General features: G+C 42.6%; 4 protein-coding genes across 6 annotated transcripts in view; 2 read left to right on the top strand and 2 right to left on the bottom strand.

Annotated features, from left to right (window-relative positions):
• phf2 (PHD finger protein 2) overlaps positions 1–15,622 on the bottom strand; it is a 42,852-nt gene extending 27,230 nt beyond the window's left edge. For both annotated transcript variants that reach the window (XM_083771264.1, XM_083771265.1), the window contains exons 1-3: positions 14,937–15,622; positions 1,531–1,616; positions 1,149–1,263 (exon numbers count right to left, since the gene is read on the bottom strand). In XM_083771264.1, coding sequence (XP_083627390.1) covers positions 1,149–1,263; positions 1,531–1,616; positions 14,937–15,040 — 305 coding nt within the window. In that variant the 5' untranslated portion in view covers positions 15,041–15,622. The remainder of the gene's footprint in view (positions 1–1,148; positions 1,264–1,530; positions 1,617–14,936) is intronic.
• Positions 15,623–29,468: 13,846 nt separating this feature from the next.
• On the top strand, positions 29,469–116,016 carry LOC310863491 (guanine nucleotide-binding protein G(i) subunit alpha-2). 2 transcript variants are annotated; one of them, XM_083771873.1, is made up of 9 exons: positions 29,469–30,308; positions 89,577–89,619; positions 95,808–95,949; positions 103,812–103,972; positions 112,017–112,145; positions 113,621–113,750; positions 113,888–114,041; positions 114,270–114,481; positions 115,053–116,016. In XM_083771873.1, the coding sequence occupies exons 1-8, from the start codon at positions 30,191–30,193 to the stop codon at positions 114,458–114,460; spliced, it is 1,068 nt and encodes a 355-aa protein (XP_083627999.1). In that variant the 5' UTR covers positions 29,469–30,190; the 3' UTR covers positions 114,461–114,481; positions 115,053–116,016. The 2 variants fall into 2 exon arrangements, with proteins under 2 accessions (XP_083627999.1, XP_083627998.1); XM_083771872.1 differs by having other exon boundaries at positions 114,270–114,487.
• Positions 116,017–117,047: 1,031 nt separating this feature from the next.
• On the bottom strand, positions 117,048–134,617 carry LOC310863814 (cadherin-related family member 4-like; the record flags this gene model as incomplete). The annotated part of the gene is made up of 18 exons (XM_083772306.1): positions 117,048–117,103; positions 117,726–117,751; positions 118,147–118,197; positions 120,163–120,296; positions 120,995–121,209; positions 122,591–122,732; positions 123,454–123,626; positions 123,916–124,119; positions 124,658–124,760; positions 124,855–125,005; positions 127,746–127,929; positions 129,012–129,148; positions 129,497–129,600; positions 129,706–129,822; positions 130,213–130,304; positions 131,398–131,557; positions 132,358–132,548; positions 134,560–134,617. The coding sequence occupies 18 exons, from the start codon at positions 134,615–134,617 to the stop codon at positions 117,048–117,050; spliced, it is 2,298 nt and encodes a 765-aa protein (XP_083628432.1).
• A 4,844-nt stretch (positions 134,618–139,461) lies between these two features.
• Positions 139,462–142,470, top strand: LOC310862509 (PAK4-inhibitor inka2-like). Its single transcript, XM_083770446.1, has 3 exons — positions 139,462–139,639; positions 139,765–139,801; positions 141,320–142,470. Exons 2-3 carry the CDS (start codon positions 139,784–139,786, stop codon positions 142,328–142,330), a joined length of 1,029 nt encoding a protein of 342 aa, XP_083626572.1. The 5' UTR covers positions 139,462–139,639; positions 139,765–139,783; the 3' UTR covers positions 142,331–142,470.
• Positions 142,471–144,179: the final 1,709 nt, after the last annotated feature.

Raw genomic sequence — 144,179 nt, 5'->3', positions numbered from 1 at the left:
TAGTGACCATGCAGACTGGTCTGTCATTTTTAAAGTGCCTTGCTCCACAAGAGATTCTACATTGTAAGTTGTAATTGTAACTAGGACAATTCAACAATATACTGCCACATTTGATGTGTATTTAATGTATTCATTGAGTGAAACCATATTTGGAAATAAGTTAAATAACACAAAGGGGAATCAAGTAACAGATAGAGATATTTGGTTAATAATTGTCCACTTAGGATACGCACACACGGGCATACTTATTTTGTGTGAGTAGCATTAATCAGAAGTGTCATCTACACAAAATGTGAATATTACACAGCATTAAACACAATTTGTGTTTTAAAACGAAATACTTTTTTACCGCGAATAAAAGCATGAATCTGTACCATAGTTTGATGTGAAATATTCACAAACGCATTTTTCCCCCCATTTATTTGTGATACTTCCAGTGTGCAAGGACCTTTAAACTGTTGATGCACACAAGGAAAACAAGAATATCATATCAATAAATTTCATTGGTCATTGTTTGTTAAATTATATTCATCATATTACAGAATTTGATAGTGTTCAATCAGCCTAGCAGAGGACATAGACAAGCAGTGATACAGTGCCCTCTTGTGGGATGTTTGATGCAGTACAGAGCAGAGCTGGTAGAGTAAATGAAAGGTGCCGGGTCACTGGGTTCAACACCATATAGCGCTTGTATTGACAAGATTCTGGGATCTGTTTCCATACACTACTATGGCTCTGTTTTAGATGAGGTTCTGTGGGCCCTGCTCAGGGCCCACAGAACCCTGCTCAGGGCCCAAAGAACCTCTGTTTCAGATTATGGCCTCTTTCTTATATTATTTGACAATTTGGCCAATGTTTGACCAGTTTTTATAGTAGTTTGTTGATTACTTTTGATGCACCTTCTTTTTTTCTTTTCTTTCTTTCTTTCTTTCTTTTTGTTATTAAAAAGGGTCTTAAAAGTCCTTAAATTGTCACTTCACTGTCATCTGGGGCCCCCCCAAAATCATGTGGAGACCCCCCTGCTATGGGTCCCGATCCACAGGTTGAGAACCACTGTGAAAGGTAACCAATACAACCATGACAGAACTTCACAGGTTCTGGAACATTTCAGGTTCTGGGTTAAAAGAAGCCAACAGACAGACTCTTACCTGGGAAACGTCCGGCTGCGCAGCTCCTTTATGAAAACCTGACTTCCATTCTGAACAGCTTTGATGTCTGTGCTCTGCCCTGTGTCTTGCTTGTTCCAATTCTTCTTCCTTTTCACTGATGATTAAAAGCAAAGAACAAGTTAAAACAAAAGATGTTAGTGGACACTGTCGTTAGCGCACAACACACAACATATGTTAAGGCTGTGTGCATTCATAACGCGCGCGCGCACACACACACACACACACACACACACACACACACACACACACACACACACACACACACACACACACACACACACACACACACACACACACACACACACACACACACACACATACACAGTGCTAATGTAACTGTGCTGTACTGTAGCTAACTCACATGTGGATTTTCCATGGGCCTTCTCACAGTTTGGACAGTGATAAATATCAATATCTGGAGCATCGTCCTCATCCACACCAACACAACTGAAATGATAAGAATTACATTTTATTTACTAGGAAGAAAAGATTTACAGGAATGTGGAGGTGAGACCACAGCGCAACAGTTAAATACACACACAATACAAATGACTGACAGGAGACTGTCAGCATGCATTCACCGTTTGTGCGAGCTCATTTATTTATTTGCCCCAGTAAGTATAATAATAATAATAATAATAATAATAATAATAAACTTTGTTTGTATAGCACCTTTTAAGAACAGAGTCACAACGTCACCGTGCTTAACAGAATAGAGCGCAAAAAACACAATAGGCATGAAAATACAACACAAGAAATATTACATTAAAATTACACGGGTAAGGGGTTAAAAGCAGCTTTGTAAAGGTGGGTTTTCAGGAATGATTTAAAACGAGACAGACTCGGCAAACCTGACCTCCAGGGTCAGGGCATTCCTGTAGGCCAGAGAGTCTTATTGACGGTGTAGTCCCTGGGAAAATCCCTGGCTAAATCTTTGTCTAACCCTAGCATCCCTATTCTGGGGGAATATTTGCAGAAAATAGCAGAGCTACAAGCTCACAACGGCTGGGATCTTGTTATTTTAGACCAGGAAATATGATGTAGAGGGGGAAAAAGAACAGACAAAGAACAGCCAAATTTACAACATTTGTGAACCACTGTTCCAGTGAACTCCTAATGTGCCATACTGTATAGTGTCCTAGTTCATCTGTGTGTGTCATACACATTCTGAGGAAGATTTGGAGAATGACATTCCGCAATTATAATGGTGTTTAAAAACAAACAAAATGTAAAATTTGCCGTGGATGAGGCCAAGTCTTGCCACGGACACATTTGTCTGTGTAAGGACATATGGATGACCCCTGGTTAAGAAAGTCAAGAGCTGCCACAGCCACAAGCACATTCTTTCCACTGGAGGGCGCTCCGACCAAACGCACTGTCCTGGGAGTTCCCCCCAGGCGGGCAGCTCTGTGTGTTTTCTTTTGGTTCCACTCCATTCCACACACACCCACGCACACATGCATGTGCAAGGCGCACACACACACACACACACACACACACACACGTGCACGCACGCACGCACGTACGGCCTCCACTGTCAAAATAAAACAGAGGGCGGTGTCCAGCCTGCTCATGTTCACCCATCTATACGGAACCCAAAGCCATTGACACAGAGACTGTAAAGTAGCATTCTATTTATTAACAGTACTGTGTGTTCATATTGAATTAGACTGCTATAGTTGAGAAGCTATATAGTTTTACTAGTGCTTTACTAGTGCTAGGTTTACTAGTGCTTCTCAATGTGGGCTATGGGAACCCCCAGAGGTGTCAAATAAAATAGCCGATCTACAAGTTATAGTGAAAGTGTGTCATCAACACACATTGCGGCTATATTTGCAAAACAAATACATAGATCTTCTTTTCCTTTCAGCTGTTCCTTTCCTACAGCGAATCATCTGTCTCAATCTCACTCTGTCCTCTGCCTCCTCTTCTCACACCAACTATCTTCATGTCCTCTATGGGCCTAGTTCCAACCTCAGCATCCTTCTACCTTCTATAACCAACTATCTTCATGTCCTTTATAGGCCTAGTTCCAACCTCAGCATCCTTCTACCTTCTATAATACAACTATCTTCATGTCCTCTATAGGCCTAGTTCCAACCTCAGCTTCCTTCTACCTTCTATAATACAACTATCTTCATGTCCTCTACAGGCCTAGTTCCAACCTCAGCTTCCTTCTACCTTCTATAACCAACTATCTTCATGTCCTCTATAGGCCTAGTTCCAACCTCAGCAACCTTCTACCTTCTATAACCAACTATCCTCATGTCCTCTATAGGCCTAGTTCCAACCTCAGCTTCCTTCTACCTTCTATAATACAACTATCTTCATGTCCTCTATAGGCCTAGTTCCAACCTCAGCATCCTTCTACCTTCTATAACCAACTATCTTCATGTCCTCTATAGGCCTAGTTCCAACCTCAGCATCCTTCTACCTTCTATAATACAACTATCTTCATGTCCTCTATAGGCCTAGTTCCAACCTCAGCTTCCTTCTACCTTCTATAACCAACTATCTTCATGTCCTCTATAGGCCTAGTTCCAACCTCAGCATCCTTCTACCTTCTATAATACAACTATCTTCATGTCCTCTATAGGCCTAGTTCCAACCTCAGCTTCCTTCTACCTTCTATAATACAACTATCTTCATGTCCTCTATAGGCCTAGTTCCAACCTCAGCTTCCTTCTACCTTCTATAACCAACTATCTTCATGTCCTCTATAGGCCTAGTTCCAACCTCAGCATCCTTCTACCTTCTATAATACAACTATCTTCATGTCCTCTATAGGCCTAGTTCCAACCTCAGCATCCTTCTACCTTCTATAATACAACTATCTTCATGTCCTCTATAGGCCTATAGTTCCAACCTCAGCTTCCTTCTACCTTCTATAACCAACTATCCTCATGTCCTCTATAGGCCTAGTTCCAACCTCAGCATCCTTCTACCTTCTATAACCAACTATCTTCATGTCCTCTATAGACCGATTCCGTACCGGTTTCATGGTCGCAGCCTACGTATTTCCTGTAGGCGGACTCGACGTAGCTGCGGGGGTAAAACCCTCACCAGGCGCACATCTTCCACTACAGTGAACGGCAGAGGGACTGATGTTAGTTTGCCTCAAACTTTACTCCTTTACCTGCTTTTTTACTAACACTAACATTACAAAGATGCCCAGAACATCGAGATGAACCTGTGTAGTTTATGGCTGCTCCAACAGTAGTGGCAACATAACAAATAAAATAAAACGGTCTAATATCCACCGCGATGGCTGAGACCAGAGCCATTGAGCAATGGTTGAGACAAAGCAGTGAAAGATACATAACGCCAGTCTTACCCAATACCAAATATTTCTGTTTTATTAACACAAGGCTGCTGTACTTTATACCTCATACTTTAAATGCTTAGTATGAGGTATAAAATACAGCAGCCTTGTGTTCATAAAACAGAAAGATTGGGTATTGGGTAAGACTGAAATTATGTATCTTGCAGGATTCTCCACTGCTTTGTCTCAACCATTACTCAATGGCTCTGGTCTCAGCCATCGCGGTGGATATTAGACATTCCGTTTTATTTTATTTGTTATGTTGCCACTACTGTTGGAGCAGCCATAAACTACACAGGTTCATCTCGATGTTCTGGGCATCTTTGTAATGTTAGTGTTAGTAAAAAAGCAGGTAAAGGAGTAAAGTTTGAGGCAAACTAACATCAGTCACTCTGCCGTTCACTGTAGTGGAAGATGTGCGCCTGGTGAGGGTTTTACCCCCGCAGCTACGTCGAGTCCGCCTACAGGAAATACGTAGGCTGCGACCATGAAACCGGTACGGAATCGGTCTATAGGCCTAGTTCCAACCTCAGCATCCTTCTACCTTCTATAATACTCACTCCAGTCCTCTGTACATGTCCAAACCATCAGTCTGGCCTCTCTGGCTTTATTTCCAAAACATCTAACATGCGCCGTCCCTGTAATGTACTTGTTCCTGATCCTATCCATCCTTGATACTCCCAGAGAGAACCACAACAGGGTCTCTGCTACCCCCAGCTCTACTTCCTGACTTTTCTTCAGTGCGACTGACTGTCTCTAAAAAACCTTCAAAATAGCTGGTCTCACCACCATCTTGTACACCTTCCCTTTCATTCTTGCTGATACTTTCCTATCAGTCAGTACTCAGTAGAGCTCTCGTCTTTGGACGACAAGGTCACGAGTCGTGCTGTACATAGTGGCAGCTGCGGCACTCCAACTCAGCAATCCATCTCCCAGGGGTCTAGCGCATTGTACCGGGGATAAAGTCCTGCGTTCTCGGCTGATACCGACAACAAGCCCCTCCGACCAACTTACTATACTGTAAAAACAGTGAAAACAGTGAACACAGCTAAATGCAGTGAGAGGGCAACGTGCCTGTGCTGGTAAACACCACCACGCTACTCTAGTGACTGAGTTCTGCTGGTATAGAGGGAAATGATTGGTACAAAAATGTAATTATTGTTTTTTCATGTAAACACAGGAAGAGTTACATGCCTTTAAGGCCCCATCATAAGAGACATCCAGTGGTCTCTGGGGTGAGACTTAAACGGTGTCCCTTTCAGCTGCCCTACAGCAGTGATTCTTAACCATTTTAATTTCAAGGATCCACAGTTTGGTAATGCATTAGGCCACTGACCCCCATAACTCTATGAGTGTCCACTCTCAGAGTTACAGACCTGTGAGGCTATGCTCATGAAGCACATGAAGATAGTACAAAGAAGAACGTCTCTAGCTGCCACGAAAGCAACAGCTACAAAGCTACAACAAATGTTGAACAACTTCAGCTACAAAGATGAAAAGCTATATGCTGTGTAGCTTTGTATCTTTAAAGCTATATGCTGTGTAGCTTTGCATCTTTTGAATCTGCCAATGTGAACGCATCATAGTGGCCCTTTAGTTAGTGGTGACCCCCTGTAACCCCCTCAAGGACCCCCGGCCTCGAACCCCACTTATGCTGCATTCACATGGAATCAGGCAAGCGGTAGACGGCAAACCGGACTTCATTTTTGTGGACGGTAAACGGAACATGCAGGACGGCGCGGCAGCCTAGCAGCCAGACGGTAAAGGCAGACGGCATGTTAAAATATTTAATCTTTTTTTACCTGATTGCCTGATTCCATGTGAATGCAGCATTAGAGAACTACTGGCCTACAGCCTAATGAGCCCATCTCAGTAAATAATGCATTGATATTAAAAAGTACTTTGTAATTTACACTTTTGAATACTAAAATATTTTTAAAGCAAATAATGAAGTACTTTATCTCAAGTACAAATTTGACCGAGCAACTTTCACTGTAATTGAGTAATATTTTAGTTAGTCCATCACTTATTACAACCAGACACAAAACAGGTGATTAGTTTCTGGTAAACATGCATATTTCTTCCTTTCTTTCTTGGTCTCTTGGATGCTCTAGATCTGCAATAAATAAATTCGGACAACTTGGGGACCAACTGGCATCTTCCAAATACCTTCCTAGAGGCCATAAGAGACGTAACGAAGCACGTGTTCGGCTGCTGGCCTTAATTACATTTAATGCATATGAGAGCAGAGCAGGCCATCTATCACATCTGTTCACTAGACCTTCAGCTAACCTACGCCATGGTTCACTGTAGCAAACACTGCTAATAATAATAATAATAGCACATGTTGGAGAGGGTAAACACAAAACACAACGTATTTTTAGCACTGCAACAGTTCATCTATTGGCTAGGCTCTAATAAGGCCATAACAAAGAGGGGAGACCAGATGGAGTTAAATCAGCAAAAAGGTATTTTATTATGTGTTCTAAAAACGGATTGATAAATGTTAATTTTAAGAAATAATTGATCCTATTTTGGGCATGATATTGTAGCATCTCTGTCGGGTGGAAACCTCATGTCCAAAACTGTTACTTTTCAGGATTCAAATTCAAATGTAGCAAAATAGGAGATCTACAAGCTCAAAGTGTATTGCTAATTTTGCGTGAAGCTGTATGACGAAAAGTAAAAAAATCTTCATAGACAGCAAGCTCACAAGGGGGCGAGATGTGACGCCTTGTGAGCTTGTAGATCGGCTATTTTAACAATTTTTGACACCATTATGTGGCAAAGCATAAAATGGGTGGTTAATCCTTTTTTAATACATTTTATTATTTGTATTAACAAAAAAGTAATCGATAGAATAATCGTTTGTCGAAAGTTGCCGTCCCAAATTGGTCAAAGTGTCAGTGAAGCATCTCTCTCATTCTAGAAGAATGCTGTAATACTTCCTGATCACACAGGGTTATGGTGAGCTTATAGTATATATGGCTTTGTAGTAGTATACCGCTTTACAGTATAGCTTATAGGCAATATAGCTTATCCCAATAAGGCGGTCCGCGGGCCAAATCCGGCCCGCTAATCAAGTTGGACCGGCTGGCAGAAGAATTCTAAATGTGAGCTTACCATAATCACAGTAATCCTTAATCATATTCCAGCATATTCAAGGGTTTTGGAGACATGAGACAGAGTCCATGCAGTCATTTTCAGTAGAGCATTGCAGCGGGAGCGTGCGCGCGTGTGTATGTGTGTGCCTGCGTGCGTGCGTGCGTGCGTGCGTGCGTGTGTGTTTGTGTGTGTGTGTGTGTGTGTGTGTGTGTGTGTGTGTGTGTGTGTGTGTGTGTGTTTGTGCGTGCGTGCGTGTGTCCAGCTGATGGTCGTTGACCATCATTAATGGAAGGCAATTGTGTTGCTGCACTGTAAACTGAAAATATGGTAGCGCGTTGTCAAGTGTAGGCCTACATATGAGATTGATAGCTCAGGGGGGCAGTCCGGCCCCCTGGACAATTTATATTATACTATACCATACTATATGGGTTTATATACAGCTTTACAGTATATAGATTTATAGCTTATATGGGTTTACATTTACAACAGTGTACCTCCCACGCAACATCTCTCTATCAGAAAACATAACAGGGTGCCACATGATGTATGACAACTATGCAATGATGACACTAAGTAGCCTACATACATTTACTCATGTACTGTACTTAAAGGACCACTTCACCACTTTTCAACCTATATTCATATAATAGGTCCTCACGAATAATCATGAAAAATGGCGCAATATTTTTCTACTCGGTCTGTGTCTCAAAGGAGGGCTGTGGGCAGTTCAGAAACCGTCTTCCAGTGACATCATCGATGGGGAATACAAGCTAATAGAAACTGCAGGCTTTCTAGTCCTGAAAAGTTGCAATCCGAAAATGGAAGCCATCGTTCTCACGATAATGAAAATCTAGACATTTTTGTACAAAGATCTTGTTTAAAAAATAATTTGCCTAATGATGATGTCACTGGAAGACGGTTTCTAAACTGCCCACAGCCCTCCTATGAGACACAGACTGAGTAGAAACAAATCGTGCCATTTTATCGTGATTATTAGTGAGGACCTATTATATGAAGTTAGGTTGAAAAGTGGTGAAGTGGTCCTTTAAGAAATACTTTGGATAACAAGTGATGAAACAAAACAAAAACAAACAAAACTAAATTTAAACTGGAACACTATAAAAGCAAAACTGAAGCTGATAAATATTTGTGGGGTTCTCTCGTTTCTCTTTTCTCTCTCAGATCAGGTCTCCCGACCCGATATGAAAATGAGATCATAAGGTAAACCAAGGGTTCCCAAACTTTGCCAGGTCGCTAACCCTTCATATAATGATATTTGAACTGGGGACCCCCCACCCTGACAATCACTTGGAATATAGGCTTTACATTTAGTTTGACTCAGTTCCCCAGATAACTATTGTGAAAATAGACGATCTACAACTCATAACGCCTCGAAGAGCTTGTAGACTTTTACAATTACAATTTATGTCATATTTGCCAATTTGGTATATTTTAAAAGTCATTAGATTGTAACTGCAGATAACTTGTACACACTGCATACTGGCACTGCATGTTGGTTTGTTTACTGTTGAGTGAGAAAACTATGTTGCACATTAAGCTAATCATCTGGGGACCTCCCAAAATAATTTGGGGACGGGGACCCCCAGGAGGTTGGTCCCACACTGGGGATGGGGACCCCCAGGAGGTTCGTCCCCAAATTATTTTGGGAGGTCCTGTGGGACCAACCTCCTGGGGGTCCCCATCCCCACTGTGGGACCAACCTCCTGGGGGTCCCCATCCCCAGTGTGGGACCAACCTCCTGGGGGTCCCCATCCCCACTGTGGGACCAACCTCCTGGGGGTCCCCGTCCCCACTGTGGGACCAACCTCCTGGGGGTCCCCATCCCCACTGTGGGACCAACCTCCTGGGGGTCCCCGTCCCCACTGTGGGACCAACCTCCTGGGGGTCCCCATCCCCACTGTGGGACCAACCTCCTGGGGGTCCCCGTCCCCACTGTGGGACCAACCTCCTGGGGGTCCCCGTCCCCACTGTGGGACCAACCTCCTGGGGGTCCCCGTCCCCAGTGTGGGACCAACCTCCTGGGGGTCCCCAACCCCAGTGTGGGACGAACCTCCTGGGGGTCCCCATCCCCACTGTGGGACCAACCTCCTGGGGGTCCCCGTCCCCAGTGTGGGACCAACCTCCTGGGGGTCCCCAACCCCAGTGTGGGACGAACCTCCTGGGGGTCCCCATCCCCACTGTGGGACCAACCTCCTGGGGGTCCCCGTCCCCAGTGTGGGACGAACCTCCTGGGGGTCTCCATCCCCACTGTGGGACCAACCTCCTGGGGGTCCCCGTCCCCAGTGTGGGACCAACCTCCTGGGGGTCCCCAACCCCACTGTGGGACCAACCTCCTGGGGGTCCCCGTCCCCAGTGTGGGACCAACCTCCTGGGGGTCCCCAACCCCACTGTGGGACCAACCTCCTGGGGGTCCCCAACCCCACTGTGGGACCAACCTCCTGGGGGTCCCCAACCCCACTGTGGGACCAACCTCCTGGGGGTCCCCAACCCCAGTGTGGGACCAACCTCCTGGGGGTCCCCAACCCCAGTGTGGGAACCACTGAGGTAGACAACAATGAGTTTGATTTGGTGCAGCTCCGCAACGAGTGGGACTCGGAGAGCTGCATGACGTAATGATTCGAACACAAACTGTGTGCTGGACGAAGGGGGGGGGGGGGGTCATGGTTAATCACACACTGGGGCCATGCATGCAACGCAGCGCGTTCACTGCAATGACACTGTTACAATGCAAAGGAAACATGAGCTGCTATTATGCTGTCTTACTTATAAAGGACAATGACGCTAATGAAAGGACCAGCAGAGGGAATTCCCTGTCCCCAAACATCCAATGCAGAAAGACCAACACAAACTACTACTGCGCTCTGTTCATGGATTTATACAAAAGCACTGATTAGCATGCATTTTCATTTCAAGGACACCCAGTTTTATATTAATTAAATTATATGTTGACTCCTTTTTTTATCTCTGGGATCTTAATCTACACTGTAAAATCCTCAGTGTTAAAGGGGTCATTTTAGGCCCAGGCGGTGGCGTAACCGTCTGGGCACCCGACTGGTAATCCAGTCGCAGTGTGCCGCGGGTTCGACTCCCGAGCCCGACACGGCCTTTACTGCATGTCATCCCCCCATCTCTCTCCCGTTTCCTGTCTGTCCCTTCAAAAACCAATAAAAGGCGTAAGCCGCAAAAAAATATCTTTAAAAAAAAGAAAAAGGGGTCATTTTAACATTTACTTGTGTGCATCCCAGACAGGTTTAATATGCTTGATATAATATATACTGTAGATATATAAGTTTTATCAGTCCCCAGAACTACATGTTGAGAACCAGTGGTCTAAAGAAATTCTACCCTAATTTACCAAAAAATTTAAATCCCCTTTTTTTCATAGATTCAGTTCTTCTGCCATTCTCATGTCCCTCCACTTAAGAATTAAGAACATCACTCACTGGATTATAATTCTCCATAATCCTGTTTAAAGGGCACTGTATTTACAAGCACTAATTTAAATTAGCAAGAATAAACACTTTAATTTACAATGTCACACCAATGTCCATCACAAACTGGTCTTTGAAACAGGCTCTTAAAGGAGTAGTTCACCCAAAAGAATACTTATTTTCTATCAATTACACACCCTATGAAGCCCTGAAATCATGGAGATTTATTGCGACAGTATAGGGCGCAGATTACTAGGAGAACTTGCAAAACATGTCAGTCGTTCTGTCACACCACCATATATGGCCATCAGTCCCGCACGCCTCGTGACACATCACGCCACCATATATGGCCGTCAGTCCATCACGCCTCGTGACACGCTCCATATGGCCATATCCATATATGACGATCACGACACTGACCTTATCAAACCCTGGATAGTCATACATGGAGATGAGTGGATCATCACCTAGATCTGCATGGAGCTGGCCAGCAACTCTTCATCTGACCTCAAACCTCAAACCCTTAGATCTCCATATACAGTATGGAGCTGACCTGTTCTGATATTCCATATGTTGATCCTTCCCCATCCGTCCTTCCTCTTTGATGTCTCACTTTTGACTGATACCTGTCTATTCAAACTCTAGACGGGCCCGCCCCAAAGTTATTAGTGCAGCCGCACCCGGCAGCCGGAAAAAACTAGAGTTCTCAACAGGCCCGAAAATTAAGGCTCATCAAACCCTGTACACTCAAGACACTGCCCCCGCTGCCACCCTTAGATCTCCATATATGGAGCTGACCTATTCTGACATTCCATTATGTTGATCTGACCTCATCAAACCCTGTACACTCAAGACACGCTCCATATATGCAGTACAGAATTCTTTCCATATGTTGATCTGACCCCACCATGCCAAAGCGCCAGCACTCACCCAGCAGTAAATGGTGCAATTATATAGCGCCTTTATCCAAAGCGCTTTACATAGATTGTGCATCAATTCACCCATTCACACAAACATTCATACACTGATGGCTGCAGAAACCATGCAAGGCACCAACCAGCACATCAGGAGCAATTTAGGGTTCAGTGTCTTGCTCAAGGACACTTCGACACTAACTCTGAAAGCAGTCTGCCGGCGTCACCCAGGCGGATGCGTGCACGCGAACTGTCGCTTCTCGCCCTCAGGGCATCTTACTGGTTAACCTGCTTTCTATCCCTTTCCCTTTGGCTCTAACTATACTTTCTCTTCTCAAGGAAAATGACAAACTGATGGAGTGTACATGTAAAAAAAACAAATTCAACCACTTATTTACCCATGTACACCTGTGGCGTGACAAATAAAACCGATTCTGAGCTAAATCAACTGTCTACATTCATTGCAATGCAGTTTTATTCAGTGTTTGATTACCTGGCAAATAAAATAAAGCTACACCGGATATTGTTGCAGTAACATTTTTCCAATCCTCTCTTCCCCCCCCGGAGCAATAACAGTTTGATATAAAACTGAAGGGGCAGGTTCAAATCCCCTCCCTTCCTCCGTAGTTGTATCAAGGAAACAGCGGGTGTGTGGGCGAGGGAGATACAGTGGTAATAAAGCATAAACCCATTGAGAACATTCAGACCATGCTGACACTAGCATCATCATACAGACAGTGCTCTCTAAACCACACAAGGGACCGCCAAATTTATATCATACCGCTTCTCTCAATGTGGCGTCCGTCCGGGGACCACCAGGGGTCCAAAATGGACTATTACGTGTCTGTAACTGAGTGTGTACACAATGGAACCAAATGGACCTGGTTCCATTTGCACACTCAGAGTTAAATTGTACATTGTACAGTGTAGTTTGGGCTCCCAATAAATAAAAAGTGGTGTCAAATGGGGACCATGGCCTGTTGCATATCAAACTGGGGGTCCTTAAAAAATAAATAAAAAGAGGTTAAGAATCAGTGATTTACACTCACTACAATCCTGGAACATGACACAGATCAGTCATCTTTTGCATTTGTGTACAGTACAGTACATGAAGGAGGACATCAAGTTTACAACACATTTGAGAGGAGATGATGGGAGCTCTGTTCCGTGTACTCAAGAGCTGGAGAGACAGGGAGACCGCTGTTTAAAGAACCATATACAAACACTCTTGCAATGGTTACTATGAGCATATAGAGCTATTTGAAACGTAATTAAAACAAGAATTTAATCAGGTAGCCTAACAGTACCTTAAACTACACTAATTTAAAACTCAACTCACTTTCACACTTCGCTATAATCACTGTTGATCTGGACAGGATTTTGACCCACGACTTGAAAACCTATATTCACAACATCCCAGACATGAAAATCATATCAAATCGGGTATGATGGTCAATTGCATATCAAACTGCTCTTTTTTGGTTTATTTACAGTTTTAGATTAACAATTTTAGAATGGCTTTGAATATCTGTGATAGGCCTACTGATTTTACAGTATAGATACCATGGGCATATATTAATTTCACCACTATTATTATTATTATTATTATTATCATCATCAACATCATCATCATAACAATGACAGCTATACCACCATTTTTGGACAAATAGGCCTACATCCCACTTTTTAGAGACAACATCCTGCAGTTTAGTTAAGAGGCGGCTCATATTTTAAATCAGTATAGTAATAATACTGTAATAATTTAATTTAAATATAAGCTCCATCACTCTTTGGTTGAGTCTGGGGTTTGTTTCACAATACAATCATCCGTTTAGTTGTGTAACTTAGTTAAATGTACATGCGATTGTAAATGCAAATGGACACTGAGTCTCAAAGATAAATGAACACTGCATGGCAATTTCATAGTGTAGCCTACATGGAAAACAGTACAGCAGCAAAGGGTTAATGTTCAGGCGCGTAAATACCGTTCAATGGTCGGAAATGCTTGTGCGTGTGAAGAAGCATCTAAGTTCAACAAGGATCCGTTTCGTATGATCAACAGATATTACACTGCAATGTGCAATCAATGACCGCCCAATAATGACACTGCAGTAACGCAATAATAAAATATAAAGCTGATAGCCTGATATAATAAGGTGGATTTGTCATTTGTCGGAGAGCTCATGGGGGTGATAGGCTACATCATGCATGGGTGACGCGACTGACTGCCTTACAGTAGATTTTAACACAATAAAATAAACATTAAACAAATAAAACTATATCCACTAAAGTATGTTTTTCCTCACAGCTAGCCTATATGGATATTGAATATGAGCTATTGTCAGCCATAGCTGCTGGCAGCTAAGCTACAACTGAGCTGGCCCCGCTCGCTCCCAGTCCCAGCATATTGGATCGGTGTATAATATGTAGTGTTCTTGGAACGTTGTGGTTGTAAATACATGGAATTAAATGCAGCGTGTGCAGACGCATCAAATGCAGTCTATATGGACGGCGGGCTGAAAGACAATAATGTCTCTCTCGTCCGACAGAACAGACGCTGCTACATTGTAGCGATCCGTCCCGTTCTGCTGTTCACAACAATGATCCAACAGACCAACACTCAACGCCACAGTGACCACACAATACGTCCCGATCGATAATCGCACCGGCGTGCGATCCGATCGTTCTTCGATAACGGCGTATTTTCACAATAACAAAAAAAATGCGGGGCGAAATCTTGTTTTTTTCAAGTATTCACATTAAATAAAATCGTCCCCATACAACACATAGCCCTCAGTCAAGCTCTGTGTGTTAGAGAGAGGCTATAACTCCGCCTTCTTCTTCTTGTTCAGGCGGCCTCGGTCTCCTAATGGAGCAACAAAGCTGTCAAACAGACTGTTAATACGGCGATATAGCAGCGTTATTGCGGTGCAAAGCCCACCAGAACCCCCGCGACCCACAGGAGCCCGCTCACCTGCCGTGGAACCAGTCCTTGCATTCGTCGCACTCGATCATAAACTGCGTTACGTCGTAAGGTAATCTGCAGATGCAATACACGGGTACAGTCGCCATGTTCATGAACTAAAAACTACGTCGGACGGAGACGGAGGGGCCACGGCGGGCAGGCGCCTACCGCCCGTCCTAAAACAATAATATACACAATATGACGATGATGAGGAGGAGGGTGATGATGAGGAGGGTCCGTCCCGACGCTGCTGGACATGCAGCCTTTATTCCTTTCTTTTCTTTAGCAATAAATCCACAGGATCTTCCTCATCTCATGTCTTCAGCCTCTCCAATCCAGCCAACACACCGACCGAGCGAGTAGCCTAGCAGAGAGCAGAGCGCGGAGCAGAGCGCAGCACAGCACAGCGGACCCAGCGTTGCATTCACAAGAATAATCCCCGCTGGAGGAGCGAGGTCCTCCAATGCATTATCGTGTATGTGTCAGTGTTGTGCGTGTGTGTACTCTGTACGGTGTGTGTGTGTGTACTGTGTTTGTGTGTCAGTGACGGTGCGCGCGTGTTTGTCAGTGTGTGCGAGTGCATGTGCCCCCCGGTGACTCTACGGCGGTGAAAACGCTCACACGAGAGAAAGAAACCAATAACCACGAGAAGAAAAATGTATCCTCAGTCTCGACTCTCGTACAAAAAAGAAAAAGTTACGTCATAATGCCAGACACCCCAAGTGGTCCCGAAATGTGATGAATGAATCCAGCTGATCACTAGAATCACTGCAGTAATGTGTACTGATCTGGATTTACAGGCATATATATATATATATATATATATATATATATATATATATATATATATATATATATAATATATATAGCCTACATAGGACAGTGGTTCTCAACATGTGGGTCAATACAGGGTATCAGCACATTTCTAAAGTGACAATTTAAGCACTTATTTTATTAAACCTCTAAAATGAAAAATGTCATTGTGTCAAATGTAATCAACAAACTGTAGGCCTATACTTATAAGGACATGACCTTTTTTAATGGTGAAATGAAAAGTAGGCTAAATTAGTATAAAACAACCAACTTGGTCAAACATATTTTCTTTTTATTTCTCAATATTCTTTTATCCTGGGCTCTACACTCCCTCTGCCAACCTGGGGAGAGCAACGGACTGACCTCTATACCTTCAGTGCATGATGGGGGAGGCTCCCCCCTGTCAGGTGAAAAGAAGCAGCTTGGACTATAGCTGCTTCTTTTCACATGACAGGGGGAGGTTTCCCTGGTTGGATGTATACGCACGTGTGACCAGTTCCTTTCCCCTCCATCAGGTGCCCTGGATGACCAGGGGGAAAGCAGTTTAGAGACCAGGATTACGGCATTTGTTTTGTGAGGAGACCTATAGACTAGAGACACGGGGAGAACATGCAAACTCCACAGAGAAAGGCCCTTTCGCCAACCCCACCTAGAGAACACACCCCCAGCGCCCACAGTGTCCCTAGTGGGAATTGAACCCAGGACCTTTTAGCTGTGAGGCGACAGCACTACAGACTGTAACACTGTATGTGTGACCCCTTTCACACATATTTCATGGGCGCATTAGTACTTTAACTCTAGTACAAATTTGACAGAGCAAATTTAACTTAGATGAGTAATATTTATCAGGAGTATCTATAGGCCTACTTTAGTATAGCGCATACTTTAGTATGAGAGCCACACATCAGAAAAAACTAATTAATTGTCCAAACGACACATTTGAAAACTAGAGGGGACCACACATTTTCTGTTGTAGCCCTTAAGTAATATCTACCTTTCCATATCAAATTGGCCCCTACTGTTGAAACCTTTAAATGCTGCCTTAACTATAATTTTTATACATTGGCTTTTAATCCAGCTTGAACTATAGTCTCCTTGCTGGTAGTTGATGTTTCACTTTTTTGGGTTCTTATTTTTAATTTGATTTATTTTGTATTATTTTATGTATTACTTTTAATTATTGTTTTTTATGTATTTTCTGTCACGGTGTGCAGGTGTTAGGACCCAAGTGCAGGAAACTCAAACAAAGGCAGGACAAGAAGATCACATAAACTTGACTTTACTTGGTAAATGACATACGAAAACAGAAGTACATACACTGAACATAAAACCTGACACTAACTTAAGATCCAGCACTGAACAAACACAAGGCAGAGTTTAAATAGTCACTGGAGCTCATCACCCAACCTGGCTCAGCTGGTCCCTACAGGTGATGGCTATGGCAAGCCGTTTTAACATTTAATCGCTAGACTGGATATGTATTCCAGATATCTGTAATTCAGTTCTTCCTAGTCAAAACTAACGTTTCAGATATCCACAATGACATTCATCCTATCCAAAACTGTAATTTAAGATATCCACAAGGACATTTTTCCTATCCAAAATTACCATTTGAGATATCCATATTGTCATTCCTCCTAGGAGAAATGACGTCACTTTTTCCATTCATGTGTATTGGGCTTTTGGTTTTGGATATCCGTAACTGCATTCTGGATATCTAAAATCAACATGCTGGATATCTATAATTAAATTCTTACTAGGACAAACTTATGGCAAGCCGTTTTAACATTTAATCAAACCACCCTCCTATCTGTAATATATGTTTTAGATATCCAAAACCATGTTTCTCCTAGTCAAAACTGCATTCTCACTAGCCATAATTGTAATTAAAGATATCCATAATAACATTCTTACTAGTACAAATAGTATTTCAAGATATCTAGAATTAAATTTCTCCTAATCAAAATTCTATTTAAGATATCTTTAAATAATTTAAATAATATAAGTGGCTGTTTTAACATTTAATCGCTAGACTGGATATGTATTCCAGATATCTGTAATTCAGTTATTCCTAGTCAAAACTAACGTTTCAGATATCCACAATGACATTCCTCCTATCCAAAACTGTAATTTAAGATATCCACAAGGACATTTTTCCTATCCAAAATTACCATTTGAGATATCCATATTGTCATTCCACCTAGGAGAAATGACGTCACTTTTTCCATTCATGTGTATTGGGCTTTTAGTTTTGGATATCCGTAACTGCATTCTGGATATCTAAAATCAACATTCTGGATATCTATAATTAAATTCTTACTAGGACAAACTACCATTTCAGATATCTACAATGCAATTCTTACTAGGATAAACTACCATTTCAGATATCTACAATGCAATTATTACTAGGAGAAACTACCATTACAGATATCTAAAATTCCAAAAACATTACAGACATCCATAATTATATTGTGTATATCCAAAAATACATTGTGACTAGTACAAATTTAATTATGGATATCTGCAATTCATATTATGACTAGTAAAAATGTAGTTTTGGATATTTGGATATAATTTCTCCTAGGAAGAATGAAGTTATGACTATCTGAAACTAAAAGCCCAATACACATGAATGAAAAAAGTGATGTAATTCCTCCTAGGAAGAACTTAATTTCTCCTAGGAAGAACTTAGTTTCTCCTAGGAAGAATGACAGTTGATAGGAGTAATGTTAATTTTGACTAGGAAGATATCCTCAAGATATCCTGAATTACAATTTCTACTAGCAAGAATGCAGTTCTGACTAGGAGAAACATGGTTTTGGATATCTAAAACATATACATATAGGAGGGTGGTTTGATTAAATGTTAAAACGGCTTGCCATAGATGGCACTCAGGGCAATCAGAGTCAGAGGAGCAGGACTTGGGAGAGACAGAGGACAATCATGGACAAACGGAGGACGTGACCATGACATTTTCTTTTGTGCAGCACTTTGGAAACCTTGTGTTTGTGAAATGTGTTATATAAATAATTTAATTGATTGGGTACTTTGAAGTACTGAAGTTGAGTACTTTGTCCACTCCTGGTTCAATACCAACAATACCATTATTACAAATCTCAATAATTAACATTCTCAAACGGTCAAACCTCACTAGTCACTACCTCAGGTTATGACATCTTTCAGTTTTAGGCTAGTTTGGTTGCCATCTGTTGCCCTCTAGTGGATGCCTCCAGTATAAGCTTAATGCCCTGCGCTGCTCTGGGTGAAAGGTCTAGCTTTCTAATATCAATATCATTGCTCTCTGACAGAAACCTCATATCTCCAAATTTTAACTTTTTAAGTTAATTTTCTTTACTGATCTATACAGCCTTGATACGTTGCAAGCTTGTTATATGTTCTATTTTAAGTATATTAATCATTGTTGTGGAGTGTTAACAAGAGCTTGTGTGACTAAATAATAAACTACAGTGGCTCCATTAGAACACAATATCCTTTGTTCATTTCTTGAAAAGTAACCGTTTTGGACATATGAGTATGTGTTGACAGTAGCAATATGATAGTTAATTAATGTAAATATCGCAATTCCAAATTTCCCCAAATCGGACTGTTATATAGCACCACCAGCAAGCCAATTTTTGTAAAACACTTTTTAACATCATGCAAATCGGTAAACCACGTACCCGCTAGCAAATCATGATCAAGATGATTTGTCAGTCAGATTTTTCCATCCCGAATCTCCCGATGACTAAGATTGGCTTCCAAAGTTAGCAATAAGTGGTCCATTTAGAACAAAATCATGAACCATTGTCGTAAAACCTTGCACGCACATTCCCACTGGGCCAAGGAAGAAATGCCAACCTACATTTTTCAGAAGAGAGAGCTTCAAACTCTCCAGGACTCTCTGTCGCATCTTCTCCACCTTGACAACCAACTCTGTCTAGAGAGAGAGAAAGAGGGAGAGAGAGTAAATAAACTTTTCAGCAAATAAAATTGGTGTAGAGGGAAAAAGGAGTGGGCCAAATACATGCTATACTACAAAGTATATAGAGTTTTAGGTGACTAAGACAACCCGATATGAACTCACAATAGAACAGCAACATTTAAACGTTACTTTACACTATTCATTCAATGAATACATGTGGTTGTCACAGCAGCATCATCTTCTCCAGTTTCTGCAGGCTCCTCCTCTTCATCTTCCTCCTCATCTTCCTCCTCCTCACCCTCTTCAGCATCAGTGTCTTGTTTTTCTCATTTGACCTGTGACCTATGGTCCCAACAGCCTAACAACACGCTAACCATTTGACCTTTAACCCCGCTGGTAGTAAAACTGTGACCAAAATCTAAACAAAATCTCTTCCTCGTTAGCCAGATATTAATTAATAAATTATCTTAAAAGCTTGGAAACAAACATTATTTCTGAAGGAATACACTCAAAGGACCACAGTGGAAACTAGAACTGCACTCTGTCGAATGCATACTTGCTTGTTGCACACTGCGCAAGCACTTTCGACCACTACAAACTGTCAAATCTCAGTAATGACTACTTGTGCCTGATACGGCAGTGGTGCCAGAGGAAATATAGGAGCATTACCTTTAATCCTCCCAACACTAAAACATATATCGTCGTTACGTCGCCATCGAAAACCAATTACACTTGTCTCTGCCATTGGGTCCTTTAATCCACCTCTTTATTACGTCATCATTGAGAGCTAGTTATACCAGTGCCGGGTGGATTAAAGGAACTGCCTCTTGTAATTTGTAAGTTGATTAGCGGTATACTGTGGTTACTTTGCACCGTATGCACCGTCCCAGCATTTTCGATGCGTATGCAGTGTGCACCGTCCCAGCATTTTCGATGCGTATGCACCGTCCCAGCAAAATGATGTAATGACTAGTTGTGCCTGATAAAACCAATGATTTTCGATGGTGGTGACGTAATGACGATATGTTTTAGTCTCGGGAGGATTAAAGGTAATGCTCCTATGTATACATGTATGTAATCTGGCACCACTGCCGTATCAGGCACAAGTAGTCATTACGTCATTTGCTGGGACGGTGCATACGCATCAAAAGTGCTGGGGCGGTGCATACGCATCAAAAGAGATTCTGTATATTGAAGACGCTGTCTGTGGCTGCAGACACCTGAATGCTGGGGCTGTCCTCTGTGCCACCAGCAGCCTGGGCAGCTTTCTCTGCCTCTGCAGCCTGCCTGCTGCTTGGCCTTCATCACCGCCTTCACAGCAGCCAGGCAAGACTTGGCCTCTGCATTTGTGCCTGCTCAATCCCTTTGGAGCAGCAGTGGGAGGTGGTTTCTAAGGAAAGCACAAATTGGCTTAAAGTAATAGCAAATATAACATGGCAGCAGAATTGTTTCATGAACACCTCACCATGCCAATAGCGGGCGGCATAGATCAGTATATTGGACCAATCGTTCATTTTGTGATAAAAGCGTTGATAGATATGTTGGGAACAAAACTGGATATTGGGCCATCCCAAATTCTCATACTGGTGGGCGTGGCAGCCATTTTTCAAAATGGCCACCAGCGGTTGGTCAAATCTTCCTAAATGGCACTCGAAGCAGCTACAATATTTACTGTAGGAGGCTGAAATGTTGCATGAAGGTCAAGTGCTTTCATACCAATTGGCAAATGCAATGGGAGTGGCCTATCATAAAATGGTGCATAACTTCCAAGTAGACATACAAATTTGTACATTTTCTTTTTTTTTTGAAAGGTTGGTCATGACCCAAAGAACAACCGAGTCATCTGGTCATCTTCCAAAAAGGGGGTAAACTTGACTATCGACACTTTGCACGCATCTTGTGGCCCCAGGTCCATTTTCAGGGCCGTTGTCGGCAATGAGAGACACCAGGATTCTTGTGTGGTTTCCTTAAAAATGTATTTGTCTTTTATTTTCCACATGACAGAATGACAAACATTAATTCTAGGCCCAAAATAAAGACAAACAGAACTGAACTTGACATCAAGACTGCACTAACCAAAATGAGGCATGAGGGGAACATATATATAGTGGGTGATCAAACCACTATTGACACACAGGGGAAGACAAATAACATTTAAACATACCTGTACTACAAATCACTACAACACGTCACTAAATCATAAACAAAAGAAACATAATTAAACTGAAATATCAAAATGCATTTCTTCAAAATCATTATAAATTCAAACATAAATCCCTGCCCAACCCCAATGCAAAGGGGACATGGTGCAGTCCAATTACCCAGCTCCATAAGCCAATCTGAAGCAGCTGGCCCTTCTTTCCGTGACCAGCCATTTAAACTTCAGTACTCAAAACAAAAACATTAAATAACTCCTGATAAAACAACTTGGCATTTGACAAAATATAACATATGCATGTGCACTTCAGTCTGTAACTTTATCACCACAATTGCAGGCCTGGATTGGCCACAGGATGTACCAGGTGACCGGGCATATGCCCACCAGAGGGTCAGCCCACCGGGCCCTGGTGGGCTGACCCTCTGGTGGGCCAAATGTTAAATTAGTTGTCTGTTGGTTGTGTATCATTTATGTTGTACTGTTAAATGTGGAGGTGTTAAGGGCTTGTATTTCAAGTATTTGTATGGGCCTCAACCCCTGAAAAGTCAGTAGAGTATCTGCGCCTGTTGGAGTGGGCCAGACTGGGCCAAATTCCACGAAAATGTCCGGGCCAAATTTCTGTCTCAGTCCATCCATACACAATTGTAATAAACAGTGTGTCATTCAACCCGTTGTGTGGTGTGTAGTCCTTTATGCATGTAGAATGTAGTAGTGCTGAAAATAAATATAAACTCAAATAAACCGAAAAAGACAAGTTTCCACCATGCTTTACCAACTTTGTGTGGCCATCATATGTGGCCCTCACATCCATCCCGGGTGAGAGTCACTTCCCAATCAATTGGAGACCCAATCTTGTCTCGATGTTGAAGAAATTCTAGTACTTGAGTTACTGTGATTTTCTTTAAGTTAAATATAATTTTTAGCAGACAATATTTTCGTTCAAAACCTACTCGACTCCTAACCGGAAGACCACCTTTGAGAAGATCTCGGCAAAGAAGGAGTCCCAAAGTCCCAAAGGGGGTGGCAGCCAAGTCTGCAAACTTGGCAGCACCGATGCGGAGTTGCGGACGCAACCGCCTGAAGGAGCTATGCCCACTCCAACACCAAGGTTGAAGATCTCTGCAGGTTTGCAGAAGTCTGCAAGCACCACCTCGAATGCCACCCTGCCAGCTGCTCCAGCCTCGGTACCGGCCGCCAGCCCCCCAGCTGCTCCAGCCTCGGTACCGGCCGCCAGCCCCCCCAACTGCTCCAGCCTCGGTACCGGCCGCCAGCCCCCCCAACTGCTCCAGCCTCGGTACCGGCCGCCAGCCCCCCAGCTGATCCAGCCTCGGTACCGGCTGCCTGTGCCCCAGCCGCTCCAGCCTCAGTACCGACGCCTGTCAGTGTCGAGCCCCTGGTGCAAACTCATGAGGTCCTGGGGCAGCAGCAGCACTCCCAGAACCTGGAGAACAGTACAGTTACTGTAGCAATCCGACTCCGTCCATTCAACACGATGGAGAATAAAGACAAAGCTGTGCAGGTTGTTTTCATGAAGAACAAAGAGACAGTTATCCCACCACTGCCACCAAATGTCAAACGTTTCAAACGTAAATCAAATCATTATAATCTATATATATTTCATAATATATCATAATAACATTTCAACCATGGTGTTAAATAATAAGCAAAACATCACCTCCTCAGAGACAGATACACTTCCTCGTCCAACCCCAGCAGACTGACTGGAATACTCATTCTCTGCCCCCCATGGCCCCTCCCACCAGACTGGACCAACTGATAGGGGTCAACATGATCCACAACATGTCAACTCTGCTTGGTTTGGCACAAAACACATTCATATATTCACATTTCAGTTGAGCTTGTAGCTCTTCTATTTCAAAGTCTTTTTAGTTTTCCAAAAGTCCTTTTACACTTCGATGTCCCTCGGTGACAGGGTGGGGTCACACTGTCACACTGGGAAAGTGCTGAATAGAGTAATCTTGGATAGAAGGCAGTTGCCCACCAATTAAGAGACCAGCAAGCAGGATTCACAATAAACCGGTCATGTGTCGACCAGATTGTCACTCTTCAAAGCTTTTGACAGTGTACACATTGTCTGATCTGGAATCTACTGAGATCTGTCATAAACTAAAGAATCTGTTCAAAACATAAATTTAACCACACAAACTTGTGTGTGCGGCTGTGCGTCTACCTGGAAATATGGCCTACACCATCTTCCAGAAGCCCTGCAATACAAGTCAGTGCAGATGGTGAGCTTCTCCCGACGTCAAAGCTCACAATCATCAACCAGTCCCAGCAACTGGGCAAAACACTCCTTCATGAGCAACCTGGCCTGGGCCAGGCCCATCCAACCTGTATGCCAAGGACCACAAGAGGGACCTGTTGCCATCCACACACGACTTGGCTGGTCACTCCAAGGTCCGATGGGTCCCATCCAAAGCCCACATGGAGAGCAACAATGTTTCCACATCACAACTGCTTCACGCCCCAGTGAACATCTCAGTCATGGCGAACACCCGTGGCAAGTCGACACCCTGACCTCTAAGGAAGCTGTACTGCCCAATCTGGAAGAAGATCCCCAACAGACTGTGGTTCTTGGAGCAGCTTTGTCTGTATCTACTACTTCCCAGGTTCCTAACCCCAGCCTCTTCTACGCCTGGAAGGTGCTTCTCCAGGATACTGTGAGGTCCCTTCACGGGGCGACTCATGCCTCCAAAGCGGACCTGCCTTATTTCATTGCAACACCGAAGCTGCTGTTACAACCTGCCCAGATGGACTCATTCCCATATGAGGCCGAAGCCCTCAAGAATGTCTCATTTCCCCATGTAGCCAGCTAGCCTCCCTTCCCCAACTATCTGGACATAGCATCTCCTGCCTGCCTTTTTGAACAGGCAGGCAGGAGATGGCCAATCTGTGGGTCCTCACAACACCTCACCGGTTAGCCTACTGTGTTGTGAGAGGTTTGTTTGAATGCCAACTTGACAAGTGGTAAGCCTGTTTGCTGTTTTATTGTTTTTACAATGTGTTTTACTTTTGCTGTTATACAGTACAATGGAAAATGTTGTTATATCATCAGGTGTACCGTTCATGTGTTTGAGAGATGCGAGGGGTGTTCTCTCTTCGGGGAATTGTGCATGTAAACTGGATATGTTATGTGAGTATAATTCTATGTACATCATGGAAATGTGAAGGAAAAGAGCTTTATACATTTCCGCATATGATGTGAATTCTGTGTAACATTCCACACTGACATTCAGTGTACAGATGAAGTTGAGAAAGTGTGGCAGTTGTGAACCAAGTCACTGCATGCAACCTTACAGAGTCACATGGTAATGTAGTTAGTTACATTACTTGCGCAAGCAGAGCGCGCAAGTAATAATCTCGCCCGGTCCGTATGCACCGTCCCAGCCAACCTGCCACTTTTGATGCGTATGCAAATAAAACAGCAAATTTGTGCCTGATTTGCTGGGACCAGAGTACATGGTGTGTATATGTATGACTAGGTCTCAATGATGACGTAAGAAATATGGTCATTTATGTAATCTGGTCCCAGCAAATCAGGCACAAATTTGCTGTTTTATTTGCATACGCATCAAAAGTGGCGGGTTGGCTGGGACGGTTTTTGGCGCAAAGTAACCACAGTATACCGCTAATCAACCTTCAAATTATATATATAGTATATGTATGACTATAGCTCTCAATGATGACGTAAGAAATATGGTCATTTATGTAATCTGGTCCCAGCAAATCAGGCACAAATTTGCTGTTTTATTTGCATACACATCAAAAGTGTATCCTTCACAGAGATACGAGATTCCACAGTTTACAGCGGTCGAAAGTACTTGCGCGCTCTGCTTGCGCACTAGTTGGCCATTTATGGCCTACTAGTGTGCAACAAGCAAGTATGCACTTGACATAGTGCAGTTCTAGTTTTTACTGTATTTGGATATTTTAATAAGTTAACTGTGTTTTGCAATTGTTTGTTTTGTAGGATCATGTGGAGTGAGCGGCCTAGGTTTGACCGCGGTTCCTTTTTCTTGACAGTGTTTGTATAGTTTGAGTATATATCACAAATCAGCTGGCCGGCTACCGGAAGAGCATGGTTTGGGCTCCTGGATTTAGACCTATAGGGATAAGTGCGGAGCTGGTTAGCTGGTTTGACCACAGTTTTATTGAAATTCCTTATTTGTACTAAAAGCTAATATTTTATAATATTTTTCTATGATACCTTGGAGTCCTGCATGTTGATTATTATGGCGGGGTAACACAAGTTTATCTTCTGTGCGTTCTTTAACCAAAGTAAGTACTTTATATTAGGTGTTTAAGTGTTAATTTAGTAGTTAAATAATATCTGTGACTTTGTATATTATGTTTTGTGAGTTTGTTTGTTTAATTGATAGCACATGGTCGTTTGGTGCAGGGACGTGCAGAGAGTGTTAGAGAGGCAGGTGCTGAAATCTCGTAAGAGGGCACTTTTGGACAAAAATAGCAACAATAGATGATCTACAAGCTTTGAACGTGTCGCAGTGCGATGCGTTGAGAGCTTGTTGAGAGCTGTAGATCATCTATTTTCAGGGCGCAACCCAGTACTCCATATCTACTGGAGATGCGTTATACGTCATGGATTTCAAACACAAATTAGTTCAAGCAAAACGCTGCGATCAAGTTCAGGAGACTTTGGGAAAAAACTGAAACACCTTGAAGACCCTAACAGGAGCCCTCATACAAGGTTTCTTCGACTATGCATGCACCTCTTGGTACCACAGCACCTCAAAGGCCCTTAAAACATGGCACCAGACTTCCCAAAACTTCCCTACTTGGCCTCACCCCCCGAACCCACCTCACCCCTGCCCACTTTGACAGGCTGGAATGGCTTAGGGTCGAAGACAGAGTACAGCATCTTGCAATGGGTCTGGTCCACAAGATTCGATACACCACCAAGATACTCATGTACCTGTCCAAATACTTCCTTAATGTTAACGAAGTCCACACCCACAACACCAGAGGGAGTGCAACAAACCATGAACAACCGAAATTCGGCACAATTAATGGACTAAATTCTTTTCGCTCCTATGCCACCAAAATGTGGAACGCCCTACCAACAGTCATTAAGACATGCAAATGCCTTGACTCCTTCAAATCCGCTCTCAAAGGGCACCTACGGACGGCTGCAATTCGAAACTGGCCCCCGTAAAATCTGAATCGCCCCCTCACTGTATATGTTTCTTTTCCCTTTTTACCTCCTTTATGATGAATTCCCGTTCTGCTCTTTGGCTTTATAGAAGTGTATATTTGTAAGTCTCTTAATGTTTTGATGAATTGAACAAGGTGGACCCTCTTGTAAACAAGTGTAATGCTTTATTGGGTCGTCCACTCACAGTTAACAGTCTTTGTATTGAGTTGTGCTTGAATTGTACTGTACTTCTGCAAACTGTTAATAAATATTTCAATCAATCAAAGTGCCAAGCAGGGAGGCACTGGGTCCCATTTGTTAGTCCTTAATTGGTATGACCAGGCCGGGGATTGGACGCTGACCTCCCAGTCTCAAGGCGGACACTGTAACCACAAATCCACTGAGCTGGTCGGATTCACAAGCATAAACAGTTTGAAAAGATATATAAGGAACTTAGTAAAACAATCAGCTCATGAAAATAAAAAGACAAATCACATTGTTTTCTGATCTCTGTTTTTTATGTGTTTTATTGAGGTATCTAAAGATCTGGGGGCCACTTGTCAATCAAGAACTTGGAAAATGGGATAAAAACACAAAATTTAGTCTCTGCATGCCGAATTCTGCAAATCCATTCTCCACATCCAAAGGAAAACGGCAAACAACGGCAACGCACACAGAGCAGAATTATGAAGATACCCACTAATTATCAACTATTTACTATTTAGCTCTAAACAGAGAAAAGTGGAAGGCAGAATACCTGAGTACTGTGACTGATCCAAAACTATAAGGAAAACATTGACTATGTACACAGTATAGATTCAGTCAACAAACACAGCCTTCCGATCGAGAAAGGCCGGCAGACCGCCATGTTCAGATCTGGCTCCCAACTTCCCAAGAGAAGACAGACAAGGTAGAAATTGAGAAGCTTCCTAACCACTTGCCACTGTACCAAGACATCAGAGACACATACCTCCCATGCATAGATCACCCATAAGTATAACAATGTCAATGTGCAAACACAGCAGCAAAGATGTGTGAGCTGACAGGAGAACAATGTCTAATGGAATATAACCACCAAGGAATACAATCAAATCATTGGGTCTGCGTATCCGTGCACTGTTTACACCAATGACCTCAGTATAGAAATACTGTATATGAACCGAGCAAAGTTCTACCTTTAATTATATTTGAATAAGTTGCTACTATTTATTACTACGACTCACACAGCTAAGATCAGCTTGGTATAAAACCTTTGTGACAAATAGCAGCAATTAAAATGTTATTAAAGGTGATCTGCTCTGTTTATATGTACAGTATTTTATATACTGAGGTCATTCGGTGTAACCAATGGTTAGGCCTACTATTTCTGACAGAAAATACACGTTTTTCCCTAAGTTGCAATGTAACACAGCTCTGTTTAATTTAATTGTTTTCTTTGTTTTATGAATGAATGAATAGTTTATTTCAGTACTTACATTTTCATGTTTACAAGACAGTTGTGTTACATGATCAGGTTTAGTTTTATTAGAGACAGACAGACAGACAGACAGACAGACAGACAGACAGACAGACAGACAGACATTTACAATAGTCGTTGTTTTTGTCTTTGGTATGTGTGACTGTGAATACATAGAATATATTTTATTGGTTCTTTAATTGTTATTTTATTTTTGCTTTTCAAATTTTCAAATTGCACTGTTACACTTGCACTGCCACTGACTGACTGACTGACTGACTGACTGAGTCTGACTACAAGGCAGGCCAGACACCAATGCAACTCCAGTACTCGCAACCATTATCCCCAAATAAAATGGCAGTTGCAAGGAGTTGCATTCTGTATTGGTGTAGACCGGCCTTAAAACTGTTTTGTTGCAGGGAGTTGGGTTCCATCGTAGAGGCAAATCGAGAGGCAAGGCAAGGAGGGACGAGAGGGGAATTTGGAACTGCTTATATTCGTCCACTAGGGGGTGTCAGAACACTACCTTAGCCAACGTGCTCCTCCGTTCATAAAACTCTTTCTGTGGACACGGCTCCCAATGTCTGTCTGTCTGTCTGTCTGTCTGTCTGTACGGCCATATTCTGTTATGTCCGCAGTAGGCCTATTATTACTATTTCAGTCGATATGATAACTTTAGGTATACACTTTTTTTCCAAATCTTGCCTTGCAAATCTGTCAATACACTGAAATCTGTCATAGCCTACTGAATGACTTAACTGCTTAATTTAATAATAATAATAATAATAATAATGTATTTATGTTTTATGTTAAACTATGGACCTAACATTATTAGCCTATTATTATTAGGCCTATTATAATTTTATTATTTCAAGTTCAGGGCATGCACCTGTAGGCGAATTGTAACGGGGTTTTATCAGCTAGCCTACACTTCCCATGATGCCACTGGAGTGGGCGTTTTTTTTTGTCGAGGGGCGCTGCTGTGCTGGGAGGTGACAGACAGCGCTGTGTCCGTCTGTGTGTTGTCGGCGTTGGTTGGGGAACTTCACAGCGGCTAGTACGGGTGTGGCTAGTTGAAACGTGATCAATCTGAACGGCAAGAGAGAATGCATAACGGCATTTTATAGTGTTGTTTAAAGGAAAGAAGGGAAGTGGGCAACAAAAAAAGCGCATAGCTTATGTGGAGTGGGTATTTAAATTTAGGTTCAACAGCAGCCCACTGGCTTCGGAAATTCGGAATCCATCTCTAGGGCTAGGCGATTTCAACAGCTGGAATACTTTTGCTGAACTTCGCGGCCCATTTTCGTGCGTAACCTAGGTTATAGGATCTACTCATTTGTTCAAATTAAAAAATATCTATTCTAAAGTCCTTCAAAGTTTTTTTTTGGTCCGCACGACAGCGACTGGCGGGTAGGTCACTGATGTTGGCTTGTTGACCACTGGACAGGACAACGACCTCTTTTGGAACATCTTTTAACAGTCATTGCCAAGTCCACATTGAATTAAGAAACTATTGAATTCGTTTTGCGATTATTTTTCCTTTCTCTCGTGGATCTCTCCAGAAAAAGGGAAGTTGAACCGCTCAACTTAAGTCAAAGTGTCAGCTGCTGAGGGGGAAGCTTTTATTTTTTTTGGTGGGGGGGATAAAAAGCTTTGAGACACAGTCGGCGACTGTCCTCAACACATTTCCCGGGTGATACTTGACCAAAAAGCAGCAGTCCTGAAGCGCGCACTAGGAACCATGGGGTGCACAGTGAGTCAGGAAGATAAAGCCGCGGCCGAGAGGTCCAAAATGATTGACAAAAACCTTCGAGAGGATGGAGAGAAGGCATCCAGAGAGGTGAAACTGCTGCTGTTGGGTAAGTACCCTTTTCACAGCCACCCTGCTGCTGCTCATTCTGATTCACACACACTTGTGTAAGTAAGTTGCATTGTTGGGATCGGATATTGCCAGTGTACAAAGAAAGAAATGTAAAGTGGCAGCCGGCATTATTATATATTTATTATATGGGTTTGCAACCTGGCACAAGAGATATACCACGTTCATTTAAGTATCCTACAGACCTACACTACACTTCCACAGACAACACGAGCATTATGCGCAATTGAAGTTAAACTAAACATATAGACAGCGGGAACACGCCGCACACCAAAGGGCATTAATGATTGCTTGTGGTGTGGTTGGCATCAGTGGCAATGGCATCAGTTACGTTGTCCTCTATCTTATGGATCGATGGAGCTGCAATTAGACTTATACAACAATTGTCCTAAATTAACCCCTAAATGCAAAGAGCATTGCTGCAGCCTCAACACCACTACTACAGAGTTAATTATCTCATGGGGGCATCATTCATGATACCCTTGACATGCTTGACCTATCCACTTGCTGATGTTTGTTTGTGGTTACTTGCGTCCCTGACATGTCTGCTGGAGAGATTTGGAATGACATGGGGATGACATGATGAAAACATTGTAGCCTGGGGGGTGAGGTGAGAGTGCAACAATTTTATGAACAGTGAACAGTGATGTGGCCTCACACATTGCCCCATTTTAATAACCTTGGATCAAGACTATCGTGGATATGAAAGTAAAAGCCAGACTCGATAAAAATCTATGATAGTCTTGATCAAAGGCCAGCCCCATCTCATCATGCATCCAAAAGTGGGCTGTCAAAAATACTGATGTATATGTAGTGACAGTCGTGGTGATGCTGTCTGGCACCTCGGCAGAAAAGTTGCTGGTCACTTAGTTGCTGGTCACTTGCCTCTGTCAGTGATGTTAGGCTACATGCTGCCCTTGTGGGTGACTCTGTGAGTCTTTGGTGTGTTTGTACTGAAAACACACAAGCCCCTGTTGAAAATGTTATAGAGCTGCAGTTTCAGCCAATGGTACATTCTCTGTGTAATTTTGGCACATGTTTGGTATAGGCCTGGCCTAGATTGATTAGAGGTTAGACAGAGCTGGACTTCTGTTTTTGATCAGGTGGTACCATGGTTCTAAATGCAGTGCTACAGAATAATCTTCAACCTTGAATGACACAATGCACATTGTAACCCAGTTGTTCATTGAATTGTTTTTATGATTCTGTATTTTGAAGCTACTTTAACATGAAACTGCCAGTCAGTGGTTTGTTCGTCTGTCAACTGTGTCAAACTATGGCTGTTACTGTTTTTCATAATGAATTAGCTGTTTGGACAGCGACTACGCACACACTCACACTCACACTCACAGTCACAGTCACTGCTGATTTAAAAGCATTAAGCTGTATGACTGACAACATGCACGCTCTGTCCATCGTAGATTTGTCACATTGTTTGTTGTTGATTTAAAGTATTTACATTTAATTTGGATCATTTCTAAACAAGGAAGGGGTGGCGGTGGCTCAGGGGTAGAGTGCCTGGATGGTAACCGTAAGGTTGCCAGTTCGAACCCGGGCTCCCCCAGAGTTACTGTCGAAGTGTCCTTGAGCAAGACACTGAACCCCTAATTGCTCCCGATGTGCTAGTTGGTGCCTTGCATGGTTTCCGCTGCCATCGGTGTATGAATGTGTGTGTGAATGGGTGAATGTAATGCACAATCTCTGTAAAGCGCCTTGGATAAAGGCGCTATATAAATGCACCATTTACCATTTACCAAGGAAGTAGCAGTTCTTCTTTATTAATATTCTTTAGACTTTAGACTAGAAAACGCATAAAAACACATTAGTGACTGTGTAGTGTGTAGTTTTTCATTTGGTACCTTTGAGAAGTAAGGAAAAGCTGGTGCCCAATACTGGGCACCAGCATTCTGATAAATAAAGGTTCTGTATTACAGTTACAGCTACTCGGTTACTGACTGACTGTTATTTTAATAGCTTGATGAAATTTAAAGTGTTTATTGATAATAAATGAGTCACATAGTACATACAAATGGCTCCTTTTATGTATGAGTGTCAAAGAAAGTCTAAATTGATTAATCAATTTCTGTCTCAGACCGCACTCAGAGTCTCAGACTGTAACTTGCTGTGTTATTGTCTCTACAGTGCTGGGTGAAATGGCTGGTTTGGAAGTATTGGCCCTGGTTTGAAGTCTAATTACACAGTCTGCTCTCCCCTGCCGAGTTCATATCAGTAATTAGTGATACTGTGCAGTGTGCAGGGATTGACAGGAATTATAGGATGCGTTGGAAATCCAATCTTGTGCAAGAGGGCTTGTCATGCAAGGAAAGATGTCTTCCTCTACTTGACTTGCGCAATACAGCAACATGTCAGATTGTCAGTGCGTGTGACGGCAACAGTCTGATTATAAAAATCCCTTGTAGCATCTTGTGGAGAAACTACTAGGGTTGCTGTCTGTCAGGTGAAATGTAGATACCTCTTCTGTGGCAGTTGTGGTCTCACATTATACTACAGATGTTTTAGTTTTTAGGTTTATTTTGTTTCTTTTACAGTGATGGTACAGGAGTAGTGCTTGCTGTCTTGAGTATGATTAATACACTTTAAAGGAGATATAGACAACTTCCAGTGTTTGTACACAGAAGTGATGTTTCCAAACAGATTCAAATCTGGCTCCACCCTCCCTTCCCCCTGTCATTCTATTGGCAGAGCCAGGTAACTTATGGGTTGTTGTTACTGCTCACCTTGGCACATCGGATAATTGCGCTCGTAATGGCTAAATATGTAATAAAAAAAGTATTAATTTCTATTGAATATCTTAGTTACAATGAAATTGAGTTGACATGTCAACTGTGGTCACCCAGCCCCTGAGATGCTCCTGCACGCAAATCTTTTATTTGTAATCGGTGCATATAAAATAAATATTGCCCCTCAAATGCCCCAGCCACTACAGCATAGTTCATGTGAACTACTTTGTCCACGGTTATTCATTGTAATGATCAAAATCGCGGCGAGCCACCGTTGGCAAGATTCTATTTCCTAGCATGGTTGTGACCGACTTGCACGGGTTGAATGCAGGCTTCAACCAGGCAGGCACCGGTGGTCACTCACAACCATGCTAGGAAAGAGAATATCACCGTCAGCTCCGCCGCGCCTGTCGCCGACGGCAACCACGGTCCACGCTTCAACCCGCCAGGCAGGCTCAGGCAGCTGCGGTCATCCGGCGGTGGTGACTCACTATAGTGACTTCCACCATTTCATCAAATAAGCACATACAACCCACATGAACGATATTGATGTAACCAGGAGATTTGGTGGGGGATTCTGTCGGATCCCTCCCCTCCTCCAACTTCTTCCCGTACTATTTCACATGAACAATGTTGGTAAAACGAAGATATTTTAGGGGACTGGGGTTGAACACACTGTCACACCCTCGCGCTGTTATTGGCTAAAACTCCACCTCACTCCCCCACTAACCCCCTCCTCCCCCCACACCAATGTCCAGAGTGTAAACACCTACAACTCAAAACACCCCAGAGGCAGCCAACGGTAGTGTCTGTCTGCAGGAAAACACCCCAGAGACACTATAGGGGATGATGGTGATAGTGAGAGACAAAGTGTTGGATATTTGTTTTGATGTTTTTCCAGGACGTTTATCCAAGGCATCTGACGTAGTTCATCCCGATGGCCTTGGAAAGGCGAAATCCATCCTGCCTGACAAATATAGTGTGTCTTTGGAATGGTACGCCCCCTGCCGCGCCCTGCCTCCCTCCCTATCTGCTAAAGCAAATTTAACAGAATCTGAGAGAAGTGCTGTGGGCTTCAGATGAAGGAGAGGCAGAGCTGCTATTTATAGACCTTTTGACAGAAACAAGGAAGTGATGGATCTCTGAATCAGGGCCTTCCTTCAGTACAGTCGAGGGAGTCTAACCACTAGCAATTTGGGGCAACACGGGTGCTCCATACTTTACCTGGTGTAAACAAGTAGATGGGATTGGATATTTCCATGGTAACTGGCAACTGCTTTCATCCAATTACACTGCAGGAAAAAAAAAGATGTCTGTTTGATTGTTTTGTGTTGTGGCTCATCCCTAGAGGAAGCCATTAGTTAATGCAGCACAGAGGAGCTCCTACTGGCTTATACATGCATTCAATTATCAGCAGGCCCTTGTTCAGTGGCCTCCCTTCAGATTCTAGACTTTGATTGGTATTTAATAGTCTCCCCCTTCTCCAACTAAACATGAGTCATGACTAAGTTTGCCATTCATTTTGCTTTATTTTTTTCTTCTTTTTTCCTAGCATCTTTTTTCAGTTCAGTAGACATGGAAAGTTCACTTGGCAGCGTGCACTGCTTTTACTGTGTATAAGAATAGTAGCTTGGTCTGTGTGAACATGTCTGATGCACAGTTCACTACACACACACACACACACACACACCCTCATGTAAATGCAGAGAAACACATTTGCTCACAGGCTTGATGAGCCGTGCCGTTATGTAAACATGTTGGCATAAGGAATGCACACTGTGTGGTCACAGAGGATGGTGATTTGTAATTGTGTAATACATTCATAACCAAGGCATTGTACTGTAGTACTGTAGAAGACCCGGGGAAAAGTGCACATTAAGGTGTGTGTGTGTGTGTGTGTGTGTGTGTGTGTGTGTGTGTGTGTGTGTGTGTGTGTGTGTGTGTGTGTGTGTGTGTGTGTGTGTGTGTGTGTGTGTGTGTGTGTGTGTGTGTGCGTGTGCGTGTGCGTGTGCGTGTGTGTGTGTGTTGCAGTGGAATATACCATCTTTCTCTGCAGCTGTCTTGCTTGATGGGGATGCCGTGATTAATGGAACAAGAGGAAAACAAAAGGACAGCTTTATTGGACTATAGCTGAGGGATGCTGATCATATTCTCAGCAGAAATTACAGTCTATTTGGAGTTTGAAAAAAACAACTGACACGGCTGTTCTCTTATTCATTTCCAATAGGAATGAAAGGTCTTCCTCCTATGATGTGATAGATCCTACATGCCTTTCATGCATTTTCAATGTATGACATGCTTATTGTTTGGATGTGGGAATATGCGTGGGATTTGGCTTTTCCAAGTCACATGGTCACATCTGCAAATCATAGTGCAAGGCTGTATGTATTGTATTGCCTTCAGCAGTTTTTAGTCACAGATGAAGGCATCAAATAGTTAACCAGACAGGCGAGGCTACAACTACTGTACATTACATCACTCACGCCTTGGGGTGGGGAATATGCTAAAAATATGTCTTGGCTAAGCATATAATATTATCTCTGTAGAGCCTATGATGCTATAAAACCAAACCATTTTCTCTTTCCTATTTTATGCATCAGCTGTGTTGAATGTGTCAAACATGATGCATGTATCAGCTTTGGTGAATAGATTAAATGTGCATATATGTATGCCGATCAGCGCTGCCCAGCTGATTTGCAACTCAGCTTCCAATCTGGTAGGCACACATCCTGTGTTCCCAACTGAGCACCAGTGTTGCCAGTTTGGCTTATTTCCCCCAACGTTTGGCTTGTTTTTTTCCAGAGTTGCATTTTTTTAACGTGTAAATGCTGTGGCTTCTTTGGCAAATCTAACAAGCCAACATTTCATAATTCCCCATATGTTTGGGGTAGTGTGAATCACATTGAGTGACAGTATCGGTCTGGTGCCTCTACTTATTAAGCTCATGCTAAAGAATGTGTGAAATGTAATAATAAATATCCAATGTAAAGGAGGAAAACGATATGCACATCCCAGTTTCAGAATACGGTGCTGGATCCAAAGAAATTACCAAATGAAGAAAAAAGTGGAATGTCCGCACACGATATAATTCTGCTCCCGTCTTTTTTATTTCAACCTATAAATACAACAATGTTTTGCCCCTCCGGGCTATGACCTACATAGTAATTATATAGATATGCATCTATTTGTTTTATTAGGAATATATATGACCATATTATTGGGCGAGGTGAGATTTGTCTCATTTCTCTCACAAGATTTGTCTTGTTTTTGCCTGGAGTTGGGTTCACTGGGTTGGCTTATTTCTCTCACGGGAGTTGGCAACACTGCCAAGCACCACTGTGCTCAACATCTAACACTGTCAAAACACTATTTGAGACAAAAAGTCTGATGCACACATTTTCCAGACTACCATCTCTTCCAATAGAGCTCAATCATTTTGTATGCGTGTGCGTGTGTCTCCTCTCCATGGCTAATCAAGAAGGCAGTTGATTGCCACTGCACAAGATAACAAATTGTATTAAATCGTAAGTGGTGTGACACATCTGCAAGAGCCGTTTCCTCCTGTGGAGTCTAGGGTAGGGGTGGCGGCGGCGAAACAAACGGTTACCATTATTTTTTCTTAAACGTGTTGATTAACTTGCTTTCTCTGAGCTTGGAACAACACACTCAATATTGATCAGAGAGTGGGAGAGAACCTGTATCGACCAGACCGGCTGCTGCTACAATTTGCCGAACTCCATCCATCAGACTACAGAGAGTGAAAGCTGTGGTGGTGGAGTAGATAGAGTAGCAGACGGCTCTAGCCTCTCCATGACCCTACCCTACTATCAGCTACGAGCAGTCAGTGATTAGGTGTTTAACTGCTATGTATTTTGCTGGTAAATTGATTCTGTTAGTCAGTTTCTCCTGACATGTTACTGTACCTACTTCTCCTGCCTTTGCAGGGGTGTAATCTTCACCAGAAATGACTTGGAACGTGTTTGTTCCAAGAAAAATGAAAGAAGAAAGTCCCACTGAATATCTCACTTGGATATTTAGACCTAGAGCGAAGGAAAGCTCTAGCCCATGCCTGACCCTCCCTAATCCCTCACACCTCTGTTATTAGGCTTGAACTGCACCAATCTAAATCTGCTGTATATATCACTGTATATACTGTGAAGTTGTTTCCACAAAGTCAGGTGGCAGCTACTACAGGGACAATGAATTAAAATAAGAAATGCACATGTACATTATGAATCTTTTATTCTTTTTGCACTCTATTCTATCTTTGTTGTTGTTGTTGTTCATCTATGGTGCTGCATTGTCTGAAGGAAACTAAACAAAAATAAGTTGTACTTTTATGTACCTGTACACAAGATGTAACGATAAAGTACAACCTTGAACCTAGGATTAATATCAATCTATGTATAGCAGGATGAAGTAAAGTCTTTGTCAACGTGCCTGAAAAAGACTGCACAACAACATGCTACAGTAGCTTGCAGTAGAGTTGCCCGTATAGAACAAAACGTCATACTTGATGACTACGTGAGGAGACGGGCCTTATTGCCGGTCTGTCCATGTTGTGGTCAGCGCTGCATAGACACAGCTTCCCTCTCATTATAGCTGGTGGGTGAGTTCTCAGTGGGTGTTTGGTATAATTACAGTCGGCTGATTATACAGGGTTTCGCTCGAAGAAGCAGAGTCACATTGACCTGCTTGCTTCATCACAGGTATAAACAACAAACCCATGTGAACGGCTGGCCTGACCTTTTCTAAACCCAGTCACATGAAATCTCACGGAGCTGTACAAGAACCGTGTTGTGATTTACTGTACATAATCTCAACGAGAATAGGAGCCGACATACAGGCCACGAGGAGGACGCTGTCTATAGGCACGCTACTGCCTTGTTTACTGGTTTTATGTGACGTGATCTTGGTTATTCGATGCTTAACAGTTGTGCTGCCCTATTAGCTGTGTGACTGCGTGTGTGTGCGTGTGCGTGTGCGTGTGTGTGTGTGTGTGTGTGTGTGTGTGTGTGTTTTGGGGTGGGGTGGGGTTCATCCTGCAATTTCGGGGAGCATTGTTGAAGATAAAGCCTGCTCCTGCAGACTGCTTGTCTCAATGTGAGTCCACAGGGAAAGGCCAGCGCTGTCCACCCTGCTGGAGAAGCACTGGTCGGCATGAGAAGTCCACAGCTGCTGGCTCCATGCTCGTTCGCCACCACATAGTTTCCCCCCACTGTTTTGTAAAGAGTACAAGAATAGCACAGTGAATATTTCAGTAACACTGAAGTCCAGGCAGTCTGTGTTTTTCTTGTCTTTTCTTTTCTTTTTTTCTTTTTTGAGCTGTACAAGTTGTACAGTAATTGCTGAATGCAGTCTACACACCGTCATGCTCGGCTTTACAGGATACAAGCAGGCTCTGGTCGTAGAGAGGTTGAGGGTGTGTGCCTGCAAATGTGCATGAGGCAGGGCAGACCATAAAACCCCTTCAGATGGGTGTGTGTGTGTGGAAAGCCATTGACATACAATGACAGAGATTTTGAAAACAAGCATATTTTCTAATCTTATCTGGGCTCTTGTGCCAGTCAAACTATCCTCCTTGGATCTCGCTGGCCATTGTCGTATTGTCACTGTTGTGTTCTAGATGCAGTCCTACTCCAATCACAAATAATTAATGTGGAAATTATGTACAGTATACTAATACTACCCCATGAAAGCCCTTGAAGATTGTCAAACTGAGCAGTCAGTTCATGGGGGTGTGTGTGTGTGTGTGTGTGTGTGTGTGTGTGGGGGGGGTAATATACACTGAATACACATACTGTAAACCATTAGTAAATCCCACCCCCTTCCTCTCTCTCATCATTACAGGAAATGAGCTCACTTCACTTCCTTCACTCATTGGGTTATTCTGTCATTTCCTGCTTTGAGAGGTGCAGTGCTCCTGAGTATATAATGCACTCTGTGGTTTGCACCTCTGAAACAAACAAAAGCCAGCCATAGTGGTGTATACAAGATGAGAATACAATAGTGATATGTGACTGTGATCAGTAATGTCCCTTGTTGAAACTGGGATGTTTGGCATGACTGTGTGGCTGACCCTGTGCTGTGCAACAGTAAGCGAAGGGATGGCATGTGACACAGAGCTGCTTCTGCAGCCGAACCTTTCAGAAAGCAAAAAGGAAACGCAAGGCAGCATTCATTTCACACACGGGTCCTGGTGCGCGGGGGAGTGGCGTGGCATGTAATCATTTTCTTCAGCCTACACACCTTCCCTTTCCCTTGAAACGAGATTCAGATGAACCGTTTTTAATTGACTCTGATTATAATTTCTCACTTCTTTTTTTTTTTTTTGCCTTGAACTAAATGTCTTGTTTGTTGTGTTTTGTGTGGTGAACTAGTTGTGTTTATATTTTATAACTTCTTTATTTATACTTGTTACATAACAGCACTGCGTTCACCATCTATTATCTCATTTTCTTTAGTGGCCTTCCATTATGTACAGCTGATCTATTATATGATCAGTGATCTTTGTTTTATAAGCAGGTTTGTTATAGTAGTTATTGCCATTATAAAACGTTATGGTTCTTAGCCAGAGCCAAGTAACTCTGGGTCATTCCTGCTGTTTTGCTGTTGATTATAAGCTCATTTTAAAAACATATTGTTCTTGCCTTTTCCACCGTGGTTCTTTGCTGTATTGCAGATGGAAATGTTGCCATTTCCTGTTTCAACCCCCCCACCCCCTTCATCGGTCACTTCCTCTTTCTACTGGCTGCAGTAACGAGTAAAACAGAAGTAGATGTTAATCCTTTGTTTGGCTGGTTGAGGAAACCAGCACACCCATCCTGTATCACTTGGCTGACTGACTGTCTTTATACAGTACTAGGCACCACTAACTGTATTCTATTAGTGCTATTAGTGCTAGTAGTGCTATTGAACTGTGGTAGAACCTTTTAACCTTTTAGGTTGTGGGTTTATACTCGTATACTGTAGCTACGTGGCCCATTTTATTGATTGGTCTCCACCAGGCCGGACAGTCGAAGGCTGTAGAGTATGTTATGTTTACTTATGGATCTTTGCTCATGGAACACAAAAGCAATAGATAAAAATGATGAACAATATTTGGACTTACCGTATATTATGTCCAGGTACTGTACCCGTCTCAAGGTTCTACCGGAGTTCACCACTTTAAATAAGACTACATTTCGCCCTACGCTGTCAGCAACAGAGGAGCTACAGCAGTAATTACTTTTGATATAAAGTACAGTGAAAACAAAACCCAGTGGAAGACCTTTATACTGTAACTTTGCCTGCTTTAATATGATGGCTTCCATTTAACCAGTGCAAGATCTTTTTTTTCCTCCCGGCATGTATCAGTTATACCTCATCATACTCGGTCACTATTCTTTGTTGTCTGACTCTGAACACAGTCCTCAGGGTATGAAAAGAGTTTTGGAAAGAATGTAGTAAGTACGACCATAGAGAGTTTTTGTACATTGGTGTGTTTTGTTTTCCACCCTATAAAAATTGCTCCTAAAAGTGCAGATCTCTATAAAGCTGTGTGTGCACTGCACTGCGGTATATACAGGCTACACACCATACTCTAGTGTCTACCTTTTCTAACCCCTCGTCAGAGCAGGCCTGTGCTACATTTAAGTGTGGGTCTGTGTTTGCAAGTGTGTGTTTTGGATTATGGGGCTGGGTGTGTTAAGGTGTTTGCACACTGACTGGTGCGTCTTTTCAGCCGAATATTAGGAGCGAATTTCGGAGTACGTAAAAAAATAATCTACCTCACTTTGTCAATCACGTTTTCACACTGCAGCTGAATATTTTGTTTTGTGGCATCCAAACATTTGAACTCAGCGGCTGCTGTTTTAATTATTTTAATCATCAAGGTTTATCTTATCCAGTGTAAGTAGCCTATTAATCCGAGGTACATTAAAAATGAAAAAACCCATCTTTTTCAACAAAATGGAAAAAAATAATCTACCTCACTTTGTCAATCACGTTTTCACACTGCAGCTGAATATTTTGTCTGTATAAAGTTTTTTCCAGCCATGGTTGATATTATCCGTTTTGAGTTGTTGGTGACAGGCTGACAGCTAGTGATACCCGCTGCCTAGTGCCTACTACTTTCGGATCCGCAAAAACGCAGCGGGAAAAAAAGCACTAGCGTGCAAAGACCTTTACGGTGGCATGTGGGAGGCAGTCTGAAACTCTTTGAGATGTGCCATGTCACGTGTGTGCGCTTGTGTTGGTAGTACCACCACACTACCACTCTCAGAGCTGTGTGTTAGGGACAGGGATGCAGAAGGAAGTCCGAAACCGCTTTGTGGATATGATGAAGAAAGATCTCTCTCCCCTCCTCTAAACATCTCAGTTTCTATTTTTACTCTGCAAAAAAAATGGTGGAGTGGCTCATTGGTCGGCATCAGGCGAGAACAAGGGCGTATATCTCCCTTAAAAAAGGGGATATACTGTAATATATCCCTCTATAAAAAGCCTACTAAAATTGTTCTTTTTGAAGCCAAACAGGCGGCTGATGTGAAAAGTTAATCTTTTGACTTTATTATATTCATTTGAAAACACTTGATGATACCAATGTTGACACAAACAGGACACACGTATGGCGTGCGCATGGCCACGCACAAACAAACACACATGATGCATTATAATTCACTGAATCTTTGGGCTGAAGTGAGTCACGTAGGGCAAGGTTTAGGAAGAGATGCAGGTAATAACACATCATCACCTTGGTTTTTGTGTGAGAGGAGCTGGAACAGAGATGGCTGACTCAGCTACCACGTTACACTGACACTCATATCCACAAAGATTACGTGTTCTCGCAGGAAAGATTTATTTAATCAGACATTTTAGAAGCCAGGAGGTTGCTGCCGTGTGTGTGTGTGTGTGTGTGTGTGTGTGTGTGGTACACTGTAGTTTGTGTGTGTGCGGTACACTGTATGTGCATTTTCATATTTGAGGAGGTCTCTACTCCCTAGCTGGTTTTGTAGTATATTATTAAATCTTACACCACCAGGTTCTGGTGACACACACACACACACGCTCAGGGGAAATTGCAGCTCCTTGAAATGTCCATGGAAATGAGGATTTCTCCGATTACTCCATATCTTCTCCGGCACAAGGCTGAGTACCGCTGAAACTGCACCGCCAAGGTCTCCCTGGACTTGTGCAGATATGATCACGAAGGCCACGAGACAGACAAATCTAGAAATGTGAAATTCCAAGTGTAATGTTGATGAGATCTCTCATGGAAGCTTTATAGATATTTAAGCAGATTTGTGTGTAAATAAGTTTAATTAAAAAAAAGCATGCATGGTGTATGTATATCTCTGCCTCTTCTCTCACTGTTCTTACCTCCTGGTGATGTGATCGATTATATCATCCACCCTGTCTGCTCTGACCATGTATGTTGAGAAAAGTTTTTATTTTTTTTAAATCAAATCAATTTCAACAAACCTGCTTGCTTATGAAAACCAAAAGTGCTTAGTGTACTGGAAGGCCACTGGAGAAAATTAGATACGTAATTAAAAAGAAAAAAGGAGATATTATTCATTTTCTTAATCTCCATGAAATGTATTGGTTTCTAGGGAGGGCTCGTTTTAGAAGGTGAAGGTATGTATCTGCCTCTTCTCTCGCTGTTCTTATCACACGGTGATGTGATTGATCATGTCATCTACCCTGTCTGCTCTGACCACTGCATGGGGTCTTCAGATTTAGATTTCCAAACAAACCAATGCAATCAACAATGGCCGCTAAACCAATATGATCAGCTAACGTGAGTGGCGTCTTATACAAACAGGGAAAATAACAACCGTCATCCCCAGGAAGGATGTATGTATATGACTCTAAACAAACTAAGGTCTTACCAATTACACTAATTTAAGGCTCTGTGCCATTCTGGTCACTGTGGTCAAACAGAACAGGGTGCTGCTGATATTGTGCATATTGGCTCAGTTTTGAGTTTTATTTTGAGTGTGGCATCCAAACATTTGAACTCAGCGGCTGCTGTTTTAATTATTTTAATCATCAAGGTTGATCTTATCCAGTGTAAGTAGCCTATTAATCCGAGGTACATTAAAAATGAAAAAACCCATCTTTTTCAACAAAATGGACTCCAGAAATGGTGACCTATAGAGTATAGAAAGTAGTCTCCATAGAAAGAGTCACTGCCATAGTAGCCTCGGAAACCCAGACGTTTTATTTCTGCCATAGTGACTCACTTGAAAAATGTGGCAATATGGCAACTATATGTATTTGAAGATGACAAAACGGATGACCTGGAAAAAAAATGAGTGGAAAAAGTATTATTGCTTTTATTAGACGAGAAGTGTGACCCAAGTGGTCACAGAATATGAATGATCACTAAAATCGGTATAGCCCGTTTGGTCCGGTTCGACCATGCATGTCTTTAAATCGGCACAAGCTTACCTCCAACCCCTTGATGCCATGTTTGGCTATTTATCCCATTCTGACCTGAGATCAGATTCATACGAGGTTTCCACGGGACACACACTGGTCTGATCAACCCATTCTGACCTGAGATCAGATTCTAAAAATGTCAGTCGTTCTTCGTTTTTTTTCAAAAATAGCAGACCTACAAGCTCGTATCGCACCACTCGGTGGCACGATATGAGCTTGTAGATCTGCTATTTTTCAATAGCTAAAGCACGACATGATGCCAACACCAAAATGGGTGCCCGCACTGCCCGGTCAGAATGGGTTATTTGACTACTGTTTGCCTCTATGTGCCAGTTAACCATGATGTCTGTCTCTGCGCATCGTGTCTAGACCTTAACGCGAGTTCTCCGCATCATTTTGGAGCTAATGACTGTTCTGCCATTGCCCAGTTCTCTGGTTTCAGCATTTTACACCCAACAAGCACAGCAATTTGCCAAGGACACGCCACTCTCGCCCTAAGCTGACTCCAGCCGTCTGCCTCTAGTGTCAGACCGCCACTGACGTACTGCACGAGTAATTGAACCGTAATTGCGTTTGACTTATAGTAGGAAATTCATCACTTCAAGCTGAAATGAAAGTGCTCTTTGTGTTTGGTCAAAGCCCGGAGCGGCGGCTTCGTATTATATTTTGTTTTCCAGGTAGGCGTTTGTTTGCTTTAGTGTATCACTCTTTCAGCGGTTATCCATGGCTAGCTGGGGTAAGCCAGGGGCCGACCTCCCAGCCTCTATACTGATACAGGCAAACCACACGGCACTGCAAGCTGGGTTGAAGCTTGCCTGCCTTAATTATTATGATGAAAGCCCTGGCTTGGGAAGCAGCATGTAACTTAATGTTGATGCGGGTAATCAAGCACCCCCTGCAGACAATTCAGACCTGTATGGTTGTGTTGTGTATTCTGTTCTGTTTAAGTGTTTTTTTTCCTTCTTCGCTATCATGCCAGCTAAAAGGTTTCTGGGTCGTGACTCGTGTTAGCCTCTGCTTGTTTTTTTCCTCAGCCACTCCATGAAATGAGCAATGTATCTTCCTCCTCTAGAGGGAACGCAAATTGTGTCAGCTACTCCGCATTAGATAGTGGGGGTAAATGTATACTATGCATGTGTTCTTTCACATGCATGTGTGCATTAATTAGTGACTATGCACACTGTGCATATTGTAATAATATGTGAATGCAATGTGTGAGGGTGTGTGCACAAACTGCACATCCAAATGGTACTGTACAGTATGTATCCATATGTGGCTCTCTGATGGTGTGTTCTTGTGTTTACTTTACTTTGTTTATTTAGACGGGACAATGCATATTAATGGTAATTACATAAATGCGATGTAAATACACCAGATTTAGCAAAAATGCAAATTCTCATCCGCATAAAAACATAAAACAAAACAAGCAACAGTACCTCACATTAGGAAACAAAGCCTTAAAAACAAACATACACAAGGAAAGTACAAAGGTGTATGCATTTTATATGGACCCCAGGAAGACTAGCTGTGGCCCCTGCGTCATGGGGATCCATACAATAAACAATTAGATAACCATGCAAAGCACCAACCAGCACATCAGGAGCTACTAGGGGTTCAGTGTCTTGCTGACACTTCAACACTAACTCTGGGAGAGCACGGGTTCGAGCTAGCAACCTTGCGGTTGCCATCCAGCCACTCTACCCCTGAGCCACCGCCGCCACGTCTTAGCATTTTTGAACCCCTGAAACAGTGACTTCAACACACCTCTAACCCTGTGTTCTTGAGAGAACTCCAGCAGCACTGCAGACGTTGGTGTGTGCATGCGTGTGCTGTGTGAATGCCAGGCAGTGTGGTGGTGATTTGTAACAGATTACTGCAGGTAGTGAGGAGAGCTGTACTGTTGATGGATTAATCACGGCATCATGTGGCCCAAATGAGGAAGCAGGTCCGCTGAGAGAAACACTGAGTCACATCATCAGACGGCAACACACTGCACCGCATGCATCATCCTCCAGGATGACACAAACACAGGACACACACTGGGCGCACACACATGATCCGGGGTCGCAGTGCGATTAGCAATTCGATCGGACTAACGGCTTCAGCGAACCGAAAACCATGAATGTCTGTCTGTATCTTATCTTGGACACTGCATCTCCGTGTGTGTTTGCGGGGGGGGGGGGGGGGATCTGCAAGTTCTCTGATTGGCCAACTTGACCTGTCGGCTTAACTAATTGGCCGAGCTTCGCGTCACGTTTGTGGGTGAAGGAATCCGCAGCCAGCGACTGGCTCCCCAAACAAACTACTCTCATCCAATTTCACCTACCTATACTCTCTGGTGCTGGAAGCCAGGAGTGGCAGGAGTGAGACTCAGGAAATGAAAGAAAGAAAGGGGGGAGAGAGGGTTAGTGTCGGGATGCAGTAAAGGAAGGCATAGCCGGGCGACGTGAGAGGGTCTGGGGCTGGGCTGGCCTGGGCTGGGCTGGGCTGGCGCAGGGAAAGAAAACGGCGAGTGAGAAGAGGAGCTGGAGGAATAGAAGGAGTGCACAGGGAGAGGGCTGCAGCTGAGCCTATAGCTGGGCCGCAGCACTGAAGGCTTTATTGTGATTTGTAATTATGTGGTTTTCTGTGGGGGCCTCAGTCTGGTGCTCTCCCACACTGAGGCCCTTTTTTAGCCGGCAAATACTGAGGATGGAGAACAGAGTGAGGGTGGAGCCGGGGGGGTTTAACCCCTTCAATCCAGCCCACAAAGGCCTGCATGTGTGTGTTTGGAGTTGGACTGAAGCCCCACATGGAGCCCTAAAGAACAGAACACCATTATGAACGAGTCCCAACCAACAGTAGGTTTATACGCAGCAGGAGCAAAGTCACTTGTACAGTAGGAAGGAAAAGAACACTTGTCCGCAGTGTGATATTATTTGTGAGTTGAATTTGTAGCCAGATGAAGTGTTGGATTGAGACAATGTTTGTCTGGGCACTGGGGTGGGGTGGGGTGAGGTCCACAGATCAAGAATAGAATGGCTGCTGTAGATGTAAGGAGGGAACAAATTAGAAACAGAAGCATCGGCAGAGAATCAAAGTGATCTGAGCTGAAATCCTAAAAGACTGAGAATGTTGTAGCAAGTGAGTGATCAACCTCCCCCCCCCCCCCCCCCCCGACGCATACTATGAATCCCCCCTTAATATAGTTTAGCTACCCAAGTACAGTTCATACTGTAACCATATGCCAGATGATTACATTTATAATTTAGATCATGAGTGTAAATTCAAAGCAAAATTCATTAGCTTTCTGAGTGAATTACGCGCCACACTGCGCTCTCTCTCTCTCTCTCTCTCTCTCTCTCTCTCTCTCTCTCTCTCTCTGTGTATGTGGCGTGCGCGCAGCGTTTGAGAGAGCAGTGAGTGTGTGAGTGGCGTGCACGCAGCGATGAGAGAGCAGTGAGTGTGAGTGGCGTGCACGCAGCAATGAGAGAGCAGTGAGTGTGTGAGTGGCGTGCACGCAGCGATGAGAGAGCAGTGAGTGTGAGTGGCGTGCAGTGCAGCATGATGATCCAGATGGAGAGACGTCTCTGCATGCATTCTCTATAGAGTGTTTGTTTTTTTCCTCTCCCTTTTTCTGCGTGGGATCATTACGGCGAGCAAGTGGCGGCTGGAGGCCACTGGGTCAGGTGTGTTTGTGAATGACTAATGCTTGACGCAAGTCCTTTCGACCGCTGTAAACTGTCAAATCTCAGTATCTCTGTGAAGGAACGTTTGAAATGTATAATTTTTAGATGTAACTATTTGCTACCTACCGTACCTACTTTATGCATATAAACACCTAGTATTATTAAGTATGATTCAAGTTTCTATCTATATAAGTTTGGGTGAAGAGCTAGTCATACATATACACACCACGTACTCTGGTCCCAGCAGATCAGGCACAACTTGCCATTTTATTTTTACTGATTATGTATATAGTATACGTATGACTAGCTCTAAATGATGATTGGTCCCAGCAAAGCAGGCATATACTATATAGGCATATACTAGTATATATATGTATATAGGCATATATTATATACGTATACATATATACTATATAGAGTGTGTAGTTGTAAGTTGATTAGCGGTATACTGTGGTTACTTTGCGCCAAAAACCGTGAGGCCTAAAAAAAAAAAACTTTGGTTTCCGATTGGCTGTCATTTTTGGGCTGAGTAGGTAGGGATTTTATTTTATTTTATTTTTTTATTTTATTTTTCGTGGGAAGGATGGGTAGCAAGGAATTTATTTTATTTTATTTATTTTTATTTTTTTCGTGGGAAGGATGGGATTTTTTTTATTTTTTTCCTACGGCAATGATGGATAGGCTTCTTTTTTAATAACTTCAATATTTGCCTGAAATACCATCTTTTAAATAATGAATGGTTCAAGTACACATAACACTGTATGCCTACAGCTAAACATTTAGCTCCAAACCAAAGTAAAGTGCTGCATCACTCACATACCAAAAATAAATACAAATGTAAAAAAAATCTTCAAGTAATAAAGCTGAAACATGAACTTGTGTTTTGAAGCAGAGAGCTACTGGCTATCCCTGGATCAAACAAATTAACTTAAACCAACCAATGGCATGAGGAGTTGGAAAACAAAGAATACTGACTGGTGAATGAATTATACCAGGATTTGAAAATAATAAAACATTTTACCCCAGGGTATGAGATGAGCTCAATTCAGAATGAGGAGCTTTAACAATTAAGTCCATTCTAAATACTGATATACAGTATGCAGCTTAAAAGTGAATAGTGTTAGAACGGTGGTTGGTCAAACAGATTAGAACGGTGGTTGTTGAACTTGCTACCGCTGTCTGGCCTCTGGTTTGCGAATAGTGTTCAGCATCAAAGTATATAACTTAAGTTAACTTGCCATATGCTTAAATGTTCTATACGCCCATCGATTAATCAGCAATAGCTCGTTTTGGAAGCGTCGGGGCTTAACGAGACACTGCTGTCTCGTTGTACCCAGCTGGGTGAATAACCTAAATCAACGTCACCACGGTAAATGCTCCATATAACTATGAAAGCGCTAATGTTAATGTTCACTGCATACACGTAATATAGTTGACCAAGCAATGTTACAGTCCACTGTAGGCTACAGCTATTTGGTTTCCAAATCGTAGCGCTGTAGACTACAGCAATCTAATTTCCGCATCGCAGCGCAGCGCGCCTCATGTGTGCCCAAAAGAACAGATCTGCAAGCTGTCGACACGCAATCGAGCGGCATGTTGATAGTTTGTATGTCTGTTATTTTGGTTAGGCAACGCACATTACGCGTGGTATGTGGGTTTGAGAGGCAATGATTAATGTAGGCCTACAGTAGCCTAGTAGATTATAGCCAAGTTGACAGTTTTCATAATATTGTATAGCTCTGTTCTGGACTGTTGCACAACGTTAGCCAACGGTGAATGATGAAAAAGTTGCACTTTGTTAACGAGGACAGTATTGGACATGCTCCGTCACTTCAGAGGATCGCTGCTACTTTGATTCAAAGATGTTTACTCACCCCTGGAAATCGCTGGAAACCATTAGAATGTTGGAAATGGAACGTGAGTTACAACCTCAAGTAGCCTACCATGCACCTCGCGATGACGCATTCCAAAACATTTGCGCACGTGATATTTTAGACGAAAGAAAACTTTATTTTGACTTTGCGCGTCCCGATGGTCTCATCAAAGATAATTTTAATGATCAAAGACTCGGTCGGACTCGGACTCGGTCGTATTCTGAGCTTTTTTTTTTTTTTTTTTTTTTCCCCACCAAATGCCAATAAAATAATATGAGTCGCGCATATTTAATAGAGTCGGTCGGCAACCGGAAACCAACGTTTTTTTTTGTTAGGCCTGACGGCTGTCCCGCCATTTGATGTTTATGCAAGAAAACAGCAAATCTGTGCCTGGTTTGTTGGGACCAAACGACCACAAATGACCATATTTCTTACGTCATCATTAAGAGCTAGTCATACATATACACACCACGTACTCTGGTCCCAGCAGATCAGGCACAATTTGCTATTTTATTTTTACTGATTATGTATATAGTATACGTATGACTAGCTGTAAATGATGACGTAAGAAATATATATAGTATATATATAGTATATAGGCATATACTATATACGTATACATATATACTAATAGAGTGTGTAGTTGTAAGTTGATTAGCGGTATACTGTGGTTACTTTGCGCCAAAAACTGTGACAGCTGTCCCGCCATTTGATGTTTATGCAAGAAAACAGCAAATCTGTGCCTGGTTTGCTGGGACCAAACGACCACAAATGATGACGTAAGAAATATGGTCATTTGTGGTCATTTGGTCCCAGTAAAACAGGCACAGATTTGATGTTTTTCTGCATAAACATCGAATGGCGGGACAGCTGTCACGGCGGAAGAGACCGGGCGAAAACATTACTTGCGCGCTCTGCTTGCGCAAGTAATAATGGACCTTTTATATGTATATTATAAAGGGTTGAAAACCACTGTTCTAGAGACCTGCACAGGATCCTTAAGTGAGGACTGGAGAATGGGGGATGTAGAGAGGGGTGGGGGGGGTGGCTGGAGAGCTGAGCTATTTCAACCCCAAATTAAGATAAACAGGAAGCGAAGGGAATGATGGAAGGGAGGGCGTGGATAACAGCGCTTGAAGACAGAGTTAATGTTCGAGGATAGATGAAAACAGCCTCGGAGGGCTGAAATGCAGCATTTTGTTTTGCCATCATCAGTCTGTCTGTCAGCCAGCTTAGCTCTGCCAGCTGAGGAGAGTGGACAGCTGTACCGAATGGAATCCGCCTTGTAGACTTCACAGGCGCAGTTGTGTCAGAGATCTCTCCTTCCTGTGAGGTCTGCATGCCACGGTAATTGTGCAGTCTGCTGTTTGGCTTCATTATTATGGTCTGCATGCATAGCATTAGCAGCAGAATATCATCATGCGGGAACCTTGTATGTCCGAAACCGTTACTTTCCAGGAAATGGGGTAAAAAAAAACTAACCTATGTTATGTAGTCACAAGCTCTGTGGAAAATGCGATTACCAGCTGCCCCAAATACCGTCCACCTAGGGGTTTTCAACCCTTTTCATATCAAGGTCCATTATTTATTCATTTGAGCCACGGACCACCATTTGATGAGATTTTGGCTCTCAGGCCCAAAACTAAGGAATATTTTGTTGTCGTTGGATAAGAATTTGTCCACAATTCCATGCTGTATTGATGTTGGTACCATTAGGAGAGACAACATGCAAACGTTGGTCAAAAAATATATTCTTCTACAGTATCTCTAAATGTGTAGACTTCTTGTAAATTAAGTAATGCAGATGTTTAACGATAATTGAACTCTTGAGAGCGTACCGGGTCCATTTGGTTTCATTTAAAGCTCTCAAGAGTTAAAGATAGATAAGGGTCAATTTGGTTACCAACTCTCTATCATTTAGCTGGAGACCACCTGGAACCCCCTCAAGGACCTAGACGAAAACCACTGACCTAGACCATGGGTTTTCAACAGGTGGTCCGTGGACCACTGGTGGTCCGTGAAGGTGTTGCATGTGGTCCCTGACCATGCATTTAGTAATGTAGGAGAGTGAAGATTCGTATTTGAATTTATTGTATTGACCACAAGTTGAGAAACTTGTGGTCATGATCTGGATGTCGGATGTCAAGAACTTCCACAGAAAAGTGAGTTAGAATCTCAAGGGAAACCGTACCGGATTGCCTGGTTGAGTCACCATTAAGGAAATGTGCCCATAATCAATCGCAAGTGTCTGCTTACTCATAGAATAAGTTACAATGAACAGAGTTCAATATGGAAGGTTAATTTATTTCCCCAACACCACGACCATATCCCCCCTCCCAACACAACAGTGGTCCCCAGGTTGATTCTCAGTCAGGGTGGTGGTCCCCAGGTTGATTCTCAGTCAGGGTGGTGGTCCCTGGTTCATAACCCATTCTGACCGGGCACCCATTTTGGTGTCAGCATCATGTTATGCTTTAGCTATTGAAAAATAGCAGATCTACAAGCTCATATCGCGCCACCGAGTGGCGCGATACGAGCTTGTAGGTCTGCTATTTTTTTTAAATCGAAGAACGACTGACATTTTTTTAATCTGATCTCAGGTCAGAATGGGTTAATCAGACCAGTGTGTGTGTCCAGTGGAAACCTCGTATGAATCTGATCTCAGGTCAGAATGTGTTAAAATCCCTGACCTAGACGATGACACTTTGGACTGGCGTCCTGCAACGGCTCTGAAGGTCTAAGGAAGGACACGCAGTATGACAGAAGAAGTTAATGGGTACTTTTCAGTGGTTCGATATTCATAAAACCTACAGACATTTAATAACCACTTTCACTTTTTCATTTTTTTTGCATATAGCAAAATCACAGAAGCTTGTAGATCTGCTATTCTTTTTTCACTACACTGACTCTTAGTATAGTATTATAAAGTAGGACATTAATTTACGAAATAAAGCTAGGGAAAACTGCTTAGTTGAAATATGGTAATACAAGGTTTCCACCCAACAACGACGATATCTGGACTAGCTTATTACGCCTCGTAAATGTTTGTTTTACAATGGTCTGAATAGCAGTCGAGTATAGTTTCTTCTAGAGAAGCTGTTCGACATTGATAGCAGAGTCTGCTGTGCCAGGAGTGAGTCTTGTCTAAAGATCTGTGTTGTATCAGACGAGTCTACGGAGGGGTGCCCTGGGCGCTGCCATAGCTGCGCTGTACCATTAAGCGCTGCTTTACACCGCAGCACTGATTAGCCACACCTAGCCTACAGGGCACTGCTCCATGGATTCGTCTGTAGACCAGTGTTGTTTTGGCAGAACATTTCTATTTTAGTCTCTATCATAGTCTCTTGAAACGTTTCATTTAGTTTGAGTCGCATTTTAGTCACCTGGAATGTGTTAGGCTAGTTTTAGTTGACTAAAGACCACAAGATTTTAGTCGACTAAATCTACAGGTGATTTAGTCGACTAAAATGTGTTTTGGCGGGTGTTAGACTTGCTGAAAATAACCGATCTACAAGCTCACGAAAATTGCATAGGGCAGATATGACACATTTCTTAAATGTACAAAGACACATTTGTTGTTATAGCCAGGTTTTTACATTTATATACCGGTGTGTGTATATATCCACTATTTTTGGAAAGCGTTTAATATGTACAGTACACTGTATGTTTCAACATGGAAAGGATTGATGGAAGATAATTGTGATTATCTGAAATAATTATGATTATGTAATAATCGTGACGGGCCTAATCGCTACATGCTTGCACACCTCTGTGGCGTCAGCATACTAGTGTAGAGTGTAGACCCCCTCCACAGCAGGGCTCAGGACTCATGGGTATTGGATGAAAAACGACCTGCCCTTTGTCTACCAAGGTTTGATTAAGAGCTGAGGGAACTGATGCATCGACACAAGGAAGCAGCATTACACGGAGTTGGGCTCTATACCTCCGTCTCAAAATACAGTTTTCTCTCTGTACTGAGAGCTGTTGATGTTAACCACTATTTTGGTCACATTTTAAAGGTATTATTTTTTTTGCCTCTTTTTGAGCGGTGCACAGTGCACACCACTCCAATGACTGGCTTTGTGTGTCTCTAAATGTGTCTGTCTGTTTGGGGTATCAACAGCTGCAATACTGCTGGGTGACCTAAAGTGGCACTGTTGAGCAGTGAGCACTATAACAATAAAAGTATAACTAACAATAAAACAGTACAGTACAGTCACTATCACAATGAAAGTATGGTTACACCACTCAGTTCACAGGGGTGTGATTTATTTTTCATCCCCCCCCCTCCCTCCCAAATATAGTAAATAGCTAATCAACAATCTCACGATGTGACACGTTGTTTTATAACGTATAATTTCGCTGTGCATTGTACGGCGAAGCATGTAGGGCTTAACCCATTCTGACCTGAGATCAGATTCTAAAAATGTCAGTCGTTCTTCGATTTTTCAAAAAATAGCAGACCTACAAGCTCGTATCGCGCCACTCGGTGGCGCGATATGAGCTTGTAGATCTGCTATTTTTCAATAGCTAAAGCATAACATGATGCTGACACCAAAATGGGTGCCCGGTCAGAAAGGCTTAAGTGGTTAACACCATGGTCACCACCACCACGCAAGCACGGCCACATGTGTAATCCTGATGTTTGCCTCTGCAGTGTTTTCAAGAGCAGAGACGTGAGTTTAGCAGCAGAGGAGAGCCAAGGCAGACCGACCCGCCTCCGTATGAGCTCTCAAGGTTTATTGTTTATTACGGATCCCCAGTAGTCCTCACCGCAGTGAAGGCTGCTCTCCCTGACCTCCAAACATTCACACTTCACAATCAAGTTAAGACATAATACAATGGAATTCCACCATTACATAGTCAATACAAAACGCCACTAAGTTTCTATATATGATTTTGATTACATAAGCATATTATTACTCTTAGTTGAAGATCTGTTCTTGTCAGCTAGCTGCCGTGCGTCCCGAGTGTGAATCAGTTAAAACACACTGTCTGGCAGAATGTGTGCATGCCATGCCATGTGCACAAGCTCAATACCAGTGGTGGAAAGTAGCTTAGTAGATTTATTCAAGTACTCTACAAGTACAATTTTGAGGTATTTGTGCTACACGTGTGTGTGATTCCAATTTCCAATACTTTTACTTCTACTCCACTACATCTCGGATCCATTTTTTGTGTGATACCAAATACCAATACTTTACATTCTATTCCGGAATTTTACTTGTAATAGAGTATTTCTACATTGCAGTATTGATACTTTTATTTAAGTAAAAAATGTGAGTACTTTTCTCACCACTGCCACCACAGGAAGGGCGTGGCTGAGCTGTGCAGTGTGTTTCCTGTCAGGCAGGAAGTGAGCCAAGGGTCAGACCACAGACAGACAGTGAGTTGTCGTTCTGAGCTGCTGCTGCTGCCATCGGAGTCTAAAGGCCACACCAATGCAACTCCTTGCAAGAACTACTTGCTACCATTGGGGATAATGTTTGCAAGTAGTTGCGTGTTGCAAGGAGTTGCGTCACAAATCATTGGTGCAGACCATAGACTGTAAAGAATATGGACAAAGCGTTCTCCTGGTCTAACATGAACGTAAAATGAAGCCTGTTATTGTAAGTCGCCATCTTTCTAGATCCGTTTTGGCCCAGCTGGCCATTGGCTGGCCCAGACAACGAGGCGGGACTTCCCCCCCCTTCTTCTCCGTTGGTTTTTATTTTGACTCGAGTGGGAGGGGAATCCCGATCATAGACTGTAACGGTAGCCACGCCCCTCAGAACATACGCGACTTTATGGTCATTTTTTTAATAAATGGGACCATAATTTTCCAAAAAGAATATTATGACATTAGAAATTAGACTTTAAACTAGTGACTGGAAGCAGAAAGTATTCATGACCATGTTTATTAAGGTAATACAGTCTAGGTGAAGTTGGGCCCAAATACATGGACCTCTATGGGGATATGGGTTTTTCTGGGTCCAATGACAGCGCCACAACAGGCCATTATATGAACTTTCAGGAAATCCCGATTTCCTCAGTGGCTTCACAAAATATCTGTCTGACTGCCCCCCTGGTGTAGACTGGACTTTAGACTCAACCTAAAACGTTGTTGCGCGTGGCGGGCGGCACGCACTGGAAATAGCAGAACTACAAGCTTATGTCGGCTTAGAGGTTGTAGACCAGTTATTTCAGTATTGAATATAAAGCAGGCTTAACATGCTGCCGTTACCAGGCCCAGGGTCTCGCTGCTCGAGCCGTTGGATCAATCACTTAATAATGACAGCCATGGTGATGCTGATTGGCACTAGTCCATGCAGGCCGGTTGCCAAGTGACGGGGCCTGGCACCAGCTGATAGAGTTGTTCATTAATGAAGTTATTTCATGAATGATATCATCATCAATGGCTCTCCCTTAATGTGTTGGCGGGGAACGGGGAATGGGGAAGGCAATGATAGTGTAAGAATGGAGCTTGAGAGAAGGTTGGAAACCTGGCATTACTAGTGCTGGGATGAAGATCAAACTCTGACCTTTTACATGAAAGCAGGACAGAATTAAAGCAGCTGGGAGATGGATGACTCAGCCGTTTGAGACTTAGTCTTATGTCTGTTTATGCTGACATTATGTTCTGGACTCACTGGACATACACTCTCTCTCTCTGCATGCATGCACACACGCACACATATATGCGCGCGCGTGCACACACACACACACACACACACACACACACACACACACACACACACACACACACACACACACACACACACTGAAAGTGTTGTAGAAGATAAGATGCTAACCAAAATAATTGCTTCAGGGAAAAAAAAAGCTTGTAGTTGTGCAACAGTTCAGTTGGTGTGACTTTTTAGATTAGTCATTTGTTGAATTCCCTGGCTGTGAACAGCAGCATTGTGTTAAGTACGCACCGGATATTGCAAATGTATTATGCAAACGAGGTCGCCATCACTCTGACATTTATAAACGTGTCTTTGGGTCACCCTTAAGCACAATGTTCTCCTGAAAGTACATTTCTTCATATGAAATGTGCACTCTCAACGACATTTTGGACCTCTCCGCTGGCAAATATTCGGGAAAAATTCACCAAAGAGACCTAACCCTACACAGACTAGTACACACTGACTTGAGAAAAGACCCATGTCGTCCAAAATAGGCTGATCAGTCGTTGTCTGTGCGGCTAATTCATTGGTAAAAGTATGCTAAAATAACTCATTTTTAGACCATTTGGGAAATAAATAAATAAATAAATCTGCGGCGGCGACAGTCCCCCCCCAACGCAATTCTGTAGCCTACCCAAAGGTAAAACGCACCCGCCGCCTATGATCTCTCTCTCTCCCTCCGTATCTCTCTATATCTCCCTCTCTCTCTCTCTCTCTCTCTCTCTCTCTCTCTCTCTCTCTCTCTCTCTCATATAATAATAATAATATAGTCCTGAAAGTCCTCACCTTGGCTTGGACATTGGCCTATAGAAGCTGCTTTAAAAGTACCAGCCAAAACAACTTATTTTTTTCCACGCTGCGGCGGGGGACGGGGGGTGCGGGGAGGCGGGGGGGGGGGGGGGGCCCTTGAGGATTGATCAAACTCTTCGGCTCTGTGCAGCACTCTGCAGTCTGCACTCTTTGCTGCTTTCAGAATGTGTGCCATGGCCTACAGCAGTCTAATATGTCTTCCATCCTTGTGTCCCTATTTTTGGCATGTCATTATAGATACCGGTAGGTGAAACTGTTTAAAAATTATATTAATAATAATAATCATACTTGAAAAGAAATAGCAAAAATTGTGAAAGCCATGCATTGGAGCGGCTGGCACCCCTCAAAAACACGTCAATGGAAGGGGTGCATGTGTTTGGTCCGATGTACTAACAGTCCTACAGTCATGAGTCTGACATGCTTCTGAGTCTTTCCTTCACTGCTCCGGGTAGCTCCTCCCCGTTCCTCTGTCCCCTCCCCACACGACGGAGGAGCGCCGTCTCTACCGAACTTGAGCCACGAGAGACACCACCGAGCAGAGCGTGCAAGTTGCCGTGTCGACTCTGTCGAGCATTGCGAAGTTCGGTGAAGCCGAGTGTGTGTGTGTGTCCTGTTGACAATGTCATAAAAGCGAGGAATTAATCAATATGGATTTGGTACCAAGTTCAAGTGTAAGAACAAAAGACATGTCAGAGATGTGTTATAGAACCCAAAACATTGTATTAAACAATAAACATACTCACTCAATAGTACTTGTACTGTACTAATGACAATCAGTCTGTTCTGTGCTCACCGCTAAGTAGGGCCACAGATTGGTCAATACGTCATCTCCTTCCCAGCCATCACCATGGTAACAGTTACAGGGACGTGGGGTATTTATAAACAAAACCACCAGCTAGCCACATTGCATTTTAAAGTTCCCTGACAGCGTTTGGTCCAGTTTGAAACACACAGGGATTCCCCTCCATCACATAGTCACATGAAGCCATAATTTCAGTGTGGAAGCACCTTGGGTCAATTAACGTGAACTTTGAGCACAGCCTTGGCGGAAAATCTGAGCAGTGAGAGAGTGAGTGAGAGAGAGAGTAGTGGTAATGTTCTCTGTGCTGTGCTCTTGCCATAGGAAGAGAAGACAATGGTTGGACCAGTGCAAAGCGCTTTTGTCACTTGCCAGTTGCTATGAATGCACTATTACGCTAAACTTTAAACACACTAATTGATTTAACCACTTAAGCCCTACTTAAGTTTTTTTTTTTGCAAAATTAGCTCGCAATGTGTGACTGTGACATGTTGTGACAGCCTGTTTAGCCCATAATGATATGATCTTAATAGTTTATTTCCCCCCCACCTCTTTATTTCTAATCAATTCAACGATCAGAATCAACTTTTGTTGTTTTCCAGAAACGGAGAAGAAGAAAACGGGGAGAAAAAAAGAAAACTTGAAATAAGCATGTCAAAAAGAACATTACAAATACCAAGATATCTACATACGGTATATACACAAGATATTTACATACGGTATATATACACAAGATGCCAAAGTGCTAACACATTGGTAGGTCCACACAGCGGCAGGTGTATGTGTGCATGATTTGACATAAGAATAAGAAGCAAAAGGAACAGTGTAGCAAAAGGAACTTTTATCATTGAATGGGTTGCCAAGGAAATAGTTTTTTGTTGGCAGAGTAAATCCTAACAAACCCATAACTCATTGCTAAGTAATTAATCCTCTTTGTCTGTTCATCTGTGATCCATACTGGCTTCAGTGAACTCTTGATTGTTAATGTGTGGAAAGCCCTGGCTCAGCCTGATGGTTACCATGGTATTTATCACTGAGACGGAGTATGTTATGAAAGCAAACAGGTCTGCTTTTGCACAAACACTGGCTTGGACGCCACTGATGGTAAAGAGAGTGTGTGTGTGTGTGTGTGTGTGTGTGTGTGTGTGTGTGTGTGTGTGTGTGTGTGTGTGTGTGTGTGTGTGTGTGTGTGTGTGTGTGTGTGTGTGTGTGTGTGTGTGTGTGTGTGTGTGTGTGTGTGTGTGTGTGTGTGTGTGTGTGTGTGTGTGTGTGTGTGTGTGTCTACAACGTGTCACAATGATAGAGCTACAATATAATGACATGACCAAGGACAGCAGGATGAAAGTAGTTAAAGGCACATATAAATTCACACATGTGTACTGATTTACGATTGTGTGTTCATTATCAAGTGAAAGTGAGAAGCTATAACTAATTATCCTATGGTCTTCTTATAAAGTATCTCTCTCTCTCTGTCTCTCTCGCTCCTTTTCCGTTTCTCTTGATCTCAAAGTCCATGACTATATCTCTCTGGTCAGCTCAGCTGCAGCTGAGAGAGGGACCTAAAAGCAAGTGGAACAAACAAAAGGAAAGCAAGCCAAACAAATGTGCAGCGGGGCTTCTTGGCGAACACGCCGGTTCGGAGGCAGTGTGCACGTACAATGAGCCCTCTGTGCGGCCGTCGCTTCAACCCTCTCCGTATTCCTGAGGAGCGCTCTCATGCTGAGGCCACACAGACACACACGTGCATACAAATCCTATACTCGTTAGCAATGGCTCACTTGAGAACACAGAACATTATCACTTTTTGTCCAATTTATTTTTTTATATGTGATCATCAATGAACACTTATTAACTCGATACCTGCGTTAGCCAGAACGAAAGCGAGGCCTGGGGAGGTGAATGCCATGAGTGGAGAGATACGTCGATATGAGTGGTTCACTGTCCATCAGGTCAAATGAGATGGATGATACAAATGTTAATATTCTACCAGCGTGTCGTATTGCTTTGAACAGAGCCGGTGTCAGTCGGTGTCTTTATTAACCCATTCTGACCTGAGATCAGATTCATACGAATCATCATATCGCGCCACTCGGTGGCGCGATATGAGCTTGTAGATCTGCTATTTTTAAATAGCTAAAGCATAACATGATGCTGACACCAAAATGGGTGCCCGACTGCCCGGTAAGAATGGGTTAAAACTCTGTATTGCGGTGAGCATACAGAAATACAATGTATCTGTTCTGTTTTAATTATAATTTTCAGGTGATTTGTCAAAAATAGCAGATCTACATATACAAGCTTGTAGATCTCCTTTTTTGTGCAATTTGACGTACAAAGTATATTGGGTTAAAGTGCTCAACCTGGTTTTGTCCAGCGTCTCTTCATGTGTTTCTATATGATCCCTTTATCCTTCATCCTTCCTTGTCCTCTGGTCTTGTACATTAGTCTGACGAGTTTAGTGGTGCAAGTCACTGTCATATACATGTCACTACTACTGTACACATTTAAAGCTGCATCCATAACTTATTTAAACGAATAAAACATTATTTTAACCAATATGTATCTGAAGTGGTTGGAGGTGGTCTCCCTCCTCTAACTGCTAGCCTTTTCTTTTACATACGAAACTGTAACAAAATATGCAATGCACATAAAAGATGTGGTTGAAACATAAACCAGACACCAACCAGTCAATAATAATACACACACACACACACACACACACACACACACACACACCCTCATACACACACACACACACACACACACACACACACACATTCTTCTTGCACCATTAACCCATTCCCACCCAACTCCTCATCTGACCTCCACAATCCCCAATTAGTCCGTTCTTTGAGTCCATAAAGAGGCATAACCGCAGTCGTAGTAGGGATCAGTTATAATTGATTAATAACTGATTCTGATATATGAACTGATATATATGTCCTTCCATTGAGAAAGTTACCCACTGGTTGAAAAGTAGTGCTGTACTGCCTTAAGCTCATAGGTGCAGTATCGCCCCCAAACAATTGGTGTTGTACCATGACTGAGCGGTAGATACGGGATACCAGCGTTTCAATCTTGGGGTCAAAGGTTTTCACATCTTTAACATCCATTATCTCTATATGTGCAGGCTGCTACAGGAAGGAACATGGAAGTGTGCAGAGAGTATTGCATTAGTACCGTATATTATTAGGTAGACCGAATGCATATTATGAGGGTCATAAGATGATTCACAAGGCTGTAAAATGCTCTTGTGCCAAGCCAGTGCCACAAGCAATACGAGGCTTTGCAGACGATCTAAAGTAGTGCCAAGGGTGTGTATATATAATCTCTGGCTAATTATAAATAGCATGATGGCAGTGTATATACTTAACAGTCAACAGGTTTGCCTACAGCCAGTTCAGTGGGTGGTTCAAGAGAGTCTGGGGTTTGTGTAAGGACGGCTGCTTGGGCAGAGTGATGGCCTCTTTATTGCTAGGAAGTGGCTCTTGGAAGAGGCGCGTGTTCTCAATCGTATAATGGACCAGCCTCATCATCTCTCTAAGTGAACCGATTAATAACACATCTTTTGTGGCCAAGGTTAGTATCAGTCTCTATTAGCAGTCTGTCTCTCATGCTGCTTTCTTCAACCTGGTGTGTGTATTCTGTGCCCTCTCAACGTGATGCTGAAGCCCTGTATACTTTGTTGTACAACTTCACAATGCAATGCGTTCAGCAAGCTTATAAGTAGGTCTGAGTGGCTTATTATCAGACAGTATTATAATTTATTCGCTTATTTTCTGTATTATTATCGTGATTGCGCGGGCGTCTATCCCCAAATGCGACCCCCTGATGAATTGCTGAGTTTCGTTTGAGTATACAGCTCACAGTACTTACTTTGGTACTTAACGTCTTAGTTACCCAAGCCGTGCTATCACGCACTGACCAGAACCTTGTGGTCCGGAGGAGAGTGCTCTACTAAGTTACCTGGACACTAGACCCATACATTTTATTTGTTTATTTTGACATTATTATTTGACATTATTATTTTCATAATGTCATGTCCAAAGTACACCAGGTTTAACGTGGTTAAAGGCTGGTTGATCCCAGGCTCCAGCAACTCAATAACTCAGCTTATTTAACAAAGTAAATACTAGAAAAAGTGCCCTTCTGGGCACAGGTCTCCACCAGGATAGGAATGTAGGACATTGCAGCTTGCCTTCATCTGGTGGTTGGATAAAAGGGCAACAAAAGTAAATTATCCACAGATCCGTGCAGTTAGAGGTAAAAACACTTTTCGGCCAGTTATAGCGCCACCTTGAGGCTGAGTTGAAATTGTTCATGTGGCATTTCGTCCTCGGCCTAGTGGGAATGTGCGTGCACAATTTCACGGAAATCACGCGATGTGTTCATGATTTGCAGCATTTTGTTTGAAACTGAGCACTCCTGTGAAAGCCAATCTTAACCAATCAGGATGGAGTCTGAGAAATCTGAAAGACCGGTTTCGTTGAATGGCTCTAGAGAGACTGTGTACCAATTTGCGCGATGTTTGGGCAAAATCTGTAGGTGTACTGTGCAAAAACTTGTTTTGCACAAAGCGGCCTCCTGGTGGCGCTATAACAGGCCGTTCTGGAAAGTTTGGGGCAGAGGTTCATCGTTGGCATCCAGGTAGTGTGTGTGCAAAATTTGGCATCGACCGGGTTAACGGTGGCCGAGATTAGCTGCTCACGGACACACACACGGACGGACACACGGACGGACGGACGGAGTGCAAAACATACTCTCCCCCCATGCCTTCGGCCTGGTGGAGACAACAAGCTAAGGGAGCTCTTTCAGAAGTAAAGTCTAAACGAGACATGTTAAGAAGGTGTAATCTCATTCTGTCACTCAATTCTATCTGCGTCAAAGTGTGACACTGAGCATGACACTTATCAGTTCACCCAACTGCTTACCCCTGAGCGCTCATCCTCATAATATTAATCATTTGATCCCCACTCCTTTTGTCACTGTATAGTTGCACATAATGGAGAAATGTTTCCTCTGCATTAAACCCATCAGAAGTATGTGGAGCAGTGAGTGCTACGGGGGAGTACTTAGTGGTTAAGTGTCTGCCCGGCCCAGGGATACTTCAGGAGTCAGGGACCTCCTGACGCCCATCTCTTCAGCCATCAGCTGGTTGAAGCTGAATTTAACCTATGGGACTAACATGGGAGTTTGCTTTCTCCCTTCCCTCTATGGAGGTGGAGGAGTCCGATATCCATCCACAGGGCTTGACGTGGATGCTGCTGCACGCTGTCATGGAAAAATGATACTAACCACACAGGGTGAAGCCATATGACATGTTTATTTCAAGCAGAACCCAACAGCCTTACAAGCTGCTCAGGCCTAAGAACCCTGGCCTTTATCTGTGGTTTTCAACCCTTTTCATATCAAGGTCCATTATTTATTTGGCATTTGAGCCACAAAACCACCATTTTGACCACTCTCAGACCCGAAACTTTAAATATTTTATTACCGTCGGAAGATTCCATGCTGTGTTGATGTGGTACCATTAGGAGAGACAACAGGCACATGTTGATCAAAATATAAATTCTTCTAATTCTCTAATTGTGTTCTTGTAAATTAAATAATACAGATTTTTAACAATAATTTTACTCTTGAGAGCGTTTTTTACGGTCCATTGGGTTACCAACTCCATCATTTAGCTGGGGACCACCTGGAACCCCCCCAAGGTCTGGTTGAGAATGAGAACCACTGCTTTACATGTATTTCAGAGTTTCTTAATTTGCACAGAGAGAGAAGGAGAAGGAAGCCATCGAGAGGTTTGTATGACGTCACGTGTACACCCAGAGAGCTGTGATGGAATTGTGTGATAATGCTTTATTCACACTTCTGCTGTGAGTCTCTATACCTGACTGAGCCCCTGAGGCTAGGGGCGAGGTTTAGAGATAAGCAAACCTCGCATCTGTGTTGACCATCAACATTTTGTGGGAGGTGATTGTTTATAGGGAACCACAGCATAAGGATTCTTATCATGTCAGCTGTTGACTCGGCCCATGGGGGTTCCATTCTGTCATGTCCGGCTGGGGTGACTGTCCTCCCTGTCGTTCCTGGTAGGATTGAAATGATAGAGTTCTAGCTGGTTTGAGGGACCGGGGTAGAGGGTCTCTGTTGAATAAAAGTTATATTGGGGGCACACCTTAGTCTGACATACGTGGCCGGTTAAGACTAAACCTGTGTCATCCCTGTGCGGCTATGGTTAAGGCTAGGGTCAGTAATGTCGGATTATTGGGACCTCTTCTAGAAGGAAATCTTTTTCATTTTGTTGACGGGGTTCCCCCAGGGGTCTAAACTTGGCCCTCTTCTTTTTTCTCCTCTAGCCCCAAATCAAATTGACAAAAATAGCTAATCTACATGCTCATGGCATTGTTAGCTTGTAGATGTAGATCTGTTGTTGCAGAATGTTTGCTCCCAGTGTATAGGGAGGAATGCGGAGGTTTATTTGGTTAACTGTCCAGTAATTTGCAGGACGACTTGCCCACAAACGGCCCTGCATTATAGAGAAGAAAAGAGTGGTTGAATGAATGGCCTTGGGATCGAAGGAATATTTGGGTGAGCCTTTGTATTGGGTCAGATAATAATACAATAATATTTATACTGTATTTGTATAGCACTTTTCCAAAACAAGTTTACAAAGTGCTTCACAACACAAACCACAACAAACCGTGTTGGGAAAACGAAAACAAAACGCAAGACAGTTCAATGCTATTATTGACAAAAACAACAACAAAGTAGAGGCAATACAATAGAGTCCTCAAATGAATACAGGTTCCATTGTCCAATGAAAAGACATTCTATAGAAGACATAAAGTCTTACAAAGTGGCCAGTGAGGTCGCCTGTATAACTTCCAGAGGATACTCTCCAATGACAACACCATGTCTTTTTGTCCACGTTTCTGTGGACAACAATAGCTGATCTATAATAAGCTCACAACGTAATGCATCTCAACGCCTTTGTGAGCTTGTATGTTTTGCCATTTGTCGTATAACAAAGCATAGGGCTCAAGTAGGGTCCGGGGACCCCTAGGGGTCCTTGAGGGTGTGCCCAGCTAAAATGATTTGTATTCTGAGAGTGTACAAATGGACCCTTCCATTTGTACACGCTCAGAGTTATGGGGGTACAGTATGTGGCCTAATGCATAGTAACCTGGGATCATTCTTGAAATGAAAAGGTTCTCAACATCGGGCTTGTGGACAACCAGGGGTCCAACAATTAACCCTTGTTGGATCGAGCCAAATGGACCTGTTTGGGTTCAATTATATAGTTAACCCATTCTGAACGGGCACCCATTTTGGTGTCAGCATCATGTTATGCTTTAGCTATTGAAAAATAGCAGATCTACAAGCTCATATCGCGCCACCGAGTGGCGCGATACGAGCTTGTAGGTCTGCTATTTTTTTTAAATCGAAGAACGACTGACATTTCTAGAATCTGATCTCAGGTCAGAATGGGTTGATCAGACCAGTGTGTGTCCGGCGGAAACCTCGTATGAATCTGATCTCAGGTCAGAATGGGTTAAATCAACACTGGATTTTACTGTTTAGATTGGGATCCAAATCCCAACCAATTTAAAGTACACTCTCGGAGTTCCAGACCCGCAAGGGTCCACTTTGACTGCTGGTGGTCCCCATGCCCTACGACGTTGAGAAAGGACAGGGCTGTACAGTATGTCAGCATGGGTCCAGTACAGTATGTCAGAGGTGCATGTGGCTGTGGTTCAGCTCAGCTACTGTACTGTGCCTTTCAGAGGTCACAAGTCAGCTTGAATTGTTTCATTCAGTGAGAGGTGTTGGTAAAGCAAACTTTGGCTTGCGCTCAGAGAAAATTGTCTGAGCCGTTGGTAAACCAACTCACCCCCCCCCCCCCCCCCCTTGTTTCATTTCCTGTGCCTTTTTTTTTGCTTTTTTCGGCAGACTTGCAAGTGGGAGTTGCCATAGTAACAAGAAATAGCAATAAACTTCCTGTACTCTACACAATGGTTCTTTTCCACTCCTTGCAAACTCCAAATTAGTTGAATTCAAGTGCTGTTTTGTTTGTCATCTTTTGTACAAATGTAAACAATTGTTTCCTCAAAACACGTTTCCCAGAAATGTGATAAACATTTGCTTACCCTATTTGTTTTCTGTTTATCTTTCCAATTTAATTAATTGCTCTTTTTAGACATGCAAATCTTTGCCAAATATGCATTATGTTTTCCTCACAATATGTTTTAGTAATATGTGCTATGCAATATGCAAATGAATAGCTTTGTAAATGCATATTATTTATGCATATCATCTCTGTCAGGTGGAAACCACATTATGTCTTAGCTGAGTAGCTGTAGCTGATCTACAAGCGCAAAATGTGTCCATTCGCTCCATGTTTCGCAGCGCGAAACAGCTTGTAGGTATGATCAAGAAGGGGCATTTATGAAAAAAATACCTTTTTAATATAGGTTTTTGTAATAATACTGTATTTTGTAATAATAAATAATACATAATAACTAAAGTTTAGTGTGTTATAACTAACGTTTTCAAATAATTGTAGTGGTGTAAAAAGTACAAAGTACTTTCCGCCACTGGGCACCAGCACACCTCAGCTACTTCATAGAAGCATTCCCAGTGTGGTGGATATGCTACACGTGTGTCTATAAATAGCTCACATTGAGTTTCATTATCCATGAATTGAATCCCCCTGCTCATCCTTAGCTAGCAGTTTGCTGCATGGTCATTGGCCCGCCCTGCCCTACAGCTTCATCACCACTGGCAATGTCACGTCCCAATGTCAAACATCCTCCTGTGGATGAAAAGGATAACCTATTACCATCCGGTAATAGCAGGTTATATCAAATGAAAATTGATTTGTAAACACCGTTTTACCCTCGCGTTCACCTCAAGCATGTATTGAGTTGAGTTTTAACCATTGATTGCTCTCACTCAAAATAAGCCTATACGGTACAGTAAAGCAAGGAAAACTAGAAAAAGTGCCCTTCTGGGCACAGGTCTCCACCAGGAGGATAGGAATATTTAGGAGTAATATAAACATGTTTTTTGTTTGTTTGTTCCAATCTTTGCCAATCAGGATGGAATATGGGAAATGGTGCAGATCCGTGTTGATGGCACGCATGCACAATCCACCTGTTGGTGGCGCTATAACAGGGCAATGTGAAATGGGTGAGCTATATTCCTCAGCCTAGTAGGAAAGTGCGTGAAAGATTTCACGTGAAATTGCACGCTGCGTTCATGATTTGAGGTTTTTTGTTCAAAACAGGCCAATCCTGCAAAATTTGAAAGCCAATGTTAGCCAATTAGGATGGAATATGAAATATCAGACACATCCGTCTTGAGCACATGACTATGGAGATACTGTGTAACGATTTGCGGGATTTTTGGACAAAATCTGTAGGTGTACTGTGCAAAAACTTGTTTTGCACAAAGCGGCCTCCTGGTGGCGCTATAATAGGCCGTTCTGGAAATTTTGGGGCAGAGGTTCATCGTTGGCATCCAGGGAGTGTGTGTGCAAAATGTGGCATCGACCGGGTTAACGGTGGCCGAGATTAGCTTCTAACGGACGGACGGACACACGGACACACGGACACACGGACGGACGGACGGACGGACGGACGTGCAAAACATACTCTCTCCCCATGCCTTCGGCCTGGTGGAGACAAATATGTAACCCATTGATATTTATTTGACATGAGGATTTTTGTCCATTGGCATGGCATATGAGAGAGTGAGAGCCTGCTTCCTAGTTCCTAGTCCTAATTCATCAGGCGAGTTACACCTGGACCCAATTGATGATAATATAACGGTCGGGCACCCAAACATAAATGGGTCATTGATTTTATACAAGCAAGCACAGTGACTGCAATGGAGAAAGCTGTGGTGCAAAGTGGTGGAATAACTTGCTGACACATTGCAGGCAAGTTACTTTACTGCACAATGCACATCTGCAAAGACGCATGTGATGTTTATTATATTATGGCAGATTAATTTATCCTTTTTCCGGAAAATTGTAATCTTACTGGTCACGGTGGCCGGCCCAAATCTCTCTGTATCTCTGAGCTCTACTTACAGACCTCTCTTGTATCCTCTCATCCACATCATGCAGACCCAACACAGCTTTTACAGGTCCTTTTCAGCACTTTTCTGTAATGCTACTGATGGAGGTCTGTTACAGTAGCCAAAGTCTACAATCACTGTGTTCAATGCCAACTTGTTTCCCACACTTCAAAGCAGCATGCAGAACTGGCTATTCAGTCGTTATTGGCCAAAGGATATCTCAAGCTTGCAGACATCTGTTGCTCATGGACCATTTCTTCTGCTTGTGTAAATTACAATGAAGTCATTCATTTCATTCTAATTAATGTAATTATAAATCCTCAGAACATTCTAAATCCCTGCATGTCTCAATTAAGGTGTCAGTGTTTAATAATTAGGCTATACATTTTAATAATTAGGCTATACACTTTAAAGCCTGACCTCTTTCAAGCTAGAGTGTTTAAAGTTAAAATAGGGTGCATGGCAGGCGCTCTGAGGTAGAGTGGCCGCCTGGGAACGGATTGATCCCCAGCTCTTCCTGGCTTTGTGTCCTTAACTACGCCTAACTGCCCTAGATGAGCTTTCATGGATTCCTCCACGATCAGAGTGTGAATGTGTCTGTTAATAGGTGACTGTAAAGCACATTGTAAAACACTTGCAATACAAGCTGCAATATAAATCCTGAGCATACCTTTGAGCTGTTGTGTGGAAATAATAAAAAAGTCCCCCCATTCTGTATTTCCTAGAACTTGAGTATATAATATAATATAATATAATATAATATAATATAATGTTAACGGCAGAAGGTGAGGATGATGTTTTTTAACGGCAGAAGGTGAGGATGATGTTTTTAACGGCAGAAGGTGCAGGATGTTTTTCGCCCCTGTGAGTCTGTCTCTCTGGCGTCACACCTGAACGTCTGCCCCAAAATGTTCCAATTTACAGCGCCACCATGAGGCCAATGTTTGGAAAACATTTTTTTTTGCTACCACTCCTACAGATGTTGTCTAAACCTGACACAATGCTTTATACATCGTCTCTGTAGTCTGATGTGATCAAATGTTATCTGTCCGGCATTGGAGTCCTAGGCTACCTATAGGCTCGTAATGCAGCCTGGGTTCGAGTCCTATTCCTGACGAACTTGTAACTGTATGTCACGCCCCCTCTCTCTCCTCGTTCCCTGTCTATCTCCACTTACACTATCAATCTGTCAGATTTTTCATATTCTCCTTCAAATTGGCTTCCAAAGGTTGCGGGAGTAACTGTTTTGTACAAAATGCTATACAAATCATGAACGCATAATCCGATTGTTGTGAAATGTTGCACGCACAAGCCAGTAGGCCAAGGAAGAAGCCCTGCCCCAAATCTTTCAAATTGGCCTCATGGTGGTGCTATGACAAGCCAATTCTGTAGGTCGCACAATCAAAATATTGTTTTCCCCTGGATTGCTTGGATCACGACGCAACTCCACATACAGGCCCCGGCCATGTGTGCCAAACTCAATTTTACGCCATTTCACCTTTTCTGCAAAATTCTCTTTTTGCTACTACTACTAAAACATTTGTCCAAAACTCACACAAATCAGTAAATGTTATCTCTGCAGTCATGTAATCAAGATGTATCAGTCATATTTTGCGGATTCCATTCCGCCTTCCACATTTTGCAGGCCCTCAACCTGGCCTGGTGGGAAACCGGGCTCAGTGGAGAACACTTTTCTAGATTCTACATTTTTCTGTATTACTTTAATTACATTTTTTGCAACCTTGTTTTCTGGCCTGGATGTCCTACTGGTTTGGAAAGCAATAAGAGTCTTACCTCTGTGGCATTGGTCAGTATGCTCAGAGGAACATCAAGCAACATGAAGCTCTGAGACATTACCATTGTATTCAGTATGTCTTCATGCGCCTCTGCCCAGCTCAAGCCAAGGGCACTTCAGGGCACACTCATGGATGATGCACAGGACTTGTTCTATGCCTTTTGTTTTCACTTGAAATTAATCGACTGCTCAGTATTCGAGAATGGCATGTTTTGGATTTTGCGGTTCAAGAAAAGGCTTGGAATCAAACTGATTTGTGCTCGAATGGGAGCGTGAAGTGACCAATTTCTTAAAACAATATAACAGAAACTGTCCGGGAAATGTATACACATTGTCTGGCTTGGGACAATAGTTTTCTCCAGGGATGGGACGATAATCGCTATTATTGTTGACGTTTATGGTGAAGTTGTCCTCCGTCACACACTAGAATTTATTAGCTTTTGTTGAGCTGCAAATTCAGAAGCACTTAAACCCTCTATACTGTACCCGGAAAGAGCACATTTGGTATGCTCTTATTTCACTTTACAAAAAAACAATTTGCCAAAAATTGCAGATTTGCTATTTTTGGCAAACGTTCCCCCTAGAATAGGGATGCAGGGGGGTTCAAGTGGTTAACAAAAGTGCAGTTTTTGCCACAATAATTGTGATGTGTAATTTTCACATCATCCCGTCCCTAGTTGTCTCTAAACAGTGGGATTTGGTCATACAGGTTTGCAGCCCTATATTTTTCTACACCAATAAGCCATAATTCATCTCTCTCTCTCTCTCTCTCTCTCTCTCTCTCTCTGTGTGTGTGTACAAAAGCCTACACAGAAGGTTGTGGCAGGGGGGCTGCTAATGGATGTATGTATAATGCATCAGACAGCAGTACATGTGGCCCAGCAGCATCCGCCATGTGAGCTCAGTGCCGCTGCGGTTAATGCTCCTGTTTCCTTTCTAATGGTGGAACCTACAGTATAGACCGATTCCGTACCGGTTTCATGGTCGCAGCCTACGTATTTCCTGTAGGCGGACTCGACGTAGCTGCGGGGGTAAAACCCTCACCAGGCGCACCTCTTCCACTACAGTGAACGGCAGAGTGACTGAAACTTGCCTCAAACTTTACTCCTTTACCTGCTTTTTTACTAACACTAACATTACAAAGATGCCCAGAACATCGAGATGAACCTGTGTAGTTTATGGCTGCTCCAACAGTAGTGGCAACATAACAAATAAAATAAAACGGAATGTCTAATATCCACCGCGATGGCTAAGACCAGAGCCATTGAGTAATGGCTCACATCCTACAGAACATGGCTGGGCCAGAAGCAGCTGCAGGAACGCCCCCTTCAATATAGCAATGCTTTGTTCTGAAACTCCTGTGTCACCAAGACGAGTACGCCCACTGTTAATCGTTTCACCATGAAATATGAATGGTTGTTTTGCTGTTTAGTCCATGCGGCGTTGTCTATCGCTGCTTCCGTTGTCTCTGCCTCGTCGTTCCGCGACTGAAGAATCTGTTTTGACTGGGGAATCTCAATTACAGAGAAGCACGGTACAGGCCAGTAGGCGTTGTTACACTGCTCAGCGGGATATTGTAGCTTAGATAACAGTTGTATGGACTATTTCCCTGACTGTATTGCGAGAGTATTCAGAGTCTATTTTTAAATGTGTGGTGCGGCTTCCTGATTGACAAGAAACAATGCTTGGCAGGAAACTTCATTGTGGCCCATGTGGTACACCTTAAACGTGTGTTCCATCATATTCTCTTTCATCCTTCTAGAGCAGTGTATTTTTATGTCTTTGCAAGAAGACTGGACATCATAGAGTACCGAAGTCATGACGTCACTCGTTCATCCCCTGGGTCATGGAGGTTTTTCCTCTATGCGGAGAATCATTTTGGGTGATCTTAAAATCGTCTCATACGCATTGTGGTCGAAAAATAAACAAACTGTCTTGCCGATATTGTCGGGGAGGTGGCTCTTTTATTATTTACCATACTCAGTCACTCATAATTGATAGTTTGTTTGTTCCTGGCAAAAGAAAATGTAACTAATTCGGCGGCAGTTACATCAGTTGATGCTTCATATCCATATGAGTGAAACAGCTGGGATCAGTTTATTTTTGGAACACAGTTCTTATTTGATATATAAAAATAACTCGTGGAAAAAACCCACGTGTAAATGTAGTTACGTCAGACTTCAGTTGCGCTATTGAGGGGGGGGGGGTGACCTTTGACCCTTGTGCTAGCCCTGGGTGGTGTTCAGATAACTGTTATTCTGCCCATTGAATGTGTAGCAGGGATTGCCTTTCTGACACCCATGGCTCCTCCTCCTAGGACTGCTGTAGATGGTGCATAGGGTTACGCAACACAACCCTAACACTGACCTCAACAGTGATGGAAGAAGTAATCTCATGTTTTACGCAAGTAAAAGTATCAATAAGTAGAAGTCCCGTTTTCAAAATGCACTTGAGTAAACGTATCAACATCAAAATATACTTAAAGTACCAAAATCAAAAGCAGTCATTGTGTAGTTCAAAATGTATTACAAATCTTTTGAAAATAGCCGATCTACAAGCTCAGCACAAGGTGGCACATCGCAAAGTATTGTGAGCTTGTTTTATATGGCTGTTTTTCACTCATTCAAAGACAAAATAGCATTGGCGGTGCTGTGGTACTGAGCCAAACTGCAAAAACAGTAACATGAAAAACAGGAGGCTCGCAACTCACTTTTCAGTGCTCCAATGTTTTATTCACAGCAGCAACTCGACAACGTTTCAACCTTGCAGTCTTTTTCTAGTAAGTGTTAATCACCCACTCACCAAGTATCTCTTTGCCTGCATTGGTCGACACTTTTTTTGTTTTGTTCAAATGAATAACTGGACATATCCCATAGTACCCATGTTCTCTGTCACATTAATTACAAGCTCATTTCTTCCCTGTATGTACTTTCCGCCACTGTGTGTAAATCATTACAGGAGAACAGGTCGAAGATCAAGTTTTCCACTCTTCTTTTCTCCGGAAACGCAGTGGGGTGTTTATTTACCTCTTAGCATGAGTCCCCTCACTATAGGAATCCCTGGCTCCACATGTTCTAGAACTGCACTTAAAATTCTCGGCACTATTTCAGCTCGACATGTCAGCTAATCCAATTTGATTATGGATCCAGTCCATCAGTGTGGCTGCGATCTGCACTCCTGGTAGTGTAGCCAACTTTAGACTTTAAACCTCGCAAAACTGAGGCAGGGAGAGAACGTTGGACTAGAGCCAAGAAGCGACTGTGCGTGCGTGTGTGCCTTTCATGTGTCTGAGCTAGTCTGTGAGTGTGTGTATCTACTGTGTTTGTGTGTGTTATGGACAAAAGAGAAAGCCAGACGGTGAGGTGAGGGCAAATACCCAACTGTACATACACTGCATACTTGACACACATTACTGAATGTCAGACAGGCTATACGGCAAGGGGTTAACAACATGGATCATACAGCAGGCTGGCAGAGACACCTGCAGTTCATGAATCATGTGGGACTTCTGACATTGATGCTCTGCAGTAAGCTAGTGTTTGTCCTAGGGCTGGGCAATTAGCTGCCCGAAAATATATTGAAACCGACATAATAGAACCAACAACTGACTTAATCTTGCTCATACGGTTAACAAGGTTAAGACGCAGGTTTTTTAAGCTCTTTTTTAATAATCATTATTTGTAATTGAGGCAAAAGTTTAAATCGATTTGATTTAAAGTCATATCACCCTGCGATAGTTTGTCCTTTGTAGATGCTAGCTAGGGTGTCTTGCCATTCTGTGGACCTTAGACATTCATCCTGGGGCCTTGTCTGGGGAGCCAATTTAGAAAAGGCACAGCAGGGCCCCAATGTCACTTAAAACTGCACCTCACCCTCACCCCCATCTCCTTCTCCCTTTCCTCTCGCCTGTCTGGAAAGTATTCTATCAACAGTGGTGGAAAAAGTCTGGAATTCAAAATATACTTGAGTAAAAGTGCAAAAGTATTGGCATGTACTTAAAATGTACTTAAAGTACCAAAAGTACATGTACTCATTATGCATAATGTTCCATTTCACATTTTCAAATGTATAATAATCTTTAGAAAATAGCAGATGAGGGCTGAAGTGGTTAATCAGTGTTTGTAATCAAAATCTAAAAGTTTTCGGCCTGGGCCGTGGCTTAGCGGTCCAGGCACCTTGGCCGGTAGTCTGAGTCTGGCAGTGTGCCGCGGGCTCGACTCCCGGTCACGACGGCCTTTACTGCATGTCACTCCCCCATCTCTCTCCCCCATTTCCTGTCCGTTTTCAAATAATTGGAGTGAAGTGGAGTAGAAGTAAAAGTACTCGAAATTGGAAATACTCCAGTAAATTGAAAAAATACCTCAACATTGTACCTAAGCACAGTACTTGAGTCAATGTACTTAGTTAGTTTCCACCACTGCCTATCAATGGCCTGCCTCTCCTCTTTCCTAAACTTCTCTGGCACGGTAAAAAACGTAGTGTTGAGGTAATTCAGAGGATTTTACCGTGCAGCATTTTGCCACCTCCTCGTCCAGCTGTAACTCACAGGCTGTGAGTCTCTCCCCAGCCCCTTTGCCACCTCCTCGTCCAGCTGTAACTCACAGGCTGTGAGTCTCTCCCCAGCCCCTTTGCCACCTCCTCGTCCAGCTGTAACTCACAGGCTGTGAGTCTCTCCCTAGCCCCTTTGCCACCTCCTCGTCCAGCTGTAACTCACAAGCTGTGAGTCTCTCCCTAGCCCCTTTGCCACCTCCTCGTCCAGCTGTAACTCACAAGCTGTGAGTCGCTCCCTAGCCCCTTTGCCACCTCCTCGTCCAGCTGTAACTCACAGGCTGTGAGTCTCTCCCCAGCCCCTTTGTCACCTCCTCGTCCAGCTGTAACTCACAGGCTGTGAGTCTCTCCCCAGCCCCTTTGCCACCTCCTCGTCCAGCTGTAACTCACAGGCTGTGAGTCTCTCCCTAGCCCCTTTGCCACCTCCTCGTCCAGCTGTAACTCACAAGCTGTGAGTCTCTCCCTAGCCCCTTTGCCACCTCCTCGTCCAGCTGTAACTCACAGGATGTGAGTCTCTCCCTAGCCCCTTTGCCACCTCCTCGTCCAGCTGTAACTCACAGGCTGTGAGTCTCTCCCCAGCCCCTTTTGTCACCTCCTCGTCCAGCTGTAACTCACAGGCTGTGAGTCTCTCCCCAGCCCCTTTGCCACCTCCTCGTCCAGCTGTAACTCACAGGCTGTGAGTCTCTCCCCAGCCCCTTTGTCTCTCTCAGTCTCAACCAGACCTGGCTTCCTGTCCTCAGGGACAGCCATGCAGGTGGTTTACAGATATGAGTTGCCTCACATCCTCCTGGTCCCTTACATCTAATTAGAGAAACACATTGTTTACTAATTACTTTAACAGCGCCCCTATTGGAGGTAGGCACACTGTCTGTCTGTCTGTCTGTCTGTCTGTCTGTCTGTCTGTCTGTCTGTCTGTCTGTCTGTCTGTCTGTGCGCACGCGTCTTACATTACATATTAGGGAGGGAGGGCCTCAAGGGGAGAGACTGTTGCCATGGGAGTTGAGAAAGAATGCCCTTGGAGAAAGGATGGGGGGGGGGGGGCCCAGGGCAAGGCATGGAGGTACCCAAGAGGGGACGCTAACCTTGGATTATTACTCCATAAAACCGTTGTAATAACACAGTGAAAAAGAAGCCTCATTCTCTGCTCTCTCTTGCCTTTCTTCTCTCATCCCATAGCCCCCTAACAGAAATGTACCAGCAAATCACAATTTGCCTGGTGAGTACTGACAAAATGAGATCCTACCCCACTTGGTAATAATAACATTTTAGGATTGTGCTCTACAATGTACCTGGGCCCCAACCCCTGCTGTTTCATCAGCTGCTGAAATGCCAGAATGGTGCAGGAAAGGAGTACCTGCGGTAGACATAAACATGTAAAGGACAGCTTTCATGCGGCGAGAATAGCTTTCAGTCAAACAAAGAGTCGGTCAGTTAGACAAACGGACAGCTGTGTCCTGCCTCCATGCACAGACCTTCAGCCAGGAGGAGTTGGAGGGGACTAGAGTGAGACATACCATGCCGGAGGTCCCAGAGGCCTGTCGGAGTGCATTATGCTCTCGAGCATTTCAGATGTGACTGGTGTGAATGTTTGAAGTGATCAACGTGTCCTGGCTCTTTCTCTATCTCTCTGCTCCCTTCCCCTCTCCTTATTTCATCCTGTCCTTTGTCATCGTGTCTGTCGGCCAAAGTAAAAACGGTGTTAACAAAATCCAGACGTGAACATTTAACCAGACATTATTTCTACATGACACCCCTGCGTTCACTAGCCTTTACTTTGACTTCCCCTTTCAGCAACACACTCCACTGTGTGTGTGTGTGTGTGTGTGTGTGTGTGTGTGTGTGTGTGTGTGTGTGTGTGTGTGTGTGTGTGTGTGTGTGTGTGTGTGTGTGTGTGTGTGTGTGTGTGTGTGTGTGTGTGTGTGTGTGTGTGTGTGTGTGTGTGTGTGTGTGTGTGTGTGCGTGTGCCACTGCTGTGTCAGGGAGGATGTCTGCGAGGCAGGAGGTTCTGCTGGGGAGGGGAGAACTGTCCAGTAAGTGGGTCTGGGACTCTGGTGCTCTCCAGAGACGTATCCCAAAGCACTTCACACACTATTGATCCAGTTCATCGATATCGGTGGTTCTCAGCTTGTGGGCGGGGGGCCCACGGTTTTCATCGTGATGCAGATGCATGGGAACTTAATGGACTTAATGGAACCCAATTGATTGACCGATCTTTAAAATAAGGACTTTAATCAGGTTTAATGAACTATAATTAATGTATCGAATAGAACTTTACCTAATCAGATGAGTATTAACTAGAAAAAGTGCCCTTCTGGGCACAGGTCTCAACCAGGATAGGAATGTAGGACATTGCAGCTTGCCTTCAACTGGTGGTTGGATAAAAGGGCAACAAAAGTAAACTAGGGAGTTGGCATACAAAGTTATCCACAGATCCGTGCAGTTAGAGGTAAAAACACTTTTCGGCCAGTTATAGCGCCACCTTGAGGCTGAGTTGAAATTGTTCATGTGGCATTTCTTCCTCGGCCTAGTGGGAATGTGCGTGCACAATTTCACGGAAATCACGCGATGTGTTCATGATTTGCAGCATTTTGTTTGAAACTGAGCACTCCTGTGAACTTTGGAAGCCAATCTTAACCAATCAGGATGGAGTCTGAGAAATCTGAAAGACCCGTTTCGTTGAATGGCTCTAGAGAGACTGTGTAACAAATTTGCGTGATGTTTGGACAAAATCTGTAGGTGTACTGTGCAAAAACTTGTTTTGCACAAAGCGGCCTCCTGGTGGCGCTATAACAGGCCGTTCTGGAAAGTTTGGGGCAGAGGTTCATCGTTGGCATCCAGGGAGTGTGTGTGCAAAATTTGGCATCGACCGGGTTAACGGTGGCCGAGATTAGCTGCTCACAGACACACACACGGACGGACACACGGACACACGGACGGACGGACGGAGTGCAAAACATACTCTCCCCCCATGCCTTCGGCCTGGTGGAGACAACAATGTTATATTGCATGATCCACATTAGTTGCACACTTCTTTTGGGTTATGTACAGTATACTGTCAATCACACTTACTTACATCTATATCTTTTCTTTTTTTTTTACTCCTTCTTTAGGATAAACTTCACTTTGTTCATCTTTATGCAGATGATGCAGTAATATATGATACATTATTTTTACTCAAAACTAAATATCACACTGTGATTTTTGGTACACGACAAAACATTTGGATTTGTCCAAATCTAAAGCTAAAAACGTATTCTTGCCTGTATTATTGCCACTGTAGAGTTGAACGCACCAAATACCTGGGCTTATGGTGGGTTATGGCAGAATATCCATACATACATACACATATACACACATACACACATACACATGTGTATATATATATATATATATATATATATATATATATATATATATATATATAGTGTATGTTCATTTAAATTCCATTCATTAGATTTGGAAGAACATTAACCTCAGTAGTGGATTGCATTACATTATATTGCTGGATTGTAATTCATCTTACTGATATTGACTTAACTGATGTTTATCAGGCTGCTTCCAAAACCAATCTTCAATATAATTGGCTATGCAGATTTGTTCCTGGCTGTCCTTTCATAACTCAACATTGTAGTGCGTGTGTGTGTGCAGTTAGGCTGGACCAATCGGCGTGAAACATTGCGTGCAAGAACCTCCACCATTTGTTGTTAAATCTACCTCATGGTGGCGCTATATCAGCATCAGGGCACGTTTCCCCTTGAAACATGGCTCCTATGCAATCAAATCTCTTTCCCCTGGAGTCCTTGGATCATGATGCAACTTCCCATATAGGCCCCACCCATTTCTGCCTGAAAAGATTTTCTGCGATTTAGTTTTTCTCTTCTACAGCTGTAATCGTGTGATGTGACAAATTTGATTCTTGTTTACTTTTGAATGTATACATTTCCATCACTGTTTCAAATGGTTTATGGGGCCTTTCTAAGTCAATAGCTAATAAAGCCTATACGATTGGAATAATTTACCTGTAAATATTTCATCCATATAATCATTTTAATACTTAGGCCTACACTTAAAAATGCCCTGTCTTCTTTATTATAGGATCATTAAAGGAGAATTATAGAGGACCTCTATAATCTTACGTATTTCTATCGTTTTTGTTAAATGTTAGTTTATATAACATAATTGATGTTGAGGAAAACCCTTGAAAACAACATGGTATGGTCTCGAGGAGTAATTTTGTAATACATAATTTACAAGGTCCCCTCGTCTCTCAGTCGATGTCCAGACCTGCTGTCTGCCCTATAGGCGTGGGTAGCCATCTGTGTTGGTGCAGAGAGCACGTCTCGCTCCTTCTGCGCGCGTGTGTGTGTGTGTGTGTGTGTGTGTGTGTGTGTTCCTCCTTGAGTGAAGCTGAGAATAGGAAGTGACACATGTGTCTCTCAAAGGGCTCCAGCGGCCACGGCCCCTACGGTCCAATATATTGTCACGTATCTCCACTCTGGCCCCAGAAGGCACAGGGCTGTCAACGCACCGCCTACACACCAAACCCTCACACAGCCTCATGCCATCAGAGGACAGTGGGAGGGGGAATGGAACCGTGGAATTAAAATGAAATGGTAAACCAAAAGAAAGAAGTGAGACGGATAAGACAGACGGACAAAGAGGATTGAGGAGATGGCTTCATTGCATTAGAGACGTCTGTCAGTCTGTCGGTCAGTCAGAATTCTGATTCTGTGCTCTGGTTGGTCAAGTCTCAAGTCAGCACTGCAGGATTTTTAAAATCATGGTTCTCTCCCAACAAATACGGTATCTCCTCTCATTCTTTATTTCTCTGTTCCTCAATCCTAACTGCTCCCTTCCTCATTTTGGCTGCTGTGCTTGGCATTGACATCAGGCATCTGACTTTCTCCTTCACTGTTATGATTGTTAATAGTAGCTTATAGCTCTTTGGATGGGAATTAATGTAATGTATGAAGTGTGTGTGTGTGTGTGGGGGGGGGGCTACTGCGGCAAACTCTGGACTTCTTTGAGGCTAGTGTTCAACACTGCAGAAGAGCAGAATGCATGGCATTCAAATGACCTCCTTTGGGAATATTGATTTGCAATGGCTGCAGCGCCAGGGTGTTAATTGTTCTTATTATTTCTAACTCTGGAAACAACCTATAGGGGATAATCATGGGTCAGCTAGTCACTGGTGGTCAGAAATGTATAGTTATTCAAGTTCAGGTCAAGGCACAGTACATTCACTGGTCCAGTGAATGTACTGTGCCTTGACCTGATGGAATCAGGCTGCTTGTCCTGTGTGCCAAACCGGACCCCTTTATGGAAAACTAAAATCTCCTCACTTTTTATTATTTGTTTATGCGCTGCATCAATAATGTGATAAACACTATACCAAGTGAATAAGTAATTAAACCAAGTGAATGTCTCATTCAAGCTTGTGGATTTGTATAGGTTTTGCCGAGCAGAGTGCATTCTTTATAAATGTTTCAATACTTGGTCTACATGCCTCGGGTTCTGATACAAACTGCATTTACAGTGTAGCACCACAGTAATTACACTCAATCAATCTACTTGATTCAGATGCTTAACGGCTCGCAACAGCCTGTTATTGGAAATCTATCAGAATCACAGGGGCAATATTGGCCACAATCAGCTTCACCTCTATGGACGTTCTTATTAAAATGCCAAATATGATGATTTATTCATTTATTATTTCCCCCTCAGAGATAAATACAGTTTATTTCCAATTTTCCATCTATAAATACAGTTTCTATACATTTATAAGCATAGTACAATTTGGAAGCGTAATTATTTTTATCCAAACAACTTAATAAAAATAATTCAGACTGAATATAGTTTACTGTAGGTTTTATTATTTTATTTGTTCTCTTCCAAAAACAAAATGTCTTACTAAGTTACTAACAACATCAGATCAGTGGAAACGATGGCCTCTATTAGTACAACCAGAAAGGCAACATTATTGGCTGTCTCTGGTTAGTTATTGGAGTAATTAGAAAGGGAGGAATGGCTTAAAATGATCAATAAAAGGAATTAATACATTTTCCCATAGCTTAACCAGGTGATATGCCCTACAGTATATAGTACTTAGTCATATTAGTCATAATAACAAAGGTAGCCGCTCGTCTGCTCTTACATGACCATTGGTATAAGAAGAAGGTGAGGAGGACGATTAGACTGTGCATAACTGTAGTCTCAGGTTTTCAGAAGGTGGCATTCTCAGTCATTTCCTGTTCCGGTTCATTTTGCCATTGCTTAAACATTTTGTTTGCTTGGCTCAGCAGCAGATCTGAACTAGAAACACATGTGAAGGTGTTATATGTGTTTCCGGTTCAAATCTGCTGAGATCAAACCAAACTATGAGAAAATTAACCAGAACAGTAAACGGGTGGCACTGGTGGGGCTTGGTATTCCACCTTCTGGGATCCTGGGACTACAGTTTTGTAGTTTTGTATGTGATTAGCCTATGTTGATTAGCATTTCTGTGAACTCTCACTCAATTAACTGCTGTGGGTGGAAATGTCCTCATCCATTTTTCTCCTCAGTAGGTTGACCAATAGATCTCAAATTGCACATTAAGGCATATGCAGAGATAGATTCTTCACACATTTTCTTCACAAAGAAAAGATTCTTCAGAAATTTCCCTAAATGTAGGCTGTTTTTTAGATAGAATCTGTGATCTCTCATGACGACGAGAGACCCAGAAGTTAATTCCCCGTTCATTTTCCCCATAGGCTTTTCAAAAAGTATGTATTTAAAGACGTTTTAGCCGCGGACAAAGCCAACTCGAGTTGTGACAAATCATGACAACAAACACAATATTTTGGGCAGAACAAATAATTACAAAGAAGAAAAACAACAAAAAAGTGTTCTTTCTAATTATTTGTTCGGCCCAATTTTTTTTGTTTGTTGTCATGATTTGTCACAACTCCAGTTGGCTTTGTACGAGGCTTAAACGGTCTTTAAATAAATACTTTTTGAAATGTCTATGGGGAAAATGAACAGGGAATTATTTCCTGGGTCCTCGTAGGGGGCGGGACTGCGACGCTCTATAGTAGCAGTATGGCGACATTTATGTATTTTTTGGACGGATAGCACCGCCCACCCCAGGCCCACTGTGATTTAGCGGGCCAAATATTCATAAATATTCAATAATAATATTTGTGCATTTTAATTCAAACCGTTACCACTCTGGACACCTGTTCTCATGCTAGTTGTGGTTAGATACACAGCGGCAGAGAGAAGCAGCTTTTCATAGTGGATGCTGAAGGCCCAGGAGCGAAGGCCTATTGTAAGAGTGATGTTTGTTGGAATGGTCCTGACTTGAGCGAGCAATAACAGTAGACGCCCTGTGCTCTCTGTTTAGTGGAGGCCCCACACTGCCGCCTTTGTGTCCTGCACCCTTAGGATGGGACACGTTCACTCAAAACACCCATACACACATTTATTCACGCACACAGTCACAGACAAAGTCAGAAGTGAGAAGCAGACCTCCGGAACGGCTCCATTACAAAGTGCTGTGAGTAGCTACAAGTCGGTTTGTTGATGCAACCAGTGTGGAAATGCTAATCCTCTGTACCAGCGCAGGGCAGTGGGAAAGTGCCTTTCAGTTTTCCCTCCTTTTTATATCTACACTAGATGAAATGGTTGCATCAATCACTCCAGTGACTAAATTGTAGCTTTCCAGTTGGAGGAAGCATGACATGCATTTAGCATAAAGCTGGGAGGAAGCATGACATGCATTTAGCATAAAGCTGGGATGGAATGTTGCTGTTATGTTTCTCTCTAAAACAGGGGTTTTCAACAGATTTTGACCCAGGGACCACCATTCTGACTAAGAGCAACCTGGGGACCACCACTATTGTGTCAGCATCTCGCGTATGTTCGTCTGTAATCCACGTAACTTCAAATTTCACACATGCGTTCCACACCACCACACGGAGTGCAGTGCCCGGCCTTGAGTCTGTTGTCCAGAACCACCATAAAAGGCTTTGGTAAGGCTCTGCCATTGTTATTACTTAGGCCTAAGGCTGATTCTAAAAACACCTCTAAATCCTGACCTAAGGTTTCTGAAAAACTTCAAATATTTATATAGCAGCATCAAAATGTTTACATTTTTGAATACTGTACATACTGTACAGAACCCAAATATGGGTGCCCGGCCTGAGGGGGTAAGATACCAATAGGGGTTCCCGCCCAGAATGGGTTAACCAGTCCACTTTTCACAGTCGGTTTGCACAGACACAGGCAGACTGACAGACAGACTGTTAAAACGGGTGCTATGACGGGTATTGCATACTAGGTTCACAAGTAGGCTTGGCCGACAGGTCTAGTTCACTTAAAATAGAAATTCAAGAATTTGAAAAAGCTATCGATTGCCTCATTGATGGCGGAACGTCCCCTCCCTTATTTCCTTTACCCTAAAACTCTACTGGGTCGTAAAAACACCAATGCAAACATTTTGTGAATTATTGGTCAGAAATCCAAGGTGCTTGAGGTTTATTATTGTTGTTGTATCTATACATCTTCTGGCAATGTATCATGGACAATTTTGAAGAAAACTTGGCAAAGGAGGTTAGGACATGAGATGATGTGTGATGATAAGAACGCCCCTCACTTCACACGGATGAGTTTTGAGGGGCGCTAGCCCCTTCCTATACACAGGTTTAATGTTTGTCTTTAGTTCAATGTTTGTTTTGTAAACACCATTGACAATGAAGGGAAAATGTAATGTAATGTAACTCATTACGTCATATTGTCGCTTTATTGTTAATGGCGTTTAATGTTTGTGTCTGCGGCGTTTGTTTTATATCACCATTACATCCCCTAATCAACATGAGGTGAGGTGTGAATGTCACCACTCTTCAATTAGACTTTAATATATTAGCGCCCCTCACTAATCACTTCACACAGGTGTGATTTTTATACTTCTCTGAGGGTCTACAAACACAACCAGATGGCAATTTATTAATGGAAAGAGATAGCACAAACTTTCTCCAATGTATCACACCCAAATGGGAAAAGGGCTATGGGATCTAAATGCAATACACTGCCTTGTGTTGGCATGCACTTGCACGAGGCAGAGACAGAGACAGAGCATATTTATGTTACTGCATTGCCTATAAGTCACCTCAAACGTTTTCAGATTCTGTACATATTTTAGTGTAACGTTAAAGTTTAAAATGAGAACATCCATAACGCACTGTAATCGACCGTCATCGTGAATTGAATTCAGAACAGGGTAGCAGCCCTGTTGTGTCTAGCCTTTTTGGGACTTTTCACAAATGCACTAAAACATTTAGATTATAATGTTTAATGTTGACGTTAATGAGCACCAGTATATGACTATGAGTACCAGTAGGGGCGCTGTTGTGCCAGAAACATAGAGAGGGATAGTGCTGTACTGTTGCCTGCTAATGAGAGAGAGGTGTGTGTGTGTGTGTGTGGGGGGGGGGGGGTAGTTGCACCACTCTGTTCACACGGGTGTGATTTTTAAAGTGTGATGTTGAGATCCATTTGAACCCATCCACTCTGCAGCAGCATTTCTCTCACCTTCTCCTACTGTACTTGTAATTAATTATCAATCTCACTCTGTCTTCACACTTTGTTCCCTCTGCTTCAGTTCACCTCAGGCAGTATTTAGTCCTGAGTATCTAGCCTTCCCTCATGGTTCCGTCTGTGGTTTGTTCCTAACACTCAGTCACTGAACCCTATTTCTCCAGTGAAAAGGAACTGAAAAGAAATAAACTGTATGTCTGCACTTACTGTATCTGTCATTACAGATGAACAGAATGCACTGCATCAGTGGCCTTGTAAGAACAAAACGAAAATACATGGTGGATGCACCTGGGACGTATCCTCAGTGATGTATCCCAACGTCATCACCTGGGACGTATCCTCAGTGATGTATCCCACCTGGGACGTATCCTCAGTGATGTATCCCAACGTCATCACCTGGGACGTATCCTCAGTGATGTATCCCAACGTCATCACCTGGGACGTATCCTCAGTGATGTATCCCAACGTCATCACCTGGGACGTATCCTCAGTGATGTATCCCAACGTCATCACCTGGGACGTATCCTCAGTGATGTATCCCACCTGGGACGTATCCTCAGTGATGTATCCCAACGTCATCACCTGGGACGTATCCTCAGTGATGTATCCCACCTGGGACGTATCCTCAGTGATGTATCCCAACGTCATCACCTGGGACGTATCCTCAGTGATGTATCCCAACGTCATCACCTGGGACGTATCCTCAGTGATGTATCCCAACGTCATTGGGGTTTCGCGAACATCATACCCCTCACTCGGGTGACTCAGACAGGGTGATCAAGTCCCGACTTACGTCCAAGTAGCTACCCTCGTTCAGACACACTAGGGAAAGACCATGGGGCCACACAATCCGTTGAATCCACTCCGGAACTACTCTGCCGGGACTGGGAGGCACAATTCTGGCATGTGGAGGGACTAGACTAGACTCTGTGGGTTGACTCCTGTCCGGGCCCCTACGTCTCACCAGGTCCACTCCTGCTCTCACCAGGTGCAGCCAGGACCTGTGCTTTGCACCAGACTCCCAGCACCAGACTTCATTCAGGAATAATAGTAATAATAATAATACAACTTTATTTGTATAGGACCTTTCATGACATGAAATGCAGCTCAAAGTTCTGGATTCTTGAGCCACAATGGTTCTGCAGGCTCCACCTCGGCAAAGGTGGTACTGCAGGCTCCGCTTGCGGCTCGAAAGTAAGTTGTAATACAATGGCTTATTGTTTGCAAAGAAAATAAAATAAAATAAAAAAGCTTTTGAATTTACGGGGGGAAATATATGTTCTTTGACTTCAAACATTTCACAGAACATTGCTCTTTGACTTTTGACTAAAGGCTGCAAATGCAATGCACAGCACACTCAAATTGCACACTCATGCGAGCTGTTTGTTGAAGGTAGGAAATTCAACAACTGATGAGGCAATCAGAACAAGTGCTGGCCTTGTATTCCACTAAACCAATAAGACTGTTGTTATTCATTCCTTACTTCACCCCAGCTAGCTCATGATCTGGCAGTCTGCGTGGCGCGCAGCGTGGCGCAGCCTCCTGTAGGCTAGAAATCCTCTTGTATCCTTTTCTTTGGCTTCTGCTGCTAAAACGTATTAATGTCACCACTCTGCCATTAACCCTTAAGCTGGATAACTGTAGGAAACTCCCAGTGATACCTGTGGGCCAAGCAATTCAAGCGATTATGTTCTAATGATAATTATATGTATTCATTACTACCGGGGCTGAACCCCAATCAAGCGTTCTTATTTCGGAACGACACTGTAGAAAATTCCTTCCCTAGTCCCCAGAGTGGTGTAAAGAGAGAGTGTCTCTGTACATGAAGCAAGTTTTCCCACAGCAAATATCCAAATCGTGGAGCTTCTTTTCAGTTCACGGATGTTATAAGTAAACACTAGGAGCACAGTAGAGTTGTAAGCAGAACAGACGTATGCACTTAAAATGTAAGATGTTTAAATACCAGCTGAAATGATGTTTCCCAAAACTCTTGAAAACAAATCAATTCAAGTTCAACCACTAAAGTCTACCATACCAGCCCTGACAACAAAATGATAGTCATTTTGTATTCTAAAACAAAATGTGGACAGACACCAGAGAGGGTTAATGCAGCCTTTAGCCGGCCTGAGCCGTACACTGACTGTTGATGATCTCTCTCATCTCGACCCAAAGGAATCACTGTGTTCGTTGTTTGTTTGCAATTAGCGAAGACACAGTAGCCTAAAGACCACACATGGGACTTTTATGTAGGAACGCATCCACACAGAGAGAGTCACCCCTGAAGCTCTCCTCATTATACAGCACCACCCCCACCATTATGTAATGTAGTCTCTGCTTCATGGGCCGGGGCCTGTCTGTTCTGCTGCAGCTGGATGCCATTAGTCCAGTGGGTTCCCTGGCACAGAATTCCCTCCATGTTGGTTCTGCCTTTATGGCTGCCCGGCTGACACATTGTAAGCCCTCGATTATCAGGTAATGTCTACTCCTGGGTCCACTGTTCGCCACAAACTGATAATAATATCTCCCCCAAAAACACACGCTTTTTCTGTCCAGTTTGTGTCATACCGGTAAGTTTGTTTTGGTTGGAGATGATGGACAAAATGTTAGAGTGAAGTAACGGTGCTGACATCCAGAGGCCCACTATGCTCATTCAATGAACTTTGATATGTATTCATTCTTCTTTGATATATAATTCACCTTTACGTTTCCCTCTGTTATTGTTTATAAGGAATATATTTTCTATAGTTTAGTTTAGTTTTTAATAAAAAATAAAAGAGCCTTGTTGAAGTGTAACAGCAGTTTCTTGTTCGCACACACCTCATCCATTCTGGTCTGTTACTGTTTTCATATCTACTTACTGTTTGTAGGAAGTAATTGTACCTTTTAATTAGTCTCTGATACCATTTTGCTTCAAGCTCTTCCTTCTCTCCATTCATAATCCTACCCATGTACTGTATGTAGAAAGGCATATACACACATCATGCACACACACACACAAACATGTGCAAATGAAACAACCATGTAATACCTAGGTTTGGAGAGTCTGGATGGCGGTGTAGCCAGTCAGCCCACAGTGTTTTTCACACTCAGTCTTTCCTGTCAAGTCAGAGCACAGATATGCTTTGTAAGGCCTCACTGAGTCACTCACTGAGTCATTAAAAATGTCAGGATTTTCAGTAAACATGGTGTGTGTGTGTGTGTGTGTGTGTGGGGGGGGGGGGGGGGGGGGGGGGGCACAGTTGCCACTAGTTGTTGCCCATTGGCACAGTCTGCATAATGCTTGGATTACTGAGTGGGGGGGGGGTCTCACTAAAACCCCAAACATCCATCATCCTCCAACACAAACCCAGTCCAGTCTGTGTCCTAGATTTGATCATAGCTGGATGTTGTATTTCTTTCTTTGTAGGATTAGTTTCGGTCAATAAGTCTTTTCGTCTGGCTGAGGCTGGTGGCCTTTTTCCAGTTGTTTTCTACTGTGTGTTTCATGTGGAGGACTAGTCGTCTCTCAAGAACAGATTCCAGCGAGGTCGCTGTTGTTCCTGTCTTTTCAGTACTTGCTGTAAACATAGTTACATATTAGTGATTATTACGTCAACAAGCTATATTGATTAGGCTTTGGGAAATGATTGCACAATCTAAACTTGGTGTAGGCCTACTTGTTCTTGTCATGCACAGATAAATGGGATTGTGTGTGTGTGTGTGTGTGTGTGTGTGTGTGTGCGTGTGCGTGTGCGTGTGCGTGTGCGTGTGCTTGCGCATGTTATGTACAGTTACATACTCTGTTACACATCACATATATTACCATCAAGTGCAATGTGCCACAAGCTGTGACACATTGTGTTGAATATCAACAGGTATTTTGATCGCACATAACACCTTTTCAGTAAACTCATAATGGGTGGATCTAGGAGGCGTTAACCCACCGTGGGGCGTGAGGGTGCACGTGGCGTTGTAAACACATTTCCTGCCTCATTGTGCTAAACAACAAACTAACTAACAAACTACCCAGCAGACATGCAGAGAACGCCACTACCTATTTCTGACTCATTTGCTGTAGTCATTCACAGTAGCGTCGGGTTCAAACTCCAAAGGGGATGTTTACTAGTACAGGTTCCCCCCTACGGGCAAATATACTCTATATCAATTTGGTGGTCCTTGCTATGAAATGAGTGTTAGCACTGTCATAGTTGTTTCCATGTTGAAACATTTTCATACTTTTTCAAACAGCAGATCAACAAGTTTATAACGCTTGTAGATAGCAGATATGCTATTTCAAAAAAAGTATAATAAATTAATATAATTATAAATAAAATGTGTAAAGATGTCAGTCATTTCTTTGTATATTCATATATTTTTATTCATATGTTTCAATGTTCATTGCCAAAAAATGCAATTAAATCATTAATTGCAAATATCAGTGTGACAATTTATAATTATTAGTGTGACAATTTATCGTTAACTTAAATTTGGTATCGCGACAGCCCTAGAACCACTCAATTGGTCTGTGTGTGTGTGTGTGTGTGTGTGTGTGTGTGTGTGTGTGTGTACCTGTGTGTGTACCTGTGGCTGTGCTGTGGACTCTCCACAGACATGACCCCATCATGACAACCTTTCTCTGTCTTTTATTATTCTTCAGTATCAGTGTTGTTGTTGAAGCCTGGCCAACAGTGATATACTCACTGTTTATAGCACTAAATGCTATAGCGGGCTAAGTGTTAATGCTCAGCAATTCAGCGGCCTACTGATTTTCTAATCATTGCATGAGAAGAGTAATGTATAGCTTTGCAATATTTATCGGAGTAATCTAGGCGGTGGATATTGCTCTTGTCTTCATGTCTTTATGTATATAAATTGTCTTGTTCTTTGTGTTGATATGATTGTCAAATGTGTGTATATGATTGATTTATTGATTATTTATTTAAGTGACATGTTTCCGAATGACGGTTTCAATAATAGCCAAGCTCACAACTTGCTGCGAGCTTGTAGATCTATTATATTATACACTTTTCTTATTCAGTCCATTTCTCCCATTGATCCGATGATTAGATCCTTTTAATTACATTATATTACAAAGGTTATATGGTCTCTACCCTATGTACCCACTACCCAAACATATCTGCTTTGTTTGTGCTCGACGTTTTTGTTGTGCTAATAGTGTGATCTTTTAGATCTACTGTATTTTGCTGTACCAGTGAGCGTGAATGTAATCCCTACTACCAGTTCCTGAATAACAGAAAAGATCAGGATGATCGACAATATTTTAGAATACTATATAATCATGTTTGCCCAGGTATAAGCCAGGGGTTCGAAGACAAAAAAACCTTTTTATTCTTAATATGTCCAAGTTATGTGTGTTGGTTCAGTCAGAGCCCGTATTCCATGAAATTGAATCCTGGGGCTTACTTTGTGCGTGTGTGTTTATTCTCGGGGTCATTTCAGGAAGACTTTAGAGAGAGAGAGAGAGAGAGAGAGACTCCTAAAAGATGAGTATTCTCAGGCCAGCCCCAGGCTATTGGAATATACACAGCAGTGGATAAGAAAAGCCCATATCCTGTTAGTCTAAGCACCCAGACATTTTCATTAAAGTGCTAATGGTGATATACAGCCTTTTCTGGGGGGCGGGGGGATTACATAATATGGTTTATTCCCTCAGAAGTTTAGCCCTGCTTTAGCACAGCATTTATTTTGAATTATAAGCATAGGGAACACTATATGAGAGCCCCCACTGAGGGCTGGCTTATGGAAATGGAACCAAGGATCCATTCGGTTCCATATTTTGTACACTCAGAGTTACACACCCGCACAGGGCCATTTGGAACCCACTCAAGGCAATGAGACCCTCTGGTGTAGTAGAGTGTTGCCAGTGAGCCAACATGCACAATAGCAGCACCCTGACTCTGTTTGACAAGAGGCCCGGAAGACTAGGAGGAAAAGTTATTTTCAAAATGACATATGTTCATAGAGCCTATGAATAGCAACAAAGTCACACTTTTACCAACTCGCACCGGGCGTACAGCCAGGGGAACTGCTCAGCCTGGTATTCCTAAATACAGTGAGAGGCTGATTGGGAGAGGAGAGGAGAGGAGAGGAGAGGAGAGGAGAGGAGAGGAGAGGAGAGGAGAGGAGAGGAGAGGAGAGGAAGCTACTGTAGGGGAAGGAGGGGTGTTGTGAGTGTGACGGGGCCTCACAGGTTGCCTGTTTACTTTCCTCTCCAGTGACGGGAGTGTATTTTTAACCTTGCCTTTTTTGTTGTTCTCTCTGCAGGTGCCGGGGAGTCGGGGAAGAGCACCATTGTGAAGCAGATGAAGTGAGTACCGGTAACTTGTTTCACAGTTCCATTCATCATGTATGATGAATTTGGTTGTAATTGGATTGTAGGTGCTCTAAGTTTAAGTGTTACATATATATATATATATTATTTAAACAAATAGGTTTTTGTTACAACACTAAATCTCTATATTCTGATAGAATCGCGGCTATAGTGTTCATTTTTATATAAGTGTTATATGAGTGTTTATTCATTAGCAGGACTCTCGCTGTTTCTCCTTCTGTTTAACTCTTACATTACACACGGGAAAACGAGATAGATTTGATTATGCACAGGTAGCCATAGACGAGAAGGTGAGATTTGATAAAAGAGCAATCATCCAGCATAATTTCTTTTTACCTTATTTTAGCTTCTGTCGCTAGCCACCAATAGCATCCATAGTAGAAACAGGCTAGCCATATCCCAAATCCTCTGTTCACGCGCCCGTGCACTCTGTCTTTGACTCTTTAGTAACTCATAATGGGATAAAGTTTAAAGTTTGGAGTTTAATAAAACATTAATTCGAACTCCCGGTAAACATATCAATGGAACCCTTGCTAGTATACGGCCGTGATGCTTAGCAGAACACTTCCGGTTCAAACAAAATAACAAAAGCTCTGCCTACCCCGTGCATTTCACTGGCACCGGCCACTATCACTATCAAAGTGTTAATAAAGTGGTAATACATTTTCAGATGGATCACCAATTTCATCCAATCAGGAAAGAGAACTCATTCATCAGCTTCCAGTTCTTCATCCTGATTGGATAAAATTGGTATCCTGACCTGAAAATGTATTTTCTGTTTACTAAACTGTTCACTATCTGGAGAGATAGGGAGACCCATGTTACTGACCAAACATTCAAGCAATGATTCCTATCGATCTATCTATCGATCAATCAAACACTTTTTTTTTAATTAAATAAACAAATACATACACCCCCTTCCAGTTCGTGATATGATAATCCCCTTTGTAGGGTTAGCATTTATACACCATTATCCTGATATTTAATATGGTTCAATACATTGTATTGTAGTTAAGTTATGGTCTGCCTCCCTCTGTTCAGCCTGGTGGAGGGGAAAGGAACTGGTTGGAATAACGTGTTCCTTCCACGCCCTACATCCTACCAGGGAAACTCCCCCCTGTCAGGTGATAAGAAGCGGCCTGCTCACTCCTCATGCATTGAAGGAAGCATGAGCTGGGCTCTCCCCAGGCTGGCAGAGGGAGAGTAGCACCCTAGCCTGATTATCAGACTGTAGCTTTCTTGAAGCTTTCTTGAAAGGACCTATAACATAAAATTCAACTTTTTCAATTTATTTTGTGTTTTTGGGGCTCCCATGTGTGTTTTCTATCCCCACAAATAACCAATTTTGAACAATCAGGCCTTCATGTCATATGGGTGTTTTAATGGAAATTGCTCTCAGAAACAGCTCGACTGATTTTGGCCTCATCGTGATGTCATCAATGTCACCCTACTTTGTATAATTCCTCCTTATCTTCAGTCTTCAGTTGCAAATTTGCATTTCCACTTTGTTTACAATGTCCACCATAGTTGATTTTCCAAGCTGGCATGGAATGGAAACGAGCCTGGTTTTATCTAGTATTATAATGACTCAAATATTAAATAATCTGCATATCAGCACCCTCTCCACCTCAGGACAGTGTGGTACTGCAGCTAAAACTGCTTTCAAAGTCCAGAAAGAATTGACAAGGCCTGGTTATATCAGAGTGGTGATTGAGGCTCAAACCATTAGAAATAACTTTGAGGGACATAGACAATATGATTATTAAATATTAAAAGCAGTTTTAAAATGCATGTTATTTGCGCTTGAAGAGATGCAGTCCACTCAGAGAGTGGGCGGGGTCTTTGGGCTGGATCCAGGCTAGTAGCACCCAGGATTACAGCTTAGGCATTGGCAGTGGCACCGGGTGAAAAAGGAGAAATATATATATATATATATATATATATATATATATATATATATAATTTAGGGCCGGGACTAATTGCGATTAATTTAGATTAATTAACTACAGAGAAATTAATCACGATAAATTAATCGCACCTTTTTTTCCACCGCGGAACGTTTCTCACTGGGCGCTTTTCTATAGTACTGAAAACTGGAAATAATAAAAAGTCACCCCATTTTGTGTTGCCTAGAACTGGAGGTCTGACAAAAAACAGTAACAATATGAAGTAAGTACAGCTTTGTGATGTCACTGAGATGTACTTGTTACTGTTACTAATTTCTTTTCAGACCTCCAGTTCTAGGCAACACAGAATGGGGTGACTTTTTATTATTATTTCCACAACAGGTATATTAATGACAGTAAAATGTTGAAAATGAGTGGTATCCTGTAGTCACTATTTGTTGATTCACTGGGATACCAAAAAACATTTAAAAAAAAGGTTTCTCGCTGTTCTCGGGTTGAATATTGATATGCGATTAAAATGCGATTAATCTAGATTAATTAATCGCAAAGCCTCTGATTAATTTGATTATTTTTTTTAATCGAGTCCCAGCTCTAATATATATATAATATATAATAAGATTCTTTGTTTTGGTTCCTCAACATTGTAGCGGCAATAACGACAACAGCAAAGAAATTATAAATAATATCAATTATCCCTGTTTCCTGTCCTTGAACCTGGGATCAATCTGCACGTCCAAAGCCGATGGCTTACTACATGCTACCCTACTAACATAATATCTCTTTGTGTATCGGTGCACTGTGCACTATGTGTGTAATATCTTTTTTTACACAGTATGTGTGTGTGTGTGTGTGTGTGTGTGTGTGTGTGCGTGAAATGTAAACAGCACGAGGTAGAGGTACAGTCAGACACCAAACTTGTTTCCATTGTGGTTCTACACTACAGTATGTATTCAATTCATCAACATAGTATAAAAAAATAACAAAATCATCATATGTCATCATACATCATCTCATTCTCAACCAATGGCACATCTCCCAGTCCCACCCAATCACGCCGGCCAATCACAATTTGCGTCCTCACTTTTGTCTTCAATGTTTGTGTTTACACACTTTTGTCTTCAATGTTTGTGTTTACACACTTGTCTTCAATGTGTGTGTATACACAGACCCTCAAAGCTGGACATAGGAGGGGCTAGCACCCCTCAACAATAATACATTGTGAAAATGTCGGCAGTGAATGGCACCTCCTTTCTATGGGAAAATTGCATTAACCTACCCTTGTGGTCTCCTGATAGATGCTTTCTCAGGCCTAAGGAAGGCAGACATCACTAAGAGCGTTTCAACGTGTCCTGTTAGGTGGGAACATACACACTCTGCAGCCTTACTCCCCTGCACTCAGTCAATCATGTATGGAGGATTGCTTGTCACTGTTAACTGTAATTGTCTTTCTCGCTGCTACTGTATGTAATGTGGCTCAGGGCCAAAGGAATGGAAACAGTCCACTGTTATTCGTTTAATGCACTATCAGCATTTATCTAGATGATCAATGCCGTGGCAGAGGCGAAAAACAACTGTAAAGTGATTTGTAAGACGTGGGTGAGGGAGTTACTGAGAAGGACCCAAATGTCATTGGAGGCTGTGATGAATATGATATTGGCTGTGCCCTGTGCTACACAGCCTATAAATCCACACAGCAGGCTATCTGTTTATGACGCCTTTTCTTACAGGCTCTTACCGTTTGTCCATCTGCTGACGGTGCAGAAATTGACATGGCTGCTAACCTAATGAAATGCGAATAAAATACAAAACAGATTTAATTCGCTGACAACCTAATATGTGGATTGGATTTGGATTGGAATGCACACGTGTGTGTGTGTGTGTGTGTGTGTGTGTGTGTGTGTGTGTGTGTGTGTGTGTGTGTGTGTGTGTGTGTGTGTGTGTGTGTGTGTGTGTGTGTGTGTGTGTGTGTGCGTGTGTGTGTGTGCGCTCCCAGCTGGCATATTTATTTACTTAATTATTTGTTCATTTATTTTTCATGTGTGTTTACTGTTTATCCAATCACGCACCAAATCTTGTCTATGCTGCCTGTCTTTCTAAAAGCCAATCACCTGTCCTTTACCAAGGTATTATAGACCTCAACTGACGCCCGATTTTTGGGGCTGATCCAGATTTTGTGAGTGTCCTCCTAGATCAATGATTAGTATTACCTATGTTTTAACCAATATTTTGAAAATAGCACAAAAATATCTGGACACATCGGCAGCATAATTGCCAAAAGTATAATACCATAAAAACGGGGCAAATAATATACAATAGTATATTTACAGTGTTGGTCAAATTAATGATCTGTCTGGCTCTGAAGTTAACTGCATGTCCAAACTCCATTGCCTATCCTTGAAGCAGGGCTCAATCTGCATGTCCAAAGCGGATGGTTCTGAAGTCATAGTGCTATAAAGTTCACAGTGATCCCCTATGGCCACTGTTGTTTGGACCAGACCACTCTCGCAAATCACTTTAGTGTGCTGCTGCTGCTGCACTCTAAATCCCTCTTTCACAAAGCATACACAACACATTCACCATTTGAACACATACACACATTCCACTGTTGTCTGAAATAACATGCGTACACACACAAACATTCATGCAATTGCACGCAAAGGCCCTAGACACACATTATCACTTTAGTCCTTGCAGGTTTCAATGAATTCTATAAGAGGGTGAAAGAAACATTGAAAGCACACAGCCAGGCATAGTGAAACAATTAAACTACAGAGTGAAGTGTGTCTGTACACAGTACATTCTTTAGTGTTACAGGTCCATTTGGTTCCATCTGTACACAGGATTCCGTTGTCAGAAAGATGTGGTACTGAGTGATAGTACTTGATATTCTCCTAGTTTCTTCTCTCTATTATACAGCTAAACTTAATTTATATACGGTAATATCAGAGTTGTTCATTATTTGAGAAAACCTTTCGCACACCAAGTGTAAATGTTTAGGAGCAGGTGCATAGGCAAGTGCACGTTAATAATAAAATAGAAAAATACGCCTGCACACTGTCGATCTGCTCAGTACAAGAGAATATCATGCCTGACATTTCTGTAATTTGTGACCGAAACGACAGAAAGTAGAAAAGACAACTTCTGATTTAACTTTTTCATTAGCTTGAATCATTCAAATCTTTTAGTAGTGTCTTTACAAGTCTCCTGAGAACAATTGATCAGACGACTGCAGTTAATTCAGAATACTGCTCCTTACTAATACCAAGAAAGTGGAGCATATTGCACCAGTTCTTTGATCTTTATTTCAAAATATTTGTTTTTTTAAAGCATTGAATGTTTTAGGACTAAAATACATTCATGATCTTGCGCCGTATCATGAACTATCTTTCTGTCCCTAGGAATCAATTCGTGCCTCTCGTTTAGAATATTAATGCTTCTAGGGAGACTTTATTCAATTCAAGGCATTCATTTATAAGCCAAACAAGATTTATAAAAATGGAACAGGATCTATGAAAGATGCCTGCATGGTTACCTGCCAAAATGGCAGGCTGGCTGGCTGTGTAAACTAGACACCCCACTCTAAAGCTACCACCACTTGGCTGGTAGCTACTGTAGTATAGTTTACAACCTGCCAAAACACCAAACGGATTGTTTTTGCTGAGGACATTACAGCCAAGTTAATTTGTATGACAGCAATGAGGAGGGTGAAGAAAAAGACTAACTCCTACATTCCTGTTCAGCCATGCCTGTTAGGCATATACAGTATCTAATATAAATAGCAGAAGGGTGGGGGGAAAGTCCTCTTTGGCTGTGCTCCTGTCTCCCAGTGAGCTCGCTTGCATTTCAATTAAGTCCCATTCAGCAGCGCACAACAAATCAAGCGGTGTGCTTCCATCGCAGATGGGCTTGAACTAGCCAGGAGGACCATTCTGTTGGATTTCATCACTGCAGTATCTCAGCCACAGGCCTCTTTCATTCTGACCTCCCTTGGATCCAAAGGATTGTGTAACCATGTGTTTTAGTGTCCTCTAGCTATAAAACGTGTAAGAGACCTGAGTTACCCCCAAATCCTCTACCTGGCAGTATTGTGATTGCTGCCTGCTGTAAGACTGTTAAATGTGATCTTCACGGCACAACGGCTTCCACCTTTTCACGTCTGAGTAAATCCAGGGTTTAGGCAGCTTAGTTTATACTGTATGCAGGTAATGAAACATAGCCTGAGTGTTTATCCTCCCTGACTGACTGCTCTGTCCCCAGGATCATCCACGAGGATGGCTACTCAGAAGACGAATGCAAGCAGTACAGAGCTGTGGTCTACAGCAACACAATCCAGTCTATCATGGCCATCATCAAAGCCATGGACAATCTCAAGATCCAGTATGAGGATGCTGCCAGAGCGGTAAGTGCTTTCTCCCTCCCAACAAAGCAGGCAATTTGACATAAATGACAAAATATTGTCATTACATATTGCACTCACTTGATTCTGAAGTTAAATTAGCCATACCGGTGGTCTGGCCATGTTTAGCCCATTGACCATGACTCACTGTATACTTGACATAATTGCTGACCACTTTTCAAATCATAGCATGGTTTGTTTGATTTTTTTAAGTCGCTGGATTCCATTCATTTCAGTACAGTATGAAAATCAACATATAGAGACATGAAACTTGCTTGAGAAATATAATCGAACACATTATATAATACAAGTAAGACGCGCAAAACGCGGGAAGCGAACGCAGCTCGTAAATGGCGATAACAACAATTAGAATAAATGACATACTTTTTTAAGGTTTTCTTTTTAAAGTTCTCTTTTTTGTGTTTTGAAGTTAAGTGTTTTTAAAGTTTTTTTTTAAGTCAAGTTTTTTTGTGTCTTTTTTAAGTTTTTAAGATTAAATGTTTAAGTTAAGTTTTTTGAAGTGAAGTGTTTTTAAAGTTTTTATTTTAAGTTAAGTTTTTTTGTGTTTTTTTAAGATTTTATTTTTAAGTTAGGTTTTTTGAAGTTAAGTGTTTTTAAAGTTTTTTTTTTAAGTTAAGCTTTTTCATTTTAAGTTAAGTTTTTTTTTAAGTTAAGTTGTGTGTGAGTGCGTGCGTGCGTGCGTGTGTTTTGTGTGATACAGCTGTGCCCTCTGGTGGCGGGCGGGTGGTGTCACAGCGGGACAGACACACACACACACAGACAGACAGACATGATCTGCAGGGTCTCATAGTTAGTGCTCATTGCGTTCGCAATAATCCACCACTCCTGAATGGAGTGCCTGGTACTGGGAGTCTGGTGCAACGCACAGGTCCTGGGCCTGGTGAGAGCAGGAGTGGACCTAGGAGGTGAGACGTAGGAGGGGCCCGGTCAGGAGTCAACCCACAGAGCCTAGTCCTTCCACATGCCAGATTTAGGTTCTCCCAGTACCGGCAGAGTAGTTCCGGAGCAACGGATTGTGGTGGCCTTGCTCATTCCCTGATGGACTGATCAAGGGTAGCTACTGGGACATAAATCGGGATTTGATCAACCCCGGCTATGAGGGGTATGATGTTGGAAGACCCGAAACCCCGTTGACCTCAGGAAACATCACTGAAGATACGTCCCAAGTGCATCCATGCGATGTATTCTTTTGAGACATTATATATATTGCGCATTTTAATGTTATTAAAATGTTTTTTCAGTAATGTATTAAATTGTTGCAATTCAATGCATTTAAAAGTGTGGACTGGTTTCAAAAGATTAATCTGACATTATTCCCTGGTCAAAAGTTAAGTTCTCTTAGCGACACTGACTCACGTATTCTGCTTGAGTTTGGTGACATTTTAATGACTTTGGAGAAAATGTAAGCAAACACAACACAGATGCTCTGTTTATGAGGGCCACAATGGAAACAAGCCTTAGGGCTTTATTGTGTATTTATCCTCTGTGCTATTGTGTGTGTGTTATATGTTATGGAAGTGCTGATGTGCTCTTTCTTTTTATCACCAAATAAATTCATTCATAGATGTACAATCAGTGGTGAAATAAGTAGCCCCATTTGTTACTCAAGTAAAAGTAGCAATACCACAATATAGAAATAAACTAAGTTAAATAAAAGTACCTCGATAATTGTTCTACAGTACAGTACAGTACAGTACAGTACAGTACAGTACAGTACAGTACAGTACAGTACAGTACAGTACAGTACTTGACTCTGTACTTGGTTACTTTCCACCACTGCGTACGATGCATGGCCAAAACTGTGTAGAAGAGAAAATAAATAAACGCTCAGATGCTTTAATGCACCAAAGACAGCTGTGACGTTTGGAGCTAAACTCTCTTACTCATACCGAGGAAGAAACGTCATAGCTTCCTTTGGTGCAATGAAGCATCTGTCGCATTGGACTCCTCGGTATACAAGCTTTTATTGTCTCCACCAGGCCGAAGGCATGGGGAGAGAGTATGTTTTGCCCTCGTCCGTCCGTCCGTCCGTCCGTCCGTCCATGTGCATGATGGCGTCCCTCCATCCGTCTGCGTGCAGCTAATCTCCGGCACCGTTAACCCGGTCGATGCCAAACTGCACACACACTCCCTGTTTGCCAACGACGAACCTCTGTCTCAAATGTTCCACAATGGCCTGTTATAGTGCCACCATGAAGCCCATTTCAGAAAAACACATTTCCTTATATTACTCGTACAGATTTTATCCATACATCACGCAAATCGCTATGGTCATGATGTGATCAATACGGACCTGTCGGCTTCCCCATATGCCATCCCCAATCGCTAAGATTGCCTTCCAAAGTTTGCAGGTTTTGTCCATTTCCAACAAAATGCCTCAAATCATTAACACAGCGTGAGATTTCTGTGAAATTATGCAAACAGATTCCCACTAGGCCAAGGAAAAAATGCCACATCTGCCGGTTATAGCGCCACCATGAGGCAGATATTGGTAAAACACATTTCTGTACATTACTTGTACATATTTTATCCATACATCACGCAAATTGGTATTCACTATCGCCATAGTAATGAGATCAACACACATCTGTCTGCTTTCACATATTTATTCCATCCCGATTGGCTACCATTGCCTTCCAAACTTTGCAGGATTTGTCCATTTTGAACAAAATGCCTCAAGTCATTCACACAGCGTGTGATTTCAGTGAAATTATATACACACTTTCCCCCGAGGCAGAGGGCGCAATGCAACTTAAATGTTTACACCTATAACTGCACCGATCTGTGTACAACTTTATATGTGCACTACTACACACTGTTATGTGTTGTATATTTATTTGTATTGCCCTGGTATACAACCACCAGATGACATTATTATTGCACAAAAACAAACAAAAATACATGAACAACGTTCATATTACTCCTACACATTTTGTCCATCACAAACGTTATTATACTGGTGGAGACCTGTGCCCCAAGGGGCACTTCTTCTTGTTTATTTCTTTTTCTGCACTGTTTGTTGCTCAGCACCGGCCCAAGTTCGGGTTGATAAGATGTGCATATCGTCTTTTTTTGAAAACTGTATATACTGACTGAGAGAAATTACTGCAAAGCAGAAGGCTTGCAAGACTCCAGGTTAAATGAAAGTCTCAACTCACCCTTGATATTCCCTCATACAGAATCTTTTTGCGAACATGTACACTCTTGCTGATGTTAAGTACTGCACACAACATCCTGGTGTAGCACCCGTCAAGAGACTTCTGCAGGGTTGGCTTCAGGGTCCACCATGCACTGCCGTATAGAACAGACTCTACCCTCTATCTAATTTTGCATATAAGAAGCTGAGTTTCATTTGACAGAGGAGGTTGGAGTTCCATACACTGGTCATACCATTCAGGGCCCTCCATGCAAGAGCCTTCCACACTTTCAGGTCTTGCTCAGTTGAGTTGACCCTTGAGCCCAGGTACTTGAAGTCCGTGACTTCATGTTCCGGTGAGATGTTATAGGTGATAACCTCAGTTTTCTTGGCATTATAGCCTTAGGCCAACCTTGGCTCATTCCAACTCCACTCTGTTTAGAAGTTCATGTGCTTGTTCCACGTTGTCGGAGAGCAGGCTGATCGTCCGCTACTTTGGGGTGTCATCTCGACCTACTTGGTGCTAGAGTGAAGCCAAGTTCCTGCTCTCCTTCCACTGATGGCCTTCCTGAGTGCATAGTCCAGGACTATGAGGAAGGGGGCTAGGGTGTCCCCTTGCATTACCCTGGCCTGGATGTCAAACTCCTCGCTGTTGCCATCTGGGGTCACCAATCGTAGCGCATATCGTAGCAAACATATCCTCCACTCCCCATCGCAGTCACATGCCAAAATCTTTCATAAAAGGAAAAGGTTGCGCTCAGCAAAAAGTCTATTTACTTCATTTAATAGAACATGCCACTCAACACAACTTTTTGCTGACCGGCCTTCATCGGTGTGTGAATAAATCTCATACAGTGCATGTGTGCGCGCGTGTGTGTGTATGAGTGTTGGGAGTGTTGTGTGTGTGTGTGTATGAGTTCACCGCCCAGGGAGATTATACATCACTGAAATAAAATACCAATGATTACTCAGGGAAAGAGAGAGAAAGAGAAAATGTCTTTCTCTCTCTGTTGAACACGTCTTAGATTACCTCTCAAAGTGAACCGTCATATTCCAGCTTGTCACATTCCAAGTAAATTTGAATAAATTAAGCTTAATTTGATCACACACACATTTGCAGACAGAAGAGCAGACAATGTGTGCAGCTGCAGCATGACAAATCTTTCTTTCTTTCTTTCTTTCTTTCTTTCTTTCTTTCTTTCTTTCTTTCTTTCTTTCTTCCGTCACTGTCTTAGATGCAATGTCTGAGATGCATGCAACCAAGAACATTAAATGTTCTTAGTTAAATTTGATTGCACACATAAAACTGTGAGTAGAGCATTTGTAGGATGTGTGTGTAATAATATGTTTAATGAGCCGTGGTCAAGTATTGCACTACGTCTCACTATTCCAAACACTTCCAGACACAAAATGGCTTTGATTTATGAAGCGCTCACATGCTTGGTGTATTTCGCAACTGGCTTAGTTGGTATGGCTTGCACTGCTCAGCAGTTTGAACACAGCATATTGTAGATAAGACTGTGTCATGAAACTGATGATTTAAACACTTAAGAAACCTAGCATCCCTGTTATTGTCCACAAGGACTTTTTGTGTAGAGCGGAGAAAGTACAGAGCCGACCCACCTCGGTTAACTAAGTATTAGTTTAATACTGCAAGCATAGATGGTTTACTTTACAATTTACAATTTACAATTCAGGCATTTAGCAGACGCTCTTAATCCAGAGCGACATTAAGCAAGAACAAAAAAGCATTTATCATGAAACATGCGTAAGCTAAGAAAGTAAACAGTGGAATATCTATATTATGAGACTATACATATAAACTATATATACGTATATACTACTATGCTATACATATGTAGTATGGCGTGCTATGACTATATACAATGCAATTATAGTGCTGTCTACATAACATGCTATAAGTCTGTATCAAATGCTATCTAAGTCTACAGAAATGCTATCTAAGGGGGTAGGGTAAGTGCTATGGGCCATGATGGAGTCTGAAAAGGTGGGTTTTCAGACTACGGCGGAAGACGGTATACTCATTTCACAGCACATTACATATTGTAGGCAGGGGGATGTGATCAACAGCATTCAGGTATTGTTTCAGAAGTAACTCTGACTCGTTCCTGTGCTTATCAGGGTTATTATAGTTTTGCATTTTCCATTAGTTTTGTTTTTGTTTGGACTTTTGTTTTCAATTCTACTTTAGTTTTGATTTGTTGAGTGGTGCAACCACTCCTATAGACAGCAATGTGTGTGGCTGTGTCCCTGGGTCCGTCCGTTTCTGGGTCCCTGGCTGTGTCCGTCCGTCCCAGGGTCCCTGGCTGTGTCCGTCCGTCCCAGGGTCCCTGGCTGTGTCCGTCCGTCCCAGGGTCCCTGGCTGTGTCACTGTTGTGCAGCCTAACATACACTCACATATTAACTGTATATATGATGGTTTCAGCCTGTGGGTCTGACTAACGGAAGGTCGGACCAATGACCCCAGGGACTTCATATTTAAAAAAATAGATGTGCCTTGATTAAGTGCCACACCTTTACATCTCTGTTCCAAGCTGTGTTGTTAGATCTTGGAGAATAACACCAGTGTTTTAAAAGATGCCATGTGATGTGTAAACAGACTTGGGTATGTGTGTCTGATTCATCATCTACTTGGCTCCGAGACACTCATGTTTAAATCGATATACTGTAGCGAGCCTGCAGGAATGCCATCCTTCACTGTTATTGGATCAGCTGAGCGAGCCTCCCTGCAGTGAATGTGAACGCCTGCAGTTCTGTAGGTGTAGGGGATTGTATGTATGTGTACAGTTAAGTATGTGCAGGGTCTGACGTTAAGCTTTTTCCTTCTTGCCCAGCAGGGCAAGTCCTTATCCAATTCTCTGCCAAGGTTGTTTACCTTTGCCAGTGGTGCAGCACATAGATTTCTCTCACAATAATATAGCCTACTTCTCATTGATTGTATACAACAGTACAGAACATGTACTTCTAGTTTGTCTTTAAAGAAAAACAAGCATCTATTATTGATTCCAAGTAATAGTTATTAGCTTAACTTATTTGAAGCATATGCATTGGACAGATAAAAGCAATATGGCAGAAACCTTTCCACCGCAGTATTGGCCATTTAAGACCGAGACTCCCAGTTGCCTGCAAAAGATATCAGATTTTCCAATCAGAACCCCCCCTTTTTGTGTTGTAGTGCTTTCTCCTTCACTGTGTTTTGTCAGTGTTTTTTCATCGCAGCATTCAATTGCTTCCTCTTCACACACAGTAACGTGTTGTTGACTTACTTCCAAATGGCCTCATCTAAATGATAAATCCCCCTGGCTTGGTTTGATTCCTGCTCACAACTCTCTCTCTCCTTTTCTACTCCGTCTGTCTTTCTCTGCCTCCCTCCTCCTTGCCCTCTCTTGGAAATGCTACTGCTCATTAACCCATTCTGAACGGGCACCCATTTTGGTGTTGGCATCATGTCGTGCTTTAGCTATTTAAAAATAGCAGATCTACAAGCTCATATCGCGCCACCGAGTGGCGCGATACGAGCTTGTAGGTCTGCTATTTTTGAAAAAATCGAAGAGCGACTGACATTTTTTGAATCTGATCTCAGGTCAGAATGGGTTCATCAGACCAGTGTGTGTCCGGTGGAAACCTTCGTATGAATCTGATCTCAGGTCAGAATGTGTTAACCTACAGTACACGTTGCCACATGCAGGCAGGACCAGTCGTAGGTAGTCGTGGGTTAACCAACAGGTTATCTGTGTTGGCCAGCACGTGGGCAGCACAGAGGAGCCAAGGTGGAGGGCGTGTGTGGCTTGATTAAGCAGATGGGAGCATGTGGTGTATGTCTTTCTCATGCTCCCTGTGTCTCCTAGCGTCCCACTTGTGCTTGTTTACGCCACATGATCCCTATCATCCTCTCTCTCTCTCTCTCTCTCTCTCTCTCTCTCTCTCTCTCATAGTCCAAAGCAAGCATGTCTTCATAGCAGACAGCACAGGCCTCTGGTGGGGTGGCAGGCCGATGAGTTCCTCTTCCTCAGAGCAGTTGTAGCACTATGCCTGTTTCCTAATTAGTCGCAAGAAGACATTTGGAATGAGGAAGTATAAACTAGGCTTAATGGAGCAGGACAAGTATGTGTCCCTGCAGCGGAGGATGCCTCCCCTTCTTAAGGAGGACAGGGATGATTGCTGTCTGCATAACATCCATCCATCCACTCTGAACCACTCAAAACCCAGGATCTGTAAGGTGTTAGTGTAAGGGAAAGCTTTTGAAGGAAAAGAGCAGATCGACAAGCTCACGAGCGTGTCAGAATCGCTGTGTGTGTGGGCCTGGGCCATGGCTCAGCGGTCCAGGCACCTTGGCCGCTAGTCCGAGACTGGTAGTGTGCTCCCGATCCCGACGGCCTTTACTTTACTCCCCCATCTCTCTCCCCCATTTCCTGTCAGCCTACTGTCTGTCTCTCTATAAAAAATATAAAATAAAAAGGCGAAAGCCGCAAAAAAAGAAAGAATCGCTGTGTATCTGTGTTGTGTGTGTGTGGGTGGGTGTGATTTATTGTACACAACTTGCATATCGACTCTGTCGGGTGAACACCAAATCTCCAAAAGTGTTTTCCAGGATTCAAATAAAAGAAATAGGGCACCAACTGTAGTATGATGAAGTAGGCAGTAGGGCAACCATTTACGTTTGTTTGTGTGTGTTTCTGCGTGCCAGGACGATGCCCGGCAGCTGTTTGCCCTGTCAGCAGCAGCCGAGGAGCAGGGCATCCTCCCAGAAGACCTGTCCAACGTCATCCAGAGGCTGTGGGCCGACGGCGGCGTCCAGGGCTGCTTCTCACGGAACCGCGAGTACCAGCTCAACGACTCAGCAGCCTAGTGAGTGTCTCTCTCTCTCTCTCTCATCATAATTTTATACATTTTTGGGCCAGAATAAAGGTTGCCTACCCCTGTCTTAACACAATCCATGCCACCTGTTACAATAGAAACGCTGTGCAGGTACCAGAGATAAGGGACAAATGAAAGAATAAATTACCGTGGGCACATCCATGTGCACATCGTGTGCATGTCAGATTAACCCCCCACCTCTCTCTCTCTCTCTCTCTCTCATTAATTAGCAGGCAACAGTGCAGCACTATCCCTATTGGTACTCATAGTCATATACTGGTGCTCATTAACCAACACAGACACACATAGGTGAACACAGGCATAGGTGAACACGGACATTGCTGTTCCTTGGAATGGTTGCACCACTCAAAAATAGACAAGAGAGCCAGTAGTGTAATTGAGCAGGACAGAATGGATCTGAGCATTGCATTTCACTGACAGCCATGTACGGGTAAATATGTCCTTTTATCTCCGTATTTTAACTTTTTGTGTTTGAATCCTGAAAAGTAACAGTTTTGGACAAATGAGGTTTCCACCCGACAGAGAGGATAGGATCTGGGAATGTGTGAGAATCTGACAACATTCTGACATTCATCGGTTTCCTCGGTTTTGGAAATTGCTCGGCTGTGCATTCCAAATGATTTAACCCATTAAACCGGAAAAGCATCTGTCATTGTCGATTGTAGCTATATAAACATATATTTGAGAACCAGTGTTCTAAATCTCAAGAGTTTTCAGAAAAACTTTATAAGATCACAGCACGTCACTTCGTGCCGTGAGTTTGTACGTCCGCTATTTATTTATTTTTCCAATTTCTTTTATCTTGAAAGTGTTTGAATAATGTACAATGTTTTTTTATTATTTTTTTAACAAAGGTTCTCTGCCATTCAAATATACAAAACAAAGAAAAGGATCCAAAAATGTTGCTCTTTTATTAAGTCGCCGTTTCGGTCGTTAGACCTTCATCAGGACGGACAATTTCGTCCTTGACACGAAGAAGTTTGAGAACTAGTGATTTAGCATTTGTGGTATCAATCTCAGGTCTTAAGGGGTTAATGATGGATACTAGAACATAGAACGGTTTACAAGCGCTGCTCCTCGTTAGCTAGTTTCTCATCATTAACGTCCTATAATAAATGTGTCTATGTCACCATTAGTCTGTATTTGTTAAAATAGCATAGGATTGACATGATAGGATGCCTATAAATTGTGTTTAGGCAAGGGAAATGTATTTTATTAGGCAAACCGATAACAGGAAAAGGGAGAATTATAGTGAACGAAAACAGGCCGTTGTCTGTTTGAATGAATCGAGTTTCTCCCATGCTTGTGCAGTACTACTGTATATCCCTTTTTAACCACTTCAGCCCCAGCCATGCAGTATACAACTTAATCGTGCAACAGCAGTGTTTCAAAATAAATAATGTTGCATATATGAAGCATATATTATGCATATACTTGCCATATATTGGCATATATGTTCATATATAAAAAGTCACACCCATGTGAACTGAGTCCCCCCCCCCCCCTCTCTCTCTCTCTCTCATTAGCAGACAACAGTGCAGCACTGTCTCTCTCTCTCTCTCTCTCTCTCTGTTTCAGGCACAACAGCGCCCCTACTGGTACTCATAGTCATACTGGTGCTCATTAACGTCACATACTGTAGGTGAACCAACACATGAACACGGACATTGCTGTTCCTTGTTTTTGAGTGGTTGCACCACTCAAAAAAAAACACCATAGCACCACCATTAGCCTTTATCCTTGGTCCACTCCTTTTCCCCCCTCTAGAATATACTGTAGATATCTTGGCCTGTAACATTGGCCTGTTATGCTATGCCAAGTAATGAACAGGGAGGGAGTGCTACGGTTCAAGTGGTTAAACGGGAGATACATTTCAGAAAACCCTCCTGTAGGAGGCCTAGTGAAATGTTGATGATTGTTTTGAATGCAAGCCATGTCCCATCAATATCTGAAGGGGATTAAAAGATCAAGTCATGTGGGCGCTGCTGTGTGTTCTTGCTTCATTGAGAAACCAATTTCTTTTGAAATAGTGAGCTTGGGGAGTCTGGAAATCTCCCTCTTTCTATGCAGGGATTTTGTTATGCCTAATTTCCTGCCGAATCAATTTTTGATGATAGGAACTGTTTCCCGAGATAACTAACTGAATCGATCCAATTTGCTGAAACTAAAGCGCAGACATCCTGTTTACAGTGTCATGCATGATGGTTAGAGAGTGCCTGGTAAAATAAACGGATTATTGTGTTTAATTGTTGAATTCACAGCGCTTATAATTACCGTGGTTTCCCAGGGGGCAACCTGACTATAGTAATTGCCTTGCCCGAATGTATTTTGTGACCGACTAGTCACTACCCAGGGCAAGGAAGGACACAACACAGGGCAGCTTCCTTAAGTTTGTAGCTTTATTCCTCCATGTGCAGGGAATTATACACAATAATATAATTTTACACAGGAGAGGCGATAGCTCTCCACTGTCCGGACAGAGGCTATCTCCTGAGTGTTTGTGGAGATGACTGATTTTTCCTGTTGTGCCTTGATCAAGTCCATGCACAACAGGTGCGCAGCCACACCCAGCTCTTGAGTCCAGTTCTAGTTTGACTCAGGCCAGGTGTGACTGCTTAAATCAGTCACCCTCCATCTCACATATTTATTTTTGTATTCATCATTCATTGGTTCATTCATTCATTCCGTATAAACCCTTTTGGGGTCCCTGTGACGTCATGTGTATTTATACTTGACAAAGACTGTGAGGCCGAAACGTCGTATTCTTTCTGCCTGCCTGTCGCTGAATAAAGGTTTGGAGCATCTTAACCCATTCTGACCGGGCACCCATTTTGGTGTCAGCATCATGTTATGCTTTACCTATTGAAAAATAGCAGATCTACAAGCTCATATCGCGCCACCGAGTGGCGCGATACGAGCTTGTAGGTCTGCTATTTTTGAAAAAAAAAAAAAAAAATCATTTTTTTTTTAGAATCTGATCTCAGGTCAGAATGGGTTCGTCAGACCAGTGTGTCCCCGGCGGAAACCTCGTATGAATCTGATCTCAGGTCAGAATGGGTTAAAGTGCTTTTTTCGATGATGTATTGACCCGCATGATGTCACAGGGACAGGTATGGTGATTCACCATGCTTCATCATCATTATACTGTAGGCTTCTTACAGCAATTTCCCAGAATTGGGTTGAAAGTGAAATTATATAAATTTCAACTCTGACATTAGTTTTGTTCAATGAAAACGTCTTACCGCTTATATGGCTCCCCTGATGCCGATATATTCAATGAATGAGGCTGAGAGCAATTGAAAAAACTGCACTGTCACTGTCAATGTTCAATTCATGCTGATAAGAGTACTATATGACTTCGGATAGATAGATGTGTGTGTGTGTGTGTGTGTGTGTGTGTGTGTGTGTGTGTGTGTGTGTGTGTAGACTGTAGTGTGAGGCAACAGTGCGTCTCAAGAGACTAATGTGTCTGAGTGAAAACTATTTCACTATTCTATTCTTCACGCTGGGGGACCATTCCTGTTGCTAAGCCATGATTACATGCTTTATTCCCCCTGATGCACATTTTCCACTATGATTACCATTTCATTGCGCCATTTTCTTTGTCAGATATTGTTGTTCTAATGTAATGGTGAAAGGAAATGACAGAAGAGCGTGAGGTAATTGTGCTACGCTGCTGATATGAGCCGGTGAGGGGCTGTTATCACCTCATGGGCCTGTGGGACGCGTTCCATCACTCCAGATGGAAACTCAGAGAAAACAGAAAGCCTCGTCCCTGACTAGAACACAATGTGTCATAGTTACACTGTAATGCCTGCAGAATGTGCTACAACATTTTACTGTCTCATAAGTCACTGCTTCACAAAGAGGCATCCGGAGAGGGACCCCCAGGGGTCCTTGAGGGGTACCAAGGGTTTGCTCAGCAACATGAGGAACAGATCAAATACTACATGTTGTTTTTCAACCATTCGAACATATTTTTGGGGGTTTTGACAGATGTTGACAAAGCCCAATCCCAAATGCCAATCCCATTTGGCGCTTTTCCCACTGCATGTGCATGTTACGGTACACAGCTTCACCACCTGCTGGCAGTTAGAAAGCATCTATCTTTCCATTTTATCCATCTTCTCTCAAAGCTAACAACCAAGAAGTGTCAAAGATGTCAAAGCTATTAAAGCTTTTTTTCCCCGCAGAAGCACGGACAAACCTCTGTGTTTACCAACGATCAGAGGATCGATCTAGCTCAGTCGGTAGAGATCTCACCTTTGCACCACATCCTGGGCACCGCCAACCCAGCGTATGAGTAGCGCTGCTTGGGTCATGGGTCTTGGGTGCAAGTCATGTGTTAAGTACTGGGAGGGAGCTGATGGTAGGTGTTGCATATCAGCAATCCATCTCCATGGGGTCTAGTGCATTGAAACGGTGATAGACACCCGCATTCTTGGCTGATACCGACAATAAGCCTTCCCGTATACTTACTTACTGTTTTGTAAGTGTCAGATACAGTATGATTTGATTCTTAGAATTTGCGTAGCTGACCAAAGGTTGTTATGGTTTATTAAGTGGTCTAACCTTTAGAGTCAATTTTGGCCATTTAATACTTAGGTTTCCACCATAATTCAACCCATAAATAGCATCATAGTATATTATGTAACACAAATGAAATACGGCCAAGCACCTTACCCTCTTATTGTAAGCCTACCAGATTCAGTTAATCTTTCAGGCTTGGCTTCCAATCCATATCAAAATGTCAAATGAAGTGATGTGCCAACTGCCAATATCAGATTTTATGGACTACAAAGGCATGTCTAAACCTTTCTCTCTGGAGTCTATAGCGATTATACTTGTCAAACAAAATTACATCCTGAAGTAGTCAAGCAATGGTTTTAATAATATCCCACACCCACTCTGACAGGATTACATCCAGTTATTATACAACGTGGTGTTTTTCATGATGTGATTGAACACAACGTTGAGAGATTGGCAGAAAATCCCTCAAACCTTTGACATTCAAGCTTTGTCTCAGTTCTGCCTCAGGGCCATGTGACGACTATATGACAGCTGATCCCAAGCCAGTCTCTTTGTCTTAGTTCTGCCTCAGGGCCATGTTACGACTATATGACAGCTGATCCCAAGCCAGTCGCAGGTGTCTTGTCACTACTGCTGCAGTAGCGTGCAGCTTTGTTGTAGCCAGGTAGCCTGGCTTTGTTGGTTAAAACAAAAAATTACTTCTCTTTAATAAACAGAAAATGCATCTTCAGGTGGGAGGCCACATTTCAGCTCATCAGGAGAGAGTGCCCATTTATCAGCTTTCATTTTATAGTGCTCCAATTCAAATTATTTTCTGCTCATTTATTTGTGTCATCGCTTCCCATTTCACTTGTTTATCCTGTATCCTGTGTGAGTTCTCCCTACTGATTGGATCACATTGGTATCCGGACCATTTTCTGTTTTCTGGAAAGCTGGAGAGACGGGAAGACTCCTGTTTCTAAACCAACAGTCTATAGCAATGACTACTATCAGAATATAGAATATAGAGCTATTTAACATTTATTTTAACTCAAAAGTATCACTTACCCTACCTTTTTAAGGAAAACACCCCCCAGATGCACAGCCATCAACCTGCCTGTTCCACAGTGAGAGAGTGTTCTCCTCTTTGCAGTCTGTGCGTGTCCCCAATAGAATCATTAAAACTGAACGTGCACTGCTGAAAAGTGAGTTTCAGAAGCCATAATCGGCTCGCTTTTTCTTTTTTTCTCCCGTGATTGTCTGTTTGTTTAACCGAGGAAGAGAAACGTCACCGTGGTGCTTTTCACCGTGAAAGTTTCCCTGCGAGCTTGTACTTCTGCTATTTGGCAACGTGCACATGCATGAAGGCAGTGTGAGCGAAGATTGCCCAATCAGGCCCCTGACCCAACTCGAGTTTGACACGCCTGTTGACCACACAGTCACAATGTCATCATGCCCGGCTCCATTCCGTCTGGAGACGACTGTGTTGCATGTCCTTCAGTGTCTCTGCCTGCAGTTTCCTGTCTCTCTAGTACTGTCCTGTCTAAATAAAGCCAAAGAAATGACTGGAAAGAAGAAGTTGGTCTCGGTGACAAAGGAAATGGTCAATCGTTTGACATCCTAATTACCTAATACATCCTGATACTGGGGGGTCAAATTATGACAGGCAATTCCTGCTGTCAAAAAACACTTTGTTTGAAATAGACACTGATGCTTTCCAAGGTGTGATTTGGGCTGGGAGGAGGAGTAGGACTAAGGCCCTATACGTCCTCTCTGTGAGTGGGGAGTGTTGGCTGATGAATGAATATTAACATCCTGATACGGTCAAATTATGACAGGCAATTCCTACTGTCAAAATATGACCCCCCCCCAGTCCAAAAAATTGTCAATTTTTTAAATAGACACTCATGCTCTCCACAGATTGATTACAGTGTCAGAGAGCCAGCAGCAGGTATTTGTTCTTTCTTGCCTGTGTAAGAACGAAGTGTGGGGTATTTGTTTTCAGCGGTGCCATCCTTCAGATGAGACCGTAGCCACAGTTCTGTCTGTTGTCGCTACAGGCAGCGGTTGGTACAGTACAAATGTGTCACTGTAAACTTCAAGGCTGGAAAGGAAACCGCATATCTCCAACATGTTGCTTTTCAGGAAATGGAATGAATTACCTGTGTTCCAATGGATACAATGCAGATATTATTGCGACTACTATGAAAACCTGAATTTCCCATCAGAATCCATAATACGGTCACGCCTTGTGACATCACGCCTCCATATATGCCTGGTAATGCCTCGTGACATCACGCCTCCATCTCCATATATGGAGCTGACCTGTTCTGACATTCCATATGATAATCTTCCCCACCCGTCCTTCCTCTTCGATGTCTCCCTTTTGACTGATACATGTCCATTGAAACTCTATAGACTGGCCCAAAGTTATTAGTGCAGCCACGCCCAGCAGCAAGCAAAATACAGCCCAAGGTTTCTGCCTGACAGCAATGACTTGCTAATAATGACCAAACCTTCCTCTGCCAGCCAAGGACACCCTGGCAGGTGGACGTCACACTAATGGTTTCAGTAGCCTTATGACTTTCCTCCACATGAGTCACGACATAAGTAGTAGTGTAAAAATGAGAAAAAGGGCTGCACACTCGTAGCCACGATGCTGTATATTTATTGACAAGAATCCAACGTTCCGACCTAGGAACATTCAGGGAATGAGTAGTAGTAATCTGTGTGCATATACTGTAAACCGGTTCCCAAACGTTTTAGCTGAAGACCCAAAAGAGAAATCAGATGTTTGCCCTAGGCTGGGGCCCAAACTAGCGACAATAGCAATACTACATGCTCACAACGCTTTCACTACTTCTACATTTGTTTTCAAATTTAGGGAATTTCTTAGATTATATTTTTTATTTCATTCAGGAAATTATTTTTGATAAATGTTTGAGGAAACAGTGCTATAAACTGTGGAATCGGTGTGGGATTACCCATGCACGACCCATGCCAGAATTTGGGGTTCGATGCCAATTCCAATTTTGGAGAGTCCTAGACCATGTGCAAAATGTTTGAATCAATTTGGAAATCTTGTATGATTTGTATTTGAGAACATTGCCTGATAAGCAAAAGATAAATAAACGCAATTTACCTTTATATCAAAACAAAAACAGCAAGAATACATTAACTAAATAATGTCAAAAGCTTGTACATTTTTTTTCTCCTTTTTTTTTAATGACTAGGAAACATTGGCTGCAAAACTGCTGTGCCAATATCGATGTCATCAGAAAAGTAAAATCTGTCGGGCACTATGTAGAGTGCAACACTGTATCATAATTATATTAAGCTATTCTGGGCCTGGACCTACAAGCTCATAGCGCGCCACCGAGTGGCGCGCTATGAGCTTGTAGGTCTGCTATTTTTGAAAAATCGAAGAGCGACTGACCTAGAAGACATTTTTAGATGTCAGGTCAGAATGGGTTAAGCAAGTGTGTCTGTGTGTTTTCCCCACCAGTTACCTGAACGACCTGCAGAGGATAGCCAAGGCAGACTACATCCCCACACAGCAAGATGTGCTGCGGACCAGAGTCAAAACCACCGGCATCGTGGAGACACATTTCACCTTCAAGGACCTACACTTCAAGTGAGATCATGCTTCCACTCTGTCTACTACTGTGTGATCGCAACATACCAACCCTGTGTTGGCTTAGTGTTACCCCACCATGCAAACAAGCATATCGTCCATGTCGGCCCTAAACATTGTCCGAAACAGTCATTTTTATTGCGATTTCGCTACGTTTGAATGACAAAGTAGAGTATTCATTTACCAAAAGAATGTTGAAATATGGAAATAAAAGGTTTCGGTAATACTTGCTATGCATCCTATGTTTATAACTCATTATGAACACATTGACGATATGTCATTGAAGTGATCAGCATATTAGAATCCTACCAAGGCGTGTTACATTACATATAAATATGATCATGATCATGTGTGTGATGTTTCGTGGCACCAATTTCTAGTTGAATTTTTCTGAAGATCCAGCTTGTCTTCCTCGAGATATTGTAAATAACCTTGTTTTGTCGATGTGACTATCTCTTTGACTACTATTAATGGTATTTTGTGCACCACGTTTTTGACATCTGAACGTCCGGGCCAAAAAATGAGAAAAATGCATATATGCGTATACTATAGAGTTGCGTATACTATAGAGTTTTCAGCAGAATACAGATGCTGGGGTATAGACCGATTCACAGAGGGTTTCCTGGGTGCGGCCATTACTGAAGTGTACCATTGAGTGCAGCAGCACTGATTAGCTACACCTGGCCTACGGAGCACCTGCTCCATGGATTACGCCTCAGTAATGGCCGCGCCCAGGGCACCCCTCTGTGAATCGGTCTATAAGTGGCTGCCTACTGTCTACTGGTGTCTTTGGCATGTCACTGCAGCAATGAACGGGCAAAGGTTGTCAGTTGATTAAAAGCAAGACCTAAAAGCCCAAATTAAAGCAGTCCTGCGTAGTTGACAATGCACAAAGAGTCCTAGAAAAAGCTGCATTTTGTTCATAATAGAGCTGCAAGTTATCAATGATTTTCTTAGCGATTACTTTTTTTTTAATCAAAAAGTGAAGCGAGAAATAGACTACATGAATAAGTCATTCACCATGCCAGTCAACAATGTGTTTCCACTCCACGTCTCAGGCTGCCCGTTACCACGGCAACTGCACTGTACCTAAATGCCAACATAAATGCAAGGGAACATGTCTGTGCATAGAGGACCCTGCTGCTCTGCAGTGACAGATGCATAGTACAGTAGCCAGACACGAGTGTCAAGATGTTGACCTTCAGTCTGCGTTGCCTCTCAGCCCTCACCATAGTGTTTGGCTGGTGGACCCGTAATGGGCCATTTGTATACTCTCAAGAGTTACATACCTGTGAGGACCCCCTCAAAGAACCTTGAAGGTCCCTGGACCCCACTTTGAGAACCACTTTTATAGAATCTAGATTTGCGAATTCTTGTTGTGACAACTCTGTGTGTGTGTGTGTGTGTGTGTGTGTGTGTGTGTGTGTGTGTGTGTGTGTGTGTGTGTGTGTGTGTGTGTGTGTGTGCGCACGCAGGATGTTTGATGTGGGAGGCCAGCGCTCAGAGAGGAAGAAGTGGATCCATTGCTTCGAGGGAGTGACAGCCATCATCTTCTGCGTGGCCATGAGTGCTTATGACCTGGCTCTGGCAGAGGATGAGGAGATGGTGAGTCTGTCGCTACACTACACTTATTCAACTCAAGTGCTCTTCAATCTGACTTGAAGAGCTGCATAACATGAGGGCTAAAATGAAACAACCACAACAACAACATCTTTACATTTTCCCCGTCTGTCCCTCCCCAGAACCGGATGCATGAGAGCATGAAGCTGTTTGACTCCATCTGCAACAACAAGTGGTTCACGGAGACCTCCATCATCCTCTTCCTCAACAAGAAGGACCTGTTTGAGGAGAAGATCGCCCGCAGTCCGCTGACCATCTGCTTCCCTGAGTACACCGGTGAGAGAAAGGACAGGGCCGTCATTTGGACTCCCAGAGCATGGCCGAATGCCACCCCCCCACCCCCTAGTCACAGTGTAGAGAGTAAACCATGTGGTACCACGCCCTAAACAAACTCAGCTATCTGGTTGAAGGAGGCCGACAGTCACACCAAGTTCTGTTCATCCACCAACTGTGTAAGACTAAACCAAATAACACTAACACTCTCTCGTCTCGGTTCCCTGGCAGGCCCTAATAAGTATGAGGAGGCCCAAGCCTACATCCAGACCAAGTTCGAGGACCTGAACAAGAAGAAGGACACCAAGGAGATCTACACCCACTTCACCTGCGCCACCGACACCAAGAACGTGCAGTTTGTGTTCGACGCCGTCACCGACGTCATCATCAAGAACAACCTGAAGGACTGTGGACTCTTCTAGACTGGAGTTTGAGGAGGAAGAGTCAAGGTGAGCTCGAGCACACCAACCGAGCCTAGCGTCCCTATTCTGGTGGTGAAAATGGCATACTGCAGTGGTTCTCAATTGATGATATGTATCTGGCCACGATACATATGGATACCCACGGACATTCCTGATTGTAGGAGTGGTTGCACCACTCAAAAATAGCAGATGTACAAGCTCACAGCGTGTCATTCAAGTGCCCCATTGCGAGCTGGATGAAGTGGTTAAAATGATAGTGAAGTGACCCCCACAACCAAACATAAAAAATGTTCTACTGCATCTCTTCTCCACTCTTCCTCCCTAACATTTTAGTCTAGTTTTTATTTGTTGACAAAATTGTCAATATATTTATATATATATTATTATATATATATTATTATTATTATTATTATTATTATTATTATTATATATATTATATTATTATATATATTATTATATTATATATATATTTATATCAAGGCTTTAGTTATTTTTTGTTTGTCATTGAAAAAGGTTAGTCGATGAACACTTTTCGTCATAATTTTAGTCTACATAATTAACACTGGTGTTGTCATTGTTTATGTCCCCCCAGATTACTTGAACAGTTCTAGTGACCAGACAGACAGAAGGGGGAACACACACATCATGAATGACTGCACTGGCCAACCACCATTTCTGCTTTGATCCGCTTTTTATAAAGACACCCAAGAGACTGAGAGAACTCCACAAGCCTTGCAGAATTTCAATGATCGCTGATCCTGTTTGCTCGTATTGTTAACTTGTTAACATTGGGCTATGACCACAAATCAACATTTGTTATTGTATTTTTGTTTTGTTTGTTTGTTTTTTGTTGTTATCTTTGTTTATTTTCAATTACTAGAGGAGGTAAAGGAAAACTTTTTATATAAATGCATTCATTTTACTTTAGAGATTCTGATGTGCAAATTATTAAACCTTTTAATCGCATACAGTACAGCTTATTTTTTAAGAAAAGAAGCACAGGCATGGACATAGAATGATTGAAAAAGGAAAGTGCTTTTTTATAATGTTTACATAAGTTCCTCATTCATAGCCAAACCGCATTTTGTCCTGCATGACTCGAGATGGCAAATATTTAGCTGTGTAATCTGCACAAAATTATCTTAACATTCCAACAAAATTTAATTTAAAAACAAAATAATGAAAAAAAAAAAATCTAAAACGTTGAAAACAAAAAAGGTTGCTTCACAACCAGGGGGGAAGTATGAAGATTCTAACTGATATTTAAAGTATATATGTACCTAACATTCTATAGCATTTTATAGTGTCAATTTATATGTCTGTCGCAGTATGTTTGTGCCTTCACTTCAGTTTACAAACAATTCCTAGATATGCTTTTATCAGTAGCCTACTGTTTCCTACTGTTGCCTACTTTTCTCTTCATGCCACCTAAGGATACATAGTGATTATTGAGACAAGAATCTAATTGAGAAAAAGATTAGTGTTTTTGGTAAATATTAAAATGCTTTAAAGTCCTATATTATGATTTAATTTAAATAAAAGTAGAGATCACCTGACTCCTGAACATCATTTTCTTCTCCCAGTTTATAGATAGATGTGTGCTGTGTATACAATATATACTGTATGTATACGGTGTATATTTATATAAATGTACTGTATATCTCCTAGCTGTCTATGGCAGGGTCTGTGTGTATGTCTTGTATTGTCTGTGAGGAGCTAAACTTGGAAAAGATGCTAAACCACTCATTGCCAGATGTCCTGCACACTGCCAGTATGACACAGACATAACCAAATAGCCAATTCTCTTCAATTATCATTATTAATTGTCCAACTTGGAAGTCATTCATACATCATCATGTTGGATGAATGAGTGACGATATGATGATGTATGCATAGCATACATCATCATGCATCAGACATAGATGACTGACAGGCTGGTCCAAGATACACATTGGAGCCACTCAGCCACGCCATCTCCATTTGGGTTGTGATCCGGAACCGCAGAAACCTGATCCAAAATTGAAGAACTGAAGTCTGTTCCATCACATATGGAACCGTTTCTGGAACCGGTTTTGTCACGCTGTCAGAGTGTATGTGGACTTTCAGTGGTTTTCAAACTTTTTAATTTCAAGGACCACCCAACACTGAGATTGTGCAAATAGAACCAAATGTGGTGCGTGGGCACCTTCTAGTGGGTGCGCGACATGAAAAGTCTAATGGTGGTGATATGGTTTTATTTTTTATATATTAACCCATTCTGACCTGAGATCAGATTCTAAAAGTGTCTTCGATTTTTCAAAAATAGCAGACCTACAAGCTCGTATCGCGCCACTCGGTGGCGCGATATGAGCTTGTAGATCTGCTATTTTTCAATAGCTAAAGCACAACATGATGCCAACACCAAAATGGGTGCCCGGTCAGAATGGGTTAACATGCAGAATATAGCCTATGCTGCATATATATGCCATATTCAGGTTCATATATGTGCATGTGGATAAATAGGAAATGTATAGCTTAGTACTCTGATGGTTTAACCTTTATTCAAATGTAGGTCAGCTGCCACAGTACGGAGACCGCAGCTTTCCTCTCAAAGCCAGCGCCGTTCGCCAGTGGTGGAATTGAACAGGTAACATCGTCCTGAAACTACAAGAAAACATTGTCCCAACCAGGTAACCATATAAACTACATAGAAACATTGTCCCAGCCAGGTAACCATATAAACTACATAGAAACCTTGTCCTAGCCAGGTGTTTGATTTTATCTGCTTTACACTAACCATCGCAATGCTTACCTTTTTTGAAAAGGTCATGCATGAGGACATTGCAAGTAGGCCCTCGACTAATTGGCAAAACACTTAGTTTTATTGATAATGACATTATAGACTACCGGTATATAATGTATTTAAAAAAAATCATAATATTTTAAATACATTTTATATAAGATGCCTAGCGAAACGGGACATTCTGCATACTTGTGATACTCTTAAGTAAATGTTGATTACCGGACATTTACTTGTAGTGTTTCTACATTGCAGCATTGATTATTTTTAGTACTTTTTCCACCACTGGTTCCAATGATCCAAGCCGGAACACGATTGATTGATCATTAAAATGAACATGCTTTGAAATTGCATGCATCCCACTAAGTGGTCAGATGGGTGATCTACTTTCAAGATTTTCAAATTGGCCCTAATCCAGATAAGGTTGCGAACCGTTGGTATACATATTTATGTATGTAAATCTATGGAATACACAGAAACACTTACTTGGATCTTGTGCTTTCCCATCAAATCTCTGTATGAAATAAGAATATAAATGAATAGTCAATTCTACCATTTCTATTGCTGAATGTATTTGCTGATACATGTCCAGTTGCTGTCATACAGTACCATGAGCTCATCCTGGAGACTGACTTTGGACAAGCTGATGGCGCCATCTAGTGAATACTATTGGAAGAAATAAAGGGTTAATGGTAGACAACAATGCACAGAGGCGTCTCAATAATCACACACTCAAACTTACTTGGTCATTCTCATGTTTGTTTCCATGAGTATCCTTTTTGTTGCTTCCATCCCTGGTTAAAGTATACAAATGCCCCCAAAATATAAATCAAAGTCCAAGTGGATGCTTGTTCTTATATTTATTATTATTGTGCTTAATTACCAAATGCTACAAAACAAAACTCACATGTTGGATGTAAGATGTTCAGCAGGGTCCTTCTTTCCCCAGCCATATTTGCTGTGGACATTGAAAATGTAGAAATTCAGAATAAGAACATGCAAAGTCTTGGTTATTGTCCAGCCTTAGGGTGCATCTGGAACACCGCAACAAAATCTTCATTCTAACCATACACTAGAAGACCTTTAAAATACTATCAATATATCAATCCATTATTTTGTTTCTGTTGCTGTTCCTGTCTATCCATCAATCTGGTGAGAATTGTGTTGAAGAGTTTAAGTACCGCAGGTGTTGTGCTCGCATTTAGTGCATTTTAGTTTTACTTCACCTTAATTTAATTTGCAATTTTGCATTGCATTGAGAGAGAGAGGATACTTGTTTAGAGTTAACACTAGAGAAAGTAGGAATGCTAAAAGTTTAAACACCAAAGTACCAAAACAATATAATTCATTAGTAAACAATTCCTGAAATGGTAGGCCTACATATCATTCGTATTCACATACTCACCTTTTTATCATCATAGCTGACCATTTAATTGCACAAAATAATTTGATCACTTTGGAAATGAACTATAACATCTGTGAGTTTCACATACTACATGACAGCATGTTAGCTGATGAAGACAGCATGTTAGCATAATGATGAAGACATTGTTGAAGAATTTTCGCAGTGGCGACTTGGTAAACTGGCGAGTTCTCCGGTATCCATCAACCCAGCCACCTCACCTATGGTCCTCTGTAGCCGCATACAGGGTCAGCAGCTGACTATATGTTGGATTGTACAGTATGTCAACGTCACCACTATAATGGTTGGGGCAACGTACTTGCCATAACTCCAGTTCCAGAAGTCCTATATAAGAACCTGGAGACTACAACATGTTTTCTGTTTTATTAACATTTGTTACTCTCTTCCTCTTTCCATGCCAGAAGTTGGAAAGAGGAAGAGAGGGAGGCCAAAGAAGGCATGGAGACAGACAGCCAAAGAAGACCTAAATGAGATGGGTGTCAGCAAGAAGGGTTGCCTGGGACCGGAGCAAATGTAGTCCATTGGAGGGTAATGGTCGCCCAATGTTCCAATAGTAACGGGAGGAACTAAGTCACTGTCAAAGTCAAAGTATTTTTTATATGAAATCCCCCATTTAACCTGTAGTGTCCTTGTAACAGAGTGGTCCTCTGTTACTTTCTGCACAGCATATTGGCACTTTATTAACTTGCACAGTTGTATTTTGCAGTCATGATTTTATTGTTGAATACCGTTTAGCTTAGATGGCCACTCAGCCAACGAGTTCCACCTGGGGAAATGCTTGGTGATTAACAAACATGAGGGGCAAGTGCAATGTGGGTTATTGATTCAATATGTTTGAGAAGTACAATGATGTGGAGTTCTATTGTTGAGGTTTGATTTAATGCCTAACAATTGCCTGTGATGTGTTTCAGTAATTGGGCTGGATAGCAGGGGGGGTTAAGATGTAATGTTGGGATTGCTTATTTATGTTGTAGTGTGAAGGATTTATAACATGTATAGTTCATGTAGTTCACAGAAACTTGTAACATTTGTATGGTTTAAGGTTATTTATTTATATGTATTTATTGTATGCTGTGGCGGTGTATGATTATGAATGCGTTGATTGATTGACTGAATCGTTTATTAACAGTGTGCATGGACAAGCACAGGGAAGTACAGTACAATACAAGGTCTGCTACAAGGCTTTGACTTTTTCCAGGCTACGGTTCCGAATTTCAGCCACTAAGTGCTCTTTTAGAGCGGTTTTTCCGTCTTTATGACTGTGTTGGTGGGGCATTCCACATTTGTGTGGCATACAGTAGTAGGAGAACGAATTTAAACCCTTGTTCGCGCCAAATCGTGATTTGTGGTAGCTCCCTGGTGTTGTGATTGTGGACTTGATTGACGTTTTTGAAGTAGTTAGAGACGAGGTACACGGGTGTCAATGAGGTGTAGTGTTGTATATTGTAGGTAGGTTGCTGTACATATCCACAGACTGACAGAGAGACAGCATTGGCTCACCATTTCAGAATGGCCCATGTGATCAGACCCAGAGCGGCGAGCAGCAGCCCTCCAGTCACAGTCATCATGACAACAAACAATGGATCAGGGTCCCAGTAATCAGACCTCACAGTCACCACCTGGGGAGCTTTAGTCTGAAGGATAAACAGCAGAGAGGCGCTGTCAGCTCCAAAGGCAAGTTAGATAGATGGATAGATACCACTTTTATTGATCCCCCAGGGGAATTTCAGTCGGCCAGAGGCAGCACAGCAGCAGTTAAACAGTTACAGAGTTACAGGTACCGTCTAGAAGGAAAGTACTATAACAATAGGCACCGTCAATACAGAACAGAACCTATAAAACTATCCTGCACCATGCAAACAAATAAAAATACGACACAAGGTTACAGTGTCCTCACAGTATCCCACACATTATAATATTGATCCCAAGATACAGCAATAACTTGAAACTGTACTGTATTGTACCATAGCAAGATGTCTATAGTCACCATCCTAATTCAAATAATTGTGTAAGAAGCAAACACATTTTCTGTTCCTTTGGTCATTTTTGTGTCCCCAGGATCTCTCACTGTGACTTATTAGTGCACATTTGCACAACACTGTACACCTTGAAAAATGACTTAATTTTGATATAAAACATAGGAACTTAAACTATGTCGGTTGCTTTCCAAGCTGGAACACAATCGACTGATTAAGATAAACATGCTCTAAAAATAAACCACAGCTGCCATGTTAAGTGGTCAGATGGGTGGGCCACGAATGCTTTTTCAAGTGGGCCCTGATCCAACAAAGGTTGTGAAAGTAAAGGAACCTGTGTGTGAAAGCTATCTTACCGTAGTCGTAGTGGTGGTGGTTGGAGTAGTGGTGGTCCAAGCCACCACGTAGATGTAAGCCACCGCCGTGGTTCGATGCTTGTCATCTCGATCGGACACAGAGAATGTCACCTCAAACATGGGACGATCATACACTCCATCCACAACGTAGGAGAATACGTTCTTGGAGTACAGCCTCAGATCCCAGTCGATGTGGAAGCGATCGACTGCTGCGCCTGTGTGACGAACCATTTCACAGAAATATGTGATGAATATAGGTAGATAGGCTGAAACAGGAGATACTGGAGGCAGGGGTGATCAATGTGTCCATACACAGACAAATGTGTCTGTGGCAAAGACTTGGTCTTGTCCATGGCAAATGTTTGATTTTCTTTTTTACACACCATTATACATTTCTTACCAGGTTTTCTTCTGAATATGTATGACACTTTACTACGACACTATGGCATATTCTAACTAGTACTAGTGGTTACTAGAGTCTATAAATGAGTCCATTTGGTTCCATTTGAACACTCAGAGTTACGGACACATTATGGTCAGGGCTAACTCTTTATGTGTTTCTAGTAATACCAGTAAGACGCCTGGAGGGCGAGAAGCGACCTCGAGGTTGCATGCACGCATCCGCCTCGTTGACGGCAGACTACATGGAATGAATTCTGTACTGGCCATATAAGGAGAATTTCTTGAGTGGACAGGGTTTGATGAGTTCAGATCAACATATGGAATGTCAGAAGAGGTCAGCTCCATACAGTATATGGAGATGTAAGGGTGGCAGCGGGGACATTCTCTTGAGTGTACAGGGTTTGATGAGGGCCACGGTAGGGCCAGGCCTTAATTTTCAGGCCTGTTGAGAACTCCAGTTTTCGTCTAGAGTTTGAAATTTGAATGGACAGGTGGATTGAGGAAGGATCAACATATGGAATGTCAGGTTCTGAAATATATCCATATATTTAGATCTAATGGTTTGAGGTCAGATGTAGAGTTGCTGGCCAATAGATCACTCACATCTCGATTTTGACCAGATGAAGAGCCTTGGCTCGAAACGTCGTCAATAAAGTATAACTTTTGGAGCTTTCTCTTTTTCCAATAGTGATGACATCAGGGATCTCCATATATGGGCTTAACTGCGACAGCAGGTCAGGCATTTACTATGACATTAGTGTCTCCACATTTCCATCCCTGATGATGTCACACTAACTGACGGGAAATGCTCGATTCCATAGTTAACTGCGACCTTCGGTCGCAATTATTGTTGTTTTGTGTCCGTCGCAAAAATGGCGATTACCAGTAGGTTCCTGACCTGTGCTGGCATACCCTATGGTTGTGGTTGATCGCTGGTTAACAAGGCTACTTGTTTACTTATGGAATGATCAACATGACTGTAGATTTCTCTAGGTCTTCAACCTTTTTACTTACCTGCCCCTTCAGGGGCAGTTCTGGTTAGTTTACTACTGGTTCTAGAAAGTTTCAGGTTATGTGAGATTCTGGGTTACCCTTCGTGGTTGAAAAGAACCATACGGTAAGTCACTCTGCGCGACCTGGACACTCATTAAAATATTGTAAAGCTTGCACAGACATCATCACAGGGCGACACACCGTTGGTGATGGTAGCAGTTAGATCATCACCATCTGCGTCGGTGCAGCTGAGCTGGAGGATCGGCAGCTTCTCAGACCGGGTGGAGAAGATGGTCGACTCATACGAGACAGGGTCACACACCGGAGCGTTGTCGTTCACATTCTAACAGACAAGCAAGAAATGGGAGTTTAAAATGATAACTGCATATTTCATCAGATGTTTCATTATACGATTGGTTCTTAAACTTTAACATTTCAAGAAAAAGGCCAAAGTGCAGTAACTACGGAAACAAATTAACTGATGGATTTTAAAGTGTTTCAACTGGTCAGCCAAATGAGATATCGGCATATAAGTGAAGTGTTACAATGGAACACCACATACTAACTCAACACATCTCAGTTAGACTTCAGCTTAAATACATTACTACCCCCCCTCAGGGAGTAGGTGGGTTTTAACACATGCCAATGAGAAGACCCCTCCAGACCACACAAGTCACAGGTCACAGAAAACAGCTTCTCATGGTTTGGTTTATGGTGTCCTTAAATGTACAACTTAGGTATTCCACATTTCCTTGACAAACCAAATGGACCATTTGAACACGTTTGCACACACTCAGTTACAGACCTGTAAGGGTCCATTTGGAACCCCCCTCAAGGAACCCTGACGGTCCCTGGTTGGATCCCACTTTGAGAGCCACTGAATTATGCTTCATCCACTATTCTTTATCAGTACTCGCCTTCTTAAAATGTGTTTATTTGAAATTTCACTAGGGGATAAGGTGCCTGACTCTGCATTTTATACCAAATTCTTAATTGACCGTACATACTACATGAATGTATCTCCAGAATTGGAACTTGTCCCCAAGATTCTATTCCTTCCTGACCTCAACATGTATGATGAGGTCCACGAATCCCGTCTTCCTGTTGGTTTTGTCCACATCCTGGTCGTAGTCCTCTGCCTGCACCCTCACCACATGTCTCTGCTGAAGCTCGAAGTCCACTTCTGTGTTTAGATACAGCTGCCCTGCAGATGAGGAAGGAAGGAACCATTTGCCTGCTGAAGTGACAGAGGGATCAACCCCAGTGAAATAGAAGAGTGACCTGTAAGATCAGTGGTTGTCAAGTGGTGGACCAGCAATACTTTTAACCACTTTATCCATATTATTTATATGTTATATGAAATAGCAGATATACAAGCTCACTTTGTGCCACGCTGTGAGATTGTACAAGGGATCCCTGGCACAAATCATTTTCAAATGGGGGCGGCGATTACATGTCAATTTGGGGGTCACTTGACATGAAAACAATTGAAAAGGTTTGAGAGGCGCTGATGTAGATGATCTTACCAGTGTCAGGATCAACAGTAAACATGCTGTTCATTGAGAGGATGGAGTAACGTATGTTGTCAAAGGGCCAGTCCTGTTCTCTGGCCACCACGACTCCCACAGCAGACCCTGGCTTCGTGTCTTCTCCAACCCGCAGCTCCAGTGTCACGAACACTGGCTCATGCTCATTCACTGGAGTCACTGTAACCAGAACACGTATCTGGGCTGGACACACACACACACACACACACACACACACACACACACATGCACACAATGTTCATTTGTGTTCACTGGCATGCTGTTGTGCATGTGCATATGACCTTGAATTTTTAATGCAGCACTATGTAACTATTTTATGAAAATCGAATCTGTACTATATAGAGTATGTTAATACAATATAACTTACGGTTGGGGTGGTTGTATTTTGTCCCCATGCTCTTCTATTGAGACATTTAGATACTGTGTGTGTCTAGGTGAGACATGACCTTTGACATGATCCTGTTTTTTGTTTTGACACATATTTTGACCTGATGGTCAAGATTCAATTTATCCCCTGAGCAAGCAGGCAGGCTCTATTAGCTCAAAGGTAAAACATTCAAGCTCTTGCGCAGAAACCGGGTTCAAATCCGGGATAGAAGAGATAAGTTACCTAGTGCAGCTTTAATACACATGTGTGTGCACACACACTATCACACACATTATTCATATCAACATAATCTGTTGACGGCATTAAAGTTGTTGATTGCATAAACACACTGACATGTGCGTGGGGGTGTTCCTGCGTCAATGGCCAAGATTGTGTCTTCATACTGGAAGCCGTTTGAGGCCATCTCCTCTGTGTCATAGTCCAGCGTGTTGTTTACCTGCAAGAGAGAGGAACTGTTGCAACAATCTGATTCATGACTCAATTCATTGGCAATTACGCAGAATTTCATTGAATGCCGTCTCGTTGGTCACCTGGAGCTGTCCATCTTCGAATCTGAACTTGATGAATGACAGGCCATTGTCGATCATGCTGACAGAGACGCTGTTGTTGCTGGCGTCCATATCCAAGCATGTCAGAGTGCCCAGGTTGGAGCCCACTGCAGTGGTCTCAGGAACCACCAGTCTGTGATAGAACCACAGACAGAAAGGTCAAGAAAGACGGCCAAGTAAGGGTTAATTTACACAAACAAAAAACCTTAAAAGTTAGAATATGGAGATATGAGGTTTCTGCCCAACATCCCCCCCTCTTTGTCTATAGGGCAAAGAGGGGGACAGAGGACGCTGTGGCATGCCTCCTTCACTCCCTTGTCCAACATCTGGACTCATCGTCGGACAATTTTACTACTATTCTTTTTGTGGACTTTAGTTCTGCTTTTAACACTAGAAACTGCACCTCCTCAACATTCCTCCACTCCTCATGCACTGGACACTCAACTTTTTGAGTAACAGACCACAGACAGTTAAAGTAGGTACATCTTTCTCATCAACTGTTATCACCAACACAGGGGCCCCTCAAGGTTGTGTCCTTTCCTCTACACACTATATACACAAATGACTGTACTAGCCCTTCACCCAACAACATCACATACTTTAAATACTCTGATGACACTGCCATTCTCGGACTGCTCCATGACAATAACTCTATTACGGTTTATCAGAATACCATTTCTCATTTTACACAGTGGTGCACTGAGAACTATCGCGGCATTAAACAAACTGCCTCGCCGATAGGATGGTTCTGTATACATCGTACATGTATGATGGGATGGTTCTGTATGCAGTGGAGACCTCATGTTTTTGTATCGTCTTGGTGTTATGTGCTACTGTATGTATTGTTCTTGATGTGGGTGTTGAACAGACTGTGAAGACAAATATCCTTCGGGACAATAAAGATTATTATTATCAACGAGAGAAGAATTCATTCATCTATAAATACACCAGATCTCTGTACGTACGTCTGGAATTCACGTAACTCGAGAACCATTCGCCCCACCGACTTCAAATTTGACACACGTGTTCCACATCCCCACAGGGAGTGCAATGCCCGGTGTCGAGTCCGTCGGATAGCCGGTTGTCCAGAACCAGCACAAAAGCCCCTGCACTGGCTCTGGACCTGATCAGCCCAATATCTTCATATATGGAGCTGGCCTGTTCTGACATCACAACTAAATTGATCACACCTGATCACCCCCCAACAGGCACTGTTCTAGTTTACAGTAATGAGTCAAGACACATTCTCAGTGTAAATGTCTGGATCTTATATGGTTAAGCATCACATCGCAGAGAGACTGGTTCGGATTTTTTAACATAACATATTTGCACTTGCAAAAGCATGGGCCATACTGACAAAGAAAACATACCAAATATAACATTTTTGTGCAGTTTCTGTGTTCAGGAAGTGAATGTGTTTTTGGTGTCTCATATACAGTATCCCGTAAGGGATGGGTCTTTATGACAAGACACGAAAATAAAAAATCATTCATTCTCAGTCAAAGCACGATGCAGAGCATTTGACATTGTTTTATTAGGCGGTAATACATTCACAGCTACTGTATGCCCCAACCCGATAATGCCACTGGCCAGGACTCAGCATATCAAGTACCGGTAGTAACTTCAAAAGCTGTGTGTGGTGATTCTGGTGAAACATAAAAGGTTGAACTCCTATAAAGAGGCACACCTCTGGCTAATGACAACCTCGAAAGCTGATTTATATGCCAGCTGGTGTCACTTGCCAAAAAAATACGGAATGTCAAGCTCCATTGCGCGATGTGCAATTTACAGTATAGTCACTATACTATACTGTAAATTAAGCTTTAGTGTCTCTTTATACCTCTTCATTCACCCAGACAGACTCGCCTGCTCTGGGTGTGCTCAGACACTATAGTATAGTCACTAAGCTGACCATAACAGTAATCACGGATATCTTTCTGAGAAACCTCTATATTTTGCACATTATCCTTTATAATATTGTAGTGTTAGATAGCTGCAGTATAACAACCAAGCCCCACCAAGCCCCATTTAAATAAAAAAAAGCACAAATAGCTGATATACAAGCTCCCAACGCACCACATATTAAACGCAGTTTTGGAAGGTTTGGAAAACAATTTTTTAATGTTGCCAATGTTTTGCACATTTTATATTGGTGGTGATGCCTATAGGACTTAGAGGCGGAATGATATCTGTAGCCTATACTGTATATCCCGTGTTTTGCCTTGTGCGCTAAATGAATGGACATCTGTGTGACAAGATTGAGATGACGAATTGTTATGATGAGCACTTTCTGTCCTGTTTTTTTTTTTCTTTTCTTTTTTTCGTCTCTTGTTTTTTTATACAATGAATCAACAAGATTCTTCTTTTTTCTTTCATTAATTCTGTTTACAATGCGGGAGGCACTCAAGCCAGAAAGCCCGCCAGCCTAGATTATCCTCATCCCAGTCTTCTGAAATGGGCAGACAATTCTTTAGTTAAGCCAGTGATTTATATTCTCTCTTTTTTTCATTACATTTTTTATCCCACGATTTTGTAAACCATTTTTTTCCACACAGAAAGACCCTGTGATATATATTCTCAATTTGACTCTCAAATTGAGTGAAATCCACAATAGCTGTGAAACTTTTGCTGTGCATAATTTTAGTAGTAGTTATAGTAGTATAAAACAGTGGTTCTCAACCTGTGGCCCAGGGGGTCCCCAGATGAAAGTGAAGTAACAATTTTTAAGACCTTGTTATTACCTAAAAAAAAGAAAAAGAAAGAAAAGAAAGAAATAAAAAGGAGCATTACTGGGGGTTGAGAACCACTTTTAATACTATTAGTTGTGTCAGTGAAAGAACACTTGTGATGTAATTGAGTGCATTTCGTCTTACACAATCACAGGAGGGAAGCAGAATGGTGGATACTCGTTGACGTCCAGGACAGTGACGGTGACGGTGGCGGTGCCAGTGCGCTCCTCTGCCAGGCTGTAGGCCCTCACCAGCAGGACACTGTGAGCCAGCATGGCCCCGTCAGCTTCTAGGTCCAGATTATAGGCCGTTCTGATCACTCCGTCCTCTGATGAGACAGCAGGGGAGACTAGATCAGTGGTTCAGAAAACATTTGAACCCATTAAGAAGACCTGGTTCTACAGATGCCTTCTGAACCAGTAGTTAAAGGTATATTCAGTGATTTCACTCAAAAAACCTTAGGTTTCGTTTTTGGCTGTGGGACCCAGCCTTTCGTCCAATCAGGATAGAGAGTCAAAAACTAAACCTAAGGTTTTTTGACCCCCAGGGGTTAACTGGGGACAGGGAGGAACTCCTTATATGGCCAGCACACTCTATAGTAGGGAGGATTATCACAACTAAACAAAAAAATAAGTGATATTTGAATTAAGTGAAATCACTGAATATACCTTTTAAAAAAAAAAAATAGCAGATGTATGTTACGGTTCCCTATATTATGATATATATTACTCTTAGCGGTTGTCTGGTTTTGGTATATGTTGTGTTTACCCTATAGTAACCTCTGTTTCTTTTATCCAATAGGATTGGGGAGCAGAGCTACTAATGATTATCAGCTCGCACCTGGGCCCGGGTGTCGACGCCCTATAAAGGCCTGCTTCCCCAGTCCTTCCCCAGTTCTGTTCTTTTCATTTGCCTCCTGCACCTTTTCCACCATGCACACTTTTAAACATTTCTGTTAACAACACGCACACATACATTTCACTCATGCATACACGCACTACACCACTGAATACTGATCTCTACACTTCATCTGTTTATTCCTGATTTATCGTTTGATTACTTATTTTTGGTTAATCAATCAATTCTATTTCTTTGGTAAACTGCGTCTCCCCTGTTTTTTGTTGTGTATCTTGGCACCCCCTAGGCCAGGTACATAACAATGTACAAGCTCGCTCACAGCGTGGCAGATGCTTTTCTCAGTTTTAAGGGGTTTAATGATTAGGACCCCCAAACTGATATATATTTGACTGCGGACGCCAACATGACAATATCTTGCGACGCCATGTGACTCATTGTGAGCTTGTAGATCTATTCTGAACAGGGATGCCAAGATTGAAATGTTTAAGACAAAATATGAAACCGGAAAGATCCCAAAGTAGAATGTAGCATGAGTCAGGCGGCAGGCCTAACCTTTCTGTATCTTGAAAGGTGGGTAGTCACTCACAAAGGTGTAACGCACATCAGGGAAGGAGTCATTAGCCCTTACGGCAGCTACAAAGAACTCAGGCCCCTGGTTCTCAAAGATGGATACGCTCTGGAAATGGTGACTGAAAACATAAATCAAGAAACCATTCCAATATTTTTGTAGGCCATATTTACATCTTGTGTCATAAACATTCCATCTGGTTTAATGTATTTGTGCTTCTATCTGCATCAAGACAGAATATGATACAGATGATCGATAATAGAAAGGAATGGCATATACTGTCTCTGTCGGGTGGAAACATATATAATTGTTAAAAGCATCTACAAGCTCTACAAGCTCAAAACGTGTCGCTTTGCCCCGAGTTTCGAAATTGTTGATCTGCTACTTTTGTATGACAGTAGTATTCATTTACAAAAGAAAAAACACAAATAGAATATGGACATAGGAGGTTTCTGTTTGTTGTACTTACACAAAGTCCAGAGGATGGTTGTATACTTTCAGAACCTGGATTCTGACCGTTCCAGTGCAGTTGGCACCGTGTCTGTCTCTCACAGCCACATCCACCTCAAACGTCTGTAATTCAGCATTACTGAAGCAGTAACTTTACTCTAAACACAGACACGTATACACAGTTTTGTGACACAACTGCCAAATGACCTGAACAGCAACTGATCATACCTTTGGTCCATTGTGGTAATCGAAAGGCTCGCTGGATGTAAGCGTGCCACCTCCATCACCTCCATCAATGTGAAATCTACCACTTGAGGATTCAGGACGTACCTCAGTGATAGAGAACTACAGCACAGACATATACAATACATCAACCTCTTAAGCCAAAAGTAATATACAGATGTGCTGTAGTGATGCAGCAGTTAATCAAACTAATACATTTAATCAAATATGAAATATAATGATTATAAGATCGATTGCTATTATTTTGCACAACACTGTATCAAGACAAGGTATAAAATTGGGCTCAAGTGGTTAATCAGACTAATCGATTTATTTGATTACAAATATATATTATAATGTATTTCACGTTGATTCATGCTATAATATACATAAAATAAAGAACATGCTTCTAAAGTATTTGATTGATTAAAAACATAGTTGATATCATAATGGTATTAATGGCTAATAAAACAATGGATAGGTGCAGCACTAATGTGCCGCGTGAAAGATTACTGAGGTAGTGTCGTTGTGGTCAGGGTCCGAGGCCAGTATGGTATATATGGACACTGGAGCTGGGAAGTCCTCTGGAACATGGACAGTAGCTCCTGAAAAGAAACACCTACTAATATGGTTGCATAACGTAAGATATTGCCTTGCTTCTGGGTGTAGAGGAGTGGGTATAATGACGGCCTCGACAAAGATTCTTCAGTTTAGCAGACTTTGGTGTTGTAACTGCACGCCGGTCAGTCCACACAGACTTCACAATGAGTTGTCTGTGTGCATACATGCAGTGAGAGCTCAAGTACCTGATACCAGAAGTGTCCACCTCTCTTTATAAACTTCCCACACGGAACCCAAGGACTATTAAATGAGGACAGGAAGTGAAGACCATACGGTAGACTACATGTTGCTCCCTGGAAGGAAAGAAACATGCGCAATGGGCTACATGCAGCCAACACTTCCGTGTTCAGCTTCCTTGGTCTCAATTGCGCATGTTTCTTTCCTTCCAGGGAGCAACATGGAGTCCACCGTACGGTCTTCGCTTCCTAACCTTATTTAATTAACCTTGACGGAACCAAGGAAGCTTTGAGAAGGAAAGGACATGGTCACGTGACTGGGCTGCGCCATGACACCTTCATGGATGCTTTCATGGGAGTCAAACTAAATGGTAAATGGTAAATGGTGCATTTTATATAGCGCCTCAGTGACCAGCTCATGAACAAACACTATTTCTGAATGACTGAGACCTTTTGTAAAGTATAATCGCTTCTGGAAAACAACAGAAGACATAACACATTATTGTCTGCTGTGTTGCTTTTCGATGTGTAGGCCTACACTGTGTAATTTTATAGAGGTATGGGGCTGTATTTTGCGTGTCTTAAGTACCAGGTCTTATTACTTAACTTAAGACCTGGAGGCGTGGTCAATGCTCTTTGGCCACTCAGAATAGCCAAATGGCATTGATCACGCCTCCAGCTATTAAGTTAAGTAATAAGACCTGGTACTTAAGACACGCAAAATACAGCCCATGGTATCTAAAGAGCACAAAGTACCTTTCTGAACATACCAAGTATCGCAAGACTTCCCACCGTTTCCTGTCTGGCTGCCAAATCTCGTGATACCTCCGAGCCAGAAATGATACCTGCTGCTGTTTAGATTACATTATACGCTCTCAACAGTTATATGTGTATATTTTACCTGTTAACTGGAACAGAGGGTCACACTGTGGGGGCTCATTCACGTCTCCCACTCTGATGTGGAAGGTTTGCTCCATGATGAAGCCAGTCGCATTGACGACTTGCAAACCCACAGTGTACAAGCTGACCCTCTCATAGTCCAGAGAGCCATTCTGTATTATCTATAAAGACATCAGCAAACCTTATCAACTAGCAATATTCTTCTCCATAAAGATTATTCAAGTGTTCTGTCATCATCATGTATAAGCAGGTGGAGTTTTAATGTGTCATGTCCTGTATTTTATTCCCACTGATGTCTATGTTTTGGGTGCATGTGTCTGTGACACCCAACTGACTAATTGTTTGTCATTGATTGATTGCAGGTGTGTGTGGGTGTGGTGCCGGTGCCCTTTAAAAGCAGAGTGTGTTGACATAATGTGCCGAAGACAGAGATGAAGCGAGCAGAGTGGGACCCACTGTGACCGGCAAGAGTGGGTTTTATGGCATGGGGTTAACTTATAAATGATATGCAATGCTTTTATAGTTCAAAATGTATGGTCATGGTAAAGTGAGGCAGCTTTCTGCAATGGTGCGCAGCACTCAGTGGTAAGTGTTTTTATTACGTGCACATAATGTTAGCTTGTTGAAAAGATGTACGTGTACTGTGACGCTCGCACACTTTGGGCTCATCGCTCGGCACCTGCCCAAGTTTGGGTTGGATGTGCATGTCTTTGTACTTTTTTCGCTTCCCTCTTTTTATGCCAGTTCTTATTGAGATTGCTGTAAACCCTTTTTGTAGTGCTAATGTGTGTGCTGCGTATACATTTATTATTTGGATGTTTATTGGCCTTCTAAAGTTACGCCTTAAATGGTTGTTGGTGCAATACCAACTAGCGTAGTCGGTAGTCTTGGTGTATTTTAGTAACCTCTATTGGTCCATTTGGTTAAAATCAGATTATTTAAAATGATGGCCCCTACTCACCTGGACATCAAAGGTGCCAGAGGCAGCTGCAGGTGTGATAACAGGGGCCTCAAGGAGGTCCTCGTGTGGGGTGACGGAAAAGATGCGGATGTCAGGCTTCATGCTGAAGTTCCGCACTTGGAACTCGGCCAACACGTTCCTGGGGCGAACATCCTCGAGCACTGACACAAAGTCAGGAAGGCCGATGAACTCTGGAGACAGAATGTTACAGCGTTTTGGGTAACCTTGCACAGCTGCTGGCCTTGCAAAATCACAGTTAAGTTCTTCTCCACAACGCCTGGTTGGATGATTATGGTACATGTTTCCCCAGCCCTGCCCCTATGTTCCCTCAAACTGTGTGTGTGTGTGTGTGTCTGTGTGTGTGTGTGTGTGAGAGAGAGAGTCCTGAGCATGACGTTAAACTGCTCCGTTGTAACTACCACCGTTAATGTAGTGGGTGCAGATTTGATATGCATTTGCAACCTCTGCTTCAACATGATCGCAAGCTTGCATACTACAAGGCACCGACAGCTGCTTGGTGCTTGGTGGTCCTTCCCAAATCCCGGGAAGAGAGGCGTTTGATCTGGCCTTCTATCGGTGTGTCCGTCCACTGTCAGAACAACAGTGGGTGGATTTTGGGCCCATGGGCTCAGCCACACTACCGAGAACGATATGACACCGGGTGGCAATGCAGTAGTGAGTAGTGGACTGGGAAATTGTTTCCTCTGGTGGTCCAGTCTGGGACATGTAACTTTGCTGCACCTGAACTATTTGTGTGTGTGTGTGTGTGTGTGTGTGTGTGTGTGTGTGTGTGTGTGTGTGTGTGTGTGTGTGTGTGTGTGTGTGTGTGTGTGTGTGTGTGTGTGTGAGAGAGAGACACCAAAGACAGTAATGAATGGAAGTGGACATATTCAGACAGAGAACATTATAGGGCATAGAGAAGTTAAGAGAACATGGTAGGGCTGACCACCAGTCAGACCCCCTTGTTGTTCTTCTGTGTAGCAAACTGTCTGCCTCTGCACTACACTAGCAGTTCCTCCAGAGGGCGATCTTGGTGTGTTGCTTGACAACTCTTACAACTCCACTTTTGTCACACAGAGTAGGTAGGCTACTAAATAAATCACACAGTAAAATACTTTCATCACAGTTCAAATCATAAGCAATTGACTCCAATACCAGCTTATTGTCTGTGCCTCCCTCCTACACACATGGGAGCACGCTGCACGCATGCTCACAGCAGACACCAACAGGATTAATCATTCAGTTGAACCAAACGTTTATGCTCTGGGTTAGTATGACTTACATCAGTAGTCTAGACTCTTTAGTAGATCTACACCGGTTATTGTGATTGTTATATGCTATGGAATGAGCAACTCTACCTGTGGTCCAGACCCTGAGAACTCATTCACAAATGGGTGATAAATATCACATTGAGAGACCATTTTTGGACCTCGACATTTATTTGTTGTTTAGAGCAAAATGTATTGTAATTAGATACGCTACCGATAAGCTAAGAAATAACCCCTTACAGAGTCTGATATACAGTAGGCTATATCAGACAGTGTTTTCCAAAGTGGGTCAGGACAGGACCCATATTTGGGAATATTATTTCTTTTTGAGGTGCTAGCCCCTCCTATATACAGCTTTTGTGCCCACACGTGTCAATATTTGACAATGAAAGGAGAAATTAGGTCAAATGTCTGCCAAATATGACGTACATTTGTGGCAACACAAACATTATTTGCCATTGACAATGAAGGGAACATTTACGTCATATGCAGACGAGCAAATCGGCTAACAAATCATAAATTCAGTTGTTCATGAGATGATGTATAATGAGTAATATATATATATATATTATTACCGGTATTTTAAAAGAATGCTAACATTTTTTGTCATCCTGATCAATGTCTCATCACAAGTGAGCTTGTAGATCGTAGTTTGGATCCCAGGGAGACATCACATCAAAAATGTATTTTGGGTCTCAAGCTTAGAAGGTTTGGGAACCATGCACTGCTCTAGTCTACTCTATACTACATAACCAATAGATTTCTCTGTACAAGAGGAGCACCACTAGGTGCTTCACAATTCACATTGATGATGATTATATTCATCTTAACATAGGTCATTTTTTTTAACTGATCGATGAGCTGTGTAGTCTTAGAACACAAGAGTTCGTTGGTTACATTACATAAAATATTGGTCAATTAAAGATGCACTCACCAGCAGAGACGTTGCACACTAAATATGGCAGGAGCAGGAGAATGAAGATGAAAGCCATAGGTGAGCTGGGAGGTTGAGATACATCTAATCAGAACGTAATGATGTCTATAGAGAAGACTTCATGATATAGAGGTGTGTGTGTTCTGGGTGTGTATTATTGCTAGCCGTGGTTACTGGGTGTCCTTGCCTGGATATAACCACAGAACAAACCATGACCACATCAGCTCTGCCTGGTCTTGTAATATTTATGGTAAAACAGATAACAGCCTGTGTATACGGTTGTATAACACTTCATTTATAGGCCTAGTCAAAAAGAGCAGATTTGCAAGCTCACAAGGTGTCTCGTAGCAACGCACTGAGTCAAGCTTAAAGCACAATGACACTTTTTTTTGTTGGTGGGTTGTATAGTTACTTTGCCATGATGTAAGAATATGGTGAGATATGTTCAATAGTTGCTCAGTTGATTAGAAATTGATAATCCAAAAATAATTATCCCCATTGTCTTTCATTACATGGTGATAACAGGTCTCAAAGTTGCACTTTTTGGAATTTTAAGCATGTAAGCAAACAAAGCATGATAGGCTTATATGCAAAGGCTAAAATGTAATTTGGAAAGCATGTTATGTTGACATATTATGCCAGGACCTGGCATCCTACAGTATGTGTATAGTTTCAATTTACAGATGATTGCCCTACTGTTTAGACTGAGGATCGGTTCTTGATTTTCCTATGATCATAGATTACTATTTCTATGCATTAGATGTACCTTGTGTTTTCCTTGCTTACTGTAAATCGCTCTGGATTAAGTTTGACAAAACATGGTACTTTTTCTTCCTGTTGATTTTACCATTCTGAATCCAGATCCACGGCTCCAATCCGGATTATCTTCCTAAATCAAGTAACAACTATTGAAGCTAGCTCACGAATATTTGGAGTTACATCATGGCAGGGTAACTAATACTACACAGCACAACTACTACACTGTGATTGTGCTTTATGTAGGCAAAACACATATGCACATAGTATAATTATGCATTGTTTGAATGTGCCAGGCCCATAACCATAACATCAGATACCGTTATCACAGATTAAGGCCTTCTGAATCTGAAAAGCAAAACTGAAAAGTGGTCCCAACCCCCTATTTCCAGCTCTCCTGTGTAATGACCAATGTGATGCGCTGTGGAGAGTGGCCACATGCAGGCAGCAATTATTCTGAAGTGTATGGTCTGCCATTGACATTCATTACAATCCAAGCCATTATAGATGTGCTGTAGTGCTTTGTGGGGCACGGTACCATCCTTAATGGGGGCCCCCCACCCCCCAGCAAAATGGTCAGCTCTCCTGTTGTTCTGCGTTAGCAGGCAGACAGGTGAAAGCAGAATTGAATTGACAGGCCAGACAGACAGACAGACAGACACCCTTTAAACTAGGGCTGCAACTAACGATTATTTTCATAATTGATTGGCAGACAGGTGAAAGCAGAATTGAATTGACAGGACAGACAGACAGACAGACACCCTTTAAACTAGGGCTGCAACTAACGATTATTTTCATAATTGATTAATAGGATGATTATTTAAACAATCTGAATAATTCATTAAAAAATATATTACATTTTGCTCAGCTGCTGATTAGGCTGTAAATAACAGACAAGTCTAAGGTAACAGTACTATTGTAAACTCAAATAGGTAAATTATTTCGAGACATATTTTTGGTTCTTGATCCTATAGAGTCAAATAATTAGAAAGTAGGAAAAAAAACACATTTTTGTTGTTTTTCTTCTTTGTAATTATTTGTTGTCATGATTTGTCACGACTCGAGTTGGCTTCGTACGATGCTTTAAAGGTCTTTAAATACCAGTAAATACTTTTTGAAATGTCTATGGGAAAAATGCATTGGGCCTGGCGTCGTCATGAAATGGGGCGGGACTACGACACTCTATAATTTTGCAGATTAGATAATTATTTTCTTTAATATGTTGAGGGTAAAATGGCCTCAGACTTTAGATGTTTTTGGATTGATTGATTGATTTACAAGGCTCTGTACTTGGTCCCATCCTTTTTTACCATCTACAATGCTTCCGCTCGGTCAGATCATCCGCCAACATGATCTATGCTTTCACTGCTATGCTGATGGTACACAGCTGTATCTCCGCACTACACTAACCACATTGTCAACTGCCTTCATGAAATCAAGACCTGTGTGACCACCAACCTACTCAAACTCAACAAAACAGAGCTCCTGGTCATGGGTCCCAAGGCGCAGCTTGAGAAGATCAGACATTTTCTTCTCCAGGTGGATGGCTGTTCCATCTCTCCACCCCCTGAAGTGCACAACCTGGGTGTCATCCTGGACTCTACCGTCTCATATCAATCCCACATAAAATATGTTACCAAATCTGCGTTCTTCCACCTCAAAAACATTTCCAGACTCCGGACGTCACTCCTAGACTCTGTTGCAGAGACCCTCATCCACGCTTTCATCTCCTCCCGCCTGGATTACTGTAATGTCTCCTGTTGTTCGGCCTCCACAACAAGGCCCTTGACAGATTGCAGCACGTCCAAAACTCAACTGCCAGAGTGCTCACCCGTACAAAACGCTGGCAGCACATCACCCCCACCCTCAAACACCTCCACTTTTCAGTTAAGTTCTGCATCATCTACAAACTGCCCTCCTCACCTACACCTAAGTCAATGCAAAAACTGTTACTCTGGGACACACCATGATTAAGCACTCACACTTGTTTTCAACAGGGTCCAGCATTTTCAATTCAACATTTAGAGATGTACAAATATACACTTCTATAAAAAATAGGGGTGGGGGAGAACTCATCCTTTTTTTTTTTCTTTTTTTTTTTTTAAGGGGGCAAGTTTTGAATTGCAGCCGTCCATAGGTGCTCTTTGAGAGCAATTTTGAAGGAGTCAAGGTATCCACATGTCTTAACCCTTGGACTGCCAGTCCCAATTTTTTTGTTTGGGTAACAAATTGGCATATTTTTAATTCATCTTTTTAATTAATGGCTGTTGGTAGGGCATTCCACATTTTAGTGGCATATGAGCTAAATTAATTCAATCCCGTTTGAGCCGAATCTGGGTTGGACGTGGTTTGTTGAACTCATGGTGTTGAGTGTGGACTTCATTGACATAAGGAACTTGTATTTATACAGGTACATGGGTAGCTTGGTGGTGTAGCGAATCTTGTAGACCAGACCCATAGATCGAGCACCGAAGTCTGACGTCAATATCGGTAGAGGGCGCAAATCCAAGGGTTCATGTACTTTTTATTTGCATTGTAATCCTCATAGGGGGATTTTAGATCGCCTCAGTGTTTGAAAAATAAACATGTCATCCCAGCCGTTACACTCATATGGATATGAAGAATCGACAGACAGACAGACAGACAGACAGACAGACATGACACATTTGGAGTCTGTCTGGACTTGAACAGCACCATCAAAGTGGGATCCTTGCTGTGAAAACATGCCTTCACCTTGGCCTATCACATTTACATACTAAAGCTCCATTGATAGATTGAATGGGATGGGTAACTTGTTGTTGTTGTCAAACAACGACCTACTCACACAATAGCCCAATTAGGAACTTGATGTGTGAATGGGTGTGAAAACACTAGCCATCTGATTTGCATACTCTCAGAAATCCGTGATTCACTGGGTAGGTCTACTCAACTACAAATGTGAGGTATTTTTGAGTGGTTGCATTGCCCAGCAATGTGTCCCTATATACAGTATGTGACAAAGTGCCGCTGTTGAGCACACTGTGCACAGCTACATGATAGGAAGCCTGGAAGTTCCGGGGACCCCCTGGGGACCCCCACACGGTAACTGTCATTTCTCTACCGTTTCGGACACTGGACGGCTCGCCGGAACCGGGCCGGCACCCTGGCCACGTTCCCGTGGGTCTGGAAGTTCCGAGGACCCCCACACGGAGTTGCACCACTCAGTTCAAATGGGTGTGCTTTTTACCGTATACTTGAGAGAGTATAATGTCCAAACTACTCCACTACACCCCAGAGGCAAATAGGATATTGTAGTTTTTATTCCACAAGCTATTTTGCAGATTTAGATTAGCCTATATTGCAAAGCTAATGAATTACCAATTAATTACACCAATTCAAAAAATAGCCAATCTTCAAGCTCACAACATGTTGCAATGTGTTGTGACTTGTGAGCTTAGATCTGAAGACTTTCAAAAGATTTTGACACATTTTGAAAAAACGTAATCGGTAGCCTATAGTCAACTTGGTTGGTTAGCGCCAATACTTTTTAATATAACATAATGATGAAATGTCTAGTGTTATGGCTACATTTACCTAATAAGAAATCTGAGAATCATACTTCTTAACCATTGTTTATTTGTCACTCACTATGGCTTCAAATTGCAAAATGTTGACTATGCTAAAATCCAACTAGATAACACTGGAGGGGAGGGGGTAAAAACAACACTGAGGATTTTATGGGGGTCCATTAAAGGTATCCTATCACTTTAAACACTATAGGGTCATTCGAACCTCTCTACTGTTGCTTTTGTGTCTGTGCTTTTTGTCTTTAAGTTTAAGTCCGTGTGGACTTTGGAGTTTATGGGTATGGGATGTGATGCACGCAAACGCGAGTAAACGCAATTTGAAAGTGAAATAGCTTATAGGCTACCCTTTAAATTAAAAAGGTTGAGAAAATTCTTCTAGCCACCTTATATAAAACTATAGCGATAGACAAGACATGCATCATGCATGCAAGATGAGATGTGTGCAAATTAGCACCCCCTGCATATACTGATCTTGGATTGGCTGCTTCAGACAAACGCCGTTCTAACTGGCTGTCTAGCAACCGCTGTATAAAGAACCAACGCGCTTCACTTGAATCACTTCACTTCACTCAGTCTGAGTCAGCACACTGAGCACAGCTGTATGAGAGCTCTGGACTCTGGAAGGTTGGATAATTAGATGCGCTCGGTGTCGCCGCTGTGGAGACACGAAACACCACCGAATTAAGAAGACATCTTTTACTGGACTTGTGGACTATTAGACTAATGACTTGATTAGGATACAAGGATAACAACATAATGTGAGTGTTGAAGCTTACTTGGCTGACTATTTATTTAATTATTTATATATCATACGGAAAGCATCGGCTGCGCTTGTTTATTCTACTTTAAAAGTAGACTAACGGTATTTATTTATTTTTTGCAGAAATTGGCCCTGCAGTCAGATGATCGGAAAAGACATGGTAAGTTGAAAGTCAATTATCAGTTTGAATGAAACGCACAATGCAGCACATGTAGTCCTATCAGGATACCGGTTACACGGGTGATATATAACTAGATAACTGTGGTGATAGCCCTACTAGACCCGTGCTGCTAGTGCTACTAATATAGGCTAATTTCTGCCCATTAGTTCGCGGCGGCTGAACGGGCAGTGATAAAAGTATATGCGCACTATTGGCAGCTAATCATGTTGCGTTATTATGAAGAATGGCTCGCTGTTTTTAACTCGCGGTTAATCAACGCATTATAGGCTGCGCAGATCATGCATGATGCCTGCTGCATTGATCTGACCATCATTGCAGTCCAAGTCCAGCCTGTATTTAAACAACGGTGGACAATTGAGTTTCTTGCCCCGTGTGTGTGTGGTGCTGTGCCACACGATTCAGTGTACATTGTCAAGTTCCTGTAACTTCTAACATATTATTAATAACTGCACACAGAAGGTCTTGGGACAGGGCAGGGTCAAATGCTTGGACAGATAGTGAAGAAGAAAGGTCACGCTGGTTCAGAAGCTTGGCATACTGGAGTACAGAAGTGATGTACATTAATGTGTCACCTCTGGTCCCAGGCATGAACCTGGGACCATTTCTCACCTCTTTGTTAAGTCAGTCTGTGTCTGTGTGTGTGTGTGTGTGTGTGTGTGTGTGTGTGTGTGTGGGGTCCCCTATAGTGAGACATTCAAAATAAGCAACATTGTTAGTTTTTTTTTTAAAGTTATATTATATATCCACAATGGTTCATTCGAATAAATTCAAATAAATTCGAGAGTCACTGTATCCCATTCTCTCCCGTTTGAAAATCTTTCTCTCAGCACACACACACTGTTACCTGATCTGTTATTCCTGTGTTTGATTTTTTTTGTTGTGAGCCAACGTTTCTCACTGGTTGCTTCTGACCAATCAGTGTGGGATCCTGTGAGTCAGAGGCAGAGGAAATGGGAGTATTATGTTCTTTAGTGCGTCGCTGCTGAATTTCATATGCAGGCACGCTGCACCCTTAAAGATGCAGGCATCCTATACCCAGCATTAAAAAAGACCACAGTCGCGCCAATCTCAGTCCCCTCACACTGTAGAATCCTTTACGTCTAACTGTGTTCCGTATAAATTAAGGTCAAAGTATGAGAACACCTGTAGCGTATACAGTGTTGACAGTTAATTGTCTCATATCCGGCGATTAGATAGAAGTTGTGTGTGTATGTGGTTTTCGCTTTTACAGGTGTGGTCTAGTAAATGAAGTGCCCACTATGTATGCCTATTAAGAGTCGTGTATCCGTTTTCTAATAGTTGTTTTGTGTTCTCTGAAATTATAATGGGATAAATGGTGAAACCTGACAGCACAAAATACTTTCTGCATGTCTGAGCCTGCATTCTGTGATATGCACAACATTAACTGTAGTTGAAGGAAAGGAGCCGTTTATCAGAAAATGTTTTACATGACTGACAGCTAATCGGCATGTGATTCTTATCTCCTCTTTATCACAGCTCTGTCTGCGTAATTCCGGGGACTGTATGCGGGAGCAGATGCATCACATGATGCGGTCACTGCAGGACCTGAATCAGCTCCGGAGAATGTGTCCGCCGCCCAAACAACCCGCTGCCACTGTTGCCAGCGGCGGTGGGCCGCTTCCGACTCTGGCGCAGCGCTCTGCGGTGGCCCGCGCCTGCCAGCAGAGAGCGTTGCAGCGGGAGCGTGCCACACGCCTGCGCATGTCCGACGCCAGCACGGCCAGCACCTACGACTCCGCCTGTTGTCTGGTCAGTCCGCTGGAGGAGGAGGACGACGAGACGGTCGGCGAGCTGGGTCGGGGCTTCAGGCTGAGCCTGGGCTCTCCCAGCAGCGAGAAGAGTCTGGAGTTTGACTCGGGATACTCTGAGGCATCGTGGCAGGACGACGCGGTGGTGCTGAGGAGGACCAGGAACGTGCGCGTTTCTTCCTCCGCCTGCCTCCGGACAAACCGGGCTTCTAGTGGACGCGTTAGGCCCAAGTCGACCTCGGACGCCTGTCTGGAAAGGTGGACGTCGTTTGAGGTCAGCGACCCGGAGGACTGGACTACGGCCCTGTTGACCCGAGGGCGCAACCGGCAGCCGCTGGTGCTGGGGGACAACAGCTTCGCTGACCTCATACAGAACTGGATGGACCTGCCCGATTTCCCAGAGCCCTCCGCTGAACTCAAGCCCAGTAACTCTGGCAGCAGGCTTGCGAGGGGCTTCTTCGTCAACATGAGGCGGAAACTAGCAGGGATATCCAAGAGCATGGAGGGCAGAGTGAGGATGAGGAGCACTGACTCTTCTCGTGTTGCCAACAGGACTGCCAACGCTCCGAAGCGCCTGTCCTGTCCAGTGGGGGTGCAACAGCCTCGCGCCCCCTTTTTCCACCAGTCCCACTCAGCTATCCATGCTCTGGACACAACAGACTTTTACCACTTCACGGCTCTCATGAAGTCAGGCAGCCGACAGCCTATAATCTGTAATGACATCATTGGATACATCTAAAAAAACAAACATTGGTTGCCTTCTATAGAATTTTACAGGATGAACAATCATCCTCCAGGGTCACTTTATTTTTTTTTATATGACTTGCATTATCACTATTGTACATTGACAAATAAGCTATTGACAAATAAAACACTGTTGCATTATTTAAGACTAAGTACTTCTTGCATTGTTTGCATTATATATGAGTCTTGAACAAGTCAGTGTTTCTGGTGTGTTTGCTAGAAATTCTGCATTAGAAGAGAAACCTGGGAAACATCTAGTCAGCAACAGTCTTTTAGAATGATGTGGCTGTACTTCTTGAGGCCCCTGGAGTATAAATACAGTGCATCACTGTTGGGCAGCATCTCCTCATTGCCAGAGAGACATCAAAGGATGCATTCACTGACTCTGCAAAGAGGCCACAAACATACAATTACAAACCACTTAGGAAAGTGAACCACGCATGTGTAAATGGCAATGTTGTATTGTAGAAAGATAAACCTTCTATACAAATAGTTACACATTTTTCCATTGCATTTGAGTCCATGGCACTAAATATACTCCCAACTTATTATTTCCCCACACTCACTAGATTTGATGTTAAGTGCTAGGACATAATATTCTCAACTTAACTTCTATTCCAATCCCTTCGATGGTGGGTCTGGGTGAGTCGGGGAAAGAGAACATGTAACTTATTTACAGGCCAGCATCGGAGACTGTATCAACACTGAGCTGCGTGCCTGATGAGATCATCCCTGATGTGTCTCAACACTACGATGTGAAGAGACGTTGGGAGCAGCCGGGTGCTGCAGATGGACCACAAGTTTACTCAAATCTCATGCTTTATGAAGCATGACCTCAGTCACTAACAGCCCACTGCCTCATTTAACCCGCAACACTCTCCATCCGTATTTTGGTCTCAGGTGCTGAAGTCAACTCATGCACACACATCGGCTAATGGAGGGAGCCGTTTGTTGTGTGCATACCATGAGTAAAATACAACCAAAACACTTAAGACTGGTCTGCATGGGGTTGAGCTAATGATTGCTTTATCTATGCCTGTCTAATTTGTCCATGATTTAAGATTAGGGGTGAAATAGAGCTGAGAAGTAATGAGGTAAGAAGGTTTTCTCCAGCAGATTCTCCCATTCTCCCATGGTCGCTTCGCAGCAGGCAGCCTCACCAATCATCTTGGATACGAGGGGCATTGGGGATTAGAGAAGAGAGATGGTTCTTACTGAGAGTGTCATTTGTCTTATAGCCTGTTTATCTAGGTCTACTGGTGGAATGTCACTGCAACCTTTGAGCCAGCTGGGAGAGAACAAACTATCTGGACACAACTGAAATGTTCCCACTGCAGAGAAACTGATGATGCGATGACTTCATGAACGATAATAATCACACTTTACAAATACTGGGCTATACATGAAGGAGATGAAGTCATTTAAAAAAAAAAAGACTCCCACCAGTCTGGGGCTTGTAACTTTAATCGTCACTTTCCTTTTTCCTGCATGTTTCTAATGGTCTGCAGCAGATTAAGTGAACTGTGAATGTGAATCTATGTCATCTCTCCTGGTTGAATGAGAATCAGTCAAACCCCACATTCAGTACATACGCACAGTCCAAAACAAAGTAGGTTAGTCTTCAACATGCATGTGTTTTGTGTTGAATGCATTAGTGTACACATGTTGAGTGTGTCAGCATTGTTTTAATAGTAAAAGGCGCAACACTTCACATGTGAGAAATTGCTTTGTTCTTGAAATGAAAGTGGCACAATATCTCTCAATCAGGTGTGATTAATGATAATTCTTTGCACTCTGGCAAACATGACCTTTGCTTATTGAACGTCCAGCAAGACCACCGCTTT

The sequence above is a fragment of the Protomyctophum parallelum genome (genome assembly GCF_964188405.1).
Source record: "Protomyctophum parallelum genome assembly, chromosome: 8".
Taxonomy (NCBI): domain Eukaryota; kingdom Metazoa; phylum Chordata; class Actinopteri; order Myctophiformes; family Myctophidae; genus Protomyctophum; species Protomyctophum parallelum.
Note: the sequence above shows the minus strand (reverse complement) of the source record. Positions and strands in the feature narration are given on the sequence as shown.

What these genes read in the sequence shown, in the direction of transcription:
- LOC310863491 (XM_083771873.1), top strand. Translation starts at nt 30,191, where the DNA reads ATGGGGTGCACAGTGAGTCAGGAAGATAAAGCCGCGGCCGAGAGGTCC. An exon ending in TTCAAGGACCTACACTTCAA is followed by an intron (nt 112,146 to 113,620) that starts GTGAGATCATGC and finishes GTGCGCACGCAG; the next exon opens with GATGTTTGATGTGGGAGGCC. An exon ending in TGGCAGAGGATGAGGAGATG is followed by an intron (nt 113,751 to 113,887) that starts GTGAGTCTGTCG and finishes GTCCCTCCCCAG; the next exon opens with AACCGGATGCATGAGAGCAT.